Source organism: Oncorhynchus tshawytscha, linkage group LG18, assembly GCF_018296145.1.
Source record: "Oncorhynchus tshawytscha isolate Ot180627B linkage group LG18, Otsh_v2.0, whole genome shotgun sequence".
Classification (NCBI taxonomy): Eukaryota; Metazoa; Chordata; class Actinopteri; order Salmoniformes; family Salmonidae; genus Oncorhynchus; species Oncorhynchus tshawytscha.
Window position 1 is genome coordinate 16,765,815 of NC_056446.1, and position 122,668 is coordinate 16,888,482.

The 122,668-nt window shown below is 42.4% G+C and overlaps 7 protein-coding genes and 1 pseudogene across 9 annotated transcripts in view; 6 read left to right on the top strand and 2 right to left on the bottom strand.

Moving 5' to 3' along the window:
- Positions 1 to 34,084, bottom strand: part of LOC112217594 (afadin-like) — a 132,740-nt gene extending 98,656 nt beyond the window's left edge. The window contains 1 exon segment of the mRNA XM_042300715.1: positions 33,731 to 34,084. Within this exon segment, the coding sequence (XP_042156649.1) occupies positions 33,731 to 33,832 (102 nt within the window). The 5' untranslated portion in view covers positions 33,833 to 34,084.
- Positions 34,085 to 61,268: 27,184 nt separating this feature from the next.
- Positions 61,269 to 68,963, top strand: LOC112217596 (protein unc-93 homolog A). Its single transcript, XM_024378011.2, has 8 exons — positions 61,269 to 61,476; positions 61,600 to 61,781; positions 66,553 to 66,782; positions 66,990 to 67,112; positions 67,208 to 67,419; positions 67,548 to 67,683; positions 67,876 to 68,007; positions 68,093 to 68,963. Exons 1-8 carry the CDS (start codon positions 61,387 to 61,389, stop codon positions 68,368 to 68,370), a joined length of 1,383 nt encoding a protein of 460 aa, XP_024233779.2. The 5' UTR covers positions 61,269 to 61,386; the 3' UTR covers positions 68,371 to 68,963.
- A 427-nt stretch (positions 68,964 to 69,390) lies between these two features.
- LOC112217334 (protein unc-93 homolog A-like) lies at positions 69,391 to 75,940 on the top strand. Of its 2 annotated transcripts, none has more exons than XM_042300515.1 (8): positions 69,391 to 69,539; positions 69,827 to 70,008; positions 74,107 to 74,336; positions 74,546 to 74,671; positions 74,786 to 74,997; positions 75,077 to 75,212; positions 75,315 to 75,446; positions 75,563 to 75,940. In XM_042300515.1, exons 1-8 carry the CDS (start codon positions 69,465 to 69,467, stop codon positions 75,856 to 75,858), a joined length of 1,389 nt encoding a protein of 462 aa, XP_042156449.1. In that variant the 5' UTR covers positions 69,391 to 69,464; the 3' UTR covers positions 75,859 to 75,940. The 2 variants fall into 2 exon arrangements, with proteins under 2 accessions (XP_042156449.1, XP_042156450.1); XM_042300516.1 differs by having other exon boundaries at positions 69,449 to 69,539; positions 69,832 to 70,008.
- Positions 75,941 to 76,062: 122 nt separating this feature from the next.
- Positions 76,063 to 79,719, top strand: LOC121839923 (annotated as a pseudogene).
- A 316-nt stretch (positions 79,720 to 80,035) lies between these two features.
- On the top strand, positions 80,036 to 83,705 carry ttll2 (tubulin tyrosine ligase-like family, member 2). The gene is made up of 2 exons (XM_024378674.2): positions 80,036 to 80,212; positions 81,871 to 83,705. Exon 2 carries the CDS (start codon positions 81,894 to 81,896, stop codon positions 83,703 to 83,705), a length of 1,812 nt encoding a protein of 603 aa, XP_024234442.1. The 5' UTR covers positions 80,036 to 80,212; positions 81,871 to 81,893.
- A 31-nt stretch (positions 83,706 to 83,736) lies between these two features.
- si:ch211-140l13.3 (centromere protein J) lies at positions 83,737 to 93,587 on the bottom strand. Of its 2 annotated transcripts, XM_024378675.2 has the most exons (14): positions 93,447 to 93,566; positions 92,015 to 93,299; positions 91,741 to 91,846; positions 90,342 to 91,491; positions 89,967 to 90,095; positions 89,303 to 89,434; positions 88,490 to 88,550; positions 88,324 to 88,409; positions 88,109 to 88,213; positions 87,433 to 87,537; positions 87,110 to 87,250; positions 86,722 to 86,806; positions 84,876 to 84,996; positions 83,737 to 84,730 (listed from the first exon to the last, which is right to left on the bottom strand). In XM_024378675.2, the coding sequence occupies exons 6-14, from the start codon at positions 89,405 to 89,407 to the stop codon at positions 84,541 to 84,543; spliced, it is 999 nt and encodes a 332-aa protein (XP_024234443.2). In that variant the 5' UTR covers positions 89,408 to 89,434; positions 89,967 to 90,095; positions 90,342 to 91,491; positions 91,741 to 91,846; positions 92,015 to 93,299; positions 93,447 to 93,566; the 3' UTR covers positions 83,737 to 84,540. The 2 variants fall into 2 exon arrangements, 1 of the variants encoding a protein (XP_024234443.2); XR_006079265.1 differs by lacking the exons at positions 83,737 to 84,730; positions 84,876 to 84,996; positions 86,722 to 86,806; ... (2 more) ...; positions 88,109 to 88,213; positions 88,324 to 88,409 and having other exon boundaries at positions 88,492 to 88,550; positions 93,447 to 93,587.
- Positions 93,588 to 99,794: 6,207 nt separating this feature from the next.
- On the top strand, positions 99,795 to 100,760 carry gpr31 (G protein-coupled receptor 31). The gene has a single exon (XM_024377569.1). It carries the CDS (start codon positions 99,795 to 99,797, stop codon positions 100,758 to 100,760), a length of 966 nt encoding a protein of 321 aa, XP_024233337.1.
- Positions 100,761 to 109,504: 8,744 nt separating this feature from the next.
- plg (plasminogen) lies at positions 109,505 to 121,680 on the top strand. The gene is made up of 19 exons (XM_024378012.2): positions 109,505 to 109,651; positions 110,841 to 110,976; positions 111,069 to 111,175; positions 111,624 to 111,738; positions 111,873 to 112,012; positions 112,450 to 112,570; positions 112,953 to 113,071; positions 114,379 to 114,541; positions 114,683 to 114,807; positions 114,988 to 115,147; positions 119,042 to 119,244; positions 119,351 to 119,499; positions 119,726 to 119,819; positions 119,961 to 120,075; positions 120,205 to 120,279; positions 120,502 to 120,642; positions 120,738 to 120,844; positions 121,007 to 121,152; positions 121,303 to 121,680. The coding sequence occupies exons 1-19, from the start codon at positions 109,606 to 109,608 to the stop codon at positions 121,465 to 121,467; spliced, it is 2,427 nt and encodes an 808-aa protein (XP_024233780.1). The 5' UTR covers positions 109,505 to 109,605; the 3' UTR covers positions 121,468 to 121,680.
- The last annotated feature ends 988 nt before the right edge of the window (positions 121,681 to 122,668 follow it).

A 122,668-nucleotide genomic window follows, 5' to 3' on the forward strand; every position in this document is an offset into this window, starting at 1 on the left:
TTAATCTAACTGCTTTACTATTTATCTGTATGTGGAATTGTATGTTGTTTTTTTACAAAATGTTTCCTCATCTTTACAGGAAAATGCCATGGGCACTATCTGATGTGTGGAGACATTTCACTGCAGCTAATGTGAAAAGAAAAGCGGTGTACATTTGCAAATAATGTGCCAAATCATATGTGAAGGATGCAACAGATGCAGAATCATCTGGCCAAGTTCCCTCAGAGCTCACAACAAGCAACCTCTGACAAAAGTCCCTCTACTTCTATTCCAGGTGAAAATGATTAATCAGACACGTTATTGATAGCATCAGCTCATGGTCCTCCTGGGATCAGAAGTTTTTTTGACTCAATGGAGGAACGTAGTCAGAGAAACGCTGATGAATGTCTTGCTCGAGTAGTGTATGCAACTGGTTCACCTCTGTTGCTCACAGGCAATGTGTATTGGAAGAGGTTTCTGAATTTTCTTCGCCCAACATACACCCCTCCAACCAGACATGCTTTATCTACTCATTTGCTGGATACAGAGTTCAGAGCTTAAGTAAAGGTCAAGCAAATCATAGAGGAAGCAGACTGTATTGCAATCATTTCTGATGGGTGGTTGAATGTTCATGGGCAAGGAATAATTAACTACATCATCTCCACCCCTCAACCAGTATTCTAAAAGAGCACAGACACAAGGGACAACAGACACACCGGTCTCTACATTTCAGATGAGCTGAAGGCAGTCATCAATGACCTGGACCACAGAAGGTGTTTGCACTGGTGACAGACAATGCTGCGAACATGAAGGCTGCTTTGTCTAACGTGGAGGAGTCCGACCCTCACATCACACCCATTGGCTGTGCTGCTCACGCATGGAATCTGCTCCTCAAGGACATCATGGCACTGAAAACAATGGATACACTCTACAAGAGAGCCAAGGAAATTGTTAGGTATGTGAAGGGTTATCAAGTTACAACAGCAATCTACTTCACCAAGCAAAGTGAGAAGAATAAGAGCACCACATTGAAGCTGCCCAGCAACACCTGGTGGGGTGGTGTCGTCATGTTTGACAGTCACCTGGAGGGGTAGGAGTCTGATGTCTCATGTCTCATGTTCAGACTGCTTGCAGATTTAAGAGAATAAATCCATACTGCCTTGCCCACTTCACTGTTGCACCAAGCAGAGGAAAATGCAGTTCTGAAATACATCAAAAAGCATGAAGACTTCTGCCTGAAGCCCATACACGCCGCAGCGCACATGTTGGACCCCAAATATGCTGGCTAGAGCATCCTGTCTGGTGCAGAGATCCACACGGCTTATGGTGTCATCGCTACCATGTTTCGCCACCTTGTCCTGGATAAGAGAAAGTTTCTTGGCAGCCTGGCAAAGTACACTTCCAAGCAAGGGCTTTGGGATGGAGATGCAAAATGTCAGTCGTGCCAACATATCTCATCAGCCACCTGGTGAAAGAGACTTTGTGGATCTGAGGCTCTTCCCCATGTTGCCTCCATCATCCTCCAAATCCCACCAACATCAGCCGCCTCAGAGCGCAACTGGTCCTTGTTTGGGAACATACACACGTCAAAGCATGCAACAGGCTGACCAATACAAGGGTTGAAAAAAACAGTGGCCACCTGGGCAAATTTGAGGCTTTTTGAGCCTGACAACAAACCATCCTCAACAAGGTTGGAAAGTGACAGTGAAGATGAGGCCTCAGAGTCTGATGTTCAAGAGGTGGACATTGAGGAGGTGCAGGGAGAAGACATGGAAGCCTGAGAGGAAGACAACCAAAGCTTTAGTTTCTGGACTATCATTTTACAGATGTATTTTGAAAAGGTTTTTGAGAGATGCGATGGATCATTCAATATTCCCTTTTGTTGTTCAGTGAAATCATCCCATATGAAGAGTCAACTCATTTAATTAATTCGTAACATATATTTTTTTTTCTATTGGAAGGATTTAATCATTTGTAATTACGTCTACTTATGAAAAGTTAAAAGGTTTGTTTGTCTCCATATGATATGGTAAATATATCCAATGCAATTTCCTTGCAAAGCAAAAAGGCAGACGAACAGACCACTCAACCACTGCGCAGTAAATAGTTGGTCTGTCAAAAAGGTGTAACACAGGGAGGATCGTTAAGCTAAACGAGTCGACAGGCCTTTACATCAGAGCTGCCCAGTCAACGACGATAGGAAATCAATACTTCCGCAGAGGAGAGAGGAGCATCCTTCCAGCACAGGCATGGAGGAATCTAACTCTGTGAGATGGGGCAATGGGCTCAGAGTGCCCTGCTATAAGCAAATCAGTTGTATTACATTGTCACAGATCCCACCAAGCCTAACTCATTTTTAAGTTTCTTACCTTACTGTGGAGAGATACTGTCCCCTGATAAAATGAGTAGACCAGCCAGACCATTTAATTATTAATCTACCTCTAGGGCCCCGCACAACTCAACAATCACTTTCTCACATTGGAAAAACAAGTCTGTAGCCATCTCCGTGCCTCTGTCTGTCTTATTCCCATCTACAGTTCCAAACGGGAGCCAAATATAGACCCGGTTAGTATAGCAACAGCACCACTGCAACCGCAGAGTCCCCGAAAAGGTAGCTGAGGAACGCTCGTTCTCTTATATCGAGGCGGAGTTGAGTTTTGATGTGGATGCAGGATTTGTTGGCAACAACATTGAGTCACCCTCAGTCGATTCTTGTAAAAATGTCAACTCTGAAAACGCTTACCTGTACCTCTGGTTATCCTGTACAACTACGGTCCTTCTGCGTTGTGCTGAAATTCATACTTTTAATTTTTAAAAAAATATTTACTAATTTGTGTTTGAAACTCGGCTCGAATGTGCCAATTGAAAATCGGTCAGTGCTATCCGGGATCCTTGGAACAGCCCTAACTTTAACCCCAACCCTTTAAAATGTCTACTTCAATGGGGGTAGGGACATCCCAAGGAGCTTACATAGTACGAGCAATGAGGAAAGGGTCTGTTTTATATGAATTTCAACACCCCGCTGAAGGAGCACTGTTGTACAGGACAAGTTTTTCCCAAATTGACATTTTTACAAGAATCAATGTTGTTGCTAGCAAATTGCTAACTCAACTCCGCATCGATATAAGAGAAAGGAGTTGAGCGTTCCTCATCTACCTCGAAAGCCAATAGGAGGAGATGGGTTGAGACACGGTGTGTATCTATCAGGTTGCATGGATGGATGGGTGATGGCTGTCAGTCAGCTGCAGGCTAGCTCATTGATCAGGGAGTGGGAGAGAAAAAGAGCCAGAAAGGGAGAGCTCAAGAGAGAAAGAGCGCTGGACTAAAGACCTGAGTGCTGCTATTCAGCAGCAGCAACGTTAGAAGCTGTCCTGCACGGCACATCAGTATTCCATGAGCTACTGGGCCTGGAGAAGAAGCCATGGTGTGCGTTGTGTTATGAACCACAGAATCAAAAGCGAGGAACTCTTTCATTCACTCTCTGACACGCGCACACAGAGATACGCAGAGCCAGTCACACGCACAACTCACTAGTTTCACAGAGCGATATGAGGTTCTCTTGGGAATAAAATCTTTTTTTTTTTACTTTGAAAACACCAGACACATAAACCTGCCTTTCACCTTCAATCTACCGCAGAGCATCAACCAAACATTCGCTCAGAAGGATTAGAATGATACTTTCGGTCCCAAACCCACAGTGACCGTTTGACCCCTGTACTGACACAGGGAGGGGAGAGCACTATGCCCAAGCAGACGCCCCCCCCATGCTAACAGGCCATTCTACACCATTAACCAGCATCCTCCACCGCTAGCCAGCACCTGGAAACACTTTGCTTCAAACAGCTAGCAGTGGCGGCTACGCTAGGATGACAAAATCATTTCCTTTCCTGCTTCCAATCCCCCCAAAACACCTGACCCATCCAGAAACCTCCGGAGAGCAAGCCAAGCATTAAGTCATCTGGGATAAGCTCACTATTACCAGGGATAATGGGCCGGATTGTTCCTGTCTAATAAAGACGGGGGGAAATAAGTAGTGAGGTATGAGGTATAACAATTTTAGATGATGTCTGACCGTTGTCTTCAAGGTAATCTACTCACATTAGCATATGCCAATTCATGGAACGTCTATATCCGGGTTGCATCCGGTTTATACAGACCAACATCACTCGGAACGCACAGTCGTCAGTGCGAGAAGCGACGACATCAACCCGAAAACATGGCAGACATTGGATGAATATAAAATGTAAACATCTTTGGCTGAGAGAGCGATGAAACAATTTTTAATCTGCCTCAGCGACAATTATAGGAATAATTCAGACGTTTTGTGCATAAAGGTGACGACTAAAGTGTCTTATTAGGAATTTTCTAATCCGACTTCTCTATGTGGCCCTGTATGGAAAATGTCTTTCTGGGCTGGGCCTCTGCAGTACCGAAGAAAACCTGCAGGAGCAGTCGAAACCGTGCTTCTAGACTGGAACCCTGGCCCTTTGGGTAAAACTGACACCACTTTCAATCAGGCTCCTGTAGAGAGGAGAAGGGGGGGAGAGGAGGAAGATTAGAGACAGGGGGAGACTGGAAGAGGAGAGGGGGAAATTGGGAGCGAAGAGAGGCAGGGATAGAGCGAGCACAGATTGTGAGGGTATGCACTAAGCACATGACTCCAGTCATATCAGGGTTCAGGTAATCAGCGAGCCCATCAAAGCATAACATCATTTGGCTTCCCTCAATCACAATAATTAATGAGGAAATAAAGCAGTCAGGCGTGATTAAAACCGGTTATGCGCTAACTTTATACACACACACACACACACAGGAGAAAACACACACGGTACAGACAAACCCTTTCCCTGTTTCAGTGTGTTAGGGACAGCGAACAGATGACCGTTAGCTCTGTCAGCTTACATCGCACTATGGACTCTGACCCCACCGCTAGCTCTTCACCAATGGCATGACAGGAATGTGGCAATGCCTTCACAATATCTAACGACTAACAACGGTTGTCACTGGAAATCCCTGGCAGCCTCCCCACCACAGACCAGAAGAGGCTGTCCACGGCAAGCTTGCGTTGGTTATAAACTCTTCTGCAAAATAGTGGAGAGTTGTTATAAGTGAATAAATACACTGGGGCAGTGCACTCCGGAGACCAAAAGCCACTTTTGTACAAGTCAAGATTGTATTCAGTGACTGTGGCTGGGTAAAGCAGCTTTATTTGACACAGCGTTCAGACAGCCGAGCAGCTGAATCAGAGTGTAATGCAGTGCTATAGGTCTGCCTGCAGCAGGAAGCTCCTCCACCCTCTCTCTGCTCCATTATGGGCTCTGCCTTTGGGTCGTCACTAGCTGGCACAGCAACAAAGTCATAAATAGTAGAAATATGCAAGGTTTATCTTCTTAAAATCAGATTTTAAGCCTAACCACACTGCTAACTTCACGCCTAAGAGCCAATTTAGGCTTGATCTGACAACGTGGTCTGAGGCGCCATATGGATGGTGTGACGCAATTGCGGAGCCTCTGGAGGCACTCAGAGGACAAATTGAGCTCCGTACCTCATCCCTGGGAGCCTCTCAAATTTTGTAACAATGCGCAAGGCTCCGTATAACTGAACGGCCTGAATTCTGCAGAGGCCAGATCAACGTAAATGCTGCACAACCAACGCAGACGTCTTTAACCCTAAGCTAATTTTTTACCAAATCAGCTAGTGGAAACCCCACCTTTGACCTGTCACTGCAGGAGAGTGACAAAGAGAGAGACCAGACCCCAGCTGCAGCAGAATCAATAGGTAGAGGAGAACAATGGTTTTCCCATAAACTCCACACAGTCAGCAGCACGGTGAACCAGAGAGCGAGAGAGAGAGAGAGCGAGAGCTGGTGACCCTCAGCTGTGACCCTCAGCTGTGGCCCTGGGAGGCCCTAGTAGCTCTATCCATCTACTGCACCCTTTTGATACAAGCGGCAGCAACCATGAGAGCCCTGGTTACTCAAGATGAGGTGATCCACACTAGATGTAGATAGGCCACATTCACAGGGCTGCAGGAACATTTTACCCTGGTAGCCAAAGGAGTTGGCAGAAACACAGTTACGGTCATCTACCAGTGGTTTCAATGAGTTAAGCTCTTAGCTCAGGCAGGCTGTAATGACATCCGGGCAAAGTAACTAACTAGATGACTGCAGCCTTAGAATAGAGAGCTGGTGGAGATGATTTCTCTCGGAGTAAAGCCAGTCTCTCTCCACAGCAGCAGCAGGCTGAGCTAAGAGCTAAGTCGTACCACACCAGAGGATCAGTTGCTGGCATGCCGCTCGGGGGGGATCCAATGGAACGGGTTTCAGTCAACTGTCAGCCAACCATTTCTCACCCGTGGTAACACTTATCTGGATTAGTCATTGTTGACGGGTATTGAGATTATTGGGCGTATACAATGTTGCTGGATAAACACTGGGATTAAGTGACAATGCTTGTGTGCTGATTCCCAGTGGCTCAGTTTGGCAGAGGAGCGGCTGAGTGAAGAGCGTAGTGGTAGATGTACATCCTTCTCTGAGCGGAGCCTAAGGCTGACTGGAGGGTAGTGAAATGATTTTCCTCCTTCAGAGAGGTAGGTGTGTGTGTGTCAAAGGCTGATTTAATCCCTCTGCTGGAATACCGGAGGAATGTACAGGCCAGCCCACTGAAGACCTGATGAACCCCCAACCCTAATTACTATAGCGAGAGAGATCTTACATCTTCATCAAACAGAACTACAACTACAGGGCTGGAGGAGCAGATAACAACCCCCCCCCCCCTACAACTGCTCCACGGCGTCAATGATGTGGACGTGGATTAATGCAGCCCCTGTACCTCTCTGATTCAGATGGGTTGGGTTAAATGCGGAAGACATTTCGGTTGAATGCATTCAGTTTTGCAACTTATGCGGTAACCCTTTCCCTAATGAAAAGGAACCAGCCGTCCAAACCCAATGGAATCTCTACATGAGGGGGAGGCTTAGTTAGACAAAAACAATGGATGCTGGGACATGGGCTTTGATCGAGTGGAAAACAAATTCAGTGTGTGGGCTTGGCCTCTCCCTCTCATGGTATTTCTGCAGGGGAGTTGGGGTGTGACTGGGAGGTCGTGTGTGTGTGTGTGTGTGTGTGTGTTTGCGCCCTGCCGGAGCCCAATCTCACCTCATTTTGGTGACCTGTACCAATGTTCTGAGACCCGACATTGCTCGTTCCTCTTGTTAATAATAACACGCACTACGCCCATGCTCCTTTGAAGAGGGCTTTTGTGATGCGTAGCGTGTAGCAGCACAAGCAGAGAAAGATAGGGAGAGGGGGAGAACAGTATCCTTGGCATCAGAGAGTTCTCCTTTCCTTCTCCAAATCTCCCGACAGAGGAGATGTCAAAACAGCGCTGCTTTAAAAGCACCCCAGATTCCCTTCTACACCAGCAGTGCTTTCATCTCCCCAGTTTGACAGTCCAGCATTTCTGAGGATTAGCAGAGGGGAAAAATATGATAATTGCTCAAAGGAAGAATTATGACCACATATGGACAAATCATCAGTTCACGTGACTGTTGCTGAGAGGACTGGGTAGAGAGGAGACTCACTGGATAAGCTACAATGCTGACCGCCATCTTCCTCCACGTTACCTGGAAGCCCCTAACCCAGTGCTTCCCACACGGATATGATAATGGGGTCGCGGTAGAATTTACAAATCCAAAAACAGAAAAGCAGGAGAGAAAAAAAAAGTAGATAATCTTTGTATCTCAAAATCATTGTAATGTGGCTAACCTTCAAAATCTAAAATTATTCAAATCTAAAAGATTCAATTCAACCCTTAGATCATGGGAAAAGGCCGTGATTGACCCCCTGTACTTGAATCATTCCCATGGTGAATGGCTAGGCCCGCTACGCTATGAAACCACACACTATTGCAGAAACGTTGATATTACCGCCCGCAATTGATATGGTGAAAACAATGTGTTGAGAGGCACAGAAACTCACATCAATGCCTTTGTCAGATAACACTGATGAATAAAGAATGTATGCTATTGCTGACAATCAAGAGGAAACTGACTGAATGTCTCAAAAACTACATCTTATGGTCTCCCAATGGACGTTAGCTGTGAGGGCCGAGATGCCCATGCATTGATTTTTGCTCGCTCTAAATATCGAGGGATGTTATTCACGAGGACATATTATTCTTTCTCACGATTCCCGAGCATGAATCGTCACAGGGGATGTGCAGTGTGCCTGCGTGGTTATATTGATGAAAAGCTGATTCTGATCGAATGGTGGCCTTCTGTACAGATGGGGCTCCATCTATGGCAGTAACGGCAGGCATGACTCTGTACTCCAAGTGACGATTGCTCACCTCCAGTGCTTGGAAGAGCACTTTGGGACTTACTTCCTAATCCGTTTGACTAAGATCCTGGCTCAGTTGACATACTGGTAAGTGAAATTGAACAGCTGATTGAGCTGTAATGTGACTGAATGCATTCAGGGGTCACTAAGGAGGAGTTTTGGTTGCTGACTCAAAAGGAATACCCTGCCGTGTCCCTCTGAGCATTAATACCACATTGAAAACAACAGGGAACTCGGAACTCTGAAATCTCTGACTTCCAACTTCAGTGCATTCAAGACAAGACCGGGAAAAATCTTTTGAACGGTCAGCCAACTCAGAATTATTTTTAGGACTTTGACTTTCCAAACTAAAGATAACGGACGTAATGATTTGACTATGTATTTTTCAGAGTTCCCAGTTGTCTTGAAAGCACCATAAAACTCATGGTACCCTTCTCCAGCTGGATTCAGTGCTCTCGTCTGCATTAAAACCAAATATCCATACGGGTTGTATGTGACAGCAGAGAGCAGGTGCGCTTTGTCCACCACGTCCCCCGAATTTGAGAAGCTCCGACACGACGTGTATCAAGCACACCCATCTCCTTAGTGGTGGTGAGAGAAGATGCATCATGTCAGACTAATTTGTAATCGACTGTCATAGCCCCGCATTAAAAAGTAAAACATGACCTTTTAATTACATAATTTTTTTTCACATGGTTGGGGTCGAGAGAATTTTTCAGATATCACTTTTTTTTCTCTTTTTTTTAACCAGGTAGGCAAGTTGAGAACAAGTTCTCATTTACAACTGCGACCTGGCCAAGATAAAGCAAAGCAGTTCAACACATAAGAGTTACACATGGAGTAAAACAAACATACAGTCAATAATACAGTAGAAAAATAAGTCTTTTTACAATGTGAGCAAATTAGGTGAGATAAGGGAGGTAAAGGCAATAACTAGGCCTTGGTGGCAAAGTAACTACAATATAGCAATTAAAACACTGGAATGGTAGATATGACAGTAGATGAGTGTGCAAAGTAGAAATACTGGGGTGCAAAGGAGCAAAATAAATAAATAAATACAGTAGGGGACGAGGGAGTTGTTTGGGCTATTAATAAATGGGCTATGTACAGGTGCAGTGATCTGTGAGCTGCTCTGACATCTGGTGCTTAAAGCTAGTGAGGGACATAAGTGTTTCCAGTTTCAGAGATTTTTGTAGTTTGTTCCAGTCATTGGCAGCAGAGAACTGGAAGGAGAGGTAGCCAAAGGAGGAATTGGCTTTGGGGGTGACAGGTGAGATATACCTGCTGGAACGCGTGCTACGGGTGGATGCTGCTATGGTGACCAGCGAGCAGAGATAAGGCAGGACTTTACCTAGCAGGGTCTTGTGGATGACCTGGAGCCAGTGGGTTTGGCGACGAGTATGAAGCGAGGGCCAGCCAACGAGAGCGTACAGGTCGCAGTGGTGGGTAGAATATGGGGCTTTGGTGACAAAACAGATGGCACTGTGATAGACTGCATCCAATTTATTGAGTAGGGTATTGGAGGCTATTTTGTAAATTACATCACCGAAGTCTAGGATCGGTAAGATGGTCAGTTTTACGAGGGTATGTTTGGCAGCATGAGTGAAGGATGCTTTGTTGCGAAATAGGAAGCCAATTCTAGATTTAACTTTGGATTGGAGATGCTTAATGTGAGTCTGGAAGGAGAGTTTACAGTCTAACCAGACACCTAGGTATTTGTAGTTGTCCACATATTCTAAGTTAGAACCGTCCAGAGTAGTGATGCTGGACGGGCGGGCAAGTAGCGATCGGTTGAAGAGCATGCATTTTAGTTTTATTTGTATTTAAGAGCAGTTGGTCACGAAAGGAGAGTTGTATGGCATTGAAGCTCGTCTGTGGTCGTGGGCCCCCCCCAAAAAAGTTTGCAACCCCTGCCCTAACCACAGATGTAGGTTCAGATATTTTTCAGAACCCTAAATGCTTATGGTAATCAGATCATAGATCTGTGGTTAGGGGGTAACTTCTACATACTGCTGGGTATGTCGGCCCTTTGGTCGCCCAAAGGAAGTCGGTTTCCCTTTCCCAGGGGGTAGCTGGGGGAGAGAGTGGCCGGTAGAGAGAGAAAGGGTGACCTCTGTGACTAAAACGCACAGACGGAACCAGGGAATTTACAACACACACACACTGGGTCACTCAGGGTAAGAGACAGGGACGGGTTGGGACTTGACAGGCTCTCTGCAGTGTGGGAATGAAAGTGACAACCTCTCAGACAAAGGCTTGGCCTCTGCTGGGGTCTGACCCAAAGGATGTCGTACACCAGTCAGATAGCTAGCAGCACAGTCAGGGAATCATCAGCACTTCACATATGCAATGCATAAGCCAGACACCTAAATCATGCATTGATGTCATTGGAAGATTTGTATGGAGATTCTGTTCACGTGTCTCAAGTTAGGATTTGGCTCTTAGATCAAAACTACTCACAGTAGTAGTTAAAACATTAAAACAAATCTAAAGGAATTACATTCACTTTAAGGCAGGCAGGCAGACAGTAATGCCTTCTCCCAGAGTGGGCTGCAGGATGACGATAATGTTCCCCGTCAGTGCTAACATCATCCCGGCAGAAACGCTTTAAATAAGAGGAGTTACCCCCACACACCCTCTCTGCCACCACCCTGAGAGGAACCACTGTACAAAAAGTCAGTCGAGCCCTCTCACGCTAGGATGAACGATACGCATCTTCTAGCAATCTATTAATCGCAAAGGCTGCTGGTTTGACTGTCTGCCATCTGTCCGGCCTCTCGGTACCTGGGTGTGTGTGTTGTGTACGCTGTGGTTGCAGTCACATTTAATGATGGCCCTTCATCGTCTACGCGAATAGATTTGCCCTTCCCATTTAATTCAGTTATTTTCTTTCGCGTGTTTCACAAAATGCTGGCGCGTAGACTTAGTGAGATTTGATTGACAAACAAACAGCAAGCTTGACTAGTTTATAAATGGTGTTGAACTGACTGAATAAAGTCGATCTCATATATCCTTCCCATTCATAAATCATACAACTTAGTTATATATCCACGGTATCACATTGGGACAAGTACACTAAAAAAAATCGTTTGCATTTTCCATATTTAGTCCATCTGGACTTGCCAGACAGTGACGTTAAAGTGAGTGACTCGTCAGAAGCCTACCAAATCGCATCAGTAAGAGAGAGTGGGCTTGTTGGCGATTCTCTGCAGATAAATTATGAACACATTCGATGAAGATGGTGAATCCTCCTCACTGCAGGAACAACAGGCAGGCTAGTGGACAGAGAGCCTCACTCTGGTCCAAGATGTGATAAAGGAAAGCGGATTGGATTGTTTTGAAAGCTAACGAAACATCTAGATCAATATATTTGAAAATAACAGGTCTGCTGATTTGATCAAAGTGTTGACAACGGAGTAGTCGACTGCTGTTCTCTGTGCAGCAAAGCCCATGATTAACACCAGCTACATTCTTCAATCATACCTGGATTGCAGATAGCTGACAAAATGCCTCTTAAACGGAAGCTTGAAGCCTGTGGAAGTCAACAGACTGATTCTTTAAGAATTAATACTTTGGTCAGTTGTAAAAGATCATTTGGGCTATTTAATTCATTTTTCGGTTTTAATAAAAAAATATACAGTGGGGCAAAAAAGTATTTAGTCAGCCACCAATTGTGCAAGTTCTCCCACTTAAAAAGATGAGGCCTGTAATTTTCATCATAGGTACACTTCAACTATGACAGACAAAATGAGGGAAAAAAATCCAGAAAATCACATTGTAGGATTTTTTATGAATTTATTTGCAAATTATGGTGTTAAACAAGTATTTGGTCACCTACAAACAAGCAAGATTTCTGGCTCTCACAAACCTGTAACTTCTTCTTTAAGAGGCTCCTCTGTCCTCCACTCGTTACCTGTATTAATGGCACCTGTTTGAACTTGTTATCAGTATAAAAGACACCTGTCCACAACCTCAAACAGTCACACTCCAAACTCCACTATGGCCAAGACCAAGGACACCAGAAACAAAATTGTAGACCTGCACCAGGCTGGGAAGACTGAATCTGCAATAGGTAAGCAGCTTGGTTTGAAGAAATCAACTGTGGGAGCAATTATTAGGAAATGGAAGACATACAAGACCCACTGATAATCTCCCTCGATCTGGGGCTCCACGCAAGATCTCACCCCGTGGGGTCAAAATGATCACAAGAACGGTGAGCAAAAATCCCAGAACCACACGGGGGGACCTAGTGAATGACCTGCAGAGAGCTGGGACCAAAGTAACAAAGCCTACCTTCAGTAACACACTACGCCGCCAGGGACTCAAATCCTGCAGTGCCAGACGTGTCCCCCTGCTTAAGCCAGTACATGTCCAGGCCCGTCTGAAGTTTGCTAGAGAGCATTTGGATGATCCAGAAGAAGATTGTGAGAATGTCATATGGTCAGATGAAACCAAAAAGGAACTTTTTGTTAAAAACTCAACTCGTCGTGTTTGGAGGACAAAGAATGCCAACTTGCATCCAAAGAACACCATACCTACTGTGAAGCATGGGGGTGGAAACATCATGCTTTGGGGCTGTTTTTCTGCAAAGGGACCAGGACGACTGATCCGTGTAAAGGAAAGAATGAATGGGGCCATGTATCGTGAGATTTTGAGTGAAAACCTCCTTCCATCAGCAAGGGCATTGAAGAGGAAATGTGGCTGGGTCTTTCAGCATGACAATGTCCCAAACACACCGCCCGGGCAACGAAGGAGTGGCTTCGTAAGAAGCATTTCAAGGTCCTGGAGTGGCCTAGCCAGTCTCCAGATCTCAACCCCATAGAAAATCTTTGGAGGGAGTTGAAAGTCCGTGTTGCCCAGCAACAGCCCCAAAACATCACTGCTATAGAGGTCGTCAGCATGGAGGAATGGGCCAAAATACCAGCAACAGTGTGTGAAAACCTTGTGAAGACTTACAGAAAACGTTTGACCTATGTCATTGCCAAAATGGTATATAACAAAGTATTGAGAAACTTTTGTTATTGACCAAATACTTATTTTCCACCATAATGTGCAAATAAATTCATTAAAAATCCTACAATGTGATTTTCTGGATTTTTTTCCCTCATTTTGTCTGTCATAGTTGAAGTGTACCTATGATGAAAATTACAGGCCTCATCTTTTTAAGTGGGAGAACTTGCACAATTGGTGGCTGACTAAATACTTTTTTGCCCCACTGTATAATTTGAGCAAACATAATTATGGCAATTAATATGTTGCAGTAAAATACTTTAATCTTTTTTTTATTTTACCTTTATTTAACTAGGCAAGTCAGTTAAGAACAAATTCTTATTTTCAATAACAGCCTAGGAACAGTGGGTTAACTGCCTGTTCAGGGGCAGAACGAGAGCTCAGGGATTTGAACTTGCAACCTTTCGGTTTCTAGTCCAACGCTCTAACCACTAGGCTACTCTACATTTACTACTCTACATCTTCAAGAGAAGACAGTTTAAATGTAAAGTTGAATGTTCTCTTACTTTGAAAATAGACCCGAACATATAAGCCTAGGCGATAACCCAAAAAACTAACAATGCACTGAATTCATACATTTTCAGTCATTTAAATTGTAAACACATTTTCACAATCTGGGGGCTAAATTCAAAGTTTTCAATCATTTCGCTGTGTATTTCAGATAGAATCAAGGCATTAGAATGTTCCAGATGCCACCAAAAACAGAGCTTGTTCGGGGACCTTAATTTAATATACTTGTACTTGACAGTGTTGATGAAATAAATACTTTCATTTCTTGTGACCGTTGCTCGTTTAGACCGCACAACTCTTGTATCTTTCCATATTTGGCGTCGGGAGGTGGTACTCAATATCACTTCCAAAAGTTATTTATAAGACATTACCTGTCAGCTCTTTTTACTTGTGGACCAATCAAAATCAACTTGATACCCTAGTCATTTTCATTTTCAGATTTTTGGCTTTCATTGGCTATATTGGTGTTCAAGCTACGCTGAGGGGGACGTGTCTATGGAGATTTAAAGGGAAAGACTCAGAAACACAAAAAAAAACAGGAACAGATTGTCTTCATGGAGGATGGATATTGAAAATCAGTCTGTTAGCTTTGTAAATAAAGATGTTTAGTCAAGCCTCACGAGTGGCGCAGCAGTCTAAGGAAGCAGTGCAGTGCTTGAAGCATGACTACAGACACTGGTTCGATCCCGGGTCTGTAGTTTCACAGCCGGCCGTGACCGGGAGACCCATGAAGCAGCTCACAATTAGTCCAGAGTCGTCCGGGTTACGAGAGGGTTTGGCAGGGTCGTGTTTCGGAGGACGCGTGGCTCTCGACCTTCGCCTCTCCCGGCTCCGTACGGGAGTTGCAGCGAAGGGACAAGTCTTTAACTACCAATTGGATATCATAAAACTGGGATCAAATGGGGTAAAAAGTACAAAAATAAATCAAATACTAAAATAAATGAGTATACGTCAGTAGTGTTTTCTATTCTGCGGATATCACTTAGAAAAAGCCCATGTTTTCACTCAAACTTTTAGTATTTCATTTATTTTTGTACTTGTTAGCTTGTCAGTTGACGTTGGAAGTTAGCACCGTTCTCAGCCCCAGGGATTTATTGAGCAGTGACCACTTTTTGATCATGCCCGTGACGACATTCCAGTCACACTAAACATGCTCAATTCTCAGAGTTAATCGTCTAACTTCAGAACCATATATGGTAGAGACATGGGGTTTGGACTATGGTCTTTCAGACAATTCTATATTGAGTTGATATTTGTATAACCCTTGAATGAATCATGGAAAGATATAGAAAATTAGGGAGACAGAAATGGGGGAGGAATGAGTGAGGGGAGGAAGGTCTGTAACTGACGACAGCAGCAACATGTAAGACATAAGCCTGAGGAGCTTGCTGGGTCACAGTCAGAACTCGAACCATGCAGTACCAACAACCATGACCAGACATACAACCGTCTGTGTGCCTTTTCCTTCTCATTCAAAACAAAGAGGTAGGCCGACCACATTTTGACAAGGGGAAACATCAAGGGAGTAAATAACTATATGTGACCAATCAGCAGAGTGAGAGAGTGTCTTGGTTCATTAGAAGCTGCTGCTGTGTGATTACCATAACAGAGCTCCAGCAGGGTGGCATGGCAGGCTCCCAGGATGACCCCAATCAACCCAATGAGCCTTTCCATTAGCACCTGTCTGCTAGAGTCAAACTGAGTCAAGAATGGCCTGGTGTTCAGCAGGGCACAATGTTGTGCACCGATCAGACAAATATTTGATGTAGAACTCCGCCTACATCAGTTCCATTTCTATCCGTAGTGTTTCATAGCGTTGACTTACCGAATGTGGCCCAACATCTCCACAGCATTCCCCAAGCCAGAACAACAAGGCAGCTCAGAGGGCATCCAGTCAACATCTCCACACACATTATCTACCCCAGGAAGGGCCCAGTGATAAGAGCGCTCACTGACTTTGACCCAGTTACACTCCTACTACAATGTTAGTCAGTGTTTGAATTAATCCCCACTCTACGAAGTCTTTAACTATTTACACTACGATGATAAGAGCTGCCAAAATGAACTTACGGTTGTAGTCCATTCAAACATGGAGCCATCTTAAGGGTTGTTACAAAGGGATCTGAAAAGTAGCAGGTCAGGTGACTTACGGTCATTCATCTCGTTTTGTTGCCGTGTCATTTTAGTTCCGAAGCTGCCTCACAGTAAGTATGTCAAAGCAAAGCTTCTAATCGTTATGACTTGACCGCCCCTAACCATATGGGGGGGGGGGGCTGCAGAACAATCTGCATCTAGGATAAACTTAATTCAAGAGGACTTCAAGTGGCTAACTCTGCAATCGCCTCAAGAGATCAGAACCGTGCTAGGAGGGAGAGATGGATCGACAGGGTCTCTGACATCATACCTCATTATATCCTTGCAGTCACGGTCTTAATCCAGGAAACAGGGCCAGTGGAATGGATGACTAAACCCTATGGTTAGAGAGGGGAGGGGGGGATGGGTGAGTAAAGCCCTCCCCCAGGCCACAGGTTAGAGGGCATAGGGGGGAGGTGAAAGAGAGGTTAATGATTGAGTTCAGGACAGCCAACAAGCTTGGATGGTTGGGAGCCATCTCCTACTCTTTCAGTCTCTCCTACTCTTGCTCTACTCTCCTTCCCTACTTTTCTCTGGTCACCCTTTCACCCTGATGTGCTATCCCTGGTGAGGCTGCTCTCTCTCTCTCTCTCTCTCTCTCGGGGCAGTACCTTATAAAGTCAGCCCAGTTGGTTTGAGGTGCACTGATCTCGCTCTCTCTCTCTGCAGTACAGTACAATGGGGATTGGGAGATAAGCTTTGGAGGAGGGGGGGGGCTGAACTCTGAAACTGACTCAGGATTATGACAGTGTTCCTGTATAAAAATTAAAAAATAAAATACACTTAGCGAGTCTCAGGAGGCTTATTTTGACTTTAACAACAGAAGACTTAAATACAGAAGTTGGGCATAATAGACCATATTTAATGAATGGGTCCAAAATAACTTTTTGTTGTCATTTCCAAAGTTCAGCACATAGACCTAGCTTGTCTTTCTAGTCCAGTGCATTTACACCAAGGTAAGTGATAAAGCTCATTTTACACACATCTTTAAATCCAAGAAGGCAGGCCAACCCTGCTATTCTGGTATTTGAAGAGCCCTCCTCCCACGTCAGACTGATCTGAGAACAGTAATTATTGCTGAGCTAAAGCAGGGCTTTTAACTACCCAACGAGTTGGCAGCCACATTCTCCAGACAGACAGAGAGGGGTGTAATACAGTGTATTTGGAAACTAGTCAGACCCCTTTACAGCCTTATTCTAGAATATATTTTTTAAAACCCCCCATTCTCCAACTACACACAATACCCAATAATGACAAAACAAAAAAGGTTTTTAAAAATGCATTTACATTAGTATTCAGACCCTTTGCTATGAGACTCGAAATTGAGCTTGGGTGCATCCTGTTTCCATTGATCATCCTTGAGATGTTTCTACAACTTGATTGGAGGAGTCCACCTGTGGTAAATTCAACTGATTGGACATGACTTGGAAAGGCACACAAACCGGTCTATATAAGGTCCCACAGTTGACAGTGTAAGGCAGTGCAAAAACCAAGCCATGCGGTCGAAGGAATTGTCCGTAGAGCTCCGAGACAGGATTGTGTCGAGGATAGATCTGGGGAATTGTACCAACAAATTTCTGTAGCATTGAAGGTCCCCAATAACACTGTGGTCATCATTCTTAAATGGAAGAAGTATGGAACTAACAACACTATTCTGTTGCACTCCACCAATCAGGCCTTTATGGTAGATTGGCCAGACAGAATCCACTCCTCAGTAAAAAAGGTACATGACAGCCCGCTTGGAGTTTGCCAGAAGGCACCTGAAAAACAAGATTCTCTGGTCTGATGAAACCAAGATTGAACTCTTTGGCCTGAATGCCAAGCGTCACGTCTGGAGGAAACCTGGCAACATCCCTACGGTGAAGCATGGTGGTGTCAGCATCATACTGTGAGGATATTTTTCAGTGGCAGGATCTGGGAGACTACTCAGGATCGAGGGGGAAATGAATGAATCAAAGTACAGGGAGATTCTTATTGAAAACCTGCTCCAGAGCACTCAGGACCTCAGGGGGTAAAGGGGGGGTAAAGGCTGGAAAGTAACAAAACGTGGAAGTCATCAAGAGCTTAATACTTTCTGAATGTACTGTACATGGGCACTATCAGGCAGTTGGTCTGACAGACACAGTCCTGAATAGATGTCGACCGTTTATGATTTTTCAACACCGATACCGATTAAAATCGGCCGATTTTATATATATTTATTTGTAATAATGACAATTACAATACTGAATAAACAATGAACCATTTTATTTTAACTTAACATAATACATCGATAAAATCAATTTAGTCTCAAATAAATAATGAATCATGTTCAATTTGGTTTAAATAATGCAAAAACAAAAGTGTTGGAGAAGAAAGTAAAAGTCCAATATGTGCCATGTAAAAAAGCTAACGTTTAAGTTCCTTGCTCAGAACATGAGAACATATGAAAGCTGGTGGTTCCTTTAAACATGAGTCTTCAATATTCCCAGGTAAGAAGTTTTAGGTTGTAGTTATTATAGGACTATTTCTCTCTATACCATTTGTATTAAATTTTCCTTTGACTTTTGGATGTCCTAATGGGTACTTTAGTATTGCCAGCCTAATCTCAGGAGTTGATAGGCTTGAAGTCAAACAGTGCAATGCTTGAAGCACAGCGAAGAGCTGCTGGCAAAACGCACAAAAGTGCTGTTTGAATGAATGCTTACGAGCCCAGCCTGCTGCTGCCTACCACCGCTCAGTCAGACTGCGCTATCAAATCAGACTTAATAATAATAATAATAATATAATAACACAGAAATATGAGCCTTAGGTCATTAATATGGTCGAATCCGGAAACTATCATCTCGAAAACAAGACGTTTATTCTTTCAGTGAAATACGGAACCATTCCGTATTTTAACTAACGGGTGGCATCCATAAGTCTAAATATTGCTGTTACATTGCACAACCTTCAATGTTGTCATAATTACATAAAATTCTGGCAAATTAGTTCGCATTGAGCCAGGCGGCCCAAACTGTTGCATATACCCGGACTCTGCGTGCAATGAAAGCAAGAGAAGTGACACAATTCCCCTCGTTTTATATTGCCTACTAACATGAATTTATTTTAACTAAATATGCAGGTTTAAAAATGTATACTTCTGTGTATTGATTTTAAGAAAGGCATTGATGTTTATGGTTAGGTACATTCGTGCTACGATTGTGCTTTTTTTGCAAATGCGCTTTTGTTAAATCATCCTGTTTGGCGAAGTTGGCTGTCTTTGTTAGGAAGAAATAGTCTTCACAGAGTTCGCAACGAGCCAGGCGGCCCAAACTGCTGCATATACCCGGACTCTGCAGAAAGCAAGATAAGTGACACAATTACCCTCGTTAAAAGAAATTCATGTTAGCAGGCAATATTAACTAAATATGCAGGTTTAAAAATATATACTTGTGTATTGATTTTAAGAAAGGCGATGATGTTTATGGTTAGGTACACATTGGTGCAACGACAGTGCTTTATTCGCGAATGCGCTTGTTAAGTCACCCGTTTGGCGAAGTAGGCTATGATTCAATGATAAATTAACAGTCAGCTCATCGATTATATGCAACGCAGGACAAGCTAGATAAACTAGTAATATCAACCATGTGTAGTTAACTAGTGATTACGTTAAGATTGTTTTTTTATAAGATACGTTTAATGCTAACTAGCACCCCAATGCTAGCTAACAACTCAATAACTGCAGGGTCAGTCAGGGAAAGTCTGGAACGAAAAGAGATAACACACTAGACACCATACGACAACATGTCACCGTGCGTCTGAGAACAGCGTCACACAACCCACTACGAAGTCTGACAAAAGGTTGCGGTAATGTCACTCGACGGATTCTGTCACATAGCCCAGCTTGCACAATTCTGAGGTGCTGCCGAAAACCCGAAGCAAAACAGTGACAGTGAAACCGTTCCATGGCCTCCGTTTGACAGAACCACAATCAGGAGATGAAGATTAGATTGCTAAAAAGGCAGTTCAAGTCCATTTGGAACCTTACAATCTAATAAACAGAAACTGATCTATTAAAGCTTCCAGGCAGGGGACACAGACACACTGGGGACAAAAACACACTGCTATCAGTCCAGGTCTGGGGGGGAAAAGTAGGCTACAACCAACCCTCACAGGGGTCATGACCTCAAGAGTAGCTCTTATCAGTCTGAGAACAGCAGACCCTGCAACACCTTCCCTAGACTGACCGTACATCCCCCTCCACTATCAGCTCTATAGACAACCAGTTAGGAACACAAACCAGGTGTCCTGAATACCTTCCCCCTCAACTCACACAGGGACCAGGCAAAGATAAGATATAATGGAGGACTGATAGGCTTGTCAGGTCTTCTCGAAAAGGTCCTCTCGGCCTTGTTCCCACAGCCAATAGGGTCTCGTTTTGGACGTGCCTAGTGGATTTACAGCCTCAGACGCAGCCAGACAGGAGTGTCTTACTAAATAACAACTCCTCTGGGAGGCTAGTGGTGGTTAGAGACACTAGAAATGGTCGTAACCACAGCAGCTGCGGTGGTGGTTGTGAAAGCCAAGAGGGGAGAGCTGAAAGCCACAAGTAACACCACCCGGCCAGTCAGTCCCCCTCCCAGTCCATGTTAAGACTCCACGTTACACTCTATGCCTCCTTAACCTTCGACCTTCACTCCCACTTTCCTTTAACACCGTGAAGTCTAAAGGGGACCTACTTCCGCCGGAGTTAAGAGCAGGTCGTCACCATTAAGGCGAGAATAGCACATCACTCAAAAGACGGGCTGAAATGCCATTAGGCCCTCTGCAGTGCTTAGTTAAACAAAGAATCTCTCCCTCTCCGGTAATAAAAGACAGATTCCCAGCTGCAGCCTGCGCTGGACCACCGCCCCTGAAGGGCCGTGGAGAAAACACACGGCAGGGCAAGAGGCCAGAACACAGCCACATCCTCCTCTCCAGAGAGAGAGTGAATGAAGAAAGAGAGCGACTGCGAGAACAGCCTTTATTACGGATTCCATCTCTAGATCGGGGTGTGGTGCCATATTGAGTAAACATCCAGATACAAATGAAGCTTGGCTGATAAAAAAAAAAACCTGGAATGCATTTTAAAATGAGCTCCATGGCCTATTTCTAAGAATACAGCGTCCATGTATACCGGGTGGGCCCAGCTGAGATATGCACACCTGCACTGACACTACCCCCTTAGCTATACAGTTAGAGGCCCACTGAGCTAGACTGACTGACATGTTCCAACAGCAAAAATACCAATACTTTTACTACCAAGAGGAATTCAAACTACTACAGTATTCCCATCATAAAGCATGGAGACAAGTATGAAGCCTAAACTCACAAAACCAGGCTTTTTGTTTTATTTGAATTTAATATGGAGGAAAGACTAAATGTGAGATTAATTTTAATGCTTTCACCTCAAAGTCAATGTTGTTGACAGCTCTGCTGTATGAATTCTACAGCTAAAAAGCACATGTTCTCTTGAGGTTTTGAGAGGACTCCGTTGGGCATTAGACAACACTGCAGCTTTTGAAGAGGTCAGTAAAAACTAGAGCTTTGCAGCAGCTTGAGGATATGGCTCTCTGGCAGATAAGGCGTCAAGTCTCAGACCTCCACCACAAGGGAGTCCTAGGAGCGAAGCTCTGTCCTGGGACAAGACTCAAAGGAGAACTGGGTCTGGAGGTCTGCTGGCCCCATCAACCAAACTTGGCAGGTGCCACCAATGTCAGTCACCCCTTCAGTCGTCAGAGGGAAAGGTTCATTAAGATAGGAGACTTGGAGCTGGAGGTATTTTAAATAGTGCTTTGTGGCTGATGACAGCCCATCTGATAAGAGGGCCTTTCACAGGTGCCTGTTCAATATGGATTCCAGCAGCATTCTGTCATCTCCCCAGGACTCTGGGTTATTCATCTGACCTGCCTTATTAAAAACACGCTGTGAGGCATTACCACCTTATTGGAACAGCTCAGCCAGGAGCGAATTAGGATTCCCCTTTCTAAGTAAATATTTGTTGACTTAAGACATGAAGGGGGATTTCAGAGGAACTGGAGGGGAAAATGACATCACACTACTTGCAGTTAATGTTTGTGGGCTTCTTCACATTCTCCTCTGTCGAAACTAATGCCACACCCAGACAACACCTACCAGTCTATTAATACACACTTAAATCATAGAGCTTTAATAGCCTTCTTTACACTGGAACCAATCCCCTCCTACACACCCACTTAACATGAGGCAATGGTCTTCATTTCCAATTTCTCATCTCTTATGGATGTGGTGTGTCGTAAACTGCTGCTCTCCTTCCCCGCTATGGAGAGTATCTATGCCCCTCCTTTATACATACAGCATTAGGGCTGGGAATTCACAATAAGATATTACCACTAAACCCAAGTGCTGATACGATATGTATTGTGATTCTCACGATTCTATATGTATTGCGACTCAATACTGCGATGTAATTGCGATTTGATGTTCTAAACATATTGCTCACCGCCTGCTGCAGAACGACGAGAGAGCGTGAGAAAAAGAGTTTTGAAACAAGTGCTGAAAACAGGTCGGCTCACTATTTAAGAAGATAGAGAAGAAGCTAAAGGAAGGAAACACCAGAGTTTTGGCGCAGTTACAGCTGACTAGCGCTACAAATCCATACTTAGGAGTCAAATGTCGAAGTAATACACGGGTCAGGTTAGCGTTCAGAAATCTGCATTTTCAAGACGCAGAACAATAAAATATAAAACATTTGACTTGTGTTTTATATTGAAAGTCAGTGTGTTTTGCTTCAATAGAGCGATCAGGGGCGTTGCAACTGTAGCTTTCCTTCACACAATACATTAGTGCGGTGATCACCAACCTCGGCGTCAAGGTCACTTTCGGAGTCAAAAAGCTAGCAGAGATCTAGCGCTCAGATTTGGTTTTGAACCTAATAAAAACAGTTCTGAAGGAATGAGGTTAGTGCAGTAGACCTAATATATTTTGCCCGTCTTGACAGTATTGGTCTTCTCCGACGATGTTGTATTTCAAAACACCAATTTTGAGAACAAAATAGATCTGTTGGTGTAGCACTTGCAAGGCACAGCTGGGCAAAAATCAAAAAATCATTTTGAAATCATTTGCTTTTTTTATTTTATTTTAGTGGACTGATAGTACCTGCATCTGATGGTCATGGTGCTTTCAAGGCAACTAGGAACTCTGGAGAAAAAAAATGAAGTGATCAGTGGGTGATCAGAGTGATCTTCAGGTCGGGAATTCCCACTTGGAATTCAGATTTGGATGACCATTCAAAATGATGCTATTTGCTGTATTCTTTGACAGTCTCTCTCTGGTCATGGTTTTAAAAGTTCTGAAATCTCATGTAGGCTAGTAGCCTACCAAACATCGCTGTGGCCGGGGTCATGGAAGCGGTAGGCACGGTGATTTGAGCTATCAGATAGGCCAGTACTGAAGGCGCACTCGATTTAGCCACAGGATCCTGGTCCGCTGGGTAGGCAGAGTGTCTTTTCAGTCAAATTAAATGGTTGAAAATGAGAACACTTTGCCTACCCGGTGTGCAGAGCTTCTGAATCAAGTGCACCTAGAACCTATTTTTTAAAGGAGTGCAAGCCTTTAACGTTGGCTTTTCTACAGAAATGTTTGGTGATCGACTAGGAATGCCTCGGAGATCGACCGATTGGTGACCATTGCATTAGTAGAACACATTCGACACAAAATAGCTTCATTTTCATCAGATGACTACCGAAGTGCAATGCTATTTGGCTAACAGCCACACGTAAGTAAATGAGCTTACAATGAAAAGGCATGGTCTTTTTTTCAAAAACTAAGTATGGCCATCATATTTCTGTGTATTATAGAAAAGTACACAGGAAAACATCCTAATGTTTTGCTTGAAGTTAAATCTTACATTTTAGCAGAGAGAAGTGTCTACACATCAGGTGGAGCGCTGTCTGCTGATATAATGCATGTTTGTGAATGAGGGAATTGTAATGGCTTCCACTAAATAGCACATCCACAAAGTCAAAATTGTCAGGTGCAGAGCAGCAATTACAATAAGAAGCATTTTAGATATATACTTTTACAATACACAGCTAAATATTTTAGGATATTTTTTGTTTCTGCGTGAATAACGCAGAATTCTGGATTAACGCAACCCTGTAATATCAGCCAAAAATAATATTGCGACATGTAACTGTATAGAGTTATCCCCACATTACTATTAAGCAGCAGTATCCTTGTTGGTGCTGGACAGGAACATAGGTCCCCAGGAAACAGACTGAAGAACACTGCTCTATAGCAAATCTCTGACTCTCCAGATGAGTGCATCTCCTGTGTCCCAGGTGTGCCCAGTCTGTTCCGTTTGGAGCATTGTAGGAGGGGGATGGAGTGAGGACCTGGGGCATGACATAAATCCCCTGACGCCAGGCAACACTGCAAATCAATCGTGGAAAACACTTAACAGCATTGATAAACAGCCAGATCAAGGTTATGCGATAGCCTAACTGTGGACGCATTGTTATGGGGGGGGTCCAGTATTTACTGTCCCCCAAGGGGCTGGGTAATTTACTTCCTGGTTGTGAGGTCTTATCATCAGGCCCAGTGGCCTTGTGTAAAGTGTCCACTGTGTACAGAGACGGCAGTAAATCGCAGGGGGAGATGGGCCTGTCTGCCGCTTCAATAACACAGACCGTTTAGGGAGGGATTCTGCCTCTTAAAATGGCCCCGTCCTGGCTGAGGAGACAGCAGAAGGGCATTCCCTCTGTGGTACACAGAAACAGGGCTCCTCTCTGAAGGCACCACTGACTAAGCAGAGTTGGGTGGGTGCAAACCCCAGATGTAAGAGCGGTGAAAGGGACTCCCACACACTGAGTGCTTGCAAAAGCCATTGATTAGGTTTGGATGAATGGGGACAGGGTTCTGAGCCTGGCAGGTCACATGGTTGGCTGTTGTGGCTGAGCGGGTATGTGGGTTATCCTGTCCCTGGGAGCTCAAAACAGGCCCTGCTCATGAACCATTATGGCACGGGTTGAAGAAAATAAAAACAGGTGTGGCTTCTTTTTTTTGTTTCTCCTCCCTTGATAAATAGTGTTGTATCTGCCAAAAGAAGTTCCTGACTCTCCTAATGGAGCCCAGTGAGAATAGCAGGCGAGTTCCAGGACAGGACTCAAGGTTGTTCCTCATAGGCGCGTTATTCAGTCTTCTTCGACGGCTCGCACACTGACGGGCTAGCGCACACAAACTCCCTTTTGACCAGAGTGAAACAAGGTGCTTCATTTTTATTTTAATAAAACTGTAGTTCTGCACTGCAGTCCCATGGTTCATTATAGATGGAGGCTTCCACTTGTGTAACTCAATGTCTTACTGCCCCCCCCCGTAACAGGGGTTGTTGTGTGCTTCTGAGGTCCCATCACATGGGATGGGGTTGACGACACACAGCCCTGTAATTTTAACAATACCTGCATTTCTGTACTACCGTCTCTGGACAAAAATAAATAAATAAATAAATGCTCCGTTGGAAATCAATAGATGTTTAAAGCTGGATAATGGCTTTATGTAAACCCTCGCTGTGAAATATTGGGTGGTTGTGCAACACGGCACTGTATGATTACAATGTATAGATTTTCTCACACGCAGGTTGCATGTCAGAGTGCTTTCCGCAGTGTGTGTGTGTGTGTGACGTTAGTGTGCGTGTTCTAAAGGTCCTCCTGTGTGTGGAGACGAGAAATGTGACACACACAATGAAAAACAAGATGTTTTATGTCACATACACCAGATAGGTGCAGTGAAATGTGTTGTTTTACAGGGGCATACACTGAATTATGCAACAGAGCACCATCCACTTGGAGAGGTGACTTTGGTACAATGGAAAAAATGTAAGAATGTGCTGATGAACATTATCCAATTATTAGAGTGGGAGAAAGCAATTCTCTACAAAATTCACCTGAACCTCACACTATGAAGTCAGAGGCCAGTCAGTCCTTAGAGAGTCAGGCAAATTTAGGACACCTATGCAGGCTTCTGTGTCCATAGCAACCACAGCCAGGTGTAGTGTAACCATGAAGGCATGCCCAGTCCACCCAATTCCCAGCCCTACCAAATACTATCAACTCCCTCAAAGCGCGAGCCAGACCGCCTGCCTCATTTGGAACACATTTTCTGTCAGATGACTATGTTAGTGTGTGTGTGTGTGAGCCGGGAGTCTCCACAGCCACCCACCACCACCACCACCAAACACATGGGCCTGAGGGGAGACGTCTGGGAGCTGACCACATCCTTACACAGACCCCCATGTTCCTCATAACCACACACCACAGTGGCCAGCTAGATCACACATCTGGGCCCAACCTGCGTCAGGGAGTGGCAGAGAGGTCAGTCACTCAACGCCACCAGGCCTCTCCTCCCCTCTTGTCTGGCCTCCGTGTTCCGATCCTGGCACACAACACAGCCCCAGACTACTGCTAACTAGGGGTGTTCCAGTTCCACTGTTCAGAATTGGCCCGACAATTCAAACAAGGGGGAAAGAAAATGTGTGTGCGAAGGAGGAAGTCTCTCTTGAAGGCATTTTTCTGACAGTTAAGTCAACAAACATGAGGGTGGAGCTGTGTTTAGGGAAGCCTCGGCCACAGCGGTCATCCTTCAGGCAGCCATTGTCTGCTTGGAAACAGTATTATTATTATTACAGTCGACCAGGCCCGGTCAGTCTGTGGTGTTCCCCTGCTTGAGGCCTACAGGGGTGTGGGTTGGAGAGGTGGGACAAGGTGAAAGTGCACTGGTAGTAGACTCCAAGAGAGGCCCCCCCCTCAGCCTGCCAAATCGTCCTCCTTGTCCAGCCCAGCCCCACCACACAGGCAGCAGCAAGGTGGGGTCAGGTCGAGCCGAGCGCTGAAATGATTAAAAAGGAGAGGAGGGTACGCCAGGGACCCATATGAGAAGCAGCAGATGTTCCCAGTCTACATTTTTGGAGTTTCAGGGCGAGGCTGCTTCAGGCAGAATATTCCCACACACACACAATTATCAACCGGCCAAACATTGTGAAATGGACATTTAAAAGCCTGTAAGTTATTATATCCAAACTACTTCTCACTGAAAGATATTTAGACTTAGATTAGGGTTCACCAAATGTTTACAAAACAATCCTGAGTGACTTGTCTGCAGGATGCTACAGTGCTATTCATCCCAACCTCCCCCTCATTCCTCCCTAACCTCAGTCTGTGATCTAACAGGCCTCTACCAGCCAGAGGGACGGGAGGGCTAGTTTGGGGGGGGGGCAGACCCTTATTCCAGCTTTATCTCCAACCTAGCTCGCTGTCCGCACAAGGCACAAACACAACCTCCCCCTTCCCCTCTCTGACCACCCCCTTAACCCCTCCCCTCCCACAGGATGGCTGTGCTTTTCTTCCCTGTCCAAAGCAAACAGAGGGCCAACTTAGCAGACCCCCCTCTCAGCTCAACCCCCCCTCCAACAGTGTGCTAGAGTGAAGACTTTCCTGTGTCAGCGATTAGGCCCAGGCTAGTAGCAACAGAGGCCATGCTCAGGTTTTTCCCACATACAAAAATAGAGATGCTCACTAACCTGGGTCGGCCAGACAGACATGACAAAGAGCACAGCTCTTGGCTAAGCACTTGTGTAAGTATAATATGTGATGACCCTGCACATGCAAACGCCTACTCCCCCCTTCATCTTCTGAGCCGGGCTCCACAAGACGGCTGGAGTTTCTGCCGCTTCCAGAATGTAACATGCTTTTGTTGACTGATCAAAACTACAATATCTTGCTATAAAAATAAAAAAATAAAACTCTACTGGGATGATGCCACCCACCATCATTAGCATACTTGAATAGATGCCTTTGACGAGAGTTGGCTTGATCAGAGTAGGTCAGAGATGAGTCGCCGGCACTGCCAAAGGCAGCATCAAAGAGTCTGAGCAGGACATACAGTACCATAAGGCATACAAAAAGGGGTTAGGATGATGTCATAGTTCCAGGAAGCTCTGAGATACACAGGCATGCAGCATTCCTAATCCAAGGGAAACAACCTGAGAATAGATCATTATTCAGGAGGAAATTCAAAGCCAATCAGGAAGACAAAAGACAACCAGCTGAACATTAACTCATTGCTCGTCATACTGAGAAAGAAATTAAATAAATGTATGTATGCGTACAAGTACCACAACAAGGTTAATGTATAGGCTACATTGTGCACAGTACCATGGCCATACAACTGGGATATCTAATTTATCAGTGAAGCACCACTTGGCCATTAGGAAGTGAACAGCACGTGCATTAGGCTGGCTCTGCCAGGAAGGCGCTCTCCCAGCAGGTTGAAAATGAGAAGAGGAAGTCCTGCCGCCTCTAAAATCGCTCTCTCCTCCTGCCTTCTGTTCCTCATCATAGGAGAAAATGGAGGTTTAATGCGTCTTCACCTTTCACAGTTCTAGGGATTTGTGTGTGTCCCTAATGTGACCATCCCTCAAACTAAACGGGAGGGCAGCCACGTAATCATCTGGATAATGTGTGGACTGGACCGGAGTATTAGGCTACACCTACCCCTGAAGATTAGCACAATCTGTTCTTGTTACAATATTCTCCAGAAGTATTAAGGAGAATCCTGTACAAGGGATATGCATGTTTTCAATCAACAAGGCGATGATCACCAGACACTATTGAAGGGAGCAGCTAGGCAGGAGTCACCTACTGTAGGAGGTCTAAGTTCATGCCAGGGTCATTCTAAAAGCTTAATTGGCAGCAGCTCCCATGCTACTCTAGCATCGGACTGTTGTTCATAAACATGCATGAGAGACATTCCACACACCAAAACACCACCACGGCCACTGACAGGCTGTACTAAACAAAAAGACACCATTCCGGGAATATGAAAGACGACCACAAACTATTTGGCAGACAGAAACATGAAGACATTTTGTTCAAATGGAAGGAGACATTCCCTGTAACTAAAGGACAAGGGGCGGCTGAGGTAGGTTTCAATTACCCCTAGCTAAGCAGACTCAACGCAACACGATCAGATGATGATGTTTTTTCACATGAGAAAAGTCCTGCAACAATAAGCCTGATATCAGACACCGGGCCTGCAAATGTAAATTTCCTCCAGTCAGAAGAGAATGGAAGAAAATACCAGGTTGTGGGGCAGATCTCTATTGATTGTAAATACCAAAACAGACAAGTCATCAGCCCAAAATGATCTGATCGTGTGAGGTCACAAAGGCCTACAGGCTTGAGTCTGGCTCTGAGTGACTGAAGGAACAACCATATCAAGGGGCTAGATGGGCTGTGTGGTCGAGTGAGGAAAGGGCAGAGGCGGACTGGAATGACCGTCAGGCCTCTGAGGATTAATGGGACTGACAAGCCAAGGCCAGGCCTCTCCTACACCAGAGACCACCACCACCACCTCTCTGCTGAGCCCACTAATCAGGGCACTTGTGTACGTGTGAGAGAGATCCACATATGATACCAGGTGTTTTCAATGTGCCCTGGAAGGGGGGGGAGTCACCATCCCCACATCCTGTGATCCATTAGCCAAAGAGCACCATTTGAGAATTATATCCATGAAAATGTGTTATCATTTTTGTTATTCAGCTGATTTAAATCACCCAACATAATACAGCAGCAGGCAGTGTAGTTGATAGATTAGGATGTGTAATAGCCAGGGTGGAGATGAGACATAAGGGCCATAATTCCATTTGAAGCCAGTAAGTGACAAGATGTGGTTGTGATCTTTGGCCCAATTCTTAATGAACTGGGTGGGAGCCATTACTCTGACAGAGCTTTCTCAGCTACACACACACACACATCCTTGAGCCATGACATGGAACACACTTACAGCTCCATTCTCCCAGTAGCAGAGAGTTGAACAGATTTGTTCATGGAGGAGACAAGACACAGTAGTACACACACACACTGTAGGACGAACGATACGTGTTAGTCCAAACCTCAGCATCCCCTCAAGTCAAAAGCCAATAGCTCAGCAAATACCGGCCTAGTCATCTTGTGAACTGTTCAGCAACACCGGCAGTGGTAATCAAATATTACAATGCATGTCTCCAACTTTAAGTGGATAATAAATTTGGCCCAATGAAGAGGAGCCAAGTGTTGGCCAGTATGAGCAGCAACAAACAAAGTCACAGAGGGCATGACTGAGCCAAATGCACAGTCAGGATGTGCTAATCCCAGGCAGCCCACTCCAAGGTCCCCACAGATTACCACTGTCTGGATTATAAAATCACAAATTACAGCTGTTGGGAACTGTAAATCACCTCGTCTATTCTGTGTACGGTGTAATTACAGTACAGAGCGAACGCCCACACAAGGATGCTTGTGTGTGCACATATTTAAATGCAGGGAAAGAATCTCCATGGAGATTGTAAACCTGAAATGACACAGTGTAAAGAAAATGGGTGTGACAAATCTAATAACACGTCGTCTTTGATCAATTTAATCTCAAGACTATGAAGCAAGACAGGCTCCATCTGCTGAAGTTGTGCTCTTTTATCTAGGGTGATAGATCCGTTTCCCTAAAACCACATACCAGTCAGCCCATGTGGAATGGATGGTCTACTAAAGTACTGGGAGCCACTCAGTAATGCAAACACACTAATGGCAGATGTAACAAAGAGGTCCATTTCCTCTGTGCTACATTTTTTATGTAGCCTACTTTACTCTGCATGGCGTGAAGACAACATTTTGTGGACAAACTATTTTCTATACAAACTGCAGCATATGCCAGCTGGGGAGTGTGTGTGGACCGTGTGTATTTATCTTGTTGACACATTCTCCTTTTCCAATTACAAACAACCCTGAGAATAACGATATCCAATACACTCAAAAGTGAAGCATATCATAGGGCTTTGTATGAAACAATCCTTCACACGACCTCCGATGTATCAGTTAATATGAAAGCTTGTAGTGAATTGACACAGTAGAGATGAATGTATAATGCGCCGTTGGTATCGACTTTGTCCAATTTGCTGATAGGGCACAAAGCAAGAAGTCCTGTGTTGTGCTCATCACTAGTATGGTGTTGCCATGGCAATAGTGAGTCAAGTGGCAAGTCACATGCTGGAGAGGAGACCTGCAGGACCAGAAGCTCTCCACCGTCATACATAATGACCCGGAACAATAACAAACACGGCCACATGACGTCACAGCTTTTTGCTGGTGGATGACGAAAGTAGATATGTTAACATGGGATTTCACAGCAGCATGGTTAAAAACAAACTAGGACTAAACATCAAAGGATCAGACGGTCAATTAGGTTATACGTAATGTTGCTCTGATCACTGACTCAGTCCTCTTTCCATTCAAAATATTACAAAATACAAGCTGTGCTTTATTTCGGTTGGCAGCAGTGCCACACAAAAGAGGATAGCGCTTCATTTCTGGTTAATTCCACCCAGAGTAATGACATACCTAGCTTTAACCCAGGTGGCCCCGTTTAAACAATCACACTTCGCAGGATCACAGTGGTCACACATTGCAAGTCCGAGGAGGGATGTGATGGGTGCACTGTTTAGGCCCTGTTCCACTGACGCCAACAATCAAATCACTGGCTTCCACAGGGAAGAACGGAAACACTGACGGCAACAAAGCTGGTTACTCACGGACAGACTCAACCTTCTGACACGACGCAGTGATGCATGGGGCGTTGATTTGGGCCTGTCAAAAGTTTACATCCACCCTCTCTCAAGCCCCGCAGCTAATGAGGATCAATACTAAATCGGAGAAGAAAATGCTGCTTGGATTGTTTTAACATTCAAGCCCTTAAGACTGCTGGTATTTGGAGTATCCAAAGGAGACAGACTTGGTCAGCAGTTACAACCAGTTGAATATCTTATAGCATTTGTAAGGAGAACAAACATTGTTTTTTCCCCTGCTATCCACAAGCCACCAGTATGCCCGAAAAGCAGCAGTTTCATACAAACTACAAACAAACCCAATTTGCTAATTTCTATATATGATTGTGTGGTAATGTAATGAGAGGAAGTGAATTCCACAGGACATAGTCAGAGGGAGGAAGAAAATAAACACTGGCCAACCTGCTTTAAAATAACCAGCCATGGGGTCATGCTATAAAACGATGCCATTAACAATACCAAAAAAAATCTTGATTTAAGGGCCTCTTGTCACACATGGCTAAAAATGACAACATTTTCAGAAGGCCTCCATTATGGTAACGAAAACTGACAACATCCCTGACATTTTGTTGGCAAGCTCATAAGCAATAAACAAAATTCAAAATTGTCTGAAAATTGCCATGCATTATGGTTGAACTTGTGGGTGTGGGGAGCAATGGCTAGAGGGGGAGGGGTGTGTGTGAGACATGTTAATCCAACCAACACTAAATACATTTTGCTCAAGCAAATGCACAAATAATGCACCTAGAAATAAGAGGGGGCATACTGACTCAGGACTGCAGGATTCCCAGAACACTGCAGCAAGTTAGTTACGTCAGCCATAGGCCTGAAGCGGTCCTGCTGCCCAAAGCTAATTAATCAGATGAGGGGTCCCCCGTTACCCCCAATGCTTTGACTTGCAACTCAGAGGTGGGGGTGGCTGGCTTCTACCTGCGCGCGTAAAAACACTTGACTACGGGTGGCAAACAGCACACACACACACAGTCCACCAAATCTTAGCTAGACCTAAAACCCCATCAGACCAAAACCACGTGCAAGTTGTATGCAGAAATATATGCATGAGACCCAAGTTTAATTTTAGTAGTTTGATTAGAACAGAGATTGGTAGCAAACCATAAAACGGATTTAGCCTAGCTAACCATCTGGTTATATCGAGAGATGCAGTAGTAGTAGGATAAGCCATAATCATTATTTTACTTTGCCCACTACAGTACTAGTATTGCATAAACACTAGACATTATCTTAGTAAACACGTATTTCGTATATAGTAGAAAACAGTGTTTATTGGACCTACCAAACGACCTGGTGGCATACAAAATGGCTTGATCGTCATCTCAACCATTGATAACGTTAGCTGATATCTAAGCTAGCTAGCCAGCGAATCGCCCTTGCTTTATCTTTTCTGTGGTTTTAGTTTGATGCCGGCTAATGATAGCCCTCATCACGGTGGTGAAATACAGAAGGCTTAGACGGAAATATAGCGATATGACGGGGTTGGTATCTAAGTGCGTGTTCCACGTGTAGGTATAACTATAATTTGAATGAATGTAGCTAAAACAAGCTAAATAACTGCACAAATACAACACTGAATTGTCTGTAACTAGCTACGGAGTCTGTGTTTTCCAGCTAGCTAACTAACGCCGGTCGGATTGCGTCTGTTTAGATGCTACTGTTAGCTAGCTAGGTAACGTTAGCGATCTAATAATATAGTTAAGTGTGACTGACATGATTGTAGCAAGTTTACGCGATCTGTTGGATAAATTGTGTTGCAGCTCGTCGTGCATTGCATAGACTCGCCACAACTAGAGCGTGCTGCTGTTAGTGCACCACCCACTGACGCAAGAAAACCCGGTTCGAGACGTCTTTCTAGCTAGCTAACGTTCACAAACATTAGGCTAGCTATCTGGTTGACAGGTTGGTTAGCGATTAACTAAGGTGTGGGTTGGGTACTTTGTTGAGACTCATTTTTGCATTTCAACAGTACTCTACAGGTATTTAACAAACGTGTTTGGTTGCCAGTTTTTAATAATTCATCAGGCGCGTTTCCCTCAGCTAGTTCCCACTGCACTGGGGAATTATCGTCTCTTTTCCGACTGGTGCGGCCTGTACTCGGGGAAGGTCCACGGACTCACCTCGGTGGGTTGGCTGATCTCGAACAGGTCGAGCCGGTTGGCGTTCCAGTGGTTAATGATGTCAGCTAGTTTCCGCCGCTCCTCCTCCCTGCTCCCCGACATTCTGAATCCCTAATGATACTCTCTATACAGAAGAAAGATCCCCTTGTCCCTACAAAAAGCCTCTGATCCGAAACTTCACGGCAAAAAATACAAATGCAGCAATTATTTGGTCTCTATACGGTTCGAGTGAAAAGCTGTCACCGGTCGCTGCACCTCTCTCGCGGACCGCTCCTGCTGTTTCCGCGTCCCTCTCTCTCGTTTATCGCACTCCGTTCTCTCTCCCCGGGAACCAAATGGGACTACCTTGGTGCGCGTTCACATCCTTACAATTCGCCGTGCACGAGCACAATAGTGATTTGTGCCTGTCCACGTTTAACTATTTCGACTCCAGTCCAGCTTCCATTTGAGTTTCCAGTTACTACAAGACATAGATACAAAAAAATAAAAACGTTGTCAATGGACGGCAGGTAGCCTCGTGGTTAGAGCGTTGGGCCAATAATTGAAAGGTTGCTAGATTGAATCCCTGAGCTGACAAGGTAAAAATCTGTCGTTCTGCCCCAGAAAAAGGCAGTTAATTAACCCACTGTTCCTAGGCCGTCATTGTAAATAAGAATTTGTTCTTAATGTTCTTAACTGACTTGTCTAGTTAAATAAAGGTTAAATAAATAAACCACAGTTCAATAAATAATAATTAAGCTATTACATATTCATGTCAATTGTCATCTAGTTATAATGCCACAGGTAACTGTCTTAATAGGGCATTGAGCCACCAAAACAGCTTCAATGCACCTTGGCATAGATTGTATAAGTGTCTGGAACTTTATTGGTGGGATGTGACACTGTTCTTTCCATGAGAAATTCCATCATTTGGTGTTTTGTTGATGGTGGTGGAAAACGCTGTCTCAGGCGCCAGTCCAGAATCGCCCTTTAGTGTTCAATTGGGTTGAGATCTGGTGACACACACACTTTAAACCCCATATGCTCTTTTAAGACCCCTCTTTCAAAGTCACTGAGATCTTTTCTACTAGTCACGGTAGCCAAAATAATGGGCTTGTGGGCGTTTTGATACATGACCCTAAGTATGATGGGATGTTAATTGCTTAATTAACTCAGGAACCACACCTGTGTGGAAGCACCTGCTTTCAACATACTTTATATCCCATATTTACTCAAGTGTTTAATTTAGTTTGTCAGTTACCTGTATGTTATCTAATATTTCATGACAGTAGGTCTATGTATGTTATCTGTTTCTCTCCTTGTCTCCAAAACAGATCTGAGCCAGCAGGTGTTGATTAGTCCTGTGTGGCTCAGTTGGTAGAGCATGGCACTAGGGTTGTGGGTTCAATTCCCATGGGGGACCAGTACAAATACAATTTTATGCACTCACTACTGTAAGTTGCTCTTGATAAGAGCGTCTGCTAAATGTAAATGTTGATTGTCATACTGCCATGGCAATGTCATCATCCTGTAACCACACCCACTGAGACATAGGTTTGTTTTGGATCTCAGAAAAACTCACTGTGACATGATATAGGCATGCCACTAACTGAAGGGTCAAACGGTGATCGCCTCATCATTTATACTCATTTTATTGCTACCGACAGATTTGGATTCTGACTCAAGACTAAATGCTTTGGAATTGTCAGCATATAAAACAACAACCTCTTGCAATAGTGTGTGCTGTAATTGTCAGTCAGACAGAAGAATGTTGTGTTGTATGGGATCATAAAAACAGGGCTGAACAGAGCATTTACTCATATGGCTCTGTCTGTGTGGCCTATTTTGCGTAGCTTTCGCTCCTGTGCTCATGCAAAGATGGAAGGGCCATGCACAGTCTGACAGCATCACGTTAAACCTGACGAGCGCAGCTGTGCAGTCCTGTGCAGCAGTCAAGTCAATGAGGCAGGCAGGGCTACTGTGGCCACTGGCGCAATATAAGCCCAATTGCGTCACTACATTACGTCACTACGTTGCTGCCTGCGTTCTATATGGGCATATGGGACTGGGCACTATATGGCTGAGTAGATTCTAGACCATCCTACAGAGCATAAAGACAAAGGATTCTTATACCAGGGCCAGTGGATAGTGTAGAAATCAGGATAAAGGGATATTTTCTGTCTACTAAGATAGTTTGTTATTGTTACTCAGAGAAAATCTGATTGCAGTCTTTGCACCAATCATTCCATCAGACACAACATAGTAAATAAAGACAAGATCACTCAGCAACATTTTGTTGGACACGTATTGTGAATGAAGATGACTTTGGTTTGGTCCATCTCTATCCATTTCTGTTTTCACCTGTTTTTGCTTCGTGCCATTTGACTAAGATGATGATTGCTTTTGTTAGCATTGCTCTGTTTGCAGAGGTATGATTTCACCTCCCACCTTTTTATTTCTGTATCAGGGGAGACAGTTCACATCATAATGGAATTGAAATGTTCACAATTAAATCCGACTTATCCCTAACGTCCACATTTCACACCACTGCAGATGTTTCCTGTTTAGAAGGAAAGGGAAATGTAACTCTTGGACTGGCCAACAGAGGGATACATTTGTGGGGGGAAACTTGGAAAATTATACTGCCGCTATTACGGTAGATGAAAAGGACATGTTATGTCTGCAAAATATCATCAAACGAATAGCTAACCTGAAATTGACAAAGGCAAAGAACATGTTTATCTATGTCACCATGGTACTGAACAGTGGCTAAATTAGGTGTCATCACGACAAGAGACATATTCTGCTGATTGAGTTGTGACTCCTCCATGTTCCCAAAAATAGTGCAGATGTCTTGGAAAAATGTAACAGTGGCAAGATTTTTGTTATTTGAAAGCACAGTGTAAAATGAATTGCATCTCCAGAGAAGGAAACTCTCACAGTCATGCTGAATTTCACATTTGAGAACAGCCTAGCAAACATACACACTCAAGGTTCAAGCGAGGCTGTCTTGACTTTATTCAAGTTCAACTGTACATACGATGACTAGAAGACAAATGTACACTTGAGAGTCAGAGTCAAGAGGAAGGTGACAATCAAGGTGTGACCTATTTTTTTTTTTTTACTGTATTTTAATGTAACATTTATTTAACTAGGAAAGTCAGTTAAGAACAAATTCTTATTCACAATGATGGCCTACCCCGGCCAAACCCTAACCTGGACGATGCTGGGCCAATTGTGCACCACCCTATGGGACTCCCAATCATGGCCGGTTGTGATACAGCCTGGAATCAAACCAGGGTCTGTAGTGACACCTCTAGCACAGAGATTGTTTTTTTTGTTACATTTCAATTGAACTTTTATTTAACTAGGCAATTCAGTTAAGAAAAAATCTTATTTACAATGACGGCCTAACGGAGAACAGTGAGTTAACTGTCCTGTTCAGGGGTAGGAAAGATTTTTACCTTGTTAGCTCGGGGATTCAATCCAGCAACCTTTCGGTTACTGGCCCAACGCTTTAACCACTAGGCTACCTGACGCCCCTTATGCAGTGGTTTTGACCGCTGCGCCACTCGGGAGTCCACCTTGGAGTGGCCAATATATTCATCAGCTGCAGAACCATCAATATAACGGCATTTACAGTGTCAGTGTCCTTTGGGAACTCTCACTCAACCCTGTGCCATCAATCCTGTTACACACCAAAGAGGCTCAGTTGGATTGGCTCCAGGCAAAGTGTCCAGCCAGACAAAGCTGTATAAACATTTGCTCTGGCAGAGTTTGGTTTGGAGTTTGGAGTTTGATGATTCAAATGGTGACTGTTGACAAGGCTCTATAAATCTCTGCCTCTGTATTTACCTCTGTGTCACCAGGGCAACTGATGCCCTATAGGTCTCAGGAACAGAGTGGTATTTCAGAGGTGCTGTCACTGTACATGTAAAGTACAAAAAAACATATGTATGCCTAACATTCGAGCAAGGTACAGGTCAGTCAGGTCAATATCCGCCTATGAGTTGTTGTTTTGACGAAGAAAATGTATAAAGTACACAACTATGCAATGAAAAAATAACTCCAGCGTAATTATACAGAGTATTCCAGTCAACCACACTTCCTCATAAACCTGCTGTAAGTGTGGGTATGCAATTGGAGTTTGTTATTGTTGCCATGGTGCAAGTGTTGTGCGGAGGAGTCAGGTAATTATGTCATGGTCCTTGAGAAATACAAATCATTGAAATAAGTTTTAAAAACTGGTGAGAAACACGGAGCGAGGAGAGGAGTTTGGAGAACAAAACTTGCATTGAAGCAACTCTTTATACCACTATTTCAAGGTACAACAACATAGAAGCTCTTTAAAACATCAAAAATACTTATGTTCTAGGTGTACCTATTCCCACTGTCATCTTTTAAATGATGTTGAAACACTATACAGTAGCATTAACACGCTGTGCTGTATTCTGTGGCCACTGAGGTAGAAATAGTATCAACCCAGACAGGAAGAGAATGAGTTATCTGGTAATATGGTTTCCTGCTGTGGTTTTAACTCCTGTTCTGTGTCAGACAAAACTGATTCAGTTTAGCATATACTTCCGCACATACAGTATTCAGTCCTTCTGAATTTACTGTAGGTTTATCATCAACAGCTGTTGATTATAGCCTGCGTTTTGGTTCATACTTTTACTAAATTACATGCCCAAGAATTAATATCTCAAAAGTGAAACCTAAAATCATTTCTAATGTTTAAGAGATGAGGCTTGTGCTTTGAAAGACTCACCACATTTAAAGCCAGGTTCATGTTGTAGGAAGCTAGCCTTGCCATTAAAGGAAGCTTTGAGCCCAGAGGAAGGAAGATCTGTCTCCACAACTGCCACATAAAGATTGTGTCCTTGGCACCACACTGGAAAATTTGATATCAATCAAGGACCACAAAGAATGAATCCATGGTGAAGCCAAACTGCTAATAAAGATAGATAAGACGGTACATATTGATGAAGCCCACAGGCCTCATTACTCCTATTGGTCCAGTAGGGAAGGCAAACAATGAGAGGCAATCTTGCTATACAGTTCTGTTCCTGCTCCATTGTGAAGATAGATACACAGCATCACACAGTACTGTTGTTTCAGATTAAATCATTTGAATATGACAGATTAAATTAGAATCTAAAATGGTAAAGTGATTGGTAAAATGGATGATTTGGTTATTAATTTTCTATGTCAGCGGGGGTGTTTTGCAGCTTCCCTCTGACACAACCAGAACATCTCAGTGACATTACTGCTGGTACAATAACTGAGCTTTATAATATTGAGATAAAATCTCCTTTAAGGTCCTAAGGACAGTAATTCCCACAGCCAGCTCTTGCATATGGCCTTTAGAATAGCAGCTTGAGGCTACACTCTTTCATCTGTATTTCCATGGTGACGTCATATGAACATAACCCCCCAGCAATTTGTTATGAGAGCTTTACAAATTAGCTTCCACAGAGAATTCATTAATGGAAATGTTGTCCTCCGCAGTAGTTAGTGTTTTTGTGAGCAGAAACATAAACCTAGAGTAGTGACTTAAGGGACAATTGGAAGAAAGTAACACGGGCCCAAAGTAACAACTACATAACTCAAATTAGAAATAACTTAGAAAAGTGTTCAATGTGTTAATGCTTAGTTAATGTATTTACATGCCAAGAAAGTTTATCTTTGAATCCGTTCATTATTTGGGCTTTTATTTACACTTTTTTTTGTTCAGGCAGAATAAATATTCTGGTTTTTTTTTTATTATTGACCTGCAGAACATTCCCCATGTACTAGAGATACCGTGACGAGATCCTGAGTAAAATCTTTGAAATGGTTGCATGTTGCGATTATATTTTTGTTCAGTATACTGTATATCATGTTTATCAGCACGAAGAGGTCCTTTGACCAGTACAGTTGATGACAATAATTATTGTTGTATTTCTTCATAAGACTCAGATTACTGATTAGACTCAGATTAGATTTAGATTACTCAGATTAGACTCAGATTACAGTCCAATTAGACTCAGATTACTCAGATTAGACTCAGATTATACAGATTAGACTCAGATTTGAATTGGGGGTTAACTGTAACATTTGTTACAATGAACCCCTTACCTAAAATTCAATGGTATTTTATATGGTATTTAGACACATTCACATAATTAAAATAAAATGTCACTTCTTTACATCAAATTTGCCAGAACAAGTAAGATAAAATCTTAGAACATTTTAGAAAGACACATTCATACTTTTGAATGATAAATGACATTTTGGGTACTCTGTTTTTGGTCAATATGACATATGTACTGTTTGTTTTGAAGTAGCTAACTATCTGATAAAGGCTGAGAACAATGTCTCTGTTCCTGTTCAGTGTACTAAACATCACTCTGTCATGGGAGAGGAAGAATGGAATTCATTACATTGCATAAAATGACATTGAAACAGCTATGTGATCCCATAACTCACAAGGAGAGGTCATAGGGAACATGGAGTGTACACACACACACACACACACACACACACACGCACACACACACAATAACTCCAAAATGGGAAACAAAACAAGAAACTAAGTGAAACATCTTTGTTTTGTCTTGCTGAGCTGCCCTTACCATCTGTAAGCGATAGAACAGAAACCCAAAGAGACTCATTAGCAGTGAGCTGTTTTCACCTCAGTGTCTGCCAGTGCTACCCACACATTTCACATTCTTTACAAGAGGAGGAGCAGAGGGACTGAGTATCACATGTGGTTTGTCGCATCCTGTTCCATTTGTAGAGTAAGGGAGGGCAGTCATCTGGAAGCGACATTACTATCCAGTATGCCTGGTATTAGATAGGAGGTACAGTACAGTTAAGACCAGAGATGTGAGGAATGGGTCTCTGTCACTTCATGTCTCCTGAACAAAAATATAAACGCAACATGTAAAGTGTTGGTCCCATGTTTCATAAACTGAAATAAAAGATCCCAGAAACTTTCGAGCACAAATTTGTTTCCCTGTTAGTGAGCATATCTCCTTTGCCAAGATAATCCATCCACCTGACAGGTGTGGCATATCAAAAAGATGATTAACCTCTTGAGTGTAGGGGGCAGTATTTTGATGTTTGGATGAAAAACGTACCCAAATGACACTGCCTATTTCTCAGGCCCAGAATCTAGAATATGCATATAATTGTCAGATTAGGATAGAAAACACTCGGAAGTTTCCAAAATGGTCAAAATATTGTCTGTGAGTATAACAGAACTGGTATTGCATGTGAAAACCTGAGGAAAATCCAACCAGGAAGTGCTGTTTTTCCTGAAACCACTCTGTTCCATTGCATGCCTTCCCTCCATTTAAAGGGATATCAACCAGATTCCTTTCTCTGTGGCTTCCACATGGTGTGAACAGTCTTTAGACATAGTTTCAGGCTTTTATTTTGAAAAATGAGCGAGAACGATCACATCGCGTCAGTGGATGGCTGGGTGCCAGCAGAGTTTTGCATGCTTGGAGCAGACATTTTCTCTCTCTCTCTCCTATTGAAAAAGCTACGGTCCGGTTGAAATATTATTGATTATTCATTGTAAAAACAACCTGAGGATTGATTGTAAAAAAATGTTTGACATGTTTCTACGAACTTTACGGATACTATTTGGAATTTTCATCTGCCCCGTCGTGACTGCTCGAGCCTGTGGATTTCTGAACAAAACGCGCCAACCAAATGGAGGTATTTTGGATATAAAAATAATCTTTATCGAACAAAAGGAACATTTATTGTATAACTGGGAGTCTCGTGCGTGCAAACATCCAAAGATCATCAAAGGTAAGCGATTCATTTTATTGCTTTTCTGACTTTCGTGACCAATCTACCTTGCTGCTAGCTGTTTGTAATGTTTTGTCTGCTGAGAGAGATGTCCTAACATAAACGCTTGGATAGCTTTTGCTGTAAATCTTTTTTGAAATCTGACATGCCAGGTGAATTAACAACAAGCTAAGCTGTGTTTTGCTATATTGCACTTGTGATTTAATGAAAATCAATTATTTTTAGTAATTTAATTTGAATTTGGCGCTCTGCAATGTTGACGAAAATGATCCCGCTAATGGGATGGGTGCGCCAAGAAGTTAAACATCATGATCATTACACAGGTGCACCTTGTGCTTGGGACAATAAAAGGCCACTTTAAAATGTGCAGTTTTGTCACAGAACACAATGCAATAAATGTCTCAAGTTTTGAGAGAGAGTGCAATTGCCATGCTGAACGGAGGAATGTCCACCTGAGCTGTTGCCAGAGACTTTAATGTTAATTTCTCTACCATAAGCTGCCTCTAATGTCGTTATTGAGAATTTGGCAGTATGTCTAACCGGCCTCACAACTGCAGACCACGTGTATGGCGTCGTGTGGGTGAGTGGTTAGCTGATGTCAATGTTTTGGCATGGGCAAGCATTAGCTACGGACAACAAATACAATTGCATTTTATAGATGGCCATTTGAATGCACAGAGATACCGTGATGAGATCCTGGGGCCCATTGTTGTGCCATTCATCCGCTGCCATCACCTCATGTTTCGACATGATAAATCAAATCAAATCAAATCAAATGTATTTATATAGCCCTTCGTACATCAGCTGATATCTCAAAGTGCTGTACAGAAACCCAGCCTAAAACCCCAAACAGCAAGCAATGCAGGTGTAGAAGCACATACACAATGCACGTCCCCATGTTGCAAGGATCTATACACAATTCCTGGAAGCTGAAAATATCCCAGTTCTTCCATGGCCTGCATACTCAGCAGACATGTCACCCATTGAGCATGTTTGGGATGCTCTGGATAGACGTGTACGACAGCATGTTCCAGTTCCCGCCAATAACCGGTAACTTCGCACAGCCATTTAAGAGGAGTGGGACAACATTCCACAGGCCACAATCAACAGCCTGATCCACTCTATGTGAAGGAGATTTGTCACACTGCATGGGGCAAATGGTGGTCACACCAGATACTGATCCACGCCCCTACCTTTTTAAAAGTATCTATGACTAACAGATGCATATATGTACCCCCAGTTATGTGAAATCCATAGATAAGGGCCTAATGAATTTATTTCAATTTACCAGTTTCCTTATATGAACTTTAACTCAGTAAAATGTAAGAAATTGTTGCATGTTGCGTAATTTTTTTTGTTCAGTATAGTAAAACCTTATCTGACTTTAACTTCTTACTCCCCACAAATTGCAAATGGAGGGGATTAGTACTCCCAATGATCATTAGCAGAATGTGAGCTGTTTAGCTCTATGAAATCAATTTAAAACATGTGATGGGAAACAATAACAACTGGACAAGGCAAAGAAGGCAATTACCTATTATTACAGTATGAGAAAATGTACAAATAATTATCCCTAAATGATATCAAGCAGGATATAAAAGTCAATGTCAGACCACTCCCACATAAAAAAATACTATGGTATAATTATAATATACTATATAATTCACTGTAGTGTTTTTGCTGACTTTACTGTAGTATTCACTGTAGTATAATGTAATATGCAGTAGCATTTACAGTTAACTATAGTATAAATACTGTAGTAAAAAACTGTAGTATATACTATAGTAATTAATGTAGTGTTTTTTGTGGATTTTAGTATACTATAGTATTTAATGTAGTGTTTTTGGGGACTGTACAATACTGAAGGATTTACTGTAGTGTTTTTGCAGGCTGTAGTATACTGCAATACTTACTGTGTTTTTGCATACATGACTGTAGTATTTACTATAGAGTTTAGTTTTATTTTCTTTCACATAGAAGCAGAGGCTTTCTCCTTCACAAAACCTACTGGGGAAATACTAAAAGAGCAAGTTTTCCATAACCTGTAGATAGTACTAGCGTCTGAACACGTAGTTATGCGTTTTTGCTCTCTTCTATAACAAAATATATGGTGTTTTTGCAGACTGTAGTGTTTTGTGTGTATAATACTGTAATATTTATTATAGTATTCTACGGTATACTGCAGAAATTTATAGTAAGTAATACACATGATTGAGGGATACTACAGTGTGTAGTATGGTATTCTACAGTATACTACAGTTTACTACAGAATTCTATAATGCTGTAGTATTCTGTAGTAAACTGTAATATTTCTCATGTGGACTGAAAGGACTTTCAGGGATTGGCTGTTCTAAAGTTGGTAAGACTTTGTCTTGAAACCCTTTCCTGTATTAATATTTTTCATAATTTTGTCATTAATAAAGATTATTTTTTAAAAGCAGACAAAAATCCGGTGTTACTATGTCAAACAGTTTTAAATTTCCGTCTTCTGTGATGTACAGTACCAGTCAAAGGTTTGGACACACCTACTCATTCAAATGTTTTTCTTTATTTGTACTATTTTCTACATTGTAGAATAACAGTGAAGACATTACAACTATGAAATAACACATTTGGATTCATGTAGTAACCAAAAAAGTGTTGTCCTGTTGAAAAACAAATGATAATCCCACTAAGCGCAAACCAGATGGGATGGCGTATCGCTGCAGAATGCTGTGGTAGCCACGCTGGTTAAGGGTGCCTTGAATTCTAAATAAATCACAGACAATGTCACCAGAAAAGCACCCCCACACCATCACACCTCCTCCTCCATGCTTCACGGTGGGAACGACACATGCAGAGATCATCCATTCACCTACTCTGAATTTCACAAAGACACGCCGGTTGGAACCAAAAATCACAAATTTGGACTCAACAGACCAAACAACAGATTTCCACCAGTCTAATGTCCATTGCTCGTGTTTCTTGACCCAAACAAGTCTCTTCTTGTTATTGGTGTCCTTAAGTAGTGGTTTCTTTGCAGCAATTTGACCATCAAGGCCTGATTCATGCAGTCTCCTCTGAACAGTTGATGTTGAGATGTGTCTGGGATGCGTTTATTTGGCCTGCAATATCTAAGGCTGGTAACTCTAATGAACTCTAATGTCCTCTGCAGCAGAGATAACTCTGGGTCTTCCTTTCCTGTGGCGATCCTCATGAGAGCCAGTTTCATCAAAGCGCTTGATGGTTTTTGCGACTGCACTTGGAGAAACTTTCAAAGTGTTTGGATTGACTGATCTGCATGTCTTAATGTAATGATGGACTGTCGTTCTTCTTTGCCTATTTTAGCTGTTTTTTCCATAATATGGACTTGGTATTTTACCAAATAGGACTATCTTCTGTATATCACCCTTTCCTTGTCACAACACAACTGATTGGCTCAAACGCATTAAGAAGGAAAGAAATTCCACAAATTAACTTTTAACAAGGCACACCTGTTAATTGAAATGCATTACAGGTGACTACCTCATGAAGCTGGTTGAGAGAATGCCAAGAGTGTGCAAAGCTGTCATCAAGGCAAAGGGTGGCTCCGTTGAAGAATCTCAAATCTATTTTTTATTTGTTTAGCACTTTTTTGCTTTTTACATGATTCCATGTGTTATTTTATAGTTGTGATGTCTCCACTTTTATTCCACAATGTAGAAATAGTAAAAAAATAAAGGAAAACTGTTGAATGAGAAGGTGTGTCCAAACTTTTGACTGGTACTGTATATAAAGTGTAATGTTGGGATGCAAACTAAAAATGGAATACATTTCAACTCTGTATCTGATATGGTACAGGTGTCTTATTTTTTTAAACCCTTAACCATGTGTGTGAGGTGTATACTTTTGTTTCAACGTAGATTTGTTTAAGACTACCAAGAATCACTCTATGATCCTGATTTAACACACCACAATAAAAGGTTAAAGATCTCCAGTTGGTTCTTTTCCACTGACGGACCTGAGAGAGCGTATGCTGTTATTATGTAAAACAGACCTGGCAGGATCTCCAAACAGAACAGCTGCCTGGTTTCTTAAACCAGTGACTCAGTCAGGATGCAGAGGTGAAATGTGGGGAGAGTCACAGTCACAGCCTCGAACACTAATGTGATAAATCATTCCATTTTTCTAAGAGGCCTGGCTGTAGCAGACAACGCGTTGAACGGTAGGTAAGTGCAAGTCTCAACCACTAGTACAGAGTGGGAGTGATGAATTCTTCATGAAATAGTGGAGGGTTATAATAAGGACAAATATATGTTTAATATGTCTTCACCTTCGCATTTCTGCTTGGTTCATTTGTTATTATAGGCTCTCATATTGCTTAATGTTGTTCACTGCCCCACTAAAGATACAATTAGTAACCCCCCACCTCTTTAGTGTACAACATGGTTTATTAGCCAAATAAAGCACAGCTTGTGAGACTTTCTTCTCACACCATTTCTCCCATAAGGTCCTAGCCCATTTCCATTGGGCAGTAGAGACTTAATTTGAATACCTTTCCCACTCACTCAATGATTGAACACACAACAGCAGTAAAACTATGCATCCTCCCTTATGCTAACAAACAAATGGGCTCTGAAGGGGAGCAGTGCTCTCCTAACCTCGACAAATTGCAGACGCTTGGCTTCTCATAACCCTCCTCCCTCACAGCTGGGCTTGATATTAGTGTGGTTTTACAGGCAGGCAATGCGTCAGGCAGCTCTCTCTCTCTTGTTCACTGACCCACAGGACTACTTCAGGGGCAAGTGTATTCTTTTAAGACCTCCTTTCTCCATGCTGATTAAATGGAGACAGAAGTGGTGGGCTATGGGTAGCCAGTGCCCACCTGCCTCTCCTCCCTGAGAAGCTTCACTGCCACAAAACGCTGTTTCCGTGGTAATGGCTTCAAATGGAGGAAGCTGCACCTCATTTGGCCCCAGAGATAATCAAAGAGCAGCCATAGCCCACTGACATGATCAGAACAAAAGCTATTATCACACTAAGCACTGTGATTTATCGGGACACTCCTTATTTTCAGTGTAAAATCTTATGTAAGGCATATATGAAACGTGTTTGACAGTGGTTTTTGTATTTATTATGGATCCCCATTAGCTGCTGCCAAAGCAGCAGCTACTCTTCCTGGGGTCCAGAAAAATTAAGACAGTTTATACAATTTTTAAAACATTACAATACATTCACAGATTTCACAACACACTGTGTGCCCTCAGGCCCCTACTCCACCACTACCACATATCTACAGTACTAAATCTATGTGTATGTATATTGTGTATTGTTATTGTGTGTGTATATGCACGTGTCTGTGCCAATGTTTGTGTTGCTTCACAGTCCCCACTGTACCATAAGGTGTTTTTTTAATCTGTCTTTAAAATCTAATTTTACTGCTTGCGTCAGTTACTTGATGTGGAATAGAGTTCCATGTAGTCATGGCTCTATGTAGTACTGTGTGCCTCCCATAGTCTGTTCTGGACTTGGGGACTGCGAAGAGACCTCTTGTGACATGTCTTGTGGGTTATGCATGGCTGTCCGAGCTGTGTGCCAGTAGTTTAGATAGACAGTTCGGTGCATGTCAATACCGCTCATAAATTCAAGTAGTGATGAAGTCAATCTCTCCTCCACTTTCACCCAAGAGAGATTAACATGCATATTATTAATTTTAGCTCTCTGTGTACATCCAAGGGCTAGCCGTGCTGCCCTGTTCTGAGCCAATTGCAATTTTCCTTTTGCAAAAGTCCTTTTTTAGTGGCACCAGACCACACGACTGAACAGTAGGCAAGGTGCGACAAAACTAGGGCCTGTAGGACCTGCCTTGTTGATAGTGTTGTTTAAGAAGGCAGAGCATCGCTTTATTATAGACAGACTTCTCCCCATCATAGCTACTACTGCATCAATATGTTTTGACCATGACAGTTTACAGTCTAGGGTTACTCCAAGTAGTTTAGTCATCTCAAATTGCTCAATTTCCACATTATTTATTACATGATTTAGTTGAGGTGTAGGGTTTAGTGAGTGTTTTGTTCCAAATACAATGCTTTTAGTTTTAGAAATATTTAGGGCTAACTTATTCCTTGCCACCCACTCTGAAACTAACTGCAGCTTTTTGTTGAGTGTTGCAGTCATTTCAGTCGCTGTTGTAGCTGACGTGTATAGTGTTGAGTCATCCGCATACATAGACACTCTGGCTTTACTCAAAGTCAGTGGCATGTCTTTAGTAAAAATTGAAAAAAGCAAGGGGCCTAAACAGCTACCCTGGGGAATTCCTGATTCTAACTGGATTATATCTGAGAGGCTTCCAATAAATAACACCCTCTGTGTTCTGTTAGATAAGTAACTCTTTATCCACATTATAACAGGGGATGTAAAGCCATAACACACAAGTTTTTCTAGCAGCAGACTATGATCAATAATGTCAAAAGCTGCACTGAAGTCTAACAAGACAGCACCCACAATCATTTTATCATCAATTTCTCTCAGCCATTCATCAGTCATTTGTGTAAGTGCGGTGCTTGTTGAGTGTCCTTCCCTATAAGCATGCTGAAATTCTGTTGTCAATTTATTTACTGTAAAGTAGCATTGTATCTGGTCAAATACTATTTTTTTCAGAAGTTTACTAAGGGTTGGTAACAGTAAACCCAGTAAAGGGGGCTTTACTATTCTTGGGTAGCGGAATGACTTAAAGCCAGAGCCCAGACATAAACCTGATCGAACACCGCCAGAGAGACCTGAAAATAGCTGTGCAGCAACAATCCCCATCCAACCTGACAGAGCTTGAGAGGATCTGCAGAGAATAATGGGAGGAACTCCACAAATACAGGTGTGCCAAGCTTGTAGAGTCATACCCAAGAAGACTCGAGGCTGTAATTGCTGCCAAAGGTGGTTCAACAAAGTGCTGAGTAAAGGGTCTGAATACTGATGTAAATGTAATATTTCAGTTTCCTTATTATAAATTAGCAAACATTTCTAAAAACCTGTTTTTGCTTTGTCGTTATGGGGTATTGTGTGTAGACTGATGAGAAAAAAAACAATTGAATCAATTTTAGAATAAGGCTGTAACCTAGCAAAATGTGAAAAAAGTCAAGGGGTCTGAATAATTACCGAAGGCACTGTAACTGTACCATTGGGTTTGCTGTCTCCCAGCTTTCCCAGTTCTTCAGTTGCTGTCTCCCAGCTTTCCCAGTTCTTCAGTTGCTGTCTCCCAGCTTTCCCAGTTCCCTGACAGTGTATCAGGAGTCGTGTCTCATGTTTCAAACAAAAATGACATATTTTGCTGGGAGCAACAGTATGTCTGATTGTTCAGGGTTGGTTGGCAGAGCAGGCAGGAGGAGGGCAGAGAGATATTTCCATATACAGTGTCTTGCAAAAGTATTCATCCCCCTTGGCGTTTTTCCTATTTTGTTGCATTACAACCTGTAATTTAAATGAATTTTTATTTGGATTTCTGTCAGGCCCTGACCTTAAAGAGCCGTTTTATTTCTCTATTTGGTTAGGTCAAGGTGTGATTTGGGGTGGGCATTCTATGTTCTCTATTTCTTTGTGTTTGGCTGTGTGTGGTTCCCAATCAGAGGCAGCTGTCTTTCATTGTCTCTGATTGGGGATCATACTTAGGCAGCTCTTTTGCCCTCCTTCAGTGTGGGATCTTTGTTTGAGTGCATGTAGTTTGCACAGCAAAGCTTTTCATTCGTTGTATTGTTTATTTCTTGGTGGAACATTGGTCTCCTTCCGACAACAAACGTTACAATTTCATGTAATGGACACACACAAAATAGTCCAAATTGGTGAAGTGAAATGAAAAAAAATTGCTTGTTTACATTTTTTTATTTAAAAAAAAGAAAAAAGCCATTGCTTAAATAAAAAAATAAGCAAACATGTTTGGCGTTCGCCAAAAGGCATATGGGAGACTCCCCAAACATATGGAATAAGGTACTCTGGTCAGATGAGACTAAAATTTAGCTTTTTGGCCATCGAGGAAAACGCTATGTCTGGTGCAAACCCAACACCTCTCATCGCCCAGAGAACACCATCCATGCATGGTGGTGGCAGCATCATGCTGTGGGGATGTTTTTCATTGGCAGGGACTGGGAAACTGGTCAGAATTGAAGGAATGATGGATGGTGCTAGTATCTGTGGTATGACTTAAAGATTGCTGTACACCAGCGAAACTCATCCAACTTGAAGGAGCTGGAGCAGTTTTGCCTTGACGAATCCCAGTGGCTAGATGTACCAAGCTTATAGACACATACCCCAAGAGTTATATACGCTCGAGTTTTCCGTTTTTTTTCCCTTATTTCTTGTTTGTTTCACAATAAAAAATATTTTGCATCTTCCAAGTGGTAGGCATGTTGTGTAAATCAAATGATACAAACCCCACAAAAAAATCTATTTTAATTCCAGGTTGTAAGGCAACAAAATAGGACAAATGCCAAGGGGGGTGAATACCGTCGCAAGCCACTGTACATACAGAAATACCTTTATTTCAGGATGCAGGAGACAAACTGTGAAGAGAGGAAAGCTAAACATCAGAGGTAAATATTATAGTATAGAGGTATACAGCTTTATAGTCTCATAATGACAGCTGTAGACTGCCTGGTGATGGATTCCCACACAGCGGCCTACCATGCCATGCTTCACAAAGCGCTGCCCATCTAGGCCTTAGGTACAGGGGGAATGCTGGTATTCCTCTCAGGCATTGTCCGGCAGCCAAGGAATGAACCATCCCAGCCTTTTAGATCCAGCACGGACCCCCCTCCCCTTGCACTCTGCAGTGAGCGGCAGATTTCAGATGTTTACCTATACAGAAAGAGACAAGAGATCAGTCTGATACTGTCTGACAAACAGGCCTGAGGGTTGTGTGGGCGTAATTCATTATCTGCTGTCTCATTGCAATGCCAAGCTACAAATTAATTTGCAACGCAGAAAGAAATTAGAAGGCTAGACAATGTGTCAAAAAACTGTGTGTCTCATCCTCCTATAGAAATGACAGAGGAAGCAGATTAATCCAATTAATTCCTTCATTGATTCATCACAACACTATTCTTACATTGATACTTGCACATTCCTTTGTGGTGATGATAGAATGTTGAGAATGATTATTTGCACAATGCAACTACTGAATGACCTCATGTGGATAGGAAATGCACACACCTTAAATCTGTCCTTATTGACTTTGTGAACCTGATACAGGTAAGACCTGTCATTCAGGTAACATTTGGCATGGGCAAAATATTGACTTTGGGCTAAGTCACAGTTGTATTGGTAGATATTTGGGAGTCGTCTCTCATAGGATATAACTATAGCCCAGTGTTGTTCCTGGTCAGGTCACATGGCCAGAAAATAATTAATGCCCCTAATCATATCCAAGGCCCCCGTTTCAAGGGATGCATCTTAAAAGCCAAATGCAGCTATTTTTACATTTTATATATATATATAATTTCTGGGTAACAGTAACTTACTGTAATAGATTTTTCATTCAAATAGGCAAAAATAGCTTTTTAGCAAACAACAATTTCTCAAGCAAGAATTTTGTTAGGACTGTCTGGGAGTGGTCTGAGTGGGGAGGAGAAAACTGAAAACTAGCTGTTATTGGCAGATAGGTTTAGAAGTCTCTTTATTGGTCTGTTAGCCAATTTACCGCATGATGATGTCACCATGGAAAGCCGAAACTCCTACCCATGTAAACCTGCTGATTTAGAAGGTCCTGTGTAGATTGTATTTTCAACCATCAACTATCAGGAAATAACACTGATTAAATTTGTTTCATCAGTTGTTGTACAATAGGATATTTACTGCATTGGGCCATTTAACAACAATACCTCAGTCTCCGAAGCTGCTACAGAGCTTCTTCTCCAGGTCCTTGGAATAAAAGAGCTTTTGAAGAACATGCAATTCCCACCGTCTGCTGCAAGGAAGCGTCAGGGTTTGTAATTTGCCAATCTAAGTAACTGGCCATTTTGAGCAGTGTGAAGTGGTGTGAACCCAGCTAACAACAAATGTTCTCACTACTTTAGAGAACATTCCATTAAGAGTCTCATTAGGTCATGAACTAACATTTTCATAATAATGCTCCTGTGATGTCTCTCAGAAGCATTCCTTGCACCATTCCCTTAACATCAAATAGAACTTCCCCAGAATGTGGTTATCATGTTCCCAGAAGTTAATAGTCTAGACACATTTCATGGGAACGTTGCAAGAACATTAATGTGTCCAGTTTTCTGTGAGTTAGGAGAATATTCTATCAATGTCCCACCAAACATAGACAGAACGTGGTTGTCTATGGGAGGAGGGTTTAGGGTTTCTTACGGACGGGGCCTAACTATACTGGCCTAATAAGCACATGCCCTAGAGATATCCCTTATTGAGACAGTGGTTATTATTGGTGCTGGTGGTCTGGGTTCGAGCATTTCCCCAAGGAAAAGGTTAAGAGGGGTAACACAGCTGCCATCTTGCTTCGATTTTAGGCTTTACGATAGCCTATTGGAAAACGGGTTAGCCTACGGCATAAATTCCCGTAAGTATGAGACAAGACTTAAAAAATATATACATGTATATAAAAGGCCAGTAGAGATTTGCTCCTGAAAGTAATGCAAGTTACTTGAAAAAGTAACTATAATAATATTACAATACTTAAAGACAATAACTCGTTATATTACTTCATTACTCATAAATGGAATTTATTACTATACTATATTGCTGTAAGTAATAACATTGATCCCAAGTGATTCTGTTGCAATTTGTCTATTTTCCACATAAAAACTTGGAGATGGAAATCTGTGTTGTGTACTGTTTTGGTATAACTGGCATCGTCATTGCTTGAATGGCAATTGTGATAAAGTACAGATGCTACTGCAAATATACACATTTCTGATATTCTAAGAATATGGCAACCATGTTCTGGGTATGTTTCTATCAGAAGCAACACTACCACCTGGGCCACGTTTCGACAACAAATTAGGAATGTTACAGATAGAAATGCAATGACTAGAGCTGATGTGATTCCTTATCACAGGCACATCTTTGTTCTACATGGTATATGTGTTGTGGATTTCAGAAATACTCTTTGAGATGCTCAGCTATCTAGAATTCTTCCAATTCTCATCTTTCAATGAGAAACACACTTTAATTAGATCAGATAAGTGTGTTGTAACTGTTGACATTAATATATACTATATTGCTAAGAAGATGAGTGTTACGGTTTTCTAGGTGTGAAGGATAGTCGGACCAAAATGCAGCGTGTAGATTGCGATCCATGTTTAATGAACAACGTGAAACACGAAAACCGAAACAGCCTATACTTGTGAAAATAAATAAAGCGATAGGAACAACAACACTAAGGACAATCACCCACGACAAACTCAAAGAATATGGCTGCCTAAATATGGTTCCCAATCAGAGACAACGATAAACACCTGCCTCTGATTGAGAACCACTCCAGACAGCCATAGACTTTGCTAGATAACCCCACTAGCTACAATCCCAATACATACACACCAAAACCCCAAGACAAAACACACCACAATACAAAAACCCCATGGCACACCCTGGCCTGACCCAATACATGAACAAAAACACAAAATACTTAGACCAGGGCGTGACAATGAGAGTAGGGGGCCTCCCCTTGCAGGTCTAGAACCCCGGCCATCTACACCACTGACAAACACCCTAACCACTGTCCCAATAAAGGATATCTTCAGGGCATACAGAAAGCCCTCAAATCAAATCAGTGATGAGAGAATAGTCACATTAACTGATAACTGACACAGACATGGTGGCAAAGCAGGAAGATCTGATTGCCTTGAACCGAGAGGTTGCGAGTTCATATCCCAGGTATGGACTTTTCAAATAATAATTACTGTATAAATGAACATGCACAATGTAATCAAATATGTAAGTTGAAAACATTGTGCGTGAGTATCCATAACCTTGCCAACAGACAAAAAGATCTAACCCTCAGAAACCTTGACATGGGAGTGTTCTCATGGAATGTGTCTAGAACATTAATATCTTCTATTCTGAGAACATGGTGTCTATGTTTGGTTGATGGAATAGTCTCCTAAACCCTAAAAAGACTACACATCAATGTTCTTGCAATGTCCCATAAAACACATCTAGAACATAATGTTGCATAATCTGAGGACATTGTAACCACGTTCTAGATTAGTTCTGCTTGACATTAAGGGAATGCTCTCCCCTCACTTTAACACCAAAACATGCTAAAAAGGTCCTCAGAATATTTCTGCTAACATAGAATGTTTCCTTAACTAACGGAAAATTGGACACTCAAACATTAGGGGAACATTACAAAAACATTTTCTTTCCCAACAATTGTTAGCTGGGAAGGCGGGCAGGCAGGCATGCAGGCAGGCAACACAACCCACTCCACAGACTGAGGCAGAGCTGGAATAAACTTGTCAGGGCCGCTCCAGTAGAGCGCTGAGGAGAGGAGTAGGAGACAAAAGAGAAGCTGAATAATTCATGGTAGTTTTGCAGAAGGGAACTCTCGCTCTCTCTCTTTACGGTCGACCTTGACGTCCCTTATTCTTCCCGGCATTAGCCAGGCAATCCTATCATTGACACCCCCTACTTGGGCGCCCATATTTTCCCCCTCATTCCTCTCATGCTCCCCCTCTCTTCAAACTGCTGTCTCAAGCCTCTCCTCATCTCCACTACAACCAGTGATGAACGGTTCCACCCGGGGGGTTCAAGTGCTGCAGTGCACAAGAATCCGCAAGCATTCAGACCGAGATTGTCCATTGGCCAAAGCTTAGGAGAGTTTCCACCAGACCTAGTTGTTGGTGTCTCATCTGTTTGCTTGGGGTGGTGGTGGTCTACAGATTTGCAAGATGGCACTGTATCTCTCTTGGCACAGTTTGACTGAGGGGGGAAAAGGCAGTGGTTGGGTGGCCAAGTGGTTGGGTGGCCAAGACCGTTTTATACGCTCAAGGGTGAGCAGGGTATTCTCTGATGCGATAGCACAACCCCATTTGCATGTGTTAGAGTGTTGCAGATCTATCATAGCCCAAGCCTTTAGTGATGTCCCAAGATAGTGGAAATACATGCAGAGGTATGTCTCCATGTCTACGTTTAAACAGGCAGCCCAATTATGCTCTGTTTTTCATCATTTGGTCTTTGACCAATCAGATCAGCTCTGAAAAAATATCTGATGTGAAAAGATCTGATGTGATTGGTCCAAAGTGGAAAAAAGATCAGTAGGCTGCAGGTCAGTGTAAACACAGTCTACGGAGACCTGCATCAGGGGTACAAGGGTCAAATATAGAAACATACAAACTAACTGAAAGCCAGTGATGCTAGACTATTCGACAGACTATTTGTTTACATTTTGTGTGCTCACTCCCTCCCTCTCTTTTATTATTGATTTCCCTCATTTCTGTTGTTGTGTGGCACACACACGTCAGAGGCTCTATGTCGCTTTTGCTAAATAAAGCCATTTTGAGGCGGTGTCAGCATCTATCTGCCATTCTGCATTGTGCTGGGGCTGCAACATAAAATGCCCCATAGATCAGCAAACAGTTAACAATGGAAGTCTGAGAGTGACTCACGCCTGTCACAGTCAACAGCAGGCAAAACACGCACGAACGCGCACACACAACACACACACACACACACACACACCTAACGAAGGGCCATGTGGTGGCTGGGGGAGCTAGGCTAAGCATGCAGGTTTTTAAATCCACTAATGTCTGTTAGTATGTCAACCGGTTGCATGTCACACTGCACTGCAGGGATGACCACCCTCTCTGATACTCGCTGGTAGCTCAGACATGTCCCTTAAGTCAGAGTAAAATAGGTGATCTCAGTCTACTCCATTCATAGTGCTGAGCTTCAGGAAAGACCCCAATAGTATGTCAGTCTTAGATAGGATGTGACCTACATCCTAGTGATATAGGCCCACAGTATGTAAACATGTCAAGACAATATTAGAATGACTCATAAGTAACCATGCCATAACCACAACAAGGACAGTGACTACAATTGTCATTGTTAGCTGCTTCTCATCCTTATGAAATTACATATTAACCATGTAATCCAGGGGAAATCGCCAATAACTCATAAGATGTTACAAAACCTCAATAAGTGAAGCAAAATTCAGAGAAATCCCAGTAGGCTAACATTTCTATTTTGGCTCAAGCATTTGTAACACTCAGACAGAGTCAATAAGTAGTGCATTGATAGACTGACTCATACCAGGTCTGAAGTGTTTGAATGAAAACACAAAGCCCTGAGACATGAGGTCACAGTAAGAGGGGGTGTTCCGTTCAGTCATAGACTACTAAAAACTCAAATTTCATAACAATGAGCCACCAGTGAGAAGTATTGATCTTAGAGTATACTAGTCACTAAGTTTGCTGAGTTTGGCAAAAGTGTTGCAGCTTCCCAAGGGAGATTAGAACTCCAGTCCAGTGTGTGCATGTCTGGGATTCCATAGGGGATTTGGGGAGAGTACAAGATGTAGGAGAGAGGGGAAAACTGGGTCTGTTTCCCACAAAGGCTCAGCCTGCCTGACTCTGCTAGTGAGAATAACCCACAGACAGGTAGTTGCTTGAAGATAAGTTAGCTTCACTGAACCAGTGTTCCTTATCCATCCCATGTGTCTCCAGCCTGTAGCCTGTAGGCTGCTATGACCACCTACTGTAAACCAGGAGGTAAAGCTGAGGCTTATCCTGCAGTGCACCCCTTGGGGTCCTGAGGACAGAGTTTGGAAAACTCCCTAAGGAGTTGGCATAGCCTTAATACTTTATCATATGGTGTATATCAGGCCTGGACTGAATTATAGCTCAACAAAAAGTAATCACATGCAACATGGATAAAGATTATTGGAAAAAATATATTTCTACAGACACTGACTGTGGGAACAGGTGTTTATGAGCGACACAGTGCACAGCACTGCTGGCTCAAGTTTTACCGCCCAACCGAGCCCCCTGGTGGTGGCCATGAGTAGCACACGTCCTGCCCCTGAGGTAACGCATTTACATTGCAGACAGGTATGTATGTGTCTGGTCTGGAGTTCCACTGGAATGAGCTGGAAGCTCCGTAGCAGATTCGTTTTAGGCCACTTTAATGAAACACCCAGTGAAAAGACATACAGGCCCCAGGGTACTCTCAGACAGCCAATAAACACGTGGTGAAGTGGATAAACACGGCCTTCCAGACTGTCTGTCTCTCTGAGGGGGGCGAAACAACAGTGCTAAGAGGCGATGACCTCTGTGTAACTCTACGTCAGGGGGTCCTTTGCTTGGGTTGAGGCTACGTTAGCTGGGCTGTTTGGCCTGGAAGGCCCGGCTGTGCTGGGAGAGCCTGGGTCCCCTGGCGTGTGCCGCAGAATGTGTCCCCCACTGAGGACGGAGGAGAAGAGAGGAGACAGAGGATGCCGGCTGCACTGCAGAGCAGAAAACATCTGGCCAGAGAGCAGCAGAGCAGACTGAGTGAGAGCCTGAGCTCCATGATCCATGCTGCCACTCCTGGGAGAGGCCTGGGTCAGGTATACTTCTAAAGCAGACCTGTCTGGCTCCTCTCTTCTCATCTCCTCTGCTCTCTTCTCCTCCCTTCTCATCTCTTCTCCCCTCTTCTCATCTCTCTCATCTCTACTCATCTCTACTTCTCTACAGGACAGACTTCATTCTAGTATCATGACAGAAGTCTGTGGTAAATCCATGCTTAAGGTAGCACCTGGAGCTATAGACTAAACTCAGTCTGAACAGACTTCTTAATGTGATTTCAGTTCTGTACCTGCTGGATAGGAATATGAGAGTGAAAGCGAGAGCGAGAGAGAGATATTTATGATTCCACCAAAGCCTTTTGGGGATTCTGAGAATGCAGAATTTAACAGCACTTCTGGTCTGGGAGATATACTACACTGTGTATGAGAGAGAGGCACATTAACTAAATCCTCCTGGCATTCCAATGTCAGGCGGATAGTTCATGTGGCTGCTGACAGAATAGCTTTTGACAAGATGCAGCAATGAACTCTATAGCCAATCAGATGCCAACAACCACTGACAATGGATGACTCTGGAAAGTATCCTGAGAGGAGTCAATAAACTATAATATCTTGGCCATTGTGAATGTCATCAGACATTATTCTAGACTGGCATACAGCACACTTCACATTTATCTGACACTGATATTCCCTGTACACAGTGGCTTCGGAAAGTTCAAACCCCTTGAGTTTTTCCACACTCTGTTACGTTATAGCCTCATTCTAAAATAGATAAAAAAATGTTTTCCCCTCATCAATCTACACACAATACCCCATAATGACTAAGTAAAAACAGGTTTTTAGAAATGTTTGCAAATGTATAAAAAAAATTCAAAATCTAATTTATACAATATTCAGACCCTTTACTCAGTACTTTGTTGAAGCACCTTTGGCAGCGATTACAGCCTGGAGTCTTGGGTATGACGCGGCAAGCTTGGCACACCTGTATTTGGGGAGTTTCTCCCAATACTCTGCAGATCCTCTCAAGCTCTGTCAGGTTGGATGGGTATTGTTGCTGGACAGCTATTTTCAGATCTCTCCAGAGATGTTTGATCGGTTTCAAGTCCGGGCTCTAGCTGGGCCACTTATGGACATTCAGAGACTTGTCCCGAAGCCACTAATGCGTTGTCTTGGCTGTGTGCTTAAGGTCATTGTCCTATTGGAAGGTGAACCTTTGCCCTAGTCTGAGGTCCTGAGCGCTCTGGAGCAGGTTTCATCAAGGATCTCTCTGTACTTCCGTTCATCTTTGCCTCTATCCCGACTAGTCTCCCAGTCCCTCCCGCTGAAAAACACCACGACAGCATGATGCTGCCACCACCATGCTTCACCGTAGGGATGGGACCAGGTTTCCTCTAGACGTGATGCTTGGCATTCAGCCCAAAGAGTTCAATCAGGGTTTCATCAGACCAGATAATCTTGTTTCTCATAGTCTGAGAGTCTTTAGGTGCCTTTTGGCAAACTCCAAGTGGGCTGTCATGTGCCTTTTACTGAGGAGTGGGTTCCGTCTGGCTACTCTACCATAACAGTCTGATTGGTGGAGTGCTGCAGAGATGGTTGTCCTTCTGGGAGGTTCTCCCATCTCCAGAGGAAATCTAGAGCTCTGTCAGAGTGACCATCGGGTTCTTGGTTACCTCCCTGACCAAGGGGGACCTTCAATGTTGCAGAAATGTTTTGATACCCTTCCCCAGATCTGTGCCGACATAATCCTGTCTCGGAGCTCTACAGACAATTCCTTCAACCTCATGGCTTGGTTTTTGCTCTGACACGCATGTAGACAGGTGTGTGCCTTTCAAAATCATGTCCAATCAATTGAATTTACCACAGGTGGACTCCAGTCAATTTGTAGAAACATCTCAAGGATGACCAATGGAAACAGGATGCACCGGATCTCAATTTCAAGTCTCATAGCAAAGGGTCTGAATACATGCGTAAATAAGGTATTTGTTTTTAATTTTGTATAAATTTGCCAACATTTCTAAAAACCTGTTTTCACTTTGTCATTATGGGGTATTGTGTGTAGATTGCAAAGGAAAATATATATATTTTAAAAATGTGGAAAAAGTCAAAGGTTCTGAATACTTTCCGAAGGCACTGTAGCTCCATTCTTGTGAATGTTGCATCATTAGGAAGGTCTCGTAAGAAAGCATTCTACGGTCAAGTCTACATCAGTTGTATTAAGAGCATGTGACAAATAACATTATATTATTATTTTGATTGTAGGTATTGTAAGAAACATCCATTTGAAAAGATAATCGCATTCTATGAATTCTGGCATGCAAATGGGCATTCATCCGTTTGATCATATTGTGATAACTAGACTAGATTTTAAATTTCAATATCATTCTCATTCATCTTTATCTGACATATTTTTTCAGATATAAAACTGACTTCAAGGGATGCCTAATGTGATGTCTAGTGCCCTCTGTTGGTCATCTTTACCAGCTTGTATACATACAGTAATAGTACTTTAATTAATGTAGTGGTCATTTTATATTGTAGCGAACGGCAGGGCAGTGAAGCGAACCCAGGTAGTTAGTGTGAAAGGCAAACACCCTACGCATGGCGCCAATAGGGTTAACCCATTTGGTGGGAATTGTAACGTGGTTTGTATAGCGAGTTTCAAAAAACACCTAGATTCAACACAGCCTGTTATGGTGTCGGACTGCCCCAACCTGGAAGGAGACTGGGCTAAAATGAACTCTCTCAGTGGGCATGAGTCTCAAAGGACTTTCCAGTGAATTATTTCGCTATCTCTGGGTTATGGGAGGGGTACAGATGTAGGATCTTAATTAGATCACTCTTTTGTTGCTGAGAAAGGTCAATGATCTCTTTATCGTAGGGTGGAGCGGCCAACTAATGTTTTTCCTCAGTATAAAACCATAAACCTTATCTGATTATATCATCAAAGTGATAAGCTGATTTCACAGAAGATGGATCCATGAAGATATGCCCAAGCCTCAGGCTGAATATTATTGTGCAGAAGTCCGATCATGTGAATGACACAATAGTAAGTATACGTGTTCAAAAGACAGTACTTTCACACAGTGATAACCTCACAATGTCTGATCAGATTGAAATCCTGATAAATAATGTGGCCATACATTTTATAATTTTGTCTTTTCTCCAAACATTGGGAAAAGGTAACACCCTTCAATCTAATTTGATAGGGAAAACATATTTTCTTTGGGGAGATGAAACAGAAAAAGTCAATTGTCCGAGAATGAGATGTAATCACCTGTGTATTACAAACATTAGCAACACCTTCCTAATATTGAGTTGCACCTCCTCATAAAAGACTAGACCTAAAAAAAGTGTAAAAACACCAGGAAATCAGCTCCAAGTGATTTTAATTTTGGAAATCTGTACCCAAGTATTCCCAGGCATAATAGAGAGACGTGATTGTATACAAATGTAATCAAGGTTTGAAATTATTGTGCTTTATTCAAATATTATATCTGTTTGGGCTTCTTGCTGTCAATTTCCTGTCTACAAATTATTTGTAATTATGTCCTGGCCACCCGACCATCAGCTCAAGAAATAATCGGCCCGCAGCTGAATCTACACTCTTAGAAAAAAAACGTGCTATCTAGAACCTAAAAGGGTTATCCATAGGATAACTGTCCCCATAGGAGAACCCTTTGAAGAACACTTTTTGGTTCCGTGCTATAGTGTTATAAAAACTATAAGGAAGAGGATTCAATGTCTGTGTCACTTACCATAAAAAGCCTCTCTCATAACAGGCAGTAAACCTTTGCACCCTGGTATCTCTTCTGAGTGGAATGCATTCCTCACACACAGCTGAACTAAACTGGGTGCTTGAGAGTGAAACAGAACAAAGTAAACAAAACATGTTGACAAATTATTAATTAAGATATAATGGGCTCCCTAAATCCAGGAGTTGGGCTCAATCACAAACATTGGGATTTAAATTGAAACATTGAAGTTCAATTTTCAACTGACCCCAAACCTGTTACCAATAAAACACAGTTGCTAATATGCTAGGACAAAGAGTCAGCGGTCATTAGCTTTACTAATGTCTGCCATATCTGATCCAACAGGTCTAAACTACTGATACTGATAAAGTGGTGTAGGAAATAGCGAAAATAGAGAGGAACTAAGGAAACGTCCCATAATGTCCTTTAATGATTGATAAGAATGCCTATTGATAAGAGCTCGTCATCAAAGCACTCCACATATCGAATATTTTATAGACTGGGATGAACTTTGTCCTTTACTCAGCCGGCTTAACTATATCAGCCACAGTGGTTAGCATGACACCTTGCCTTGACAATCCCTGACAACCATCTGGTGAAGCGGTAATCTGGAGTATACTTAGAGCCTAAACCTTAAGGTTTTCAAAGTTTCAGACATGATAGACCGAAATATGAAAAATGTTCTGGTTGTATCCATTGGATTTTTATCTCTGTTCACAGCATATGGAGGACTTCAGAGTTTACAGGTAGGAAACTCAACATACTATAGATCTTGGATGATTGGTCCTATCGAATTGCTTCAATGAAATTCAACACTTGAACTTCTGGCTCTGGAAAATTGATGGCACCATCTCTTTCCTGTGTTACAGAGCAGTCTGAATGCAGAGGACGGGATGGGGGTGACATCTCTCAGTGTTATCTATGCCTCCATCATCCTGTCCTCCATGTTCCTGCCACCCATTCTCATCAAAAACCTGGGCTGCAAATGGACTATTGTTGCCGGCATGGGCTGCTATGTGACCTATTCAATTGGAAACCTCTATCCAGGATGGTAACGCAAAACTGTCTAAATCCTCTTCAGACCTTTACTGTTACAGCTTTCTTCTTCATGATTGAAGCATGTACCTCCCTAGTACCCCAAAGAGTAAAGTTGGTTTCACGTTTAAAAGTTTATTAGCCTCATGCACAGGGTACAGCAGGTGTAAAACAGTATAGTGAAATTCTTACTTGAGAGCTCTTTCCCAACAATACGCTTATAATAATAATAATAAGAGATAATAGAAAATAAAATTAAAAACACACAAGAAGTACAATATAATTTGAAGAAGAACGAGAATGCAAGTACTGTGCCAGTACCTTATTCAATATGCAGGTGTACGTTTATACAGAAAAAGTGACTGGTAGTAAGATATACACTGAGTGTACAAAACATTAGGACTTACCAGGTGAATCCAGGTGAAAGCTATGATTCCTTATTGATGTCACTTGTTAAATCCACTTCAATCAGTGTCGATCAGTGGTTCCCAATCTTAATATAGTCCCATACCCCTTTAAACATTCAACCTCCAGCTGCGTACCCCTCTAGCACTAGGGTCAGCGCACTCTCAAATGTTGTTTTTTGCTATCATTGTAAGCCTGCCACACACACACTATACGATACATTTATTAAACATAAGAATGAGTGTGAGGTTGTCGTCACAACTCGGCTCGTGGGAAGTGACAAAGAGCTCTTATAGGACCAAGGCACAAATAATAATATAATAATAATCAATAATTTTGCTCTTTATTTAACCATCTTACATATAAAATCTTATTTGTTCATCGAAAATTGTGAATAACTCACCACAGGTTAATGAGAAGGGTGTGCTTGCATATAACTCTGCAATGTTGGGTTGTATTGGAGAGTCTCAGTCTTAAAAAAATTCTCCACACACACGCCTGTATGTAGTTTTCATGCTAATGAGCGCCGAGAATCCACTCTCACATAGGTACGTGGTTGCAAAGAGTAACAGTGTCTTAACAGCGTGATTTGCCAAGGCAGGATACTTTGAGCGCAGCCCTATCCAGAAATCTGGCAGTGTACCCAAGTGGCAGTGTACCCAAGTGGCGTCGGGAGCAACTGCTTGCACGTGCGTGACCATTCCACTATGTCTCCCTATCATGGCTTTTGCGCCATCAGTACAGATACCAACATGAGCAGCAGCTACATTTGGCTACCTACGGACCGTTAGTGGAATTCCCACGAGAGAGTAACGGTTAATGTGATTGGATGTTACCCTGTACCCCAGTTTGGGAATACCTGGTGTAGATGAAGGGGAGGAGACTTAAAAATCCTTATTTAACCAGCCGTGAGACAATTGAGACAAAGACTGTGTATGTGTGCCATTCAGAGGGTGAATGGGCAAGGCAAAAGATTTAAGTACCTTTGAACGGGGTATGGTAGTAGGTGCCAGTTGCACCGGTTTGAGTGTGTCAAGAACTGCAACGCTGCTGGGTTTTTCATGCTCAACAGTTTCCTGTGTGTATCAATAATGGTCCACCACCCAAAGGACATCCAGCAAACTTGACACAACTGTGGGAAGCATTGGAGTCATCATGGGCAGGCATCCCTGTGGAACGCTTTCAATACCTTGTAGAGTCCATGCCCTGACGAGTTGAGGCTTTTCTGAGGGCAAAAGGGGGTGTAACTCAATATTAGGAAAGTGTTCCTTATGTTTTATACACTCAGTGTACATGTAAACAGAGCTGAAAAGTGACTGGTAGCAGGAATATCAAATCAAGTGTTATTGGTCGCATACACATGCTTAGCAGATGTTATTGTGGGTGTAGTGAAATTATGGTGTTCCTAGCTCCAACAGTGCAGTAATATCTAACAATAGACAACACACACACATCTAAAAGTAAAAGAATGGAATGAAGAAATATGGAAATATTTGTACTAGTTCGGAGTATCAATATATCACAAAAGTGAGTACACACACGAGTAGATCTTTTCATGTGACAACACTGAAGAAATGACACATTGCTACAATGTAAAGTAGTGAGTGTACAGCTTGTATAACAGTGTAAATTTGCTGTCCCCTCAAAATAACTCAACACACAGCCATTAATGTCTAAACCGCGGGCAACAAAAGTGAGTACACTCCTTAGTGAAAATGTCCAAATTGGGCCCCAAAATATTTACAAAAATGTGAGGGGTGTACTCACCTTTGTGATATACTGTATATGTATATACAATATATATACATATATACGTGATGGTTTGTATAGACATTGACAGTATGTGGATAGAATATGTAGTATAACTGAAGAATAGGTGGATATAATAGTATATGTACAGCAATAGTTAAATAGGATGGCCTTGACTAGAATACAGTATATACATATGAAGTGGAACAGTATGTAAACATTATTAAAGTGACCAGTGTTCCATGTCTACAGTTGAAGTCGGACGTTTACATACACCTTAGCCAAATACATTTAAAAACTCAGTTTCACAATTCCTGACATTTAATCCTCATAAAAATTCCCTGTTTTAGGTCAGTTAGGATCACCACTATATTTTAAGAATGTGAAATGTCAGAATAATAGTAGAGAGAGTGATTTATTTCAGCTTTTTTTTTCAGCCTTCCACAAGCTTCCCACAATAAATTGGGTGAATTTTGGCCCATTCCTCCTGACAGAGCTGGTGTAACTGAGTCAGGTTTGTAGGCCTCCTTGCTCGCACACGATTTTTCAGTTCTGCCCACAAATGTTCTATGGGATTGAGGTCAGGGCTTTGTGATGGCCACTCCAATACCTTGACTTTGTTGTCCTTAAGCCATAACTTTGGAAGTATGCTTGGGGTCATTGTCCATTTGGAAGACCCATTTGCGACCAAGCTTTAACTTCCTGACTGATGTCTTGAGATGTTAGTTCAATATATATCCACATAATTTTCCATCCACATAATTTTCCATCCTCATGATGCCATCTATTTTGTGAAGTGCACCAGTCCCTCCTGCAGCAAAGCACCCCCACAACATGATGCTGCCACCCCCGTGCTTCATGGTTGGGATGGTGTTCTTCGGCTTGCAAGCCTCCCCCTTTTCCTCCAAACATAACGATGGTCATTATGGCCAAACATAACTATTTTCATCAGACCAAAGGACATTTCTCCAAAAAGTACGATCTTTGTCCCCATGTGCAGTTGCAAAACGTAGTCCGGCTTTTTTATGGCGGTTTTGGGGCAGTGGCTTCTTCCTTGCTGAGCGGCCTTTCAGGTTATGTCGATTTAGGCCTCGTTTTACTGTGGATATAGATACTTTGTGCCGGTTTCCTCCAGCATCTTCACAAGGTCCTTTGCTGTTGTTCTGGGATTGATTTGAACTTTTTACACCAAAGTACGTTCATCTCTAGGAGACAGAACGCGTCTCCCTCCTGAGAGGTATGCCGGCTGCGTAGTCCCATGGTGTTCATTCTTGTGTACTATTATTTGTACAGATGAACGTGGTACCTTCAGGCATTTGGAAATTGCTCCCAAGGATGAACCAGACTTGTGGAGGTCTACAATTTTCTTGGCTGATTTCTTTTGATTTTCCCATGATGTCAAGCAAAGAGGCACTGAGTTTGAAGGTAGGCCTTGAAATACATCCACAGGTACACCTCCAATTGACTCAAATGATGGCAATTAGCCTATCAGAAGCTTCTAAAGCCATGACATCATTTTCTGGAATTTTCCAAGCTATTTAAAGTCAGTCAACTTAGTGTATGTAAACTGCTGACCCAGTAGAATTGTGATACAGTGAATTATATGTGAAATAATCTGTCTGTAAACAATTGTTGGAAAAATGACTTGTGTCATGTCCTAACCGACTTGCCAGAACTATAGTTTGCTAACAAGAAATTTGTGGAGTGGTTTAAAAAAATTTTTATTGACTCCAACCTAAGTGTATGTAGTCGTCCGACTTCAACTGTATGTACATAGGGCAGCAGCCTCTAAGATGCAGGGATGAGTAACTGGGTGGTAGCTGGCTAGCGACATTGACTATGTTATGGGCAGGGTAATGGGTGGTAGCTGGCTAGTGACATTGACTATGTTATGGGCAGGGTAATGGGTGGAGGCCGGTTAGTGATAGCTATTTAACAGTCTGATGGCCTTAAGATATAAGCTGTTTTACAATTTTCTCTTAGTACTGAGCAAAAACTTAAAAGCAACATTTCCAATGATTTTTACTGAGTTACAGTTCATATAAGCAAATCAGTCAATTGAAATACATAAATTAGGCCCTAAATCTATGAATTTCACATGGAATCTTTTATTTCAACTCATTAAACATAGGACTAACACTTTACAAGTTGCGTTTATATTTTTGTTCAGTATTTATATACTTATGGTAGTATACTAATGGTAATATATACATGTAAACGGGAGTTATAGTGACCAGTAGCAAGATAAATAGATAGATACTAATGGTAATGAGTAATGACAATGAATAATCAATGAACAGCAGCATAATGGTCGTAATATATCGATTTTAGAAGCAGCGTAGGAGTGAGGGTGTGTGTGCATGTGGGTATAAGTGTGTGGCGTCAGTAATGAGTGTGTGAGTGAGGGTGAATGTGACTGTGTATTAACTTGTTATTACCATGTAGAGTTGGGATTATTACTCTAATGCGAGTTAATAAAACAAATCATATGAGAGTGGTGTCCATTGGCAAAGTTGTTTACACACATTGTATGAATCCTACCCTGGTCTGCTATGCTTCCTGGCCTGGCCTGTCAGTAGAGACTTAAGCTTACAAACAGTCTGATGTTAACCATTCAATCTGTCCTCGTTCAGGTATACTCTGATCCCCACCTCTGTGATCCTGGGTATGGGAGGGTCTCCACTCTGGTCTGCCAAGTGTACCCTTCTCACCATCAGCGGCAACCTGCAGGCCCCTAACGAAAACAAGGCGGCAGCGGATGTTATCAATAAGTACTTTGGCATATTCTTCCTGATATTCCAGTCTTCGGCTGTATGGGGAAACCTCATGTCGTCGTTGATATTCGGTTCAGATACAAATGGAAGTAAGAAGGAAGTGCACACATACACACACTTACATACACATGCGCAACAAGAACAAATGCAACTTGTTTGTGAAAGCAGTAACATTTATAAGTTAAAGGCTAACTGTAGGCTAAAGTCAATCATGTGTAGTCTACATTTATGACACTTGTTCTTGCCCGACCATCCTCTATGGTACCATCTGTCATAATATCTTTATGTCCTCCTAGCTAACATCACCATGGAAGATCTACAATATTGTGGTGCAGGTGTGTGTGCTGATATCAATTCAAACTCCACGACCAAAAGACCAGCACAACAATTGGTTTGGACGCTAGTCGGCTGCTATATTGGTAAGAACGTATTATTGCTTCTCAGTGTTGTAGGTTGATGCTAGTGAAATGTTCTGCTGCGACTATGTTCAGTGTGTGTAACTGTTGTGTTTCAGGGGTGGGTGTGCTGGCCATGATCATAGTGGCAGTATTTCTGGATAACATAGACAGAGATCAGGCCCGGGAGTTCAGGGAAAAGAGGGAACCATTCTGGAGCACCTTCCTGGCCACGTTTACACTCCTGAAGGACAAGAGACTCATCATTCTCATCCCTTTGACCATGTACAGTGGCTTTGAACAGAGTTTCCTCTCCGGTGAATACACAAAGGTGAGGTGACGACAAGACATATGGTTCATACTCTGCCGCTAGGAATCCAACATGGAAGAATTCTTAATCAACGTAAGAGTGGCTCAGAGTAATGCGTGTGACCTTCCTGTGGTGTGTTTCCATTGCAGAACTATGTGACCTGTGCATTAGGAATCCATTTTGTTGGCTATGCGATGATATGTTTTGGAGCCGCAAATTCGTTATGTTCCTTTATGTTTGGGAGGTTGGCAGAATACACTGGAAGAGCCCCACTGTTTTGCTTGGGTAAGAAGAGCTTTCCAATAGAGACATTAACATTTTCATTGGTATACAGATGTGGATCTTATTTTGTCTGCCAGTTTGCTAAAGCAGGAACATAATCCTGCAGCAACAGGACATGTGGATTATAATTTCGATCCTACATCCGCAGAACACATATGTAAAGTCAGATTCACTCACTACTCACCTCTCTTGCAGCTGCGGTGACCAACTTTTCCTGTATCCTGGCTCTGTTGTTCTGGAGGCCTCACCCAGACCAGCTGCCAGTGTTCTTTGTGTTCCCTGCCCTCTGGGGCCTGGCAGATGCTGTGTGGCAGACACAAACCAACTGTGAGTTGAGCTATCATTTATGTATTACATGTTAGGTACATTTTGTCCAGGACTGAGGTAACAAGGGTTTTGTTCTTGCTTGCAGCACTGTACGGGGTTCTCTTCCCCAGACAAAAAGAGGCAGCATTCGCTAACTACCGTATGTGGGAATCACTGGGATTCGTTATAGCCTTCGCCTACAGTACCTTCATCTGTTTGGACATCAAGCTCTACATCCTCCTGGGAGTTCTGATCCTCTCCATGGTAACCTATTTGTGGGTGGAGTACCAAGAACGCAAGAATCCTACTCTTCCAGTGGAGGAGGGAGTATACGACACAGACTTCTCAAAGGAAAATTACATCCTCAATCAGACCAGCTTGTAGACAAGACGTGGATTTGTTATGTACAGTATGTGAGGGAATGACACTCAGTGAGAGAGATCTGGAGATCACCATTCTGCCACTGTCATTGCCAACCCCAATGGGAGACTTTTCTAGTGTGACAAAATGAGAGGTTTTGTGGATCTCTATAAAATGTATTATTCTCACACCATCTTGACCCTGAATTATGTGTATTCATTTTCTCTGGTTGCACTTTTTATGCAGAATTCCTGTACAATTCAGATTTAAACGTCAACATTTTAATGTTATTTTTATGTCATGGCTGCTATGTTGAATTCAAATACATTGTGTTATGCTAAACTGTAACTGAGAGTGGAATACAGTACTGAGTCACTAATAAAGCAGATAACAAACTTTAACCTACCATGAAGTTAAAACTATTTAATAACGAATTGTTCTGTAGTCCCAAGTCTTTGTGCCAACAATACGAGTGGTAGAGCACAGCAGGGTCATCACTAATAATGAAACTTCCCCTCACATAATTGTTTTTGGCTTACGATGAGGCTACTCAGGGTGGCTCTGTGCTTCTTCAACCACAAGCAAATGTTCAATAAAAACAACTGATTTACCTTTCAGTGAAAGACGTATGGTGTGCTTCGCTTATGATGGTGTCTGGAAATACAAAAAGGGAATGAATGTACAAATACTTCTCGAATCTCTCACTACTGCTATTTTTACAGTGATACATGCTCCTGTATTTATCACTGTATTCATTGTAGGGGTATTTTTTTAATACAACTCCAATGAAAAGCCCCACTTGGAACATCAAACTGTGACAAGGCACTCATTTTAATCGTATGTCTGACTAACCACATTGCTTTATTAGGGCATAGAGCTGATTTAAAAGTGGTTTTACAAAACCACCCAATTAAAACATTGCATCAACTACACGATTCAATTAGTTGCGCATTACAGAACAGTTAAGTTCATAAATGACTAATTGACGTACTTCGGGGCCAAAGTGTAGCTACTCTGAGCTTATATTAGATTGCACACCATGAACTGCTGTATTTGCCCCGACTCACAACCACTGTTGAATATCGACAAGCATAACCACGGAGAAAGTGGGCCGAAGTATGAAAAATGTCCTGGTTGTGTCCTTTGGATTCTTGCTGTTGTTTACTGCGACTGGAAGCCTTCTGAATCTACAGGTAAGTATTGGTAGAATTACACTGAGGCATGCATATACGCTAAACCAGATCATTATTTGAGCAACATCTGTTATTTTATTAGTAACGGTTGGAATCTCTCATTTGTTCTTGCTTATGACATTCACTTATGTAGACAAGGTCTTCAAATGCATCGTAAAGCTTTACACGTTTAAACAAATAGGTCTATCCCAGTCAATGTCAGAACTATTACTGGGGTTTCCAGGACTGTTGTTCATAAAAGATGTCTGAATAGACTTTGTTCCTTGTATTTTACGACTACGTTACAGAGCAGTTTGAACACTGAAGAAGGAGTAGGTGTGGCCTCAGCAAGTGTGCAGTTTGCCTCCATCATTCTGTCCTCCATGTTTGTTGCCCCCTTGGTTATAAAATACCTGGGCTGCAAGTGGACCATTGTTGCTGCGATGGGATGCAATGTTGTGTACACAGTTGGCAACTTCTATCCAGGATGGTAAAGCTATTACTGAAAGATATGTAATACTATGTTATGTATGACGTGGCTTTGCTTTATTGACAAAATGTCCACACCTACACATTCCTAGCTTGTTACAAAATTCTAGGCTCTTGGCTTGTAATAAAACCTGATAACAAGATATGTTACTAGAGTTACATGACAACACAACAACACAACTGAGCTCAGCAGTCATCTTTAGAAAGACAGTGCTGAGCTCAGCAGTCATCTTTAGAAAGACAGTGCTGAGCTCAGCAGTCATCTTTAGAAAGACAGTGCTGAGCTCAGCAGTCATCTTTAGAAAGACAGTGCTGAGCTCAGCAGTCATCTTTAGAAAGACAGTGCTGAGCTCAGCAGTCATCTTTAGAAAGACAGTGCTGAGCTCAGCAGTCATCTTTAGAAAGACAGTGCTGAGCTCAGCAGTCATCTTTAGAAAGACAGTGCTGAGCTCAGCAGTCATCTTTAGAAAGACAGTGCTGAGCTCAGCAGTCATCTTTAGAAAGACAGTGCTGAGCTCAGCAGTCATCTTTAGAAAGACAGTGCTGAGCTCAGCAGTCATCTTTAGAAAGACAGTGCTGAGCTCAGCAGTCATCTTTAGAAAGACAGTGCTGAGCTCAGCAGTCATCTTTAGAAAGACAGTGCTGAGCTCAGCAGTCATCTTTAGAAAGACAGTGCTGAGCTCAGCAGTCATCTTTAGAAAGACAGTGCTGAGATCAGCAGTCATCTTTAGAAAGACAGTGCTGAGCTCAGCAGTCATCTTTAGAAAGACAGTGCTGAGCTCAGCAGTCATCTTTAGAAAGACAGTGCTGAGCTCAGCAGTCATCTTTAGAAAGACAGTGCTGAGATCAGCAGTCATCTTTAGAAAGACAGTGCTGAGCTCAGCAGTCATCTTTAGAAAGACAGTGCTGAGCTCAGCAGTCATCTTTAGAAAGACAGTGCTGAGCTCAGCAGTCATCTTTAGAAAGACAGTGCTGAGCTCAGCAGTCATCTTTAGAAAGACAGTGCTGAGCTCAGCAGTCATCTTTAGAAAGACAGTGCTGAGCTCAGCAGTCATCTTTAGAAAGACAGTGCTGAGCTCAGCAGTCATCTTTAGAAAGACAGTGCTGAGATCAGCAGTCATCTTTAGAAAGACAGTGCTGTGCTCAGCAGTCATCTTTAGAAAGACAGTGCTGAGATCAGCAGTCATCTTTAGAAAGACAGTGCTGAGCTCAGCAGTCATCTTTAGAAAGACAGTGCTGAGCTCAGCAGTCATCTTTAGAAAGACAGTGCTGAGCTCAGCAGTCATCTTTAGAAAGACAGTGCTGAGATCAGCAGTCATCTTTAGAAAGACAGTGCTGAGCTCAGCAGTCATCTTTAGAAAGACAGTGCTGAGCTCAGCAGTCATCTTTAGAAAGACAGTGCTGAGCTCAGCAGTCATCTTTAGAAAGACAGTGCTGAGCTCAGCAGTCATCTTTAGAAAGACAGTGCTGAGATCAGCAGTCATCTTTAGAAAGACAGTGCTGAGCTCAGCAGTCATCTTTAGAAAGACAGTGCTGAGATCAGCAGTCATCTTTAGAAAGACAGTGCTGAGCTCAGCAGTCATCTTTAGAAAGACAGTGCTGAGCTCAGCAGTCATCTTTAGAAAGACAGTGCTGAGATTTATTAAACAGAGAAATGGTTACTGACAATGTCACGCCCTAACCCTCTATTTGGTTTGGTCAGGGTGTGCTGTCCCTGATTGAGAACCATACCCGAACCATTCCCTCCTTTTTAAAATGTTTTTACATTTTTATATTTTTATTTTATTTTTCCCCCTTTTCTCCCCAATTGTTAGTAGTCACTATCTTGTCTCATCGCTACAACTCCCGTACGGGCTAGGGAGAGATGGAGGTCGAAAGCCACGCGTCCTCCGAAACACAACCCAACCCTGCTTCTTAACACAGAGCGCATCCAACCCGGAAGTGCTGGCCCGCCACAGGAGTTGCCAGTGCGTGATGAGGCAAGGGTATCCCTACCGGCCAAGCCCTCCCTAACCCGGACAACGCTATGCCAATTGTGTGTCACCTCACGGACCTCCCAGTCGCGGCCGACTGCGACAGAGCCTGGGCGTGAACCCAGAGTCTCTGGTGGCACTGTGGTCTAAGGCACTGCATCGCAGTGCTAGCTGTGCCACCAGAGACTCTGCGATGCAGTGCCTTAGACCACTGTGCCACCCGGGAGGCCCTTTTCCCTCCTTTCTGTGTGGGAAGTTAACTTTGATTGTGGCACTTAGCCCTTAAGCTTCACGGTTGTTTTTGTATGGTTTATTGTTTTTGTCGGCGTCATCCTAATAAAGAGGAATATGTACGCTCACCACGCTGCGCTTTGGTCTACTTCATTCGAAGGCCGTGACAGACAAAACATATAGTACATTGTCAAAAGTTTTAGAACACCTACTCAAAGGTTTTTCTTTATTTTTACTATTTTCTACATTGTAGAATAAAAGTGAAGACATCAACACTATGAAACACATATGGAATCATGTAGTAAGCAAAAAGTGTTAAACAAATCAAAATATATTTGAGATTCTTCAAAGTAGCCACCCTTTGCGTGGTTGACAGCTTTGCACACTCTTGGCATTCTCTCAACCAGCTTCATCTGGAATGCTTTTCCAACAGTCTTGAAGGAGTTGCCTCCTATGCTGAGCACTTGTTGGGTGCTTTTCCGTCACTTTGCGGTCCAACTCATCCCAAACCATCTCAATTGGGTTGAGGTCAGGTGATTGTGGAGGCCAGTCATCTGATGCAGCACTCCATCACTCTCCTTCTTGGTCAAATAGCCCTTACACAGCCTGGAGGTGTGTTGGGTCATTGTCCTGTTGAAAAACAAATGATAGTCCCAGTAAGCACAAACCAGATGGGATGGTGTATCGCTGTGGTAGCCATGCTGGTTCAGTGTGCCTTGAATTCTAAATAAATCACAGACAGTGTCACCAGGAGAGCACCCCCACACCATTACACCTTCTCCTCCATGCTTCAAGGTGGGAATCACACATGCGGAGATCATCCGTTCACCTACTGTGCCTCACAAAGACACACCGGTTGGAACCAAAAATCTCAAATTTGGACTCATCAGACCAAACAACAGATTTCCACCGGTCTAACGTCCATTGCTTTTGTTTCTTGGCCCAAGCAAGTCTCTTATTATTGGTGTCCTTTAGTAGTGGTTTCTTTGCAACAATTTGACCATGAAGGCCTGATTCACACAGTCTCCTCTGAACAGTTGTTATTGAGATGTGTCTGTGACTTGAACTCTGTGAAGCCTTTATTTGGGCTGCAATTTCTGAGGCTGGTAAATCTAATGAACTTATCCTCTGCAGCTGAGGTAATTCTGGGTCTTCCTTTCCTGTGGAGGTCCTCATGAGAGCCAGTTTCATCATAGCGCTGGATGGTTTTTGCATCTGCACTTGAAGAAACTTTCAAACTTCTTGACATTTTCTGGATTGACTGGCCTTCATGTCCTAAAGTAATGATGAACTGTTGTTTCTCTTTGCTTATTTGAGCTGTTTTTGCCATAATATGGACTTGGTCTTTTACCAAATAGGGCTATCTTCTGTATACCACCCCTACCTTGTTATATCACAACTGATTGACTCAAACGCATTAAGGAAATAAATTTCACAAATTAACAAGGCACACTTGTTAATTGAAATGGATTCCAGGTGACTACCTCACGAAGCTGGTTGAGAGAATGCCAACAGCTGTCAAGGCAAAGGGTGGCTACTTTGAAGAATCTAAAATACATTTTGATTTGTTTATCACATTTTTGGTTACTACATGATTCCATATGTTATTTCATAGTTTTGAAGTATTCACTATTATTCTACAATGTAGAAAATAGTAAAAATAAAGAAAAACCTTGAATGAGTAGGTGTGTCCAAACTTTTAACTGGTACTGTACTTACAAATAAATATCACTAACATAGGAAATCATGTAAAGGTTCATCTGAAATGCCTTAGTGTCCATTGCGTGACCCTAAATTGAAATTCCCATGCACCCCAATAGGACACACAACCCCTCTATCTAGTCTACTGATTGCTCACTGTACTGTATTATACTGTGCTGCCTTGTCTCTCTTAGGGAAACCCTGCTCCCTACTTCAATAATCCTTGGATTTGGGGAATCTCCTTTATGGTCAGCTACAAGCACCTATCTTACCATAAATGGTAGAAAACAAGCAGAGAAGGACAAAAAGAAGAACCAAGATGTGATAAACCAGTACTTCGGGATCTTGTTTCTGCTGTACCAGTCTTCAGCAGTCTGGGGAAATCTAATGTCCTCCATTGTCTTTGGGCAAGACTCAACCTCAGGTCAGTGTGACAATAATGGATTTCCACTGTAAAGAGGCAAACCATGGCATGGCATACCTTATCTACAAAGCTACATCTTGTGTGTAATTCACAATATTGACTCATTTACACTATTGACTCACACATTCTATGTTGCATTGAAATGCTGTGTCAATGAGTTATGCCTAGAAATTGTGTTTCATTGTGTTTACTACTGTATTTCTTTCCAGTCAACATCAGTGAGAGTGATCTACAGTTCTGTGGAGTGGGTAGCTGTGGCAACATCAGCGAGGCCCCAAGCAATTCCACCAGACCACCGGAGAGATTAGTGCACACTCTGATGGGCTGCTATGTTGGTGAGCCTACTTCCCAATGACAGCAGTACATCAGCTAAACAACTTACGATAGCCAAGGCAACATACAGTGTTTCATAATGCAGTTTTAATCAAGTTGTGTCTTGGTTTTTGCAGGTGTAGGTGTGCTGGCCATGCTCTTAGTGGCTGTGTTTCTGGATAACATTGACCGAGATATGACACTGGAGTTTAGAAGCAACAAGGAGCCATTCTGTAGCACTTTCTTGGCCACGTTTAAACAGCTAAATGATAGGCGTCAGGTGTTTTTGATCCCAGTCACTGCCTACATTGGTCTGGAGTTGGGTTTTCTCAATGGGGAGTACACCAAGGTACAGTATGTCTAATAACAATCCGATATTCCATATAGATACTGTAGGGTACCTAAGTGATTCTGTTGACTTCTCGTAGGAATATGTGACCTGCGCTTTGGGACTACATTTTGTTGGATATGTGATGATTTGCTTTGGTGCCACAAGTTCCCTGTTTTCCTACGCATTTGGGCGTCTGTCACAATATTCTGGACGGGTAGCTCTTTTCGCTTTGGGTAAGACTGAAGCTATATATTTTAGTGAGAGCTCTCTCGAACAATATCAATACTATAAGACTCATCACTGGCCATATAAATACTGTAATTTTCCTCTGGCAGCCACAACCACCCAGTTTACCTGTATCCTGGGTCTGTTGTTCTGGAGGCCTCACCCAGACCAGCTGCCAGTGTTCTTTGTGTTTCCTGCCCTCTGGGGCCTGGCAGATGCTGTGTGGCAGACACAAACCAATGGTGAGTTAGTTACATATATTTTTGCAATCAGATCCTTCCATAGAAACATAATACATTACAAGCAAAGCACAATGAATTATTTGAGCTTGATTCAATTCTCTTTATATATTTTTCAGCACTCTATGGTGTTCTCTTCCATGGCCAGAAGGAGGCAGCATTTGCCAACTATCGCCTATGGGAGGCTGTGGGATATGTAATAGCATTTGCTTGTAGCCGGTTTCTCTGTGTGAATACCAAGCTATACATCCTTATGGGAGTTCTTCTGCTCTCAGTGACACTTTGTTTTTCAGTGGAATATGGTGAATACATTAGACCTACACCAAGTGAGGACAACACTATCGATACGAAACTGGAGATAAAGAGCACAGAACTCAATGAGGATACTGATACAGAATGTGATAAAGTGTTGTAAACATTGTCAAATGTACTTAGCCACACTATGGCTATCAGCATGTGTGAGATTCTTTTTACAATAAAAATGTGAAAACCCCATTCATAACATCCATGAAGTTTAATAAGGAACTTACTGTACTGAGGTAACTCATTAAATCCATTGTTTATTACTGAGCAGATATTTAAGTATATGTCTGTTCCAGTCCAAAGGATCAATCTTCAAATGTCTGCAAATGTGTCTGGATATAGAGGATTTCATAGATTCCTAGTGTTTTTATCATTAACTGAGCCACCGTTTGAGGAAAATGGGAAGAAATATGAAAAATGTGTTTCTTGTGGATTACTGCTGATGTTCACAACAACTGGAAGTCTCTAGAGCCTGCAGGTAAATATCCCATAATCAATTATATCATATGTCAGAGTCTTTGAAGGTGGTCAGTCAGTAGTACATCTGGAACTACTGAGACAAACCTATACTAAATAGGTTGTTTTTTTTAATTCATAGGATTGCATTTAAAGTACATATATTCTGTTGTTAGTAAATCCCAAATGTTATATTTTTCAGAATAGTTTGAACTCTAAGGAGGGAATGGGAGTTGCATCAGTCAGCATAGCCTATTCATGCATTATCCTGTCCTCTAGGTTTCTCACACCAAGCCTTATACGATCCCTGGGCTGCAAATGGACTATTGTTGCAGCTATGTGATCTACACAGTTGGAAGCTTCTTTCCAGAATGGTATGATGATGATCTTGCCCTCAGTGAGCCCAGGCATACAGTATGTCAATTAAATCTAATAAAGACTGTAAAGAGCTTTGTTTTGCAAAGAGCAACTGCTTACTGAGAGGTTTACTTTCAGGGCGAGCCTGATCTCAGTCTGTGATAATTTGTTTGGGAGGATCTCCACGGTGGTCTGCTGCCAGTACATATCTCACCACTACAGGCAACCTGTAGGCAGAAGACAAAACATAAAGTCAGGATGTAGTCAATCACTACTTTGGGATATTTTTCCTCTTGTACCAGTTGTCTTCTGTATGGGGAAATCTGATGTCATCCCTTATGTTTGGGATAGATATCAGATATCTAAACATTTTAACTACCTGTGCAGTGTTCATAAATGTTATATGGCTTACCATAAAAACGGAAGACAAATAGATAAGTGATCAACTTCCCATAAGGAGATTGTTACGCACGCCTCTTGGAGGGGGGAACGCAACATCCTGTTACGCTTAACTCCCCGTGGAGTGAAAGAGGTATGTGACAGTAGGTGCGGGTAAGGATGACAGACAGAATTTTACCATTAACAGGGAATTTATTCCTTCACATGGTAATGTTGGGAAAAAGGGCCTGGACGGAACCAAAGAAAAAAAAGTTAAAGAGTCTCTTCTACCTTACCTACCCACAACTTACCTAACTAGCACCAGCTGGTGCACTTACCAAAATACAGGGGGATGGTCCACCCAGGTCTTACCTAGTGTGCAAAGAGAGAGTACATACTATGGGTATATGTATGCCCGCATGCCTCTTGCCTAAGCACTCCCAAGGTGCCATCCCCTTCCCCCTGGGAACAAGTGAAACAGAATAATACAAACATAAGTAGACAATTCCAATAATCAAAAAGACTGTGTCCTATTGACACACACATACCTCAGAAGCAGCGGCTACAAATTACTTAACAAAACTTGTCTGAGCAACAACCAACACAGCACATGCCAATAAGCTATCTCTGAGCAACAACCAACACAGCACATGTCAATAAGCTATCTATGAGCAACAACCAACACAGCACATGCCAATAAGCTATCTCTGAGCAACAACCAACACAGCACATGCCAATAAGCTATCTATGAGCAACAACCAACACAGCACATGCCAATAAGCTATCTCTGAGCAACAACCAACACAGCACATGTCAATAAGCTATCTATGAGCAACAACCAACACAGAACATGTCAATAAGCTATCTCTGAGCAACAACCAACACAGAACATGCCAATAAGCTATCTCTGAGCAACAACCAACACAGAACATGCCAATAAGCTATCTATGAGCAACAACCAACACAGAACTTGCCAATAAGCTCTCTCTGAGCGAGCAACAAACAATAGTGGGGCATACCCAGAAGCTCATTTTCTGAGCAAAGGAACACTGGCTTTTATACAGCTGGATTTAAGGAGTCTGTAATTGCAGAAAGCTGTATCCCCTGACGAGAGGTCAGGGTCAGTTCCAATCTGGATTGGGGCCGACCAATCAACTGCTTGGGGGAATCCAGGAAGCCATTTCCTGAAATACATACACATACATACAAACTCACAACAACACAGAAACCAGGGAACGTAACAGAGATTCAGCTTCATATCCTTTCTTATTGTGTCTCACAGACACGTGACCTGTCTCTCTCTCTCCTTACAGTGAATGTAACTCAAGGTGAAGCTCAGCTCTGTGGACTGTCCAGTACTGGGAAGCTCTAGTGCAGTAATTGTAAACTCCATCAGACCTGATGACAAGTCTGTGAACACTCTGTCAGGCTGCTGCCTATGTGAGCTGCCCTGTAAATATGTAAACCGTACATACAGACATTACATCATAGGAGGACATACCTTATGTTCACCCCATTGTAACCGTATCAATCATATGTCAATCACTGAAACAATCCCCTCCTCTCGCGCTATACAAACATCACAGCAGAAATATCTACGGTATATTCTGCTGGTGTTAATCCTCTGGCAGCTATTCTGGTGGCTGCCTTCCTGGATAAACATAAACAGCAAACATAAACTGGACTATAAGGGCAACAAAGCGCCCTTATGTACTGTTTTTCTTGACACATTCAAACAACTTCGAGATAAGAGACAAGTTCTTCTCCTCCTTTTGACCTCATACATTGATCTGTAGGTGGGTTTCCTTACTGGGGACTACACCGGTGTAAGTTACTACGCACATTTCTGAAACACATTCCTTAACGCTGACAATAGTAATTAAAACATATTTTAAAATCACTAAAACTAAGACATTTGTTTTGTTCAGAAAAACCCTGTATCTGACCACATTATGTACCTTTTAAAAAAAAGTATTTTTAGAGTTATGCCACATGTGCTTTGGGGATACGTTTTGTTGGCTATGTAATGATTTGCTTTGGTGCCACAGCTTCCCTATTCTCTCTACTTTTTGGGAAGCTGTCACAATACATTGGAAGAGAAGCATTATTTCATTTGGTAAGGGGGGACAATGTCAACACCAGATGATACATTGGAACATATCAACAATCACTTTGATGATCCACCTCTACTTATGGTATTTGTGTAACTCTCTTCCAGCTTCAGTGACACGCAGCCCTTATCCTGGGTCTGTTGTTCTGGAGGCCTCACCCAGACCAGCTGCCTGTGTTATTTGTGTTTCCTGCCCTCTGGGGCAATGCAGATGCTGTATGGCAGACACAAATCAAGGGTGAGTTACCCTTTTCCTGTAGTCATGATTGCCTGACCTTTAGTGTGTGACCAACTAGGTATTGAATCCAGGTCACCCACATGCCTCAAGACTGTTAGCCCTCTGAGCTAAAAAAACAAACAAACTGTGCTGTGCATTTATTCTGGAAGCTAACAGTTTTCAGACAAGGTTACTGACCTGTCAATAGTTCACTGAGCCACCGATGTTATAACCTTTACCGGCTGTTCAGATGGAACAAAAAATGTAAGATTTCTTTCAATTTTTCAGCATTCTATGGAGTTCTTTTTTATGACCAGAAGGAGGTAGCATTTGCTAACTATCGACTATGGGAGTCAGTTGGATTTGTAGTGTTGTATGCGCTCAGAAACGTAATCTCTGGAAATCAAGCTCTTCATCCCGTCTGGAGTTCTACTTGTGGCAGTTGTACTCCATGATGGGGTGGAATTCAAACAGAGGAAAAAATTCTACACAGAGGGGGGAAATTAAGTCCGAACCGTAGAGGGATATAACATTGACCTGACCACAGAAACTACAAGACTGTAGTAGAAGTCTACAAATATTGACTGTATTAAATAGACCATGTGGAATACAACTATCATGTAGATATATATGTACGCTGTGAATATTATGAGAAATATACATGCAATTTTTAGAATGTCAAGTATAGGTATAGCGGTCCCTTATGTTGCTAGCGGGGTCAACATGGTTCTTTTTACATGGTTTAAAAATTAAAAATAAACTGACCTCCACCTGTCCTGCTCGAACCACATGACTAGGCTACACTATCTTTCGCGCGGCAGTGGGTTCTCCTAGCAACACGGATGACCGGCAGCGGTGTGGAGGTCTTAATATCACTCGCAGAACTGAAGAAAGCTCGGGACCGGGCGAGAGGTGCCTGTGTTTAAAAAGAAGAGCTCTCTCATCAAGGTAGGTAGAATGTAAAAACGATATTGGACAATTTCAGTGAGATGTTGTGACGGTACTCGAGGTTCATTAATCATATGTTGAATTCTAAAGCCCAAGTGTGAAGCCTGCTAGCCTGGTTGGTTGCCCCTGTCTCTGTTTAGCTATTGTCGCCTATTGGTGCATGACACGGAGTAGGAGTGTAATGTTATAGAGACTGGTACCCAGCACGGAGTACAAGGAGTGTAACGTTACAGAGACTGGTACCCAGCACGGAGTACAAGGAGTGTAATGTTAAAGAGACTGGTACCCAGCACAGAGTACAAGGAGTGTAATGTTACAGAGACTGGTACCCAGCACGGAGTACAAGGAGTGTAATGTTGCAGAGACTGGTACCCAGCACAGAGTACAAGGAGTGTAATGTTACAGAGACTGGTACCCAGCACGGAGTACAAGGAGTGTAATGTTACAGAGACTGGTACCCAGCACAGAGTACAAGGAGTGTAATGTTACAGAGACTGGTACCCAGCACGGAGTACAAGGAGTGTAATGTTACAGAGACTGGTACCCAGCACAGAGTACAAGGGGTGTAACGTTACAGAGACTGGTACCCAGCACGGAGTACAAGGAGTGTAACGTTACAGAGACTGGTACCCAGCACGGAGTACAAGGAGTGTAACGTTACAGAGACTGGTACCCAGCACGGAGTACAAGGGTGTAATGTTATAGAGACTGGTACCCAGCACGGAGTACAAGGAGTGTAACGTTACAGAGACTGGTACCCAGCACGGAGTACAAGGAGTGTAATGTTAAAGAGACTGGTACCCAGCACGGAGTACAAGGAGTGTAACGTTACAGAGACTGGTACCCAGCACGGAGTACAAGGAGTGTAACGTTACAGAGACTGGTACCCAGCACGGAGTACAAGGAGTGTAACGTTACAGAGACTGGTACCCAGCACGGAGTACAAGGAGTGTAATGTTAAAGAGACTGGTACCCAGCACGGAGTACAAGGAGTGTACAAGGAGACTGGTAAGCACGGAGTACAAGGGGTGTAACGTTACAGAGACTGGTACCCAGCACGGAGTACAAGGAGTGTAACGTTACAGAGACTGGTACCCAGCACGGAGTACAAGGAGTGTAATGTTACAGAGACTGGTACCCAGCACAGAGTACAAGGGTGTAATGTTGGTACAGCACTGGTACAAGGGGTGTAATGTTAAAGAGACTGGTACTTAGCACAGAGTACAAGGAGTGTAATGTTACAGAGACTGGTACCCAGCACAGAGTACAAGGAGTGTAATGTTACAGAGACTGGTACCCAGCACGGAGTACAAGGAGTGTAATGTTACAGAGACTGGTATTTAGCACAGAGTACAAGGAGTGTAATGTTACAGAGACTGGTATTTAGCACAGATTACAAAGAGTTGTATGTTACAGACACTGGCCCCCAGACTAGAAGCCTACAGCCTAGGTTTGATTGCATAGGAACAAAATGATTTGAATTGCAATGATTGTTTTCAATTAAAATTTTATAAGCAAAGAGCAATTTCTAATAAATAATTTTGCTAGGACTGTAAGGGAGTGGTCTGATAACAACAGTTTACCTTCCAAGTTAGGAATAAACTGTGACTCATTTTGCACCCTCATCAATATAATGGTACTGTTGTTTTTTATTGAAGGATCAGACGGTTGTTTTCCTGGTATGGCCGCCGCAGGTGTGTGTGGCCCCACACCCCTGGTGTTCCGGCTACACGAGGGAGCCCCAGAGCTGGTGAGAGAGGTGCTGCTGGAGAGAGGCTGGGAGGAGTATGATGAGCAGGGGCAGGAGGAGGGAGGCTGGAACCTCTACTGGCGCACCTCAGCCTTCCACAACTCAGACTATGAGAACATACTGCCATGGCAGAGACTCAACCATCACCCCAAGACTGTGGGCATCACCCGCAAGGATTGCCTGGCCAGAAACCTGAAGAGAATGAGAGGGACGTTCGGCTCGGGTCTTTACAACTTCAGTCCGACAACTTTCATCCTCCCCAATGATTACACCAGGTTTCTGGCAGAGTACACCAAGCATCGTTTGAAGAATGGAGGCAGGTCGGGGTATTGGATCTGCAAGCCAGTGGATCTATCAAGAGGCAGGGGCATCTTTATCTTTGAGGACATCAGAGACTTGGTGTATGACTCCTCAGTGATCGTTCAGAGATACATCAGCAATCCTCTCCTCATCTCAGGGTACAAATTTGACCTTCGGATCTATGTTTGTGTGAAAAGTTTTCAGCCCCTCATCATCTACATGCATCAGGAGGGAATGGTACGCTTTGCGACTGAGAAATACAATTTGACATCTTTGGACAACCTTTATTCTCACCTGACCAACACGAGCATTAATAAGTTTGGCCCCTTCTACACAACAGACAAAGAGAGAGTGGGACAAGGATGTAAGTGGACTATGAGTAAATTCCGCTGCTTTCTTCATAGCCAAGGTATCAATGAACTGTTCCTCTGGCAAAAGATCAACAACATTGTCACACTAACTTTGCTCACCATAGCCCCTTCTGTACCTTCCAGTCCCAACAGTGTTGAGCTCTTTGGGTTTGACATCCTAATTGATGCCAAATATAAGCCATGGCTACTAGAGGTTAACTACAGCCCTGCTCTCACCATTGACTGCCAAGTAGACGTGACAGTCAAGAAAGTACTTCTCAATGATCTGGTTGATCTGATGAACTACAAGTCCATGGACAGCGTTAGACAGAGAGGATATCTCAAACAGAAGTACAAACGCCCCTGCTATCTAGGCAGCCAGTCTCTGCGGTCCCCAGTGCTCCCCAAGTCTATGTGTGAGCACCACCCAGGAAACAAGAAAAGTTACAGCATCCATTCTACGTTTTCTGACAGTATGAGATTCTTTCCATCAGTTGAGATGAACCGGATCCGCACTGCAAGGAATTCCATAAGCAACACCAAGCGCTCGGCTCTGAATCCAATACTCATCCCACATTCAAAGACTGCAGCTGTAACTGGAAACAGAAAGACACATCCAGTGCTCTCACAGATGACAGAGGCCATCCAGTGGTCTGAGGCTTCAGACATAGAGTCAGAGTTTGATGACAGAAACCTGTCCACACGTGTTAGCCCGTGGCAGGCCTCAAGGCAACCAGCCGGGGGCTGCTGTAAGCTACCTGCCATTCACATTCAAAAGTACAAGACTCCTAAATTCCCATGGGACCCTAAAAGCCAAGATAAGAGCACCCCACCACTCCGTGTGGGAGACTTCATACTGACGTTTCCTTTTAATGAGGTCACACTGAAGGCGTCGTGGGACAAGCTCAACGTTAAGACTGCAGTCCACGAGGTTCACAAGCTCATCAGCCAGCTAGCATCAGGATGTAGCCACATACAGAAGAGAGGGACGGAAGATGAGTTGGATAGATGCAAAGAGAAAAAGGATTTTGGGTCTTTGTTTTGGGGACCTACTAACCCTCCTCTACTTAGTGAGTGCCACTTGTCAAACTAACTGAGCAACTGAACATTTTTGGAATTAAGCTTTTGGAATCATTTATTATTAGCACAGTCTAAATATTAATGTGTGAAAACACGAAAGTATAGAGTACAAACACACATTATATGGAAAAGCAACTCATTTGTCCACAATTTCAAAATAACCTATTTTATATCTATACTGAACAAAAATAGAAAAGCATCATGCAACAATTTCAAAGATTTTACTGAGTTACATACATATAAGGAAATCAGTCAGTTTAAATAAATTCATTAGGCCCTAATCTATGGATTTCACATGCCTGGACAGGGGTTCCACCCACTGAAGAGCCAGTCGCCAATCAGAATGAGTTTTTCCCCACAAAAGGGCTTTATTACAGACAGAAATACTCCTCAGCAGGAAACCGGGCCCAGGTCAGTAAGTTACGTGTCAATAAGTTACATGCCCTACCCTACATGTCAGTCTTGTTGTTTGAGAGGCAAGGGATATGTGGGGACCTCATGAATAATCTGTAATTCTGTGCAACATAAGAATCCTGCTGACACAAATGAAGAGGTCAAGAAGGTTATGACATTGCCATGCAAAAATAAGAAATATATTCCTTCAAGAGAGCAGTATAGACATTCAAAGATCTCTACAAAATAGTCTCAACACAAATTGTATTGATTAGTATTACTCATTTAGTGTACAATGATTTATGAATAATAAACATACACAATTTAAAAATGTCTGTTTACACTCAAGCACTTAGAAAATGATCAAATATGCCACAGGAAAATAGCTACAGTCAAACACAATGGAGCTTTGCTAATTTGGTATGAAAGCTTGAAAAACATAAAACATATGTTCTTCATTTCTTGTCTATTATGATAATGCCATCCTTGTCTTTAATGCGTACTCTGCCCGAGGGGAACTTGGTCTCTTGCCTTCCATTAGAATACACCGTCTTCAATGTTCCATCAGGGTATTCCCTCCGCTTGTACTGGGACGTATGGATCTCTCTTTGGCCATTGTTGAACTCCACTGTTTTCTCCCCACTTCTACAGTTTCAGAACACACACACACACACACACACACACACACACACACACACACACACAAACACACACAAAATATAAGAATGCAGCAGTTGTTAAGACTTTTACCCTACATAAAATAGAGCTAAGTACTGTATGTGTATCTTACTCTGAGAGCTTGACCACTGTTCCATCTGGGAAGATGCTCTCCTCTCTGCCGTCAGGATAGAGGTACTTTATCGTCTGATCTGGGAAAACGATCTCCCTCCTTCCATCAGGGTGGTGTTTCTCTACAGACAACATGAATACATTTTTTGTTATTTGTGTCTATGCCTGGTCACCCTGAAAATATACACTACATGGTCAAATGTATGTGGACACCTGCTTGTTGAACATCTCATTCCAAAATCATGGGCATTAATATGGAGTTGGTCCCCCCTTTGCTCCTATATCAGCCTCCACTCTTCTGGGAAGGCTTTCCACTAGATGTTGGAGCAGCTCACTGATTACTGCACCTGTACATAGCCCACCTATAATTTAGCCCAAACAACTACCTCTTTCCCTACTGTATTTATTTATTTTATTTATTTTGCTCCTCTGCACCCCATTATTTTTATTTCTACTTTACACATTCTGCCACTGCAAATCTACCATTCCAGTGTTTTACTTGCTATATTGTATTTACTTTGCCACCATGGTCTTTACCTCCCTTATCTCACCTCATTTGCTCACATTGTATATAGACTTGTTTCTGCTGTATTATTGACTGTATGTTTGTTTTACTCCATGTGTAACTCTGTGTCGTTGTATGTGTCGAACTGCTTTGCTTTATCTTGGCCAGGTCGCAATTGTAAATGAGAACTTGTTCTCAACTTGCCTACCTGGTTAAATAAAGGTTAAATATATATATTTTTTTAAATATAAAACAATTGTTGCAGGGACTTGCTTCCATTAAGCCACACAAGCATGAGTGAGGTCTGACACTGATGTTGGGCTATTAGGCCTGGCTGGCAGTCGGTGTTCCAATTAATCCCAAAGGTGTTCGACGGGGTTGAGGTCAGGGCTCTGTGCAGGCCAGTCAAGTTCTTCCACACTGATCTCGGCAAACCATTTCTGTATGGACCTCACTTTGTGCACGGGGGCAATGTCATGCTGAAACAGGAAAGGGCCTTCCTCAAACAGTTGCCACAAAGTTGGAAGCACAGAATCGTCTAGAAAAGTGGTTCCCAAACTTTTTATAGTCCCATACCTCTTTAAACATTCAACCTCCAGGGCATCAGTGTCTTAACAGCGCGATTTGCCAAGGCAGGATACTTTGAGCGCAGCCCAATCCAGGCAGTAAAGAAAACTTTAAGGTCGTCTCTCAATTTTTAAAAACGTGTTAATACTTTGCCCCTTGATAACCACAGCACTTCTGTATGTTGTAAAAGCGTTACATGGTCGCTGCCCATATCATTACATAGTGCAGAAAATACACAAGAGTTCAGGGGCCTTGCTTTAACAAAGTTAACCATTTTCACTGTTGTGTCCAAAACGTCTTTCAAGCTGTCAGGCATTCCCTTTGCAGCAAGACCCTCTCGGTTGTAGCTGTAGTGTACCCAAGTGGCATCGGGAGCAACTGCTTGCACGTTATTTTCAAGTTTTCTACTCCGCTAGCCAGCACCTCGTCTAAATAGGTGTGCGTTTCTTTTTCTTTTAGACTGTGAGCTTGTGTGACCTACAGATTCACCGCTGAGCCAATTGGGCAGCTCTAACAGGGCAGAAATTTGACGAACTGACTTGCTGGAAAGGTGGCATCCTATGATGGTGCCACATTGAAAATCAATGAGGTCTTCAGTAGGGGCCATTCTACTGTCAATGTTTGTCTATGGAGATTGCATGGCTTTGTGCTCGATTTTATACACCTGTCAGCAACGGGTGTGGCTGAAATAGCCGAATACACTAATTTGAAGCGTTGTCCACATACCTTTGGCCATGTAGTGTATATCAGATTAGAGCTTTGATAACAATATTACCCATCTGCTTGTTTGGAAACTGCAGGACCTCCAAACCAGTTGGGTATGTGGTGTGAGTTGTCTGTGCATCAGCATAGTAGTACACCTATCAAAGAGAAACAATGGAGTTATAAAAAATCCCCCCACCCCCCCCATTGTTATTTTTTACATTTTGTTAATGAAATGAAGAAGACGGGCGTCCGGCAAAGCAGTAGAAAACAATGCATGACATATTCTGCTGTTCTATTACGTGTGCAGTGATGTCCCAGGGGATTTGTTGTTGTTTGCAGTCATTTCTTTTTTGTTGTAATATCCCAAATGCACATGGCAGTTTCACCAATGAAGGATTCCAGCTTTAAGGCATTAGTTACAGTTACTGGCATAGTCCCCAGTACGACATATTACTCACCACTTTCCCATCTGCCAGTATGTGTTTGACATCTCCGTTGAAGAATGTGACAGTTACGGACTTCTGGTCAGCAGTGATCTCTTTTCTAGTTCCATTGCGGAATGTAAATACACGCCAGCCATTGGTGAAAAGTTGTTCTATCTGTGTATCAGAGCAATATCATGGCATGTAGGGCGCATTATTATTGTTTCACTATGAGTGGTAACTCTGTTAGTGGGATACTTTGGAATTGGTGAAATGAAACTTCACTGAAAGGGCAGAAAATGATATAATTCATACAAGTACTTGTTCAAAGAAATAACAACGTAGGGGAATTTTCCTACCTTACCATCTGGATAGTGTATTTCTTCACACACGTCATTGTTTATGCCCTTGTGTGTTGTGTGGGTGGAGTTACCACTCATCGCTCCTGGATTCAAACGTGGTTCCTGTAATAACAAATGAGGGATTGTTAAAGCTGTCCAAGATGGTCCAAGACCTTGGCAAGGAACTATAGTATCTCAGAAACACAGCCATCCAAAAAGGTAGCTTAGCAGTTAAGAGTTTTGGGATAGTAACCGAAAGGTTGCTGGTTTGAATCCCGAGCCGGCTACAATAGGTGAAAAATCTTACGATTTTTATATTTTTTTATGTCACCTTTATTTAACCAGGTAGGCCAGTTGAGAACAAGTTCTCATGTACAACTGCTACCTGGCCAAGATAAAACAAAGCAGTGCGACAAAAACTACAACACAGAGTTACACATGGGATAAACAAACGTAGTCAATAACACAGCAGAAAAATCTATGTACTGTACAGTGTGTGCAAATGTAGTAAGAGTGCCCTTGAGCAAGGCACTTAACCCCAATTGCTCCTGTAAGACGCTCTGGATAAAAGCGTCTGCTAAATTACTCAAATGTTTGAAGTGAGCAAAATAATAATCTACCTATGTAGAACTGGTTATTTCAGTAACTTTAGTTGATTACTATACACATCAGAACCTCTGCTAGGCTTCATTACCCTGTGTTCTGACTCTGAGCTGGAGTATTTGCTGACCGATGGTGTGGCGCTCCTGCTCTGTCGACCTTTCGCCTCCGTCTCCTTTTCCACTGACCGACCCAAACCCTGAAGACAGCGAGAATTAGTGGGCTATTTCATAGTGGTTGTTTGTTACATGTAGCAGTGTATTACAATCGACTGATGCTGTCTGAGTACCATGTTACAGACATATGTACCTGATCTCTGTTGCTCTCACGCTGCTTTAAGAGACAGTCATTTGTGTGATGGGTGTCCTCAAAACTGACTGAATTTGATGAAAGGCCTGTTGTGAATGAAATTAACATCACTGCCAAATCAATTGATTGACTGTATAGTAAATACAGAACAGACTAGAGTACTTACTTAAGGAGGCAGGTCCCCAATCCCTTGTGCTTTGAGCATTGGTAGGATAGTTGTGATAAGGCTAAGGAAAGAATCAAGTCACATGATAATTATAAACACTAGCCTTCTCATTTCATGCTTCTTTTGAGGAAGACACAAAGAACATCCGTTAGTCTAAATTGTTAATAAGGGACATTAGGCTACTGTACATTTTCATTTGCAATATACAATATGTTTAGCTGGCCTTGATGACCCCTGAACGTGTCACATGCAGTTTTAAAGACAACCTTTTGTCCAGTTTGGATTAAATTGCATTTTAACTGTGCTTGTTCCATCTATTATTGAACCTTGGTTCAAAAGTGTTCATACATTATGAAGAAGGAAAAACTATTGAAAAGTAAAATCAGGTTTTAACACTTAAGTTTCTTAGAATTGGCAATGAGTATATTCATTACACAGTATAAATAATGAATAATGGGCAGAGTCACTAATCTGACACGGCCCATTGTAAATCGCTATAAATTATTAGTGGGGTGCTTAAAGACCACTTCAGAACACATTTTATACTTGATACTTATTACATTTAGCCTAACAAGTTGACTGCAGTCAGACTGCAGTCTATCTCTGAAAAGACTTGAGATAAAATACAACATATACCTCTAAAATGGTAAATGAGCTGAAAATACAATGTCAAGTTGATCTGAATCACATGGAATATATAGTACTGTAAAAAAAAAAAAAAAAAAAAAAAATTGCCTTCAGGTTTCTATGTTTGTTTTAAACAGAATACATTACTTGATTGTTTGCCAGACTGATTATAAGATTCATACTGACTGTGTCCATTTTACTGTAAGCTGCACTCTTCTGGACAGGTGGTTTGTTGAATGCAGGAGTAGCACTTCTGCTGTGGACGACTGAAGGAGCTGGTTCAGAAACCATATGTGACAATTTTCTTTGATCAGGAATCTGAGGAACAAATACCATATTATAGACATATTATAACATCCTCTATTCTGGTTGATGCCCCTCTATCTACTGTATTAGTGTAGTTACTTCAGGGAATGTTGTGAGCTGTTCTTTCATAATTGAAAAGGTTAGGACAAGTGTTGCAAAATTCTGTGAACTTTCAATAAATTCCATGGTTTTCCCTGAAATCCCGGTTGGATGAAATCAGGAATCATCCAACCAGGACTTCTGGAAAACTAGGCCATTTATTGAAAGTTCCCAGAATTTTGCAATCCTAGTTAGATCTGAGTGAGGTAGAAAGGGCTGATCTTAGATCAGTTGAGCAGGAAGTAAACCAGCTCTGTTTGATCAATGGAAAATTATGAGCACAGAGGGGAGCTGTCGGTTGGTTTCTGTAAACTTAAATGATTTCTGCCCAAATATAGTTAGATCTCTTAGAAATACAGCCCCAAAGCTATTTCCTGTTAGGATAAAACTGCGAGCCTCATGGCTTTCATATGGTCTGTAGCTATACTGTATACAGTACCCGCACCTTGGACTTTGCAGCTGGAAAACTGCCAACTGTTGACCTTCTGGCTGGGTTTCCACTGTGACTGGAACAACTTGAAGATCTCCTCTCCCTTATCCTCTGACTAGTAGCTCTATGAATATCCTCAGACACCTGGACATATGGATTATATACTGATAGTTAATGAGCTCTACTGACACCTTGATACCACTGATGACTGATCCTTTTTGGACACAGAACACTGATGAGGTCAGAAAGTATTGTCATTAGTAGATGAGAGAAGTGTTACAAGTTATTGTATAAACTGACTTAAAGTATGGAATGGGTTAGTAGTGGGTTATTACTCAGGGTTCATGGGTTACTCATGGGTTATTACTTAGGTACAGTATATCTTCTTACAGCGCTCTCTGCCCCTATGTGAGATGCAGTGGCTGTGTCAGGACTACTCCCTGCCACTTGGTGGCTGTGTTCAGGAGCACTGAGCTTGTCACGCAGCTCCACATTCTCTCTGGTCAGGGCTTCCACCTGGTTCTGCAGCAGATGATGAGCCTGGGACCAGTGGGACTCCCGACTAGAGAACTGCTCCTGAAGAGCTAGAATCTGCTGCCTGAGATCCTGAGTTCACACGCAGGCACGCACACACGGACACACACAGACATGAAGACACCCACGCATGAACACACACACACCCTGGATGAGAGTGAGACAAACCAACCAATGTGGTGGATATTGGACTCATGTTCACAGTTTGGATGTTGGGTGTTTGTTGGGTGTTTGTTTATAAAGCTGTACGTTATAAACTGTTACAGATGTGGGATCTTAATTTGACCAGTATTGTTGTAGCAAAAATAATCCTACATTTTTTTTGTATGTTTAGTCCATAATGTTGCTTGATCGGTAGTTAGGCTATTAGCTGGACAAAAGTAGGCTACATGAAAGTGCAATACTGTCAATATAACCCGCGTTGGAGCGGGTTTTCAGTGAATTTATGGAAATCACGAAGCTCATCTGCATTTCCCGCGGCGCAGGAAAATTCACAGCAACGAAAGAGTGATCAAATTAAGATCCTTCAACGGTATCATCAGGTCAGGACAAGCAAAGGGGATGCGTTTGATTCTGTCATAAAAAGGTAACACTGACTTATTCACACCTTATGAGACAGGAAATGCATCGCTCCGTTCCATGTTAATGTTGGTCAGTAGGAAACTGATAGGCGCTGAGACAGAATGCACCTGACTCCTATGACGCTCCACGACTTATGTGCACCTCACGGACATTCATTACTCACTCACAAATGACGTTATATCGATACCACATACGGTAGGTTGTTTTAGGCCTCAAGGCTTTATGAGATTCTGATGGACACATTTGTTTTACTAAGGTCTATTAAGATCAGTCACATAATGACTTTACCTGACCATCACCAACGTCTAGTTTAGCAGAAAACGGTTGATTCTTCAACACCTGGCCTTCTGTATGGGTGAATGGGGATCCATAACTGCTGTGGTGGCCATCTCTGTCACAGCACTCTATTTGGTCCATTCTCTTTCTGTGTAAAACCCACATTTCAGTGGAAATGAAAGAAAAAACGACATTTCTGATGAAGAACATGATAGGTTTCTGATATTGCAATTCCTGAAGTGCTCAAATTCTTTATAATCTCGTGGATCATATATCATCAGTGGTTTTTTACATAGTTTCATGTCTCTAGCACGTCATCACAATCAGATACGGCACAGACACATTTTCCGGGGCATCACATTATGAAAACTAACCAAACTGTCCCTGTACATTTTACCTGAGGAGTTCCATTGCTCTCTCTTGTTCCGTTTTCATCTTGTCCAACAAATCACGATTCTCTTCTGCTTTTATTCCGCTGTGTGGCTTTGACACGGTCTGATTTGCTTGAAGGAGGTTAAAGTGACTGTTAGTAGAGAGAAGACCTCTTCAAAGAATAACATGTCATGTAGCATGGAAACTGGTACACATTATTACATGATTCATGTCTGTGTTCTTCATTATAGCAGTTCAATTACATAGGTGAGTCTAGCCAAAATAAACAGTACACTCACCCAGCTTGAACCCCTGGTGATGTCTGCTCTTTACGGTCTCTTTAGTTCTAGGTGTTACTTTAGGGACCATGCTGGGTTTGAGCTCTGCAGAGGAGGGACGTTTTGCCTTTATGTCTGTTCCCCTGCTGCTGCTGCTCCCCAGTGGCAGGGCTCTCTCTGTGCTTGTTTTCCTTGCAGACTGTGGGTATAATGGACGTGGTTCTGTCTTGTGCCAGTTTATGTCCCGGAGCTCTGTTTCACTGTCACTGCTGGAGCAGGAGCTAGATGGGTGGTGGTGGTGGTGGAGAGTGGGTCCATGGGTGGGAAAAGGTCTGGAGGGCAGGCTATCCCCAGCCTCGCTGGGGGCATCGCTGGCGTAGTCCCCATCGGACAGGTCCAGGTTCTGGTCCTTGTGTCCGAGCCGTGGGGGAGACGGGAGGGTGGGCTGCTGGTGGCACTGAGAGTTAGGGTTGTCCTCGTCACTGTTAGAACTACTCAGAGATAGGAGAGACATCACTGCTGTAGACCCGCTTTGAGATTTTGAAATATTGGTGAAATTGGAGTGTGTGACATTTTTCCCGTCCGCAGTCTCTGATGAGACCGGCCCATTGTCAGTGACTCTAACTATGTGGTCGTTGACTGTCTTGAAGCCAACATTTACTGCCTGAGCTTTGACCTTAGGTTGGCCCATGTTGTTTGGTTGTGCAGTACTATCAAAAGGCTGCAATGCCAAATGTGGCTCCTTCACCTCAAGTTGTTTATGGACAAGGTCCCTCATAGCAGCATACACATGATTCTGTGACACCACCTCATCACTTAGCTCCACGGAGGTCAAACTCGGCGATCTCACAAGCCGTTTATGGGATGTTGTAACGCCCAACAGATCTCTCCTGTCTCTAGTATCAACACTAGATGCAGTGTTTTCAGTGGCCTTGCTTTGAGTATTTTCTGTGGGCTTTGGTGTCCTCTCCTGTCTGGCCGTTTGATTAACTCTGTTGTCTCTCTCTCGTGTGGCAGGTCCTGTTGTCTTTTCCCAGGACTCAGAAAGAGCAGGGCAGCTCCTCTGGGAGATCAGTAAAGGCTTGACCCTGAGTCTGGTCCTGTCACTGAGCTGTAGGGAGGGGGCTGATGAGCGTCTCTGCTGGCTGCCATAACTCACCTTCCTGGGCTGCTGGCTGAGTGAGAGGGAGGCCCTGCGCCAGGTCTTCTGCTGCACACTGTCCTTACCCCTCTCTATCCTGGACACGCCCTTCCCTTTCTTCAGGAAGTATCTTCTCTCTGTGACTCTCCTGGCCTCCCTGCTGTCCTGAAAAGGGACCAGCTGCTTAGATACAGTAGATAACTTATTTTAGATGACATGGTTACAAAGTGTAATGAATAGATTATGTATAATGGTCAGAGCATGAACTACTCTGAAAGTAGGCCATATGCAAATCCTCTTTGCACTCCATACCTGCTTGTTGTTTTGCTGTGCATATTCATCAACTTTCAGCTGTTCCTCCACAAATTCCTGAAATGTTTTCTCTCTCTCTTTGACAGCAGGCCTAATGGGTCTTCAATAGTGTGACAGGTCAGTTAACGTATAGAAAAAATGGTATGGAATATCAAATGACCACAACTCACTTGTGGATTCTTCACTATCATTAGCTGACAGTAAAATATGTGTATGTGACCAATAAAATGTGATGTTTGATTTGATTTGAAAGGTGATACATGTTGAATAGAAATATCATTACAGTACCTGTCCTCTGGGCTTCTGGGTGGCTGTCTACGTGTCCCAAATGGGCTGACAGTACAGACTTCTTTGTCTTCCCCCTGCTCTGCAGCTTCCTCTTTGATAGGAGAGAGGTTCCTCTGCTCTCTTCCATCTTTATTTGGAAGAATGCTCTCTATAATTCACATGATAAGATGAATCACATATCAACACAATTTAAATTCTGTATTAATAAAAAAGAAAAGATGGACAAAGTTCAGTACTGACTTCTGGGTAAAATTGTTATGTAAATGAGGATTCATGTACTCAACAGAATACATTTTACAGTGTAAAATGAAGAGAAACAGAACCAAGAAACAATTCTAAATGCCTCCGTACTTTAAATAATACTTTAAATAATTATACTGGAGTTCTGTGACTTAGTTGCTGTTAACCAGCTCTGGATCCAGTTTTGACAAAACCCTCCTGGATATTTAAATAAGTTAATAATTTACTCCTGTTTTTCTATAATCATGACGATCTATCGAAAAGCAATTGATAATGTATTTGCAATATGATCGGAAACACTTAGAATAGGTTGAAATAGGTAATGTCCTTCAATTGGCTTTGAAAACAATACCCTGGAAAATCAGTCTGTCATCTCAGACTTATCTGAACTGGATACTGTCGGGTTCTGATTTCTTGAAATGTACTTATTCATGCCACTGAGGGAGAGAGGGGAATGTATAACATTTACATTCTGTCAGGATATGTTATCATTAGCCATCAGGGATCCTATGGGAGGAGGACAGACAGTCTGGTACCAGTCACCATGATAACCATGAGTTGGGGACTAGTGAGGACTTTGCGGTAGAGGTCAGTTCAGATGAAGTGAGGAAGAACAGATATCACTAAGGTTCTGTCTAGCAACAGAGATGTAATGGCTGTTCAGATGTGTAGGAGGAGACTCAGCATAGGAGAAAGGGTTAAATATCAGTGCTTGTGTGAATATGTTTTTGTCAAATCAGAGGTTCAATGCTTTGGGAAGACTAAACTTGGTTTAAGCTTTCAGTGTCCGTCGAGTTCTTACTCTGGTAATTAGAACCTAATACTAAACTGCAGAATGAGTTTAAGGTTTGTGGGTGGCACACCAAAAAAATAACACGCCAAAAATAGCATGCCAAACTCCAGCTCACAGCTCAAAAGTTTGGGTTCACTTAGAAATGGCCTTGTTTTTGAAAGAAAAGCACATTTTTTGTCCATTAAATTAATACGCCTCACAAGTTCTCAACTGGCAGCTTCATTAAATAGTACCCGCAAAACCCCAGTCTCAACGTCAACAGTGAAGAGGCGCCTCCGGGATGCTGGCCTTCTAGGCAGAGTTGCAAAGAAAAATACATATCTCAGACTGGCCAATAAAAATAAATGATTAAGACGGGTAAACGAACACTGGACAGAGGATCTCTGCATAGAAGGCCAGCATCCCGGAGTCGCCTCTTCACTGTTGACATTGAGACTGGTGTTTTGCGGGTACTATTTAATGAAGCTGCCAGTTGAGGACTTGTGAGGCGTCTGTTTCTCAAACTAGACACTCTAATGTACTTGTACTCTTGCTCAGTTGTGCACCGGGGCCTCCCACTCCTCTTTCTATTCTGGTTAGAGCCTGTTTGCGCTGTTCTGTGAAGGGAGTAGTACACAGCGTTGTACGAGATCTTCAGTTTCTTGGCAATTTCTCACATGGAATAGCCTTAATTTCTCAGAATAAGAATAGACTGACGAGTTTCAGAAGAAAGTTCTTTGTGCCTGAAGAAATTCATTTGTTTCTGGCCATTTTGAGCCTGCAATCGAACCCACAAATGCTGATGCTCTAGATACTCAACTAGTCTAAAGAAGGCCAGTTTTATTGCTTCCTTAATCAGAACAACAGTTTTCCATTGGAATACAGGATTGATGATTGCTGATAATGGGCCTCTGTGCGCCTATGTAGATAATCCATAAAATATCTGCCATTTCCAGCTACAATAGTCATTTACAACATTAACAATGTCTACACTGTATTTCTGATCAATTTGATGTTATTTTAATGGACAGAAAATGTGATTTTCTTTCAAAAACAAGGACATTTCAAAGTGATCACAAACTTTGAACGGTAGTGTATATTTTTATGGGGGAAATGTGGTAAAAACAACATGCACTGTTTTTTTCTGCTAGTAAATATATCCAACTCCCTAGAATACAATCTGCTTCTTGAAAATATCACAGCTCTTTTGTAGCATTTTTATCATTCCCAGCTTCTCTGAGATATTCTATGACTTCCAGCTAAAATTTGCCTGTAGCTTTACATTTCAGCTCTCTGTGTGTTTAATCAATCAAACATGTTATTTATGACAACCTCAACTACATTGGAGGTGTTGTGCAACCCGAAGCATGTCCCTGCACTTAATGTACTTACTCCATATAGGAATTCCACAGGGAGTTAAAAGGATATACAGTATGTAGCATAGAAAAAAGGCCACTTCTCATACACAGATACAGTTAAAGTCGGAAGTTTACATACACCTTAGGCGAATACATTTAAACTCAGTTTTTCACAATTCCTGACATTTAATCCTAGTAAAATTTCCCTGTCTTAGGTCAATTAGGATCACCACTTTATTTTAACAATGTGAAATGTCAGAATAATAGTAGAGAGAATGTTAGGAGTGTGTATTGGAGGCAAAGTCAGGTGCAGGAGAGCAGAGTGTAGTGAACAGGCGCACTTTTTATTCCGGTCCAAAATGACAGCACAAAGTAACATGAAATGTGCCCAAACACGGAACATAGACAAAAAGTAATGCACGTAACAATATCCACAATTCCAAAATACACGTAACACAAACAATCTTACACAAAGACATGATGGGGAACAGAGGAATAAATACATATGGATTGATTGGGGAATGAAAACCAGGTGTGAAGGGAACAAGACAAAACAAATGGATACATGAAAAAATGGAGCGGCGATTGCTAGAAAGCTGGTGATGCCAACCGCCGAACGCCGCCCGAACAAGGAGAGGAGCCGGCTTCGGCGGAAGTTGTGACAGAGAATTATTTCAGCTTTTATTTCTTTCATCACATTCCCAGTGGGTCAGAAGTTTACATACATCAATTAGTATTTGGTAGCATTGCCGTTAAATGGTTTAACTTGGGTCAAAAGTTTCAGGTAGCCTTCCACAAGCTTCTCACAATAAATTGGGTGAATTTTGGCCCATTTCTCCTGACAGAGCTGGTGGAACTGAGTCAGGTTTGTAGGCCGCCTTGCTCGCACACGCTTTTTCAGTTTTGCCAACACATTTTCTATAGGATTGAGGTCAGGACTTTGTGATGGCCACTCCAATACCTTGACTTTGCTATCCTTAAGCCATTTTTCCACAACTTTGGAAGTATGCTTGGGGTCATTGTCCACTGGAAGACCCATCAATATACCCACATAATGTTCCTCTTCATGATGCCATCTATTTTCTGAAGTGCACCAGTCCCTCCTGCAGCAAAGCACCCCCACAACATGATGCTGCCACCCCCGTGCATCACAGTTGGGATGGTGTTCTTCAGCTTGCAAGCCTCCCCCTTTTTCCTCCAAACATAACGATGGTCATTATGGCCAAATAGTTATATTTTTGTTTCATCAGACCAGAGGACATTTCTCCAAAAAGTATGATCTTTGTCCCCATGTGCAGTTGCAAACCGTAGTCTGGCATTGTTTTATGGCGGTTTTGGAGCAGTGGCTTCTTACTTGCTGAGCAGCCTTTCAGGTTATGTCGATGTAGGAATCATTTTACTGTGGATATAGATACTTTTGTACCTGTTCCTCCAACATCTTAACAAGGTCCTTTGCTGTTGTTCGGGGATTGATTCGCACTATTCGCACCAAAAGTACGTTCATCTCTAGGAGACAGAACGCGTCTCCCTCCTGAGCAGTATGACGGCTGCGTGGTCCCTGCCTTGTACCATAGCTACAATGGTTCTGTTGATTGTGAGAGTTGAGAATTTACCCAGAGCAGAAGATATAGCCGTCTTTGACGGTCTCATGGTTTTATCCTACATGGATTGTCTAGTGGACCCAATTGTGTACTGCTTAAGCAGCACTAAGTTCAAAAGCCTCGACCTGACAACTTATTGCCCCTGTCTAAAAATAGGTGAAAGTACAAACTCGGCAGGAAACAACTCAAATCCAAAACGCAGCAACAATGTAACGCAGCATAGTAGGTTAAATACTTATAAAAATATAAAAAATAGGAAATGAATTACTGTTTTATGACTGCATTAAGACTGTTTGTGCTCATCATGAAACATTCATGTTAGTTTGCTAAACCAGACTATGATTCACTACTTGCTTCTGTTATCGTCATATGTCGTCATCTGGTTTCTTTAACCAGTGATGTCATCAAGTTAAACCACTCATAATGACTCTGTTGTTGCTAATGGTTGGATCAAATAAATATTCCTCTTAAGTTATGTTTATTTATTTGTTACTACAGTACTACTACTACTCTTGATGAGGCCAATGCTTATACTTTTTTATATAGTGTGAGAGTATTATTTCTTCCCTCCTTTATGATTTTATTATTGGAAGTTGATCAAAATATTTGATGAGCTTCTGTTATCATACCATATACTGCAGTAGTTACAACAAAAACAGACCACGACGTGGTCATCCATACTTCTTACCATGGAGGGAATGTGTCAGAACAGGATCCGTCTTAGGCAGCCATCCATCTCCTGAGGGAGGTGAAGCGTAAACGTTTGATCTCGGATTGGACCTCTGTGGATTGGCAGAGAGACCAGAGGTATCCACTCCAGCAGCCAGAGCAGGCATCAGGCCCAACCACTGGGCAGAGAGAGAGGGGGATAACAGCAGTCCTGCCGATGAGAAACAGAGAGGAACTTTAGGTGGAGGATTTAAAAGGTTAAATTCCTAAGAGACCGAGGAAAATACTAGGTCTTGTTGTTACAAGGAAGCATCGCCCAAGAGCTCCTCTAGTCAACACAGCAATTTTTCTTTATGTAAAATATAATTAAAAAACATTCGTTGTCAAGGCCTTTCACTAAATATAACTGGAAAACATTGCATGTTACAAAACAATACTTCAATAATGTAAATAAAGATAATTTAATAAACAATTATGAATAAAAATAGATTCTTGCTTGTATTGCTTTTGACTGTGGAATAGATAACTCATCTCACAACATCTCACAAAATTGTATTTTTAGTAACTTGGCCTGGTGCCTTTAACTCTAAGTAAATGCACTTAAATTAAATATTTAGGTTACGTTCCTTGACAGTTTAAGGCAGGGCATTGACATCTGCTATTTTTATTTAATATCTACATTGGTTATTTCATTGGATAATCACGTTTCCTTAGAAACTATGTGTGAAGGAGAGCCTTCACTATGGACTAAATTACTATTGTTAAATATATGGATTCAAAGTATTTATTGCCATTTTAAACTATAAATTATTGTGATGCAGTGTGTTTTTTTCTGCATTGATTTATTTAATCCATAACCTGCGCTTCTATCATCTCCAAACATGTCCTGTTGTAGTGCATTGCTCATTGTATTGCCTAATTGGTGGGAGGGGCTTATCAGCACGGCAGCCTTCAAAGTGTAATCAGCTCCTGTATTTTCTTAACAACAGTGTGTTTCCTGACTGTGTGGAAGAGACATTTGTCTTAGCCACCAGCCATGTGTGTTTCATTTGTTAGTCTGCAGTTTTTTTAAAACTTCTTTTCTCAGTTCCTCTTTTATGCCTTTTAGATGACAAGGTATCGGCCAGCCTGTCACAATGTCTATGGTCGTTATGAGGCTTGCCATGTCAACATTGTTTTTAGATCAACCCAAGACAAAGATTCATGCACACTTCTGTTCATATAGATAAGCCCTCAAGCCACACCACCTGATTTTCTTTTCCTGTGAATATGAGACAAAACCTAGAGTTTGCACGTAGATTCCTTACATTTTTATTCATGCTCTTGAGGCGGACACAGGAAGAGAAAGATTATGTATCTTTATTCAAAAGGGGAATAATAGGCTGGTCTTGCAGAGTTCTGTAATTCTGGCTGAAGTACAATGGATGCCGTCCATCTTCAGAACACATCCTCAAACACTGAGGTCGATCACTGCAACGCGGGGAATCAGATGATATACAAAGTCTTCTCCAAACTGATGATGGTGGAATTCACTCTGGCCTTGCCTCTCAACCTGTCAGTGCTCTACATCTTCCTCTTCAATATTGTGGTGGCAGATCTTCTGCTGGTGATATGCTTGCCAGCCAAAGCCTATCACTTCCAGCATGGACTAAGCCTAAGTGAGAACAAGCTGGTCTGTAAGGCCATGCTCTTCATGTTGATTTTGAACCGAAGGGCCAGCATCGCCTTCTTGACTGTGCTCTCCATCGATCGTTACTTCAATGTGGTTCATCCTTGGAAAAATAACTTTGCCAAGACTTTAAAAAGGTCTCCTCATATCTCTGTCATCGTCTGGCTACTGCTGCTCCCCCTGAATATCCCAACCATGCTGAAGACCTTTGAGTGCTGTAACAGTTATGGGCGTAAAATGACATCGGTCGAGGACGTCACTGACACTTTGAGAGAGGTTGTGTTTTTCACCCAGATTCTCATCCCTTTCTTTGTGTTGGTCTACTGCACGGCCCACAATGTCAACACACTCAAAAAGAAGACGTTGGGGAATAAGGCCAAGCTGCATCGAGCAGTGTTTCTGGTCACCTCAGTTGTGCTGGTCTTCTCTGTGTGTTTCCTGCCTTGTATCATAGCTAGGATAGAGCTATTGATTGTCAGAATCAAGGATCAACACAATGCTGAGACCATTGCGGATCAGATCTATGACGGTCTCATGGTTTTATCCTACATTGACTGTTTGCTGGACCAACTGGTGTACTGTTTCTGCTACTCAGGGTTTACAGATGTGTACATGTCAAATAGCTGTCCCTACCTATTGAGCTATAGAAGATCCAATGGTTCCACAGTCACAGATGAACAAAAGTTGACCTCTCCCCCACTGCGGGACAAACTGTGATTTTATTCCAGATCTACAGTACTGTATAGTCAATTACACATGATTGCAAAAAATCTGTACAGACAGGTATGCTTAACGTTAATTTTGAACTGTTTCGCTTAAATAAAATCAATCAAATCGAAGTAAAGGAATGGAATAAGAATATATTAATATATAGATGAGCAATGACAGAGTGACATAGGCAAGATGGTAGAAAATGCAGTATATACATATGAGATGAGTGATGCAAGATATGTAAACATTATTAAAGTGGCATTATTAAAGTGACTAGTGATCCATTTATTAAAGTGGCCAATGATTTCAAGTCTGTAAGTAGGCAGCAGCCTCTCTGTGTTAGTGATGGCTATTTAACAGTCTGATGTCCTTGAGATAGAAGCTGTTTTTCAGTCCCTAGGTCCCAGCTTTGATGCACCTGTACTGACCTCGCCTTCTGGATGGTAGCGGGGTGAACAGGCAGTGGCTTGGGCGGTTGTTGTCCTTGATGATTTTTTTGGCTTTCCTGTGACATCAGGTGCTGTAGGTGTCTTGGAGGGCAAATACTTTTCCCTCTGTGATGTGTTGTGCAGACCGCACCACCCTCTGGAGAGCCTTTGTGGGCAGAGCAGTTGCCGTACAAGGCGGTGATACAGCCCGACAGGATGCTCTCAATTGTGCATCTGTAAAAGTCTGTGAGGGTTTTAGGTGACAAGCCAAATTTCTTCAGCCTCCTGAGGTTGAAGAGGCGCAACACTACACTGTCTGTGTGGGTGGACCATTTCAGTTTGTCTGTGATGTGTATGCCGAGGAACTTAAAACTTTCCACCTTCTCCACTGCTGTCCCGTCAGTAGGGGGGTGCTACCCTGCTGTTTCCTGAAGTCCACGATCATCTCTTCTTTTTTTTACGTTGAGTGAGAGGTTGTTTTCCTGACACCCTCACCTCCTCCCTGTAGGCTGTCTCGTTGTTGTTGGTAATCAACCCACTACTGTTGTATCTTCTGCAAACTTGATGAATGAGATGGAGGCGTGCATGGCCACACAGACATGGGTGTACAGGGAGTACAGGAGGGGGCTGAGCACACCCTTGTGGGAACAGCATTCTTACATAGGTATTCCTCTTGTCCAGATGGGATAGGGCAGTGTGCAGTGTGAGGGCGATTGCATCATCTGTGGACCTATTGGGGCGGTAAGCAAATTGAAGTGGGTCTAGGGTGACAGGTAAGTTGGAGGGGATATGATCCTTGACTAGTCTCTCAAAGCACTTAACGATGACAGAAGTGAGTGCTACGGGGCGATAGTCATTTAGTTCAGATACCTATGCCTTCTTGGGTACAGAAACAATGGTGGCCATCTTGAAGCATGTGGGAACAGCAGACTGGGATATGGGAGAGATTGAATATGTCCGTAAACACACCAGCCAGCTGGTCTGCGCATGCTCTGAGGATGCGGCTAGGGATGCCATCTGGACGGGCAGCCTTGCGAGAGTTAACACATTTAAATGTCTTACTCACGTCGGCCACGGAGAAGGAGAGACCACAGTCCTTGGTAGCGGGCTGCGTTGGTGGCACTGTATTATCCTCAAAGCGGGCAAAGGTGTTTAGTTTGTCTTACACTTCTTTATAAACTCACTCACAGAATCAGCGTATACGTCGATATTACCCTCTGAGGCTACCAGGAACATGTCCCAGTCCGCCTAATCAAAACAATCTTGAAGCATGGATTCCGATTGGTCAGACCAGCGTTGAATAGCCCTTAGCATGGGTACATCGTCTTTGAGACTCTGCCTATAGGAAGGGAGGAGCAAAATGGAGCCGTGGTCAGATTTGCCGAAAGGTGGGCCTTGTATGCCTCGCGGAAGTTATAGCAGCGGTGGTTGGTGTGCGCGCCTCCGAAGTCTGACCAGAAGACCACTCAGTCTTCCTCTTCTCCGGTGGCGTTGTTTTGGGTCAGCCTCTGGAATCAGTTCAAATGCCCTGGGTGGTTCAGACAAAGGACCCGCTTCGGGAAAGTCGTATTCCTGGTCGGTCGGACTTACTTGGGCTGATGATGTTTAATAATGATTTTTTAGAAGGTCTATGTCCCTAGAGTTGGAAAATGTGTGATAGCAGTGGACTAATGGTAGCTTTCTGTGTAATATGTAACAGTATGTTTTTGGATTGTAACTTTGGTGATAGAGTCACCAAATTGCACACACAGCTAGAACAGGGTTTTATAAATACAGTGGGGCAAAAAAGTATTTAGTCAGCCACCAATTGTGCAAGTTCTCCCACTTAAAAAGATGAGAGAGGCCTGTTTCATCATAAGTACACTTCAACTATGACAGACAAAATGAAAAACAAAATCCAGAAAATCACATTGTAGGATTTTTAATGAATTTATTTTCAAATTATGGTGGAAAATAAGTATTTGGTCACCTACAAACAAGCAAGATTTCTGGCTCTCACAGACCTGTAACTTCTTCTTTAAGAGGCTCCTCTGTCCTCCACTCTGGTTACCTGTATTATGGGCACCTGTTTGAACTTGTTATCAGTATAAAAGACACCTGTCCACAACCTCAAACAGTCACACTCCAAACTCCACTATGGCCAAGACCAAGGACACCAGAAACACAATTGTAGACCTGCACCAGGCTGGGAAGACTGAATCTGCAATAGGTAAGCAGCTTGGTTTGAAGAAATCAACTTTGGGAGCAATTATTAGGAAATAGAAGACATACAAGACCATTGATAATCTCCCTCGATCTGGGGCTCCACGCAAGATCTCACCCCGTGGGGTCAAAATGATCACAAGAACGGTGAGCAAAAATCCCAGAACCACATGGGGGGACCTAGTGAATGACCTGCAGAGTGCTGGGACCAAAGTAACAAAGCCTACCATCAGTAACACACTACACCGCCAGGGACTCAAATCCTGCAGTGCCAGACGTGTCCCCCTGCTTAAGCCAGTACATGTCCAGGCCCATCTGAAGTTTGCTAGAGAGCATTTGAATGATCCAGAAGAAGATTGGGAGAATGTCAAATGGTCAGATGAAATATAACTTTTTGTTAAAAACTCAACTCGTCGTGTTTGGAGGACAAAGAATGCTGAGTTGCATCCAAAGAACACCATACCTACTGTGAAGCATGGGGGTGGAAACATCATGCTTTGGGGCTGTTTTTCTGCAAAGGGACCAGGACGACTGATCTGTGTAAAGGAAAGAATGAATGGGGCCATGTATCGTGAGATTTTGAGTGAAAACGTCCTTCCATCAGCAAGGGCATTGAAGATGAAACGTGGCTGGGTCTTTCAGCATGACAATGATCCCAAACACACCGCCCGGGCAACGAAGGAGTGGCTTCATAAGAAGCATTTCAAGGTCCTGGAGTGGCCTAGCCAGTCTCCAGATCTCAACCCCTAGAAAATCTTTGGAGGGAGTTGAAAGTCTGTGTTGCCCAGCAACAGCCCCAAAACATCACTGCTCTAGAGGAGATCTGCATGGAGGAATGGGCCAAAATACCAGCAACAGTGTGTGAAAACCTTGTGAAGACTTACAGAAAACGTTTGACCTCTGTCATTGCCAACAAAGGGTATATAACAAAGTATTGAGATAAACTTTTGTTATTGACCAAATACTTATTTTCCACCATAATTTGCAAATAAATTCATTAAAAATCCTACAATGTGATTTTCTGAAATTTTTTCTTCTAATTTTGTCTGTCATAGTTGAAGTGTACCTATGATGAAAATTACAGGCCTCTCTCATCTTTTTAAGTGGGAGAACTTGCACAATTGGTGGCTGACTAAATACTTTTTTGCCCCACTGTATATTTCAGGATGTTGTGTATCCCTGAAAATAATCAGAATTCATGTAAACATTAGTTTTGAAAACATTGCTTGTCCAAAAAAAAGTGGCTTTTTGGGATAAGTTAAGCCACCTACAAACTTCTGTACTGAATGAAATGTTACCACTATCTTTTTAAAACCATGTCTATCTTTATTTCCCCAGACACAATTTAACACAATCACAATCGCTTTTTTTGTCTTTTAAATATTTTAAGCATCTTTTAACACAGGCTTAACAACTAACGCTATGCCCTCAACACTTTGTACCTTTATTGACACTTTTAACATAGGCCAGGCCCTGTTGTTACCTCATATCCCAGTGATAATGCCTTGCATTATGCCTGGGATGAAAACACACTCAACTTACCCCAAGACAAACATTCTGACAATATTAGCCCACACAGCTACAAGGATGCACGTTCATGCTAGGTTTAGGACCTCATATTGAAGCGTATAGAGTGGGGAGTGGAAAATTGAAAACTAGCTGTTATTGGTAGAGAGGTTTGTTACCAGGCAGGCCAACACTCCATCACACCAAAACAGGCTGAAATGATTTTCAAACAACTCTTACACTAAAAGGGCATTATATCATAATTTGCACAATTTCACAGTACTATTCCAACCTCATAGTGTGGAAATATATAAAAAACACAGGAAAATCCTGTTTTTGACTGCACTAGGCCTATAAGTCATTTCCCACTGGCTTTTTCAGGGTGAAAACAAAGGTAAAGTGAAAACGCAGCTAAATGGCACGGTACATTGCACTTTGACCTCATTGGGTCTTTTGTGTAAAGAGCTTTTTGAAGAAAGTAAATGTAAGTGGACATGAATGGATAGCAGCTTTATGTGCTTTATACATGTCTCTGATTTATCACTGGAGATTATGTCACGGTCCTTATACACACCTGTGGCTGTTCATTAGTTCAGAAAAACCTGTTTAGCCTGAAAGGATTAGTGCTGCTACAAGATGAAATTCCATGTAGTTTCTTAAATTACCCAACAGAGCATTGTGTTATTGCCTCTGTGTATTGGACAAATATTAAGCAATCACTGCCTTGGAGCTGACATGATCTTCTTAGTAACCTCAAAAACAAATGATAATCTCTAAATTATCAACACTTCGGAATGTCCCTTTGGACTAAATCTATTTTCAAGATCATCAAAAACGTTGAACTTTCTAACAAAATACTACTTTGTAAACATATTTCATGCCTCTCCACTGAATGAATTTGTATTTGCTATTTGATGGTGGTTGTTTTACGTTGAGCTTAGTCAGTCAGTACCCACCTGGCCCCATGAGGGAGAGGAGTCTGCTCTGCTCCTGTACAATTCTGTGTAGCTGCTCCACCTGCTGTTGAACTAGCTGCTCCTGTTGCCCTGGGCCCTGCACCGATGCAGACATAGACAACACTCAACACACAGCAGGGTCTGTTGACAGCTTCACAATCACTATGTTATACCACAACATAAATTAATGTTTAATCATCACCTGCACAGGATACAGCACGAGGTGCCTTATTGCTATTAAAAACTCATTACCAATGTAATTAGAGCAGTAAAAATACCCGTGGTATACGTCTGATATACCGTGGCTGTCAGCCAATCAGCATTCAGGGCTCGAACCACCCAGTTTATAAATGGTAATACAACTGGTTGTGGTTAGAATATGGACACATAGGATATACAGTATAAATGATGAGGGTGTCAGGAAGCCTACCACAAACCTCCGAGGTGCCTTATTGCTATTATAAACTGGTTACCAATGTAATTAGAGCAGTAAAAATAAATATTTTGTCATACCCGTGGTATACGTCTGATATACCGCGGCTGTCAGCCAATCAGCATTCAGGGCTCGAACCACCCAGTTTATAAATAGTAATACAACTGGTTGTGGTAGAATATGGACACATAGGATATACAGTATAAATGATGAGGGTGTCAGGTAGCCTAGCGTTTAAGAGGGTTGGACCAGTAACTGAAAAGTTGCTGGTTTGAATCCCTGAGCCGAAGAGGTGAAAACTCTGTCGATGTGCACTTGAGCAAGGCACTTAACCTTAATTGCTCCTGTAAGTCGCTCTGTATAAGAGCGTCTGCTAAAAATGACTGTTATTTATAAGTAGGTTAATAAAGTAAATAGTGATCTTGGTTGAACAGTTGAATAGTACAGCAGCATTGACAGTGTATGTGTGTGATTATTTGTATGATTAGTGCTATATTAAACTGATGGGAAGCAGGGAAGCAGTTTTACATGAGAGTGCCAATGTGAATGAAGCTTGCTGTGCTACATGTACACATTGATCAATAATGCTGCTTCAACTAGAGTGCAGCAAGTAAAATGGGTTTAAGTGGGTAAAATACCCTCAATTAAAGTAGTTTTGAACACAACTGCAAATTGGTATGTTACTGCCACCTACTGGTAAGCAAGTGCATGCATCAAATCAGTGAGTAAAAGCAATTCAGACTGAAACTTGAAACAAATATGTCTACAATAGTAGGCTACGCTGTATGGTATAAATACACTACTGACCTGCTGGAGAGCTCTCTGTATCATTAGCTGTTGTGTAGTTTGTAATGATGAGGCATCCTCCTGTGGGGTTTCTATAAGAACAGCATCATGGCTCAGTGAATGGGATGGAGACAGGGGACTAGAGCCTAGCTCAGCTGCATGAGGGTTCAGGTGGGTCCTCTGGTTATCCATGTCATGTGTTCCAGTGTTATGTGGCTCCTGTCGTTGTACCTGGCCCAGGTCTGCCTCTGGCTCAAACGATCCACCTGATGACCATGTTCTCAGGCTATTGTTGTCCATGGGGATTTCAGCTGACATTATTACATTCAGAGATGCTTCATGAAATACTCTTGATTATCACCTTCTGTTAACAATGGCATGTTTTTGAGTAATGTCTGGTCTCTGCAAGTTGGAAAGAGAAATGTAGGGAAGGTTGTAATAGGATAATGTGGGATAACTTACTCTATATATAGGATAATGTGGGATAATCTGTACTCGATATCATCTACTGTATCTTGCCTATGCTGCTCTGTACCATCACTCATTCATATATCCTTATGTACATATTCTTTATCCCCTTACACTGTGTATAAGACAGTAGTTTTTTTTTGGAATTGTTAGTTAGATTACTTGCTCGTTATTACTGCATTGTCGGAACTAGAAGCACAAGCATTTCGCTACACTCGCATTAACATCTGCTAACCATGTGTATGTGACAAATAAAATTTGATTTGATTTGATTTGATTTACATGTTTTAAGTCATTCTAACAAAAGGATTCTGATTTAAGTTGAGCTAATGTTTTTTCATTTAGAAAACGTGATATAAATCGAATTAAGTTACAGCTACAAACTTTTTTACACGGAGTGAACTAAATATTAGGAACACCTGCTCTTTCCATGACCCAGACTGACCAGGTGAATTCAGGGGGATATTTACCCCACATTACCCGAAATGTTTTACTTGAATATCTCACTTGTGAGGTTTTGCACAATATCCTACATTATATGTGCATTATAGATAGACCTTTATCAACAACAAAAAGCAAAGTACGTTTCTAACTTTAAAAAAAATTGTTGAGTTGTCTTGAAGAGATTATTAGTAGACAAGTATACATTCCATGAAACAGCAATTCATTTTTATTATAGTAAGGTAAAAACGTACCTTTTTCTTTAAATCAAATAAAAAGACATAGTTCCCTTCGCTTTGGCGTGTCTCTCCCAAGAGTAAGCTACACTCATGTTTTATTCGTCGCCAGTGGTTACTGTTACTGTAAACATCAACCTCCACGGAGAGAAAATATGAGTTGTTTTGTTTAGCCTACCATTAAATGAACAAATTACTCATTCGTTGAAAAGGTCGTATACAATAGTAATGTAGAGTGAGAAATGTAGGCTGATGGCTATGGAGGGCTAGGCATACATTGTCTCTAGAAGTGTATAGTCAAGAACTGTATTGCACATTTAAGGAGTAGCGGTTGAATGAATCGTGTAGTATGGCGCCAAACAACGGCACTTTCGGCGGTAAAAGTTTTCTGATATGAATTCTTCTAAGATGGCCAAATAAGGTAGGCTATCTGACATTGGCTATTGGCCAACAACAATAGTTTTTTTTAAAACATGCAGATGCAGTCAAAAATATTGATGTATCTATCTGTCATCCAGCCATGTAATGTCGTTCCCACTTCCCGCCGAGGTGACGTGTACCCAAAATGATGCCTCATCGAGGAAGAACAGGTTTGCCAGAGAGAGAGAGGGAGAGTAGGCCGAATGTGAAATACAATTCCTACAACTAATAGTATGGTATCATTATATACCTATAATTACCCCTCTCGGTTCACCTTCCCTGTCTCTCATACCTGAGGCATAATGAATGAATGAGAGGGAAGCCGTTTCAGTAATTCTTGCAAAAATAATATCAAGTACCTGAAATGAGGCGATTCAGTGAATTACTCAATTACATAAGTACGTTGTTTGGTAAAGTTCTGTTTGTAAAAGAGGACATTGGTCTCTATTAGCTGATAATTAACCACCAGTATCGATTTTACACAAAACTAGTATACACAGATAATTTGTTATCAAAATGAAATGCTCTGAAACAAAACATCTGAAACATTTAAATCTACTTTCATTTATTGCATTAACCTATTGATTTTTGCACTAAAACATGTCACTAAACACTACCTCTGTCTTTGATTTCTAATAGGGGTTTTGAGGTGTGGCTGTACATACAGAGTGACACAACATTATTGATTAGAATACAAATCCCTCATACAGTATAAAAATTAGTTATGGATGAAAGATTTCACAATCAGTTAAGCTGAAAGGAGCTGTAGCCTACTGTACATCATGACAGTACTATGTATGTGAAAGGAATAAAAGCCCATTGACAAACAGAGCCTGACCTCTGCTCCATGTCCTTGTTAGGCCAATGATTGACTGATGACTGAAATCTATCTATTTTGTCTCACTGACATGGTTTAAATGACACAAAACGTATCCCACTGGTGAGTTTGTACGCACTGCTTGACAGTGCTGCATCATGGACCTGTACAAAGCAGTGTTGCTAGGCTTCCTTTTCTCTGCAGGTAAGATACAGCTGGCATCATTTTACACATTTTAAGTTGAAGTGAACTGAAGGACTCCCACAGTGTTTATACTTGCAAATTGAGCATTTATTCACAAATGAGTCCTATCTGTACACTGAAGTGTTTTGCTAGGTTCCTGTGTTCATGAATTTACTTCAGGTGTGCTTAGTTCTTTAATCTAATAATTTTGTAAGATTATCTTCTGTCAAACCTTAAAACTGTATTCTTCTTCTTACTGTGTAATTCATCTTGCAGATAGGCCTACTGTACAGTGTATTGTAACTCATTATTAGTCTTTATAAACTGGGGGGTTCGAGTCCTGAATACTGATTGGCTATACGGAGTGATTTACAGGAGCAATTAAGGTTAAGTGCCTTGCTCAAGTGCCCATCGACAGAGTTTTCACCTCGTCCGCTCAGGGATTCGAACCAGCAGCTTTTCAGTTACTGGTCCAACCCTCGTGAACGCTAGGCTACCTGCCACCCTCATCATTTATACTGTATATCCTATGTGTCCATATTCTACCACAACCAGTTTAATTACTATTCATAAACTAGGTGGTTCGACCCCTGAATGCTGATTGGCTGACAGCCGTGGTATATCAGACGTATACCACGGGTATGACAAAACATTTATTTTTACTTCTCTAATTACGTTGGTAACCAGTTCATAATAGCAGTAAGGCACCTCTGGGGTTTGTGGGTAATGGCAAATATACCACGGCTAAGGGCTGTGTCCAGGCACTCCTTGATGCGTCGTGCCTAAGAACAGCCCTTAGCTGTGGCATATTGGCCATATACCACAACCCCTCGTGCCTTATTGGGCTAGATTTACTGCTGTATAATAAGTAGGCTACTGTGGAAGAATGAGTAAATACAATACGTTTTGCACTGTATTTAAGAGTAAAAGGAACAATGTTGTGTTAAAACACTGTTCATTACACAAACATTTCTATGTATTTCTCTTAGTTGTAAATGGTTTTGAAATAACTTGGTTTTTTTTGTCTGTGGTGTATGTCCACTCCACAAATGGCTAATCTGTCAATATACCTTCATGTTGCAACCTCTATCCTATAGTGGTCTTTAACAGCAGTTTAGCCCTGAAACCATTGAGTTTTAGCTTTGCATCACAGAGCAATTGTAAGCAAATTCAGTCTTACTAATTATTTCTTATCTGTTTGTCTATTCAGTCAGTGCGGGTATCCTGGATGAATATGCAAAAACAGAGGGCGCCCGGATTATGTCTATACTGAAGAGGGAGTACTCAGTAGGCACGGTCATAGAATGTGCCATCAAGTGTAATACTGAAACAGCTTTCACTTGCAGGTAACTTAAGGCATATGGCCATTACATGAACAGCGATAATGATTTACACATGAGTTACATAGTCAGATTTCATTCTGAATGTTTCTTGGCAGGTCCTTTATATACATTGAAAAGGATCAAGAATGTTTGACAATACCTGCAAACACCAAAACAGAGCAAGTTCTGAGAAGAACAAGCACAGCTCTCTACGAAAAGAAAGGCAAGTCCTAAAGCCTTTCAGATTCTCTCGATAAGTAGCTAGGCCTGAAAGGGCTTCCTATCATCATTAATGCATAATGATCTAAATGTAGGACTGTGAGTTTCATGTGATTGTTTTAGTCCACATTATTTTCGGTTAATATTTAGCTAACCTCTGTGGAGAGTCCAGTAAGAGGTTTGGACTGTGTCTGTAAGCAAACAGAAGAGGTGATGCAGATTATCTAAACAACCCAGTCCAATCAGTCTTTCAGTGGGAGGTACATACGGTATATCAAATACATACTGACCATATATGACAACGTCTCAGATAGTAAAGGCCTGATGATGCTTTTTGATTACCCAAGAGGGGTGTTTAGTACATTGCTGAACTTGCCTAATAAAATCTCAAAGATTATTAACCAATCCACCCACCTACTACTGTTGAGACATGCTATTCTATGTCTTTATAGTGTACTTGATGGAGTGTGTGAATGGAATCGGTATGGACTACAGAGGAACGAAGTCCAAAACAAAATCAGGGAAGAAATGCCAGAGATGGGCATCAAAATACCCCCATAACCCCAAGTATGCTCACACACACACCTACAATATTTCTCATATTCCTATAAAGTATTCTATTTACATATTATTGACTACAAGCAACTTGTGTGGTTAGATTTCTTTGCAGCAGAAGTAAATTCACAGAATCATTCCCACAGCATGACCCCTGCAACACATCCCAATGCCGACCTGGAGTCCGACTTCTGTAGAAACCCAGATGGCGACAGCAAAGGACCCTGGTGCTACACCAGAGACCCTGAGACCAGGTGGGAGACCTGCAACGTCCAGGACTGCAGCGGTACCCTTAATATCTTGTTATTTCCCCACTGCCAATAAGATTATCAAATAGCTGATGTCATGTTGGTATAAAAAGTTAAAATCCCAAAAGCAGATTACACTCTTAGAAACAAAAGTGCTATCTAGAACCTAAAAGGGTTCTTCGGCTGTCCCCATAGGAGAACCCTTTGAAGAACCCCTTTTTTTTTTGGTTCCAGGTAGATCCCTTTTAGGTTCCATGTAGAACCCTTTCCACAGAGGGTTATACATGGAACCCAAAAGAGTCCTACCAATAAACAAAAAGGGCTCTGCTATAGAGACAATTCAGTGTATACATCTTTAAACAAATAGTTGACTCGCTTTCTTAGTCACTTTTCCTCATCACAACATCACTTTGTTAATACAGTAGGTGTAATTTGGAAGTGTTTTATTTCTAAAGTGCTGTTGTTTGTCCCACAGAGGAATGTATGCACTGCAGTGGTGAGGACTACAGGGGAAAGATCTCTACCACTGAGAATGGTTACACCTGTCAGCGCTGGGACGCCCAGAAACCTCACAACCACGGCTACAGTCCCAGCGCGTAAGAGACTTTACTGTCTCTCTCTCTATGTAATATTGGATAAATAGGGAAAGGGGGATGCCTAGTCAGTTGTACTACTGAATGCCTTCAACTGAAATGTGTCTTCTGCATTTAACCCAACCCCTCTGAATCAGAGAGGTGCAGGCGGGCTGCCATAATTGACATCCAGTCTTCGGCACCTGGGGAACAGTGGGTTAACTGCCTTGCTCAGATGCAGAATGACAGATTTTTACCTGGTCAACTTGAGGATTCGATCCAGCAACATTTCAGTTACTGGCCCAACGCTCTAACCACTAGGCTACCTACAGTTTATATGTTTACCATGTGCTCCTTCATCTGCCCCTCTTGACCTCTTCCTGTGTCCCTTTCCCTGTCTCTCTAGTCTTCCTGAGAAGTACCTGGAGGAGGACTACTGTAGGAACCCAGATGGGGACCCCAAACCCTGGTGCTTCACCACCAGCCCCTCCAAACGCTGGGACTTCTGCTCCATCCCTCGCTGCAGTGAGCTTTCACCCTATCTTTTCTATCTCTCCCTTGTCCCCTCTGCCCACCATGACCCTACCATGACCCTACTAGTGACTGTCATCCCATTAATGTCTTTTAGTCTTTTCTCTCATTGGTCTCCCATCTACCTTTTGGTCAAGTTGTTTTTCTACTCCGCATTTTCATCGTCTCACCACAAGAGGCCAATATAGCACCTTCTCACACCACGTGTAAATAAATTGTTGTGTGTGTACCACTTAATTATCCGATTAGTCCAAAATATTTTTAAGCAAAATTCACTATTTCATTTGACCATACTTGTTCACATATTGATTGTTTTTGTCAGTGAATTTCTCCGTTATTATCGAGAGGCTTTTCTATTTCTTGATTTCAAACACGGTCTTTTGCACATTTTTGTTTGTAGTATAGTAGACTTTTTGAGACATGAATCGTGTATATGTGCCATTCAGAGGGTGAATTGGCAAGACTAAATATTTAAATGTCTTTGAACAGGGTATTAGGTGCCAGGCGCACCGGTTTGTGTCAAGAGCTGCAACGCGGCTGTGTTTTTCACTCTCAACAGTTTCCCGTGTGTATCAAGAATGGTCCACCACCCAAAGGACATCCAGCCAACTTGACATAACTGTGGGAAGTGTTGGAGTCAACATGGGCCAACATCCCTGTGGAATACTTTTGACACCTTGTAGAGTCCATGCCCTGTCTCAATATCAGGAAGGTGTTCCTAATGTTTGTTATACTCAGTGTATATTATTGTCATATGCAGCAAATGTCCCAGCAGAATTTTTACACACTATATTCTGGTCTTTCCATGTACTGTACTTTTATATAGACTGCACTTCCATGTTTGGTTTCATGGACTCTCCCCTTTAACTGCACCTAATTGACCAATTTGTAGCTACAACTTCCGAGTCTGTTGGAGAAGATCAGCTTGAGCAAAGTGAGGTGTAGAACGACTGATCTACAAATATTATTCATTGCCAAATAATAGGTTTTGTGCGATCAAGATTCGCAAAGCTACGTTTTTCCTGGCTCAGGTGATACCTCGCCCGAACACACGATCACAACCAGACTTTGATTGATTGTTTGAAGACAACTTGTGTCAATTACAGAATATTTCCTAGGATTTTCTACCTGCAGCAACACTTGCAGGATAATGCTGGAAATACCAGTAAAAGCACAGTGCCTCATTTATGGAGCAAAAAGCAGGACCCTCCCCATGACCCCTGCTCTTTCACATAAAAATAATTCAAACATGAGTTTACTGACTCTCCCTTCTCTCTCCCTTCTCTCTCCCTCTCCCCTAGCTTCTGAGCCTCCCACAGTGGTGGAGGAGCTCACCTGTAGCACAGGCGACGGCGGTGCCTACAGGGGAACTGTTGCCGTGACAACGTCTGGGAAAGCCTGTCAGGTCTGGGCAGCTCAGACGCCCCAAAAGCACAACAGAACTCCAGACAACTACCCATGCAAGTAAGATCAACCCACGGGATTGGGCAACTTGTTTTTACTTAAACAAGAGCAGAGCATTGCATTTGTCAGTGTTTTAATGTCTTGAAGATGCAGACTGACTGTGACTTAACCAATATGAGTGGTTGTTTGTGTTCCTGTCAGAGGCCTGGACCTGAACTACTGCAGGAACCCAGACAATGAGAGGATGCCCTGGTGCTACACTACAGACCCAGAGACACGTTGGGAGTACTGCAAGGTGCCTAGCTGTGGAGACGTTCCTGGACCAGGTCACTTTACACTGTCGTGTGATGATGATGATAATGCATTGGATTTATATAGGGTGCTAAAATTGCTATACATTAACTACATAATGAAACTCATATCATCCACTATCAATCCATACATCCTACATTTTTCACCAAAATTAATATTTGGTTAACAGGGTTCATAATATTTTTGATGTTCAGATGACGCAGCTCCCACTCCAGCTGAGGAAGACTGTTATGTGGGCAGCGGGAGTGAATATCGTGGCATGGTGACAGAGACCATCAGTGGGAAGAAATGCCAGTCCTGGAGCTCGATGACACCTCACAGTCACAAGAAGACACCTCAGGACTTCCCTAAAGCGTGAGGCCTAGAGCATAGTCAAATATAATCTCTATCTAGATCATCTGTAACTTTATTTCTGTATTCTACTATCTGGTCATTTAAAGTAGAAATGGGGGGGGGGGGTCAATGAAATTGATTCTATGACTGTGTGTATTTATATATATACACAGTACATACAGTTGAAGTCGGAAGTTTACATACACCTTAGCCAAATACATTTAAACTCAGTTTTTCACAATTCCTGACATTTAATCCTGTTAAAAATTCCCTGTCTTAGGTCAGTTAGGATCATCAATTTATTTTAAGAATGTGAAATGTCAGAATAATAGTAGAGAATGATTTATTTCAGATTTTATTTCTTTCATCACATTCCCAGTGGGTCAGAAGTTTACATACACTCAATTAGTATTTGGTAGCATTGCCTTTAAATGGTTTAACATGGGTCAAACGTTTCGGGTAGCCTTCCACAAGCTTCCCACAATAAGTTGGGTCAATTTTGGCCCATTCCTCCTGACAGAACTGGTGTAACTGAGTCAGGTTTGTAGGCCTCCTTGCTCGCACACACTTTTTCAGCTCTGTCCACAAATTTTCTGTAGAGTTGAGGTCAGGGCTTTGTGATGGTCACTCCAATACCTTGACTTTGTTGTCCTTAAGCCATAACTTTGGAAGTATGCTTGGGGTCATTGTCTATTTGGAAGACCCATTTGCGACCAAGCTTTAAGTTCCTGACTGATGTCTTGAGATGTTGCTTCAGTATATCCACATCATTTTCTATCCTCATGATGCCATCGATTTTGTGCAGTGCACCAGTCCCTCCTGCAGCAAAGCACCCCCACAACAAGATGCTGCCACCCTTGAGCTTCACGGTCGGGATGGTGTTCTTCGGCTTGCAAGCCTCCCCCTTTTTCCTCCAAACATAACGAAGTTCATTATGGCCAAACAGTTCTATTTTTGTTTTATCAGACCAGAGGACATTTCTCCAAAAAGTACGATCTTTGTCCCGATGTGCAGATTTTTATTGTGGTTTTGCAGCAGTGGCTTCTTCCTTGCTGAGCGGCCTTTCAGGTTATGTCGATATAGGACTATATACAGTATATTGCTGTGGATATAGATACTTTTGTACCTGTTTCCTCCAGCATCTTCACAAGGTCCATTGCTGTTGTTCTGGAATTGATTTGCACTTTTCGCACCAAATTACACTAATCTCTAGAAGACAGAACGTGCCTCCATCCTGAGCAGTATGACGGCTGTGTGGTCCCATGGTGTTTATACTTGCGTACTATTGTTTGTACAGTTGAACGTGGTACCTTCAGGCGTTTGGAAATTGCTCCCAAGGATGAACCAGACTTGTGGAGGTCTACAATTTTTTTCTGAGGCTGATTTCTTTTGATTTTCCCATGATGTCAAGCAAAGAGGCACTGAGTTTGAAGGTAGGCCTTGAAATACATCCACAGGTACACCTCCAATTGACTCAAATGATGTCAATTAGCCTATCAGAAGCTTCTAAAGCCATGACATAATTTTCTGTTTAAAGGCACTGTCTTCTTAGTGTATGTTAACTTCTGACCGATTGGAATTGTGATATAGTGAATTATAAGTGAAATTGTTGGAAAATGTACTTGTGTCATGCACAAAGTAGATGTCCTAACCGAATTGCAAAAACTATAGTTTGTTAACAAGAAATTTGTGGAGTGGTTGAAAAACAAGTTTTAATGACTCAACCTAAATGTATGTAAACTTCCGACTTCAACTGCATATTTTGGGGGGCAACTGCACGCAGATACATAAAAGCGTTCATCTGACTCCGGGGAAGAAGATAAAGGACCTCATTGCCAAAATCCTAAAGTATCCCATTAACTTAACTAGCGGTAGTTGGCTGTACCTGCTCAAAACCTCAGGTATTTCTCCTTCTCTAGATTGATCTTCTTTTTAACTGGTGAGCCAACATGTTTTCAGCACTTTTATTTCCATGACTGATCTTTTTGTAATGGCTCTCTCTTGTCCCTCTGCAGCAGACATGGTGAGCAATATGTTTGGAACATCGAATTGCAATAGAATTGCAGTATTGAATCGCAGTACATACAGAATCGTGAGAATCGCAAGAATCGAATTACATATTGTATTGGCACCTACACTACCGGTCAAAAGTTTTAGAACACCTACTCATTCAAGGGTTTTTCTTTATTTTTACTATTTTCTGCATTGTGGAATAATAGTGAAGACATCAAAACTATGAAATAACACATATGGAATCATGTAGTAACCAAAAAAGTGTTAAACAAAATATATTTGAGATTTGAGTTTCTTCAAATAGCCACCCTTTGCCTTGATGACTGATTTGAACACTCTTGGCATTCTCTTAACCAGCTTCACCTGGAATGCTTTTCCTACAGTCTTGAAGGAGTTCCCACATATCGTGAGAACTTGTTGGATGCTTTTCCTTCACTCTGTGGTCCGACTCATCCCAAACCATGTCAATTGGGTTGAGTTCGGGGGATTGTGGAGGCCAGGTCATCTGATGCAGCACTCCATTACTTTCCTTCTTGGTAAAATAGCCCTTACACAGCCTGGAGGTGTGTTGGGTCATTTTCTTGTTGAAAAACAAATGATAGTCCCACTAAGCCCAAACCAGATGGGATGGCATATCGCTGCAGAATGCTGTGGTAGCCATGCTGGTTAAGTGTGCCTGTGGTTCTAAATAAAGTAGTTAACACTGCGGATAACACTGCCTGTGATTTTAAATAAATCACAGGCAGTGTTACCATTAAAGCACCCCCACACCATAACACCTCCTCCTCCATGCTTTACAGTGGGAAATAGACATGCGGAGATCATCCATTCACCCACACAGCGTCTCACAAAGACACGGCAGTTGGAACCAAAAATCTCCAATTTGGACTAGACCAAAGGACAAATTTCCACTGGTCTAATGTCCATTGCTCGTGTTTCTTGGCCCAAGCAAGTCTCTTATTATTGGGGTCCTTTAGTAGTGGTTTCTTTGCAACAATTTGACCATGAAGGCCTGATTCACACAGTCTCCTCTGAACAGTTGTTATTGAGATGTGTCTGTTACTTGAACTCTGTGAAGCATTTAATTGGGCTGCAATTTCTGAGGCTGGTAACTCTAACGAACTTACCCTCTGCAGCAGAGGTAACTCTGGGTCTTCCATTCCTGTGGCGGTCCTCATGAGAGCCAGTTTCATCATAGCGCTTGATGGTTTTTGCGACTGCTCTTGAAGAAACTTTCAAAGTTCTTGAAATGGTCCGTATTGACTGACTTTCATGTCTTAAAGTAATGATGGACTATCGTTTCTCTTTGCTTATTTGAGCTGTTCTTGCCATAATATGGACTTGGTCTTTTACCAAATAGGGCTATCTTCTGTATACCATCCCTATAGTGTGTTGTGACAAGGTAGGGTTGGTATACAGAAGATAGCTCTATTTGGTAAAAGACCAAATACATTAAGGAAAGAAATTCCACAAATGAACTTTTAACAAGGCACACCTGCTAATAGAAATGCATTCCAGGTGACTACCTCATGAAGCTGGTTGAGAGAATGCCAAGAGTGTGCAAAGCTGTCATCAAGGCAAAGGGTGGCTATTTCAAGAATCTCAAATATATTTGGATTTTTTTGAACACTTTTTTGGTTACTACATGATTCCATGTGTGTTATTTCATAGTTTTGATGTCTTCACTATTATTCTACAATGTAGAAAATAGTCAAATTAAAGAAAAATCCTTGAATGAACAGGTGTTCTAAAACGTTAGACCGGTAGTGTAAGTATGATGATAATATCGTATCGTGAGATCCCTGGCAATTCCCAACCCCAATTTGAAGCCAAACAAGGTAATATGTCATTATTCAGTGTCTGAGGACATTAGATGACATGTCTTTTACCTATGTTTCACAGCGATTTGAGAAGAAACCTGTGTAGGAACCCTGATGGAGACCGTGCTCCATGGTGCTACACCACTGACCCCTCTGTTCGTTGGGAGTTCTGCGCTGTGGAGAAATGCCCAACGCCTCCCAAGCCTACTTCTAAGCCTGACCAACCTGACAAGCCTGACCAACCCGATCAGCCCAAACCAACACCCGATCAGACACCCTTAGATGGTCATCCTTTTTAATCCTTTAATCCATCCATTCAATCTACATTGTCAATGTTCAGGGGAGCAATTGATTATATTATATACTGATATCGTTTTCTGTTGACGTTCAGATTGCAAGGTGGGCAATGGGGGGACATACAGGGGTCCTACTTCTATGACCATGTTGGGTGTCACATGTCAGAGGTGGAGCTCCCAAAGCCCCCATCAGCATGCCAGTTTCAACCCTGAATCGCACCCTGACAAAGGCCTGGAGTCCAACGTAAGTCCATGGAATTTAGATGTACTGTATTTAAAGGCTCTTTTTGAAAATTTTAATTGAAAACAATCACAGTAAGCTACTTAATTGTTACCCAGAGGTTATTTGATATTGAGCTGCATTGGGCCTTTAAATAATGTCAAACAATACTGTGGAAGTACTGCATATGATAGAGGAGACATTTGGGAAGATGTACTTCAATTAATTCAGCGTCTTTTTTCACTGTTAGAATTGCAGAAACCCTGACAATGACGTGAATGGACCATGGTGCTACACCACAGACAGAAACAAAAAATGGGACTACTGCCAAATCCCAGATTGCGGTATGTGGCCTACATTGAAATACAGTTTTTGTTAATCATTATACATATGGCTGTGCTGAAACAAACGTGTTACATCCAGATCAATTTGGTTACTGTGTACATGGTAGAATGCACAAATGAAACTGTCTTTTTGCTCTTCAGCTGGCTTGAAATGTGGGCAGCCGGTTACAAAACCCAAGAGGTGTTTTGGTCGCATCGTTGGAGGCTGTGTGTCCAAACCCCACTCATGGCCCTGGCAGATCAGCCTGAGGACCAAGTATGGAGGATAGCATCTCATTCCCTTTCACGAATTGTATTAATGTATTGATATTTCCATCCAGACAAGATAAAACAATATATCTCTTGGATAACTAACTTCTTCACTCTTCTGTCTGTCCTCCTAAAGCACTGGTGTTCATTTCTGTGGGGGAACTCTGATCGCCCCTCAATGGGTCCTCACCGCTGCCCACTGCCTGGAGAGGTGAGAGAGCAGTCCGCATTAACTCAGTTGTCTTGAGGTTTATTACTCAATAAATGTATACCAACAAGAAGAGCAGCTGTACATACACTATACTGTGTAGTAGTGGCTGAGTGATAGCCTCTTACACAACAGAAGAAGAGCAGTACTTTTTAGTAATGTTTACTGTGAGGCCCTAATTATGGATTAAATAAAAGTTTGTCTTTCTATGTTTGTGCGTATCAGATCAAAGAGGCCATCGGCCTACAAGGTGTTCATGGGAACCCACACAGAGAGGGCAAATGAAGCGACCAAGCAGGAGCGTAACCTGGAGAAACTGATCCTGGGACCTGACAGGACAGACATTGCACTGCTGAAGCTAGAAACGTGAGTGAGGCCAGAAAAACTCAATAAAATGTGTCACATTTGTCTTGCTGTTTGGAAGTCAGAGGCTGTAAAAACACTTGTGTGATTGGTTGCAGCCCTGCACTCATAAATGACAAGGTTTTACCAGTATGCTTACCCGAGAAGGATTACGTGGTACCACCTGGAACAGAGTGCTATGTGACAGGATGGGGAGAGACACAAGGTTCAAGAGTCATGCATGTTTTTTTACCCTTGTGATTTCTCTCATAACATTAGATAGAATTAAGTAATTCTTCTGTTCAGGACTCCATTACTTTTGTTGTTGCAAATGTAGCAATTCTTTTCTATATTTTCTGACATGAAACATTGATCTTTGTGTTGGTAGGAACTGGTGGAGATGGGCTCCTCAAGGAGACGGGCTTCCCTGTTATAGAAAATAAAGTGTGTAATCGTCCTGCCTACCTGAACAACAGAGTCAAGGACCATGAGATGTGTGCTGGGAACATTGAAGGGGGAACAGACAGCTGTCAGGTATACATGCTCAGCAACAACTAGTAGTCATTCAATATCAGTGAGGACTGTGTGGTTGGTTGTAAACTGCAGTTTCCACAGTGATTTTAAACATAACTGTTTTAGAGTGATGATGATAATGGTGGTGATGATGTTTTTGACCTCTTCCAGGGTGACAGTGGTGGCCCTCTGGTGTGTCGTGCCCAGAACAGCTTTGTCCTCCAGGGAGTGACATCCTGGGGTCTGGGCTGTGCCAACGCCTTGAAGCCAGGAGTGTACGCCAGAGTATCAAAGTTTACGGATTGGATTAACAGTCAGATGAAGATTCATTCTTAACTCCCTACTGTGTCATTTGAGCCACAAATCTAGTTTTGTTAAGAATTGAAAGTACAAATTAAATACTTGTGGTAAGTGTCAGAAATTGCAAGGTTCATTATTTTTGTTAAGAAAACAAAATAATTCAATTGTTTAGCAATGCAATTATGTTCTAGCCTGGAAGACAGCGATGGTGTTCGGCCACATGTTAAAAAAATAAAATTAAACAGCTGACATTGTGTAGCAGATTGTGTGCAATTGAGATCTTGAATGGGAAACCTCTTTATTAAGTTATGTCAGGTCAGTCAAAAATAAAAGTATATAACATTAACACAACTGGGGTTATATTAACATTTGGGATAACTTGAGATAGTTGCAATTTAAGAATGAGAACATTTTCTCTCAAAACACTTACTTTAATGAGGAGATTGCCGGGTGTAACGCTTGTCGTCTGGAGATAGAGAGGAGGACCAAGGTGCAGCGTGGTAAATTTCCATATTTTAAATATTTTTATGAACACTGAAAACAAAACAATAAACAACCAACGAACAGTCCTGTAAGGTGCAACACAACACCAAACAGAAAATAACCACCCACAAAACACAATTGAAAACAGGCTACCAAAATATGGTTCTCAATCAGGGACAATGATTGACAGCTGCCACTGATTGAGAACCATACCAGGCCAAACACAGAAATAGAAAATCATAGTCCGCACCCCCCAAAAGGTGCGGACTCCGGCCGCAAAACCTGAACCTATAGGGGAGGGTCTGTCCGCGGTGGCGGCTCTGGCGCGGGACGTGGACCCCACTCCACCATAGTCTTTCTCCGTCTCCTTAACCGCCTCCGTGGCCTCTTAAGAGCGGCGACCCTCGCCACCAACCTCGGACTGGGGACCCTCGCCACAGCTCAGGACAGACGGGGGACTCCGGCAGCTCAGGACAGACGGGGGACTCCGGCAGCTCAGGACAGACGGGGGACTCCGGCAGCTCAGGACAGACGGGGACTCCGGCAGCTCAGGACAGACGGGGGACTCCGGCAGCTCAGGACAGACGGGGGACTCCGGCAGCTCAGGACAGACGAGGGACTCCGGCAGCTCAGGACAGACGGGGGACTCCGGCAGCTCAGGACAGACGAGGGACTCCGGCAGCTCAGGACAGACGGGGGGACTCCAGGCAGCTCAGGACAGACGAGGGACTCCAGGCAGCTCAGGACAGACGGG

Coding starts and splice junctions, on each gene's coding strand:
- LOC112217334 (XM_042300515.1), top strand. CDS start 69,465: ATGAAAAATGTCCTGGTTGTGTCCTTTGGATTCTTGCTGTTGTTTACT. Junction 69,540..69,826: donor GAAGCCTTCTGAATCTACAG/GTAAGTATTGGT, acceptor ACTACGTTACAG/AGCAGTTTGAACACTGAAGA. Junction 74,998..75,076: donor TCAATGGGGAGTACACCAAG/GTACAGTATGTC, acceptor GACTTCTCGTAG/GAATATGTGACCTGCGCTTT.
- si:ch211-140l13.3 (XM_024378675.2), bottom strand. CDS start 89,407: ATGGTTTCTGAACCAGCTCCTTCAGTCGTCCACAGCAGAAGTGCTACT. Junction 87,251..87,432: donor TACACTATCCAGATGGTAAG/GTAGGAAAATTC, acceptor TCTGATACACAG/ATAGAACAACTTTTCACCAA. Junction 86,807..87,109: donor TACTGGCAGATGGGAAAGTG/GTGAGTAATATG, acceptor TCTCTTTGATAG/GTGTACTACTATGCTGATGC.
- gpr31 (XM_024377569.1), top strand. CDS start 99,795: ATGGATGCCGTCCATCTTCAGAACACATCCTCAAACACTGAGGTCGAT.
- ttll2 (XM_024378674.2), top strand. CDS start 81,894: ATGGCCGCCGCAGGTGTGTGTGGCCCCACACCCCTGGTGTTCCGGCTA.
- LOC112217596 (XM_024378011.2), top strand. CDS start 61,387: ATGATAGACCGAAATATGAAAAATGTTCTGGTTGTATCCATTGGATTT. Junction 61,782..66,552: donor GGAAACCTCTATCCAGGATG/GTAACGCAAAAC, acceptor GTCCTCGTTCAG/GTATACTCTGATCCCCACCT. Junction 67,684..67,875: donor AGCCCCACTGTTTTGCTTGG/GTAAGAAGAGCT, acceptor CCTCTCTTGCAG/CTGCGGTGACCAACTTTTCC.
- plg (XM_024378012.2), top strand. CDS start 109,606: ATGGACCTGTACAAAGCAGTGTTGCTAGGCTTCCTTTTCTCTGCAG. Junction 111,176..111,623: donor AGCTCTCTACGAAAAGAAAG/GCAAGTCCTAAA, acceptor ATGTCTTTATAG/TGTACTTGATGGAGTGTGTG. Junction 119,820..119,960: donor CTGCCAAATCCCAGATTGCG/GTATGTGGCCTA, acceptor TTTGCTCTTCAG/CTGGCTTGAAATGTGGGCAG.